General features: G+C 37.7%; 6 protein-coding genes across 10 annotated transcripts; 5 read left to right on the forward strand and 1 right to left on the reverse strand.

Moving 5' to 3' along the window:
• The first annotated feature begins 886 nt into the window (after window positions 1-886).
• On the forward strand, window positions 887-70,518 carry usp32 (ubiquitin specific peptidase 32). 3 transcript variants are annotated; one of them, XM_007245951.4, is made up of 34 exons: window positions 887-1,196; window positions 16,031-16,158; window positions 24,038-24,143; window positions 26,018-26,136; window positions 27,977-28,136; window positions 37,910-38,041; window positions 38,322-38,429; window positions 38,709-38,824; window positions 39,383-39,445; window positions 39,562-39,645; window positions 39,760-39,821; window positions 40,933-41,035; window positions 42,919-43,099; window positions 44,849-45,027; window positions 46,569-46,709; window positions 48,411-48,570; window positions 50,951-51,105; window positions 52,488-52,569; window positions 52,732-52,806; window positions 53,253-53,391; window positions 54,014-54,119; window positions 54,517-54,690; window positions 54,995-55,169; window positions 55,254-55,405; window positions 56,581-56,692; window positions 57,313-57,560; window positions 57,651-57,835; window positions 59,371-59,457; window positions 59,552-59,672; window positions 62,055-62,246; window positions 62,553-62,802; window positions 64,933-65,372; window positions 67,360-67,452; window positions 67,584-70,518. In XM_007245951.4, exons 1-34 carry the CDS (start codon window positions 1,139-1,141, stop codon window positions 67,755-67,757), a joined length of 4,860 nt encoding a protein of 1,619 aa, XP_007246013.3. In that variant the 5' UTR covers window positions 887-1,138; the 3' UTR covers window positions 67,758-70,518. The 3 variants fall into 3 exon arrangements, with proteins under 3 accessions (XP_007246013.3, XP_007246014.3, XP_007246015.3); XM_007245952.4 differs by having other exon boundaries at window positions 48,411-48,528; XM_007245953.4 differs by lacking the exons at window positions 887-1,196; window positions 16,031-16,158; window positions 24,038-24,143; window positions 26,018-26,136; window positions 27,977-28,136 and adding an exon at window positions 32,949-33,148.
• Window positions 70,519-70,590: 72 nt separating this feature from the next.
• On the forward strand, window positions 70,591-87,702 carry si:ch211-167j9.5 (tyrosine kinase receptor Cad96Ca). Of its 2 annotated transcripts, XM_007245950.4 has the most exons (12): window positions 70,591-71,142; window positions 77,889-78,025; window positions 79,909-80,005; window positions 80,195-80,393; window positions 82,679-82,817; window positions 83,018-83,116; window positions 83,860-84,020; window positions 84,722-84,859; window positions 84,957-85,068; window positions 85,184-85,283; window positions 86,344-86,443; window positions 86,548-87,702. In XM_007245950.4, the coding sequence occupies exons 2-12, from the start codon at window positions 77,965-77,967 to the stop codon at window positions 86,593-86,595; spliced, it is 1,254 nt and encodes a 417-aa protein (XP_007246012.2). In that variant the 5' UTR covers window positions 70,591-71,142; window positions 77,889-77,964; the 3' UTR covers window positions 86,596-87,702. The 2 variants fall into 2 exon arrangements, with proteins under 2 accessions (XP_007246012.2, XP_022526749.1); XM_022671028.2 differs by lacking the exon at window positions 86,548-87,702 and having other exon boundaries at window positions 84,946-85,068; window positions 86,344-86,435.
• A 2,040-nt stretch (window positions 87,703-89,742) lies between these two features.
• tmem97 (transmembrane protein 97) lies at window positions 89,743-92,208 on the forward strand. The gene is made up of 3 exons (XM_007245954.4): window positions 89,743-89,969; window positions 91,388-91,532; window positions 91,628-92,208. Exons 1-3 carry the CDS (start codon window positions 89,856-89,858, stop codon window positions 91,903-91,905), a joined length of 537 nt encoding a protein of 178 aa, XP_007246016.3. The 5' UTR covers window positions 89,743-89,855; the 3' UTR covers window positions 91,906-92,208.
• A 1,127-nt stretch (window positions 92,209-93,335) lies between these two features.
• Window positions 93,336-97,334, reverse strand: ift20 (intraflagellar transport 20 homolog (Chlamydomonas)). The gene is made up of 5 exons (XM_007245955.4): window positions 97,205-97,334; window positions 95,027-95,187; window positions 94,362-94,447; window positions 94,182-94,285; window positions 93,336-94,095 (listed from the first exon to the last, which is right to left on the reverse strand). The coding sequence occupies exons 2-5, from the start codon at window positions 95,151-95,153 to the stop codon at window positions 94,014-94,016; spliced, it is 399 nt and encodes a 132-aa protein (XP_007246017.2). The 5' UTR covers window positions 95,154-95,187; window positions 97,205-97,334; the 3' UTR covers window positions 93,336-94,013.
• A 1,014-nt stretch (window positions 97,335-98,348) lies between these two features.
• rad1 (RAD1 homolog (S. pombe)) lies at window positions 98,349-101,987 on the forward strand. The gene is made up of 6 exons (XM_007245956.4): window positions 98,349-98,792; window positions 99,461-99,676; window positions 99,773-99,881; window positions 100,041-100,299; window positions 101,229-101,327; window positions 101,522-101,987. The coding sequence occupies exons 2-6, from the start codon at window positions 99,482-99,484 to the stop codon at window positions 101,697-101,699; spliced, it is 840 nt and encodes a 279-aa protein (XP_007246018.1). The 5' UTR covers window positions 98,349-98,792; window positions 99,461-99,481; the 3' UTR covers window positions 101,700-101,987.
• A 13,498-nt stretch (window positions 101,988-115,485) lies between these two features.
• bbc3 (BCL2 binding component 3) lies at window positions 115,486-126,473 on the forward strand. Of its 2 annotated transcripts, none has more exons than XM_015604965.3 (4): window positions 115,486-115,840; window positions 118,015-118,285; window positions 120,856-121,064; window positions 124,959-126,473. In XM_015604965.3, exons 2-4 carry the CDS (start codon window positions 118,027-118,029, stop codon window positions 125,058-125,060), a joined length of 570 nt encoding a protein of 189 aa, XP_015460451.3. In that variant the 5' UTR covers window positions 115,486-115,840; window positions 118,015-118,026; the 3' UTR covers window positions 125,061-126,473. The 2 variants fall into 2 exon arrangements, with proteins under 2 accessions (XP_015460451.3, XP_049323132.1); XM_049467175.1 differs by lacking the exon at window positions 115,486-115,840 and adding an exon at window positions 117,059-117,150.
• Window positions 126,474-137,681: the final 11,208 nt, after the last annotated feature.

Below are 137,681 nucleotides of genomic sequence, written 5' to 3' on the forward strand. Positions count from 1 at the left end.
ACATAAATTGCATTTCCAAATAAAAATAAAAACATACGTAAATAAATACCTACATTCGTTAATTAATTAAATAGATAAAAATATAATACTCAAATAAATAATTAGAAATAAATGATGCTTAATCATAAATAATCTATATTCATAGTGATTAACAATATTGATAACAACAATTTTGACATACATTTAAAAATAAATATATTCTTAAATAATGTTAATTTCCTGCACCTGTATTAGACGTCCCCATGACGTCCAAAAAAGTGACCTAGTCCGACGTTCAAATGTTTAACTGCATATTGACGTCCAAGTGGGGTCATAGTTAGACGTCCAAATAGCGGACCTAGTTTGCACGTCGTGTAGACGTACAGAATTGGTCTTGGACCGACCGACGCAATATAGACATGATCTGCACGTCCATAAGACGTCTAATGTTTAGTGGGTCACCTTTGCAGAAATCCCAAGTTGCAAAAAATTATTTTAGGGAGGTACCCTCGGACCTGGACTTGGAAAGTTTGCCTTACAGTTTCCATAATACATTAAATTTAATAAATTCATTAATAATAAATAATTAATAATTAATAATAAATTGAATGACCATACAATAACAATAATGACAGTACTACCCTAACCTTAACATCAGAAACCAGTAAATAGTAAATCATTTCAGTCCTTAAAAAAAATCCTTTTTTCTTTTATAAATGCACCTATAAATGTAAAGTTGTGAGGACACACTCACACACACACACACACACACACACACACACACACACACACACACACACACACACACACACACACAAACAAACAACAACAACAACGCCTCTACTATCTGTCCGCCTCTCAACTCGGTTGTCAGGTGACGGGCTGGAGTCGGGGTCACGTGACCGGGGCAGCGGAGCCGCGTCACCGTGTCGCTGAGACCCAAACCGGAGTTTGGAGCAAAGCGCCGCGGATCCGCTGCTCAGAAAGAGAGAGAGAGAGAGGGAGAAGGAGAGGGAGAGAGAGACACACACACACAGATAGAGAGAGAGGGTGTGTGTGATAGAGAGAGACTGAGAGAGACACGGGCACCAGGCAACAGGCGCCGCTCCCGCGCGCAGCGGACTCTATTTACATGACAGTCCAGTGAAATGAGGGCAACATGGGGGCCAAAGAGTCACGGATTGGCTTCCTTTCTTACGACGAGGCCGTCAGAAGAGGTAACCGTTAATCGCTTTGCCGTTAATCGCGGATTGCCGACAGCGCTCTCTACATAGTTAGCTGGCTAGGCTAGCTTTAGCAGGTTGTTTCCGAGTCCAGCGGTTTGATTTCAGGCAGCGCTCGGCACACAGACACAGTACTGGACCGTTAGCTTAGTCAGGTTACCGCTGCTGGCTAGCCGCGCAGCTACTTCACTACGGTAGCTAACTGCCGCTGAACCGCTGCCTGCCGGTGTTCTGTCGAGTTATGCTACCCATTGATATGTGCTACCTATGGGCATTGCGCATGCGTGGACTCATATTTTTAATGTTTTCAAGTGTTTTTCACACGTTTTTCTACACTGAATTTATCATTCTGTTTCCTCAAGTACATTGAGCTTGACTGTGACAACAGTGTAAATGGCAAAAATATAAAAATAATAATAACTAACAGTTAAAACATACAAAACACAGGTTTTAACTAACTACCCCCATTAACTACCTTAACTAACTTTACACTGATACAGTGTTTCAGGCTATCCAAATATCCTAATTACCTACCTAGGTTAGACATCATCTTGTTCTTATATGCTGCTTGTTTTGTTAAAAAGATAGCTACACTAGCTAGGGTGCACAGTTTGACATGGTAGCGCAACTCGTCAGAACACTGGTGGTGATGGTAGTGTTTGAGGCTGGGCTTGAAGAGGTGCGGTCTGACTGTTGTGGGCAACATGCTTACTTTAGTGTTAGCTCGCCAAGTGCTTCATACAGCCATGCGTTCCACTTGTACAGTGTCTGTTTGTGTGTGTATGTGTGTGTTTGTGTGTGTGGTATGTGGGCAGGGAACGTTAGCTAGCTTAGCTCCTACAGATCCAGGGCAGGGCGGCTCGACTGAGTTTTTGTCTCGGCTCTGACTGACCGTCCCTCCCTCCCTCCACCTGCTCCCGTTTCTTCACTGTTTACGTGTCTGTTTGAAACCGGTTTATCCACACCTTCTCGTTAAAGTCTCTGTATTAACTGTATCAAATAAGTTCTCTTAATGTAAAGTACAGAAGTACTTATTTATACTACAGTGCTGCTGTGGTTTCATTGAGTATAATCAGGGTTTGTTTACAACTCGCTGCTACTGCTGCTGTCAGGCTCAACATGACCCACTGTGGTGGAATTCAACCCCAGGGCTGGAGCTCTGTTACACCAGCCTTATAAACCTCCACAAGTTTGGAGATGCCTGCCCATCCCTCATTCCATCTGTAATAAAGGGTGTTTAATTGGGCTGCAACAGTTAGCTGATATAACAAACACACCAGATTATATATTTACTCAATACTTTACACATTTAAACGTTATCTCTTATGGACGTTTATATGGCATTTAAATCCCATGTTCAGCTGTTGCTATTTTTTCCCCCATTTTCTCCCAATTTACATGGCCAATTACCCAACCCACTCATTAGTCATCACTATCACTAGTGATGCCCCAACACCAAGAGGGTGAAGACTAGCAAATGCCTCCTCTAACTCATGTGAAGTCAGCCATCGCCTCCTTTTGAACTGCTGCTGATACAGCATTGCAGAGTAGCATCACAGCACGCTCGGAGGACTCTCGCAGGACTCTGTTCCAATACATCAGCTCACAGATGCCTTGTGCTGCGGATATCACACTTTGAAGTGATGTGAGGAGAGAGTGCCGTCTACCCACCCAGAAAGAGCAAAGCCAATTGTGCTCTCTTAGGGCTCTGGTAGTCGATGGCAAGCTACATGAACAGGATTCGAACCAGCGATCTCCTGATCATAGTGGCAGCACTAGACGACTAATTGAAAAAAATAAAAAATCATCAGATTAGTCAGTTTGCAGAATAATTATTAGTTGTGATCCTAGCTTTAAACCACATTTTTCTGTAACGGTAGCAGTCCATACACAAGATCTTGGAATAAGCTGTGAGGATTAGTTTGCTGGATCATAGTTTAAGGCCTTTTTGGTACCTAAATTTCAAGGCAAATGATTATAATAAAGTTGTAGGTTTAGTTCTTGGATCCACTAAGCTGCCACTGTTGGAGGCAGCCTAGCATGGTTGACCTTGTGTTCTGACACCGGCTTTCCATGCTGGGATAGAGTCACATTATTATTGTTAGTTTTTAAAGAATTCTGACAAATTGCATGTTTTTATTTTTAATTGGATGCAAGCATTTAATCAAGAGACTTGTAAGATAATTTGATGGCACTTTGCAAAATGTATCACAAGGAGTGCTTTTTGTATGTCAGAATATCTTTATATCATGATACATAAAAGTGTCACATTTCATGCGTTTCTATGGAGTTTTTCTATGGAGCTATCCATACAAAACCTAAAATCATACTGCTTTACTATGTCAAAAATGACTTGATTTATTCAGTTATGCCTGCATGCACGGTGTGTGTATGAGTGTGTGTGAGTGCTCTCACTGAGTGTTTTAGCTGTTGTCGTGTTGGTCATCATGCCCTCGATGCCATCAGTGTTCATTTTGCTGTAATAAGGCTCTGAAGTGTTGTATCAGGTAGAAAATGAACACACCACACCAATGTCCTTAGACCTACTGTATATAGGCCAGAAAAGCACTGATCAAAGTGCAAGACTCTTATACAAGATCTTTTCTCTGATTAAACTGATAGTTACTGACTGCAGATGTGCTAGGATGTTTATTGATTTGGTGAATGGTTTAACCCTGAGGCCTTAATCAATCATCAGCTGCTGAAAGAATGAAGAAATCCAGGCCCAGATGGATTCTGTGTGTTTTTTTTTTTTAAGCAAGCGATAACAATTATTCTGTTCTATAAAGGTGTAAAAGCTTCAGCGAAGCTGTCTTTAAAGAGTTCAAGAGCAGATTACTGATACTGAGAGAGAGTGAGATACTAGAAGAGCTGCTGACAGTGATGTTCTGTATCAGGGAATGGCTGTAATGTTCCTGTTCTGTATCCTGTTGTGCTTATCACTTATATTGCACCATGCAATGTTTTATAAGATGCATTTATGGTGTTTATGGTGTCGTTCTAGAATAAAATAATATTTTTCATCCTGCTTCTGATAAAACTGTTTGCTTATATACAATATGGCCAAAGGTTTGTGGACAACTTCCCATCAGAATCAGTTTATTTTGCCAAGTTTGTTACACATAATGAGGAATTTGTCTTGCGAGTGCACACATAGGACATTTGACATGGTAAACTGACTAGACAAACACAGACTTTGAGCTAGAAGAACTAGGGGAAGCTAAATATGAGGAAATAAAATAATATAAATAGCTAACAGAGAGTGAACAATTGAATATATTGTATTCGTACATAGCTGATTTGAGGAACATAATGTGTACAACTAATTACAGTATGTCACACAATGGTATGAACATAATGTGCGTAAATGATACAGACTGGAATTCTCAGCCACGGTAAGACAACGGTTGTTGTAAAGTTCTAGTTAAGGTGGGAGGTGTCCGAGCTCTTTTACCAGAAGGAAGTGGTTGGCAAATGTGATGTCTGGGATTAAAGAGGTAACATTTAAAGGTTTAAAGATGTAAATGTCCTGAAGCATTGGCAGAATACTCTCAGCTGTTCTGATTTTCTGCTGGAGTTTGTCTTGTCCCTGTTTTTATGAGGTGGACAGTCCCAAACAGAAAAATCCACTAGAGTTTGGACTTTTCTTATGAGGGTAAAAATGCATAAAAATCTGCTCACACATCTTGAGCAACATCTTATAGCAGTGTAAAAACACCTGTAGCAGTGTAAGAACACCTACAACAGTACAGCCAAACACCTCCCTATGCAGAACATCATTGTTGAGTTAATCAGTCCAAAGTCTAAAGTCGTTTTCACACCAGTATGTGCTGTCGAAGCTGTTGCCTTCTCGTAAGTTTGAATAAATGCACAGCGGTATGGAAAACTGCAAGGCAGCAATTATCTTTAGCACAGCACAGGAAGAGGCTGAACTGATAACCAACTGGTTGCCATGTAACAAGCAGATTTGCATATTCTGTCCCACAGAGCAAGAAATTCAGATATTGGTCCAACAAAATGATGTGGAAACATATTTGACTATCAAATGTGGTTAAAATCTTGTCAAGATACAAACCACATTCTAGTTACAGGAAATGACCAGGTGTAAACTGGGTGGGTCCAATCATCCCAGAGGTATTGACATAGACTTTAACTCTCCTGAGGATGCAGGGGGTTCCATTCCCCATTATGCTTGGTGGAAGGCATGATGACCTGACAGATCCTGCCATACATGCTTTGTGTGCACGGGATCTCGATGTCTGCAATAGGTGCGCCTGTTTTATTAATAACACAAGGCGTTCACATTTAATTTCGTTTAATACACACAGTATACTGTGTATTGGCTCTATGCTACCTGAGTGGAAAGTAATAAGGTGATGACAGGGAGCTTCAGAACAGACAGACAGATGGCGCGGACAGTGTTCCTGAGGCGCTAGTGTCAGAAGGACATTTGGCTGAGTGTGTGGTGAGAGCAGAGGTGTTTGTCTCGTCCGTCCGTCTGTCTGACGTTTGCAGTCCGAAAGACTGACAGCATTCAGACAGATTTAGCCCCCACCTTGATGAATAAGCAATATGCCGCTGTTCATTTGCATTCATTTGCATCTTGTTTATATCTCTTTCCCTGACCACAGGTCAGTGAATTTCATTATCGTTAAAGTGACGACTGCTACAGCGAAAACCGGTCTCAATTTCCCTACAACATTCGCTGCCCATCATTCTTCACGTGTGGACATTTGTGGCCATCACTGCCCTGGTGGGATGCTGCACTGTTAGGTGTTTTTACTGCATTTAAAAAAAATGTTGGTCAAATATTCTAATGTGGCTGACAGCTAATGGAACCAGTAGCCACCAGTTAGCATGATGACTGTATTTCAGGGTTGCATCAGATGTCTAGTAACTACAATTATTTGAAAATAATCGTTTGAACGATTATGTAAAAAAAAATAATAATAATAATTTAAACCAAGCCAAATGTTTTTCTGAAGGCAGGACAAAAATACATGTCTAGAGATGCCCCGAATATCAGATATCTTGCTAAAACTGAAAACGAAAATGAAACATTTGGTCTTGCTTTTCAGTTTAAAACAGTTTAGTAACCTCTGAACATTTTTACATCCCAGCTAGCATTCCAACAATATGACTCACAAAATAAATTAAAACATGCAAAAAAAAAAATTTGCGGATTGTTTTATTTTGCTCGTTTTTTCCGTCAAGTGTAAAACTTTATGACTTTGTCACCAAGTGCTCTATACATCCAAAAAATTGTGGATATTCAACTGTTTTACGCTGCACCCATTACTGACACAGGTGTTTGCCTGCACACAAATGGCTTGTACGATCTCTATACACTAGCATTCCAAAAGTCATGGGATGGCAGTATCTAAATCGTTCATGAAGCATTACCTCAGAAAATGGCTTGGGAACACTCCCACCTGTATAATTTGTGAGGTGGTGTTAATCTCTTAGTCTTGTGAGTAAGGGCTGGGTCCTCATTCATTTCATCCATTTCCGATCTTGCAGAAAGTCATCCCAGAAATAGTTACTGCAACAGAGGGTGTTTCCTCAGACACAGACTGCGAGTGTGTGGCGAGTGGCGCTTTAGGGTATTATGTGTTGCAGAATGACTAGAATTGCCCAACAGCACGTTCTTAGTTACTGTGGAGTCATGATTTTGTAGCCTGGTGGTTTTGTTGATGTCACAGCATCATAATCCAAATAGTCAACAAACAGAGAGCTGTTTCCATTACCGCTCACTCGCTCTACTTTTCCAAACCTCCCAAAGTCACAGGAATCACTCAGCATGTATATTTTATTTGCTGTGTTCTGCCCAGACTTTAGGAGGAAGAATTCTTAAACTAGGACGTCTGCTCACATTTAATAGCTGAAGCTTTTGAACCACCATGAGCAAGTGTTCATAAATATCCAGGCCAGTTTGGTGTGAGAGCAGCAGAAAATTATAGGATGTCCACACAGTAGCTCATGCTTGCTGTTGGTGAGCAGGATCACAATGCATGCTCTCTCTCTCTCTCTCTCTCTCTCTCTCTCTCCCTCACACTGTTTTGCTCTGTCTTGTTCTTGCACATTCTCTTGCCCCCTCTCGCACTCTTGCCCTTTCTATGTCTCTCTCGTGTGCTCCCTCGCTCTCTTGCCCGTTCTGGCCCTTTTGCCATTTTTTTTTCTCTCTGCACACCCTCCCTCTCTCAATCCATGCTTTCTCACACACCCACTCTCATCCACCCACCCTAGCTCTCTCTCTCACTCACTGGCTTGCTTTCTTTTAGGCTTAATCTTAACCACCTTCTTCTGCTTTCTCACCCATCTGCGCTCTCCCTCTCTCTGTCTGATCAGTTCTCTCTCACATGAATTCGCTCTTCCACTCTCTCACTCACCTTTCTTTTTGTTCTCTCTTTTCTTTTCTCCGTTCTCTCTCTCTCACTCTTTTATTCACCATCTTTCTTTTACTCTCATACATCTATGTTTTCTTTCTATTACTCTCTGATCCTCTCCCTCACGCTCTCTTCCATCCACACTTTCTCACTCACCTTGTTTCTCTCACATGCTTTCTCCCTCGCCCTCTTTTTCTTTTTCTCTCATACTTTCTTGCACACTCCCTTACGCTTTCTCTCATTCATCTATGCTTTCTAACAACAGCTTTCTCTCTGACATCCAATTGTCCAGCTTTCTGACCCAATCTCTCATTGACCTTTTGGCTGTCTCTTTCTCTATCCTATTTTTTTTTTATCCAGCTCTCACTTATCCATGCTGTCTGACTCGCTGGACCCACTTTCTCTATTACACTCTCTCTTGCCTATTTTTTCCACCTGCTTTCTTACTCTCACTCATCTATGCTCTCTCGTACCTGCTTTCTCTGTTCTTTGCACTCACCCTAACTCTCTCTCTCACTCGCACTCTTCCTTTCGTTCATTTATGCTCTCTCACATTTAGTGGTTTTCCCTCTAATCAGCTTTCACTCTTGCATTCTCTTTCACCCACCAACTCTCATGCACATGCTTTCACACCTGTCCTTGTTCTTTCACTGTCTCTCTTTCTTGCCCGCTCTCTCTTCCACACTCTTGCTTTCTAACTCAACCACTTTCACTCATGCCCTCTCTGTCTCTCACACAGGTATTATTTCACATTCTCCTTAGCTCTCTCACCCAGTCTCTTACTCACCTTCTCTATCTCTCACACAGTCCTTTACCCACCCTCTATCACTTTCTCTCTCGCTCCGCCCACTTTTTCTCAGCTCTCGCTTTTTTGTGAGCCCTTGCACCTACACTTGTCCTCTCATCTTCTCTTTCTCGCTCCCCATCATCCCTTCTTCTATATCTCCACATGAGCTCCGTTATTACTGTATCAGACCGACTGATCCCTTGGAGGTTCCACTCTGGAGAATCCGACAGAGATGTTTGGAACTCAGCCCCGGAAATCAAGCGTTCCTTCATGTCTGTTAACTCACATGTCAAATCCTTTGAACCAGGCCTGAGCCTGGAGTCCTCTCCAGCTTTGAGTGAGAGGTTGCCTCTACCTACAGACCTACATATCAGGAGTGCACTGGGAGCCTAAACTAGGTCACACAGTTCTGGGTAGGAGAGAGTGCTGCTGGAATTGCTTTAACTGCGGGATATGATGCATCCTGAAGGCTCGAGTCACAAAATAAGGTTGCGTATTATAGAAGTCGCAGTAAACCCCACCCCTCCACCCTACATCCTTTTCAGAAGTGACAGTCTTTGAAATTGGGTGGAAGCAAAAAAGAAATCAAAGAAGCTAGGATGTCTTCTAGCAGTCAGTTTATGGAGCTCCGTTGCAGTGGCTGTCATTTCAAAATGATGAACTGTCACACGAGTTCCCAGCGGGAAACCTTTTTACATTTTCTCCTCATTTTCTCCACCACATTAACGAACAGCACTCTGCGCCAGGCTTGCATGTGAGCCTAATTAACCATAATCTTGAAAGGATTATGAATGCGGCTAATATTTTCTAATACTCTTTCGGAAAAAGGAGGAACAAGGCGTGCAGATAGTGTGCCGTGTTGTGGTTGTTGTTAGTAGACTTGTTTTTTTGTCCCTTGTATGCTGTGAAGTTTAGTTTCTAGCAGTGTTTTAAAAAAGAAAGCAACATTTCTAGTACTCTATAGTATATTGTTTAGTTCTGCCCATGCCCATATGATTTTAGTGACAAAACAGAGCTTTTTAAATCAAAAATTTCTCCTCTAAACTGTCTTTCCATTTCCAGTGTATATTTCCAACAGTTCTCTGATCTGGTATTGGAAATCAGATTTTAATACTCCAATGTTCTAAACACACTGGATTTGAGTGACAGGCTTGGCTGAAACAGACCATCTGCAATACATGGAATAGCTCAGTTGTAGTGGAGCTGTCAGACAGCTAGCCTTTTTTCATGAAGTGGCCACTATAATCTACACATATTGGCAAAAAGAAAACACATGTTGTTGTGTTGTTACATCTGAGGCAGATATGTGAATTATTTCATGTGTCAATTCTAATACAAGAGATTCTAACAGATTAGCATTATGTGCAGGACTTCCTTCGTTCATGTGTCGCCTCTCATGGCAGGACAATGCTCACCCACACACAGCAGGGGTTTCCCAGGAATGTCTCCACCAAATTGCAGCACTTCCATGGCTTGCCTGATTGCCAGATATATCATGAATTTGAATATTCTAAAGTCCTAAAAGTGGCAGACTAGAACTAGAGGCAGCCCAGCATGGTACTATAGCCTCCTTTAAGACTTAAAGTTAGAGGTGCTGGACCTTGGAGTATTTGTACTTGACCTTGGCTAGAAATCTTGTTTTGATTTAATACATAATTTTTTCCTTTTTCTTATTAGTAGCAAGTGCATGCTGAATCTCTTGCAGCGGTTTAGGGGTTAAACTGAACCCTGTTAAATTTGTCTTAGCAGCAAACAGCACAAGCAGAACTGATCTCCGGTATCAGAGCAGAATGGACATGTTAGCTGTTTCTTAATAAAATCAATAACAGAATCATAACAAAAACTATTCTATGACTGTTGAAACATTGGAAGGTCAATGAAGGTGGTATGAGATGCTTGGTCTGGGAGAACAGCATCATTATAGTTGTTAGGTTCTATAAAACGTAAAGAAATGTAATGACAGCATCCATGTTTATTTAAAGTCATTAGGTTCTAGGGTATATGTCAGACGAGATTCTCCACAGCTCATATCGCTTAGACTTCAAGAGCAATACAGTTACTTCAGTCGCTTCAGCCTGGAGCTCATTTCTCAATTTCACATGTCCTTTTGACTTTGCACTCTGAGGTTTAATTTGTGTGTGATGAGTTTCTGTAGTAAACCCTGGGAGTCTTTTATGCATACCGAAATGGCAGCAGAGTCTCGTGCTATCGCTCAGAATAATCTGCCATGGTAACTGGTCTTATGATTCGCTTAGCACTTCAGCATTTTCTCACACTCCAGCCTGGAAATTGCCAAAGCAAACGGTTTAATTGACCTTTAATGACTCAGGAACTGAGCGAGTTCCCTCACAGAGTGTGAGTTTAAGTGCTTGGGTGGAAATGAAGTCGCTACTAACAAAGGAGATGGAATAATCAGATGCCTTTGTGTTGAATTTAAATATATTACAGCTTCAGCTATCGCAGCCCTGAGTGACCTTGAAGGTTAAAAGGATAATAGCTTCTACGCAGAGTGTGTGTGTGTGTGTGTGTGTGTGTGTGAGAGTGAGAGAGACTCCTGCTCTCTATTTTTCCTCAGCAAAAACTAATACTCTGTACCTCCAGACCTTTGAAACCCGAGATCTTTGTATCCCTCCGTCCATCCTGACAGGTTGAAGTACCTCTGGAACCTTTGCTTTGATCTACACTGTATTATAGCCCCCTCAAGCTCCAAAGTGTTTCCTTTTATTCTCCATTCTGTCGCAAGTTCATAAAACGGAGTTCCTTGTGTCGTCATAGCACAGCATGTCCCTTTCCTTCCTGCTACAGAAGATGGTTAATGTTTGCATTGTTTGCTTAGTAAGAAAAGGATTAATGACCTTTATTGTGAGTGAGTAAAGTCCTTTGTAAGCAGCCAATTATATTTTATAAAAGAAATATTTTAACAAATCAGCAGTGTTGTTGCTATTGTATTTGTCTTTTCTGCATATGAATCAAACTATTGAGTTATGTTTTTGTCCTCTAAGACCAATATAAGACTGTGAATAAGGGATTTTTTATACATATAGTTGCTCTGGCCTTAACTTGTTAACAAGTTTGTAAACTTAGATAGTTTTCTAATTGGGTTTGGTACATTTTAACAATCACATAGAAATGTGTCACAAAAACAGCTTAAGAATGTTCTCTTTTCTCTGTTCCCTTTTGGCCTGGCCAGACCTGCCTGGGTTAGGGCTAAGAAAAAAAATACAGAAAGAAAATCCTGTGTTCCTAATGTATATTTCTGTAGAGATTACATGGAGCAACAGCAGAGATGGTATTTGTTTATAGCTGTATTAATTATCAGGCCAATATACCCGTTTAGATGCTAATCACACCTGGCTACTGGGGCTGTATGATTTAAACATGGTTAAATATATACACTTTTATGATAATAAATGATATCAAAAGCATTGTAATTCTGTTATGAACAACAGCAAACTTAAATTGCATTACCTGCATAAAGCAGTAGAGGAGCTGTTCACACTACAGACTGCGCTCACTTGACACATCGAGGCTGGATGTAAAGCGAGGTAGAGGTCCACAGTGAATGCACACAGAAAACTACTTCTTAGACTTCTTAGAAAATGTGAGCAGCCAAGCCAAGTTTAAACATTAAGTTTATGATCTTTTTTTTTTTTTTTTAAATCAAGATATTTGTAGTTGTTATTGTGTACTTGCTGAGTACACTTGATAGCTGGTTTGGATCAAGGTCAGATCACATTCTAATCACAAACTGAACACCTCAAAGTTTGTTTGGGACTGGACCATGACCACCTCCATTTTAAGGGTCTCATGTTTGTTTTGCTTAGTAATGGAGTGTGGTTACTGTAAAAATATAGATCACAGTGTGAAGAGTGAAAATAAACCAGAGTCTAATTTAACACCTTAATAATATAAATAAAACAGTTGATGGGGTTCCAAGTGTTGCTGCTTGGTATCAGCAGCCGGAGCCAGAGAGAACACATTTGGCCGTGCTCAATCTGGGTGGATAGATGTCGCACTCTCCCCTCATCACTCCCGATGTGATGTTTGTCTGCACAGGCGTCTGTTAGCTGATGTATGTCAGCTGGGTTGCTGCGCTTTCCTCCAATCATGTTGACTGCCCAGTAATGCTGTATCAGCATCAGTTGGAAAAGAGACAGTGGATCGTTTCACATATCCTCACACTGATGTTGGGGGCATTGCAAGTGATGAAGAGAGTTCATATGAATGTGAAATGGGTAATTGACCTTCAAAATTGGAAAGATAATGGTCAAAAATGTGAGGAACCAAATACATGCTTTTTGTAGTTATTGACAAACTTCTGACATTTTTTTAGGATGTTTGACCACTTTATTTTGCAGAATGTTTAGTAGAGCTGCATAATATATTGTTTAAGCATGACCGCGCGATGTGCGCATGCGCAGTAGTCACATCGTAGGATATGTGATGTCACTTAAGGCAATAAAATCAAACACGTCATGTTGCAGTGTTTTAATTCTTGACACAAGAAGTAGATACACAGCGATGTCTCTGTGTCTGTGTGAGTGACAGGCTGCTGCTGCCTGAGAAGCATGAGGTAACTGCATGGCCGCTATCCACATGGTTGGGCACGTGCTTGTAAACGCACATGTTGAAAGCTGTGCACCTTAGTCCAGCACAGTATTGCACAGATATAGTTGAATTTATGCTTTTAGTTCCAGAAAAACGCTCTTGTTTACCTTGTTTAAAAAAAAACATTTCAATGTCTGATTAAAGGGCAGATTACTGTTGTTTTGCTGTTTTCCTTGGGTTTTGAGTGCTCGGCGCTGACTCGGCTCTTGATCGGTCCCAACGGGAGACAGAGTGTGGGTGGGGGCGGGGCTGGTGACATCATGGGCCCTGCATTGATTATTATCACGGTATATATTGTCAAAAAAAAGAATCGTGCACCCTAATGTTCAGTAGGATTAAAGTTTTGATATTGGGAGAGTCATTCGAAAATAATAGTCTGTATTTTTTTTTTATTAGCTATTATTTGGATAACTGACCTGGAACACTGTGAACAGTTTCATTTGCACGTTTCATCCACCTAGCTCTGTTTTTCTTAGTACTGGTCCTGGATGCACCCTGCTCTGCACATTTTAGTTGTTTCGTTGCTATAATATACCCCTTGCTACCCATGGAAAGCAGTAAATGTGCAAGGCAAGGTGGTTCTAGAACCAGTTTAGAGAAATACTAATATAGCTGATGGTTTGAGGTTAGGCTGAAAAATTCCGAAGTAGTCCTGCTCCTTTATTATTCCTCATGACATTCCTTTGCGTAAAAGAAAAGTTTTAATGGCTCAGCAATGCGGATTTAACAGATTCTAATGGATTTGTCCTCTCTGCTGATGAATAGTCACTGCAGCTCAGCTTAGTTTGAACGAGGGAGCTTTTTTCTGTTCCCTGAGACTGCACTAAAAATATGATTGAAGGTGGTACTCTTGTTGAAGTTGACAGGTCAGTATTTTGGAGGATTGTGCCGTGTAGGTCTGGTGAAAACACCTGCCTGCTCAATTAACCTTGGCTGCAGCTCTTTGCTGCTCATTTAGCTGGAAAACATTGCAACGGGTCCAGAAACAGAGAAAGGTAATAACAAAAGGCAGGAAAGTACCAGCAGTCTGGGGGCTGTTCTGTGGCGTTGAGCATCATAATGCAGCTCAGCCAGCCAGGGCTGCTGAGGCCATGAAATGGCATCATCTCCCAGTATCACCATGCTGGAGCTTTCATTTTGTTACTGTTGGGCACCTCTGTAGATTTCATTAGATTTCATGATTGTATCATCATGGTATTTTCTTGCACAGGGCTAGATACAGTCCCGTTGGTCTCTTTTGTTGCCACAGTGGTTCTTGCAGTGGAAATGCCATTCTTTGCACCACACTCAGGAAGGCATGGCCAAGAATGCCCCACCATGCATCGTGTGCTGTAGGAAAGTTATTGTATCATGCAGTGAAAGCAGGGGGTCTCAGTTGGCCCTCAGTCCTGTGTGGATGTGGAAGGGCATCAGCTGATGACTGTAACTGTAGTGTATTGTGTCAGCCAGGAAAGGTGGGGGATAGGGCAAAAAAACAACATTATGCTACTTGTGAAATGATTATTTAGGCATTCTTAGCTTTGTAAATAGGAAAAAAAATGTAAACGCTGCAACAAAACACTAAAAAGACCCCACTGAATCTTTAGTATAAAGATTATTTTTGGGTAAGTCAAAGCCACATAAAAAATGTATGTGTAAATGCACCCAAGACACCTCTAAAACCCATACAAATCCGATAACTCAAATTGTGATTCACTCAAGCCACGTTGTAGCAATTTATATGCACTAGTTTCTCCAAGAGTCTTCAACAACTAAATCCCCCAAAATATCATCTTGTCTTGCACACCAATTGGATTAGTCTGGAGAATACCAAAGGTAAACAAATGTAGGAAAAATCTAGTATCTGGATACAATCCTGATACTAGTCGCATGAAGTTAACAGGTGTATATGAGATCAAAAACTGGGAAATGAGAAATGTCTGAAATAAAAAAAAAAGATGTAGAGCTTTCAGACCTCAAATAATGCAAAGAAAACAAGTTCATATTCATAACATTCTGAAATCAATATTTGGTGGAATAACTGTGGTTTCTAATCATAGTTTTCATGTATCTTGGCATGTTCTTCTCCACCTGTCTTACATACTGCTTTTGGGTAATTTTACGCCACTCCTGGTGCAAAAACTCAAGCAGTTCAGCTTGAATTTTTGTTTGATGTCTTATGATTATCCATCTTCCTCTTGATTATATTCCAGAGGTTTTTAATTTGGTAAAATCAAAGAAACTCATCATTTTAAGTGGTCACTTATTTTTTCCAGAGCTGTATATGTACAGAACATTTTATATTTAGTAAAATTGGTTCTTGCATTGCAAGTTGTACCATAAACAGATGCTTTTAACTAGGTTCTGGCAGAATTCTGGTTGGATATTTGGGCAGATACTGATTCAATTACTTGTTTTCCTGACACAAGTTTTAAAACAAGCCTTACCACCACCATGCTTGACAGTTTATACAGTATTCTTGGGATTAAAGGACTCCAAACCTATTTGCCCCATCTGAACATAAAAAAGTCTACCTGCAAGCTTGTTTGTCTATATGTTTGATGTAGGTTAGACCTAAAGCTCGGATTTCTGTTTATGATCCAGAACTGATCATCTAATATTAGTACCAGGCTTCTGTAATACTGATGTGCAATCCGTCTGGTGGAGACAGTATATACCACTATACTACTATATAGTATAGTATGCTACTATATCAGCCTGTACAGGGCTAGGAGTGCAGAGAATCAGCTGTGGCCTCATATAAATGTCTAGGTTAAATAAGGACTAAAGGGCCTATGAAGAACCGGGTGTGGTAGAGTGTACAGTAAATGTGTGTGCATGTGCAATTAAGACAAACTGCTGACTCCTGCTTGTCTCTGTCATCATAACTCTCAGACCCTTCAGAACACTGTGCTGATGACCTTTCAGCAGTATGCATTTTTAAACTCCTACGTGGTGTAGTGTCAGAGCTGTCTTATCACAGGGTATGAAGACTAAAGACCTCAGCACCTCTCTGCCCTGTCTGGTGCGATGACTTGTCATTAATTTCTGTTTTGTTTTCTTCACAGTTACTGATGTGGAACTCAAGCGGCTCAAAGATGCCTTTAAAAGGACCAGCGGTCTGTCTGCCTACATGACACAGCAGTGCTTCTTCAAAGAGGTACTAGGTGATGGCGTCCCCCCCAAGGTTGCAGAGGTAAGCTTAGTGCCAGCACACAGTCAGCACTTAAACCATACAGCATCATACCTCTCCTGTTCTCTTCAACTCACAAAAACCACACGCAGTTGCTTCTCTCAGTCCCCCAGCCATCCTCCCACTTGTTGGTTTGTGACTCGGCATAGATGTTTTGTCAACAACAAATTTCCTGGCTGAGTCATTGTGCCCTACAGCGAAGAATTTTACCCATGATTCTGCTTGACGTAACACGCTGCAGTTGTGCTGGAGGCCTGTCTGTGGTTTAATCCAGTTTAAAAAGCAAAATACAGCTGTCATTTCTCAATATTTGGCTAGGATTTTTTTTGTTTTCTTTAGGAATTAAAGGCAGATGTGACCACCAGCTTACTCACACATTTAATCCTAAATATACCTACAGACATGTTTTATTTCTTTATTTAATTTATTTCTATTTTGCAGATTAATATTAAAGACGAAATACTATTAAGGGACACATACAGAATCACGCAGTGAACAAAATAAGGGTTTAGGTGCCATAATCCCCTGACCTGAACCCAATAGAGATGGGTGATTTGGGATGAGCTGGAGCTTCACAGCGTGAAGGAAAAGCAGCAACTTTGTTCAGCACCTCCAGGAACTCCTTCAAGATGCTGATTATTCCAAATTTTTCCAGGTGACTCTACCTCATTAAGCCATTGATAAAATACCAAGAGAAGTCTGATTTGTCCTCAAAGCTAAATGTGGAAGAATTTAAAGTATAAAACATATTCTGGTTTGTTTAACACTTTTTCTTTACGATATAATTATGCATGTGTTCCTGTATAGCTTGAAAGTCTTTCCTATTAAAGTTACAATGGAAAAAATAATAAAAATACACACTGAATGAGAAGAGGTGTGTCCAAACTTTTGACGTAATTCGACAAATCGGATTTCGGGCGGGCGTGGCTGATCCACGTACCGATCCATATTCCAGTCCACAGCTTGAGCTGGACAATAACACGAAACGCATCCCTGATCCGGATTCCAGTTTAACAGTTTACCCGGAACCCCCAGCAGCTTTAGTCTGTGGCTGACTGAGTAAACTTTAGCTGTTTCTCCACAAAAAAATTAAATTATCTGGAGAGTTTTAACTTTGTTAGCATCAAAGTTAGCATCGCCAGTTAGCCGTTATCCATCCCTATTAAGATCTGCAGTCTGTTAGCCTAGCTAGCAAATGCATTCCGGCATTCTGAATGTAATAAATAACTATTTTGAGTGAACTACAGCCATAATCCACATCTAATATCAAACCACAGATCCTACCAACCCTAACCAGCACTAAGAAATCAATCTTTTATTAAATAACAGTGATTAATTTAGCTCGGAAATACAGTTAACATCACCGGTTAGCTTTTAGCTATTACAGCCAATCCTCTACGGTATCTGTCAAAATAAAACTCTCCGGTGCAACCGTTGCAAAAAAATGCCCTGAATTTAATATTTAACGTTTTTAATATTGAACTTTTTTTATATTTAATAAAAATTAAAACATTTAATTTGAAAGGAAACTATTGTGTATTTGCATATAAAGTGTGTCAAATAAATGACTTTTGAATGCATTTACATTAAATGCACTTGTGTATACTCTTCAAAGGGCTGTATGGTCTGTTTCAGACTCATTATGTGACCTTAATCACAGTACTATTATTAAACTAAAAGTATCGGTTTTTGTATCAGTATCGGCAATTTTATATCAGTTTTATATCGGTATCGGATCGGAGCTGAAAAAAGTGTATCGTCCCATCACTAGTTTGGATAAGTAAGTGGCTATCTAGGCTTAGATAAGTGAACTTACAAGGCTAAACCCCACAGCACAGACTGTGTTTAAGCCGTGAAGCCTCATAGCTGGGAGCTTTGTTTCAAGGCACATCTTGCATATAGGTAATTGATGTGTAATTTGGGGAGAAAATAGGCAAAAAAAAAAGTCCCTAGCAATCCTACAGTGTCATCTTTTGACCTGCAGGTAGCTCTTGCTATAGTTAGAATACACACTGCACAAGTTTGAATATAGTTATCTAACCTCATTCGTTTAATGTTAATAAAATGAATATTAGATGTCCACATGTTTAAATATGATTAAAAAAGACAAACATTTTCATAGGGTATCCTAATAATCTCACATGACTGAACACCTAAAGCATAACTAGCCTAACAGTGTGTAGCTGCTGTCTCTATGGCACTCTGGGGCCAGAATCCATTTTTGCTCTGTTATTCCTTTCGTTTATGTTAAAGCGTCTGGGAGGTTCAAGGGAAGAAATGGTCAATTTAGGCTGGCGTACGGAGACATGCCTCAGACAGCAAATTGGGATCGAAATCTCAGTCTAGCCAAATCTTTATTCTGCTCTTTAAAGTTTTCTGCTTTTTCCTTTTTTTTTTGCCCTCCTGAAGTTGTCTCGAACAGCCATCTGTGAGTTAATGATGTTTCTCATTATGACTGTAGCGAACACTCCAATTTCTGCAGGGAAGGGCCTTCATAACTCTGATGCTCAGCTTTCAACTTTCAAATTGCATCCCTTAATGCCTAGGAGCTTGTAATTAGATCTGAAATTGCCACATGGTTGCTCATGTTTTGGACCAGCCACAGTCAGAACTGCACAGTGTGCTGATGCCATTGATTTAATTTAAATAGAAACAAAATGTTTGCAGAAGGGATTTTCACATGGCTATTGTTCTGTTTGATGTATTTCCCTTATTGTCTTCCGCCTTCAAGCATGAATGCATAATTTAGCTGACAAGTACTTTTGTGCCAGGGTCAGGAGTAGGGGTGCTCATATCATATCATATACACAATGATATTTTTATAATTTTATATATAAAAATATACTTTAATCTAAAAAAACACTGATAATGGTCATGGTTTTGCAGTAAGATTTGTATTTGGTTTTCTAGTTACTGCTAGTTACTGAACCTTTAAAGATATTTTGTCTATATTTATGTTGGTAGTTACAATGGGGCAATATGGCAATATTTTATGGCATTATGATGAATTTAGTTTTGTATATCCCGGATTTCATCACTGCTACACATTTCCTTACATAAAGTGTAATCATAATACAACCTAAATAGCTGTAGTATTAAACTAGTAGTAAACTGTAGTATTTTTTTTTTTTTTAGAAATCTGCTGCTAAATTTTATAATAAATGCAATATGATGCTAAATATTATGAATTTTGAACATTTCTTTAAATATCACCCTACATTATGTGTATCAGTCTAGGTAAGAAACTGTTGTTTACAAAATATTACTGAAATATTTTTTTTTCAGTGTTTTTTATATCGCCAATAATATTATTCATAAATTGTATCACATCAGTACCCTAAAATAATGTGATTAGGGCTGGGAGGTTAATTAGATCAATTTTTATTGCAATTTTTAAAATTGGACAAAAATTGGCCAGAAGAAAACTCAGTAAATTAGTGCATGTTTTCTCATCTAAAAAAATTAATTTGGACAATGTTCATTATAAAAGCTGATTGTACGGTTGTAAAATAAACAATAGTTTGTGTATTTTTTTTTTTTTAATTATAATCAAGAATTGCTCATATGTTTAAAGAATTTCCAATTTCCAATACTGCCCAACCCTAATTTTTTTATGTTATTTTAGGGCCATATCACCCACCCCTGGTCTGGATCAGCTTTGATAAAGTGATTTTTGTGGGGGGCAACAGTGGGTAGCTGTTAACTGTATATCTTAACATTAGCTTTAGTCCTCTAATCTATCTGTCTGTCTGTCTTTCTATATCTTGTCATCAGAAATCAGTGCATCTGCCTCGCCCTGTGAGTCTTATTGCTCAGCATTCAGAGTGCTGTTAAAAAAACGCTGGGAATATTGCACAAAGAGCCGGGCTTTTGTACTTTCTGGAACCTGGCAGCCTCCTGCTTCTGCTTCGGTCAATGGTTGTCATTGGAACTACAATCTAAAAGCCTGTCATCATTTATTTTCATGTTGTTGCTTTTGATCTGGCCTTTGGAGAACAGTGGAACAGAACAAGAGTTCCTGACACTCTGAGATTAAACCAGGCCTGATCATTTCGATTTCTGGGCCTTGTAGCTCCTCAACAACTGAAGTTCATTAATTCAAGCATAAATATGACCTTTCACGGAGAACCGGCGTGCTGTGAAATTCCTCCTCTGAAAAGAAAGTGCCACTCATTCACTTAAGAAAAAAAAGCTTCCAACTGGAAATAGAGTACCATTTTGTAGCAGCAGGGATATATTTAGCTCCACGTCCACAACCTTGCTGTTGTGAGATCTCCTCGCCCAAAGCAGCATGTGATGCTTTTATCACGAGTATCTTCCGTTCACCAGAGAACTGCTGATGCAGTCCTAACCTGCTACTGTAATTCAGAGAGATGTTTTTGTGTGTTCTCCCAATTCCCAGTCCTCACTAGCACGTTTAACACAAGTGCAGGGTCAAAAGGAGAAGCAGATTGTGCTGAAAGTAGGCAAGACGATATTTGCTTATTATGTAACTTCTTAGACACGCCCTTTTTTTTTTCTTCTCAAAACCATCATGCTTCACACATTTCTGCTTAATATAAATATAATGTTGTGGGTTAAATCCATGTCGGAAATTAACAAAAAAAGCTTAGGGTAAAAATCTCTTGTATAAATTCTACATTTGAAACTTCTTGCATTCTTGCATTTTTGCCTGTTCTGTAAAAAAAAGGGTAATGACCTTCAGGTGTATTGATTCATTACTGCATATTGCTGCTGTCCAGTTAAAAACATGTATCTCCATTTTTTGCTTTTGATGTGTGGTTGTTGGTGTTGCGCAGTGGATAACATCACCACCTGCTTGTAAGCTTTTACATCATGTGGGGAAACTTGGGTTTAATTCCCATAAACTGATAAGATACACCAAAAAGAGTATTTGGGCAAGACTCCTAACACACCATTGGCCCACCTGTCTAATGGGTGGCCTTGCAAGTTGCTCTGGATAAGAGTGTCAGCTAAATGCCATAAATGTAATTGTAAAATGATGCTCCATCATGTGAACCTTGTAGCTCTTTACATTGTGTGAATAAATCTGTTTGAACACACCAAACACAACAAATTACTCTAAAACTGTATGAGTAAGAGGTAAGAAAAATATTAATGATATTTTGCCTTCTCCTCTAAAGTCACCATTCTGGAGATTCATATTTTGATACATATATGATACTTTGAAAATAAGTCTGTGGATTGTTTAGTGATGATGAGGAAAATGCACTTTTTAATTAAAATGGAGATAAAAGGTTTTGAGTAATAGGTATACAACATATAAATCAAATCAAGGTTCTGTACAGTGAATGTATTTAGTATTTCAAGTTGTTCTTTGTTTATATGTATGCTTTACTTACAGTATTTTGCCTCAGTATTAAATGCTATTTTGTTTTTTAACAAGCTTCCTGTGCACTTTCAAAGTTCTCATTGCCTCCTTTTAAATGTCAGGGCCCTCCGAATTGTACCAATGAAGTATGGAGCTACTCTGAGCTTGTTATTGATAGAAAAAAGATATTTCTTTGCATGGGCACTGCTATGCCTTTATCCCTAGCATTGTAAGCCTGTTGAAGGCATTGGTTAAAAGCGCTGTATTTCAGAATGCTGGGGGTGAGAACGGAGGTAGGCTATTCAACAAAAGTTTGTGCTACCTTTACTTATGTTTTTACTACACCCCAAGTCCATTTTACTCCAGATTTCTCCTTTATGGCAGGACAATAACAGATTTTTTTTGGCAGCAAAAATCCACACACACACAGACTACCCTTCTCTGTAGGCTGAGTAGAGGTAATTGTTTGGTCAGGCCAGAAGGCAGTTGATCTTCACCCTTAAGGCTGACTGTAACGCCTGACCCTCTGTCCATCAACAGCTAGTGACAGGAAAAGTCCAAAGCTCATTCCATCACAGTGAAAAGTGAGCCTGAGGGAGCTGATGCAGTCTCATTTAGCCCTACTGACAGCTAGCTGGCCAGCCAACAGCCTGTGCTGATTTCTACCGTCCCGCGTTCATTAACGCCATCACACCCTGTCAGCTTCCTGCCTGCTCTCGCTGGAGACTAAGGAACGTTCACCTTTATCATTTTCTGCTCTGCTAGGACAAAGATCACTCCAGCAGCACGTGAGATTTCTTCTTCGCTCTCCAGCAAATCTCAGCAGTTCCGTTTGTAATTGCTCTGTATGTGGCAGATTGTACCTTCTCAAGGTCATTCGTCAGTGAGGAGCAGGAGGAATTTGCCACTCTGTGACAGGCGTATGAAGCCTTCTTTGTGCAGATTGATGTACTGTCAGGGCACCATCACGCCCTTCCCCTTCTAAAAATCTATATGCCTTCCAGCTCATCCTGATTTGAAAATAAAGCAGGTCAGGCCGCTGTAAATACAAAATAGACAGTTATATCTGTTTGAAAGGTGCAGCAATGTAGCATTTTAATGGAATTTTTAATACAGATATTCTAAAAATCCCCTTAGCCTTGGATAAAAAAAATATATATATTTTGACTCTAAAAGGCTAATCGATACTTGGCCTAGAATCACACAGAAGATCTTGTTTCAACACTTCCATGGGTTGGATATATTGCAAAAAAGTTATTTAATTTATAGTTTGATCCCTTAACCCATAGTTGCTCAACAAATAAATATTTCAGCAGACCAACGTTTCCTTTTTTATGTTTGTACTGAACCTTCAGTGCTATTTTGGCTAAATAAAAAAAGGAAACCATACTGTATGATTAGATTATCACACTGTAGTTTTGAACTATAAGACAAGTGCTTTGCTAAGTAATCTCATATAGACTCACATGTTTGAGGTATTAGTTACTGTATTACATAGTCAAAAAAAAAATTAGCCTTCAAGTTATCCACATATACCTGTTTTATCAGTATTTATTTTTCACATATAGTCCATTTGCTCTGGTTCACATAAGTTAAGTGTTTAAAAAACCCTCATAATGTGTCACACCAATCTCTGTATAGAATGTGTTACCTGCTTATTGGTCAGAGCTGGGGTGGGAACAAGAAAGTAAATACAGAAAGAAGGTCCTGTTTTTCAGAATAAAACTTATTTCATTGCAGTTTAACATGGAGCAACAGCAGATATGACATTTGTTTATTGCTGTAGTAATTTTCTGGATAATAAATCATGTTGTAATTATATCTGGTAATTGGATAGGATTTAGGACATGACCAAGACCAACTCCTCCCAAGGGTCCATATTGGAATGTGATTACATTTGCCCATACAAATCGAATCAGGTTGAAAACAGACGAGTCCAAATTAAACTAAACCAAATTTAGATAATTTGTGCAGGTGTAAAAAAAACAAAAAAAAAAAACTTTGTACTAGCTGAATGTATTAATTAGATTATGGTGTATCTGGACATTTTTGGATGTATAGTATATGTCATGTAATTTTGAACCTATTGGACACAAACGTTTGGTTGAATTTGCTCTGGTATTTGGCAAAAATGATGTACTAACTATTTACTTACTTATTTATTAGTTAAAAGTTGCAAATTCAACTTTTTCATACAGGTGGAGTGCACTAATTGGACATGCTTGGGATTTATACTGTGAACAAAATCTTTAGGCAGGAAATATATAAATATATACATATATATGAAGAAGCTTCTGGAAACTTAAATAATTATTTGCGCTGATGTTTTGATAACAAACCTTTTAAAACTGTTTTTATAGCATCAAAAGTGGGTTCAAGGAACTTTTCAACACTCCATTGAAGCATTTTAGTTTAGTGAGATGTCCTTAGAACTGTTGTTGTTGTTGTGTTAATTATGGGAAATTGTATACCAACTGTAATAGGATACGAACAGTAAATGTGTTTGGCTAACACTTGCATTGTTTTTGTGTGTTTTTTTAATCCCTGTAGGTGATCTACAACTCGTTTGGAGGCACACCAAAAGGGCTACATTTCAACAACCTCATCGTTGGCCTGGTTCTGTTAACAAGAGGACGAGATGAGGAAAAAGCCAAATGTAAATCTTCAGAGCCGCTAGATCCCCTTCATTTTGGCACCAGTAACCTGAATGTATCTTCTTCAGTTAAGCCTCCAGCTCTGGTTTAAATGCAGCATGTTGTTATTCTGATAAGAAGGAAGCTTATCTGTAGTTTGCTTATTTTGCATAGCGCTCTCACTGTATTGCAACTGCACTCCATTCCCAGTGGGTGCTCCGCAATGCTCTTTAAAAATAGCAGCCCGGCAGCCAGCCCCAGCCTGGACTCAGCACATTCATGCACCTCCACTGTAAATGCCCGTACTTTTGAAAAGAACTAAGCCTGGAAGAGCTGTTCTGCTTCAGAGAGAAAGACAGATATTCACAGCTGCTGGCAGAGCGTGTAGTCAGGTAGTTTGGAGGCGACTCTAGGATTCCTTTGAGAGCTGGCGGTCTGACGTTTCCTCTTGGATGTGAGGCCCTGCAGCAGTGCCACACTTTGACAACTGTGATTGATGTGGAGGTGCATAGAGCTGAGGGTGTCAAGGCACACTGCCTGCTGGACTCTGATAAGAAGTGTGTGTTTCTCTGAGAGTTGAGAGAGAGAGCATTTTTTGTGCATTTTCGGGACTAACATGTCCTAGCCATGTTGGAGAAGTAGAGAAGACCAGTAAAATGGTCCTGACAGAGCACCTTACATTGTACATAATTGGTAAAAATAGTTCTTTATTGGTGCTGAAAGTTTGTTAATTCTTTAGAAAATTCTGTATTTCTGCATTTATCATCCTATCGTCAGGTTTTCCTCAATAAGAATCTTTTTTTTTTTAATGAGAGAAATGTTTCGATCATTGGATCATTTTTCTTAATAAATAAATGACTAATATGTAATCTAATATATCTAACATATCTGAGTGATAAACCTTTGTTTTTAGTATATTATGTGATCTCTTTCTGCAAAAATCAAAGCAAATGTTTCTGGTAACTGTTAATTTGTTGGCTTGAAATAATTTTATCCCATTCCTCCATACAAACCAGCTTCAGCTCTGTTATGTAGGTGGGTTTCCTACCATAAACTGTCTGCTTCCAGTTATTCTACAAATTTTCTGTTAGGTTAAAATCAGGCTTTGACTTTTCTGATCCAAAATATATGACCCACATACTTTAGTGATTCAGCTCACACGCATATGTCCTGATATTTTTCTTCAGAATTTGTGGGTATAATTTAGAATTTATTGCAGATGACAAGCTGTCCTGACCCAGATGTGGGAAAACTGTCTAATTTGTTCACAAAACACTGGTCCCACAGCCTTCTTGTTCACCTTTTTTTGTGCATTGACACACCTCCACATAAACAACACAAAGATCATACTTTAAATAATAGATCCATGTTCTTTAAATAAAACAACCCTTGCAAATGACCAGATGTTTTAAATCATTGCACTGACTCTAATTTCACCTTTTAATTATCTGCTAATTTTAAAGTTTTTAATACTTTAACAGATATGACATATAAGACCATTTTTATTAATAAATAAATAAAGTCTAATATTGCTGTCTTATTTGATTGATTTGACTTTCCTAATTCTCTTTTAGGACTGGTGAGGCTGAGGTTAAATTTATTCAGAACTACAGATTCTGAATATTCAAGCACACTTATTTGTTAATGCTGTCATAACAATATATTATTGCACAGAATTAGGCAAAAAATAATACATCATGATATCTAAAGACATTTCCACATTATATGTTATGTATAGTGTAAACACAGTATATTTGATTAAAATGTTCTGTGATAATGTAATCAAACAGCTTGTATTGTACTAACAATATACATAAAATGCTCAGAAAAGTACATTAAGGACAGGCATTTTTTAAGTGGTAAGAAAATAAATAACAGCTGTTTCTTCTTTTCACAGACATCTTCAGTCTGTTCGCCAACGACTCGGGCAGCTATGTTGTGCGAGATGAGGTGGAGAACATGCTCCGCTCTGTGGACGGGGAAGTGCCGCCCTCGCTGAAGAAGTGCTTCTTGGAGGTCAGTGTCGGGCGCCTGTCATGCTGGATTACCATCTCTGCCTGACGCACTAACCAGCCTCTCTGATTTACCTCCGACAGGCAGGGCCTTAACTCTCCCCTGCCAGTCAATACCGCCTCCGCAGGCTGCCTGTCAGACTCAGCGGCCGCACAGGCTCCTAGACAGCAATCATGCTTTCTCAATAAACACCAGGCAGGAAATAAGGCAGAGGTTGTGATGAAAAGCAGAAGGTGTTAAGAATGCAGTGTCCAAAATGTCAACATCTCTGTGTTCAGTGTTGCATTCAATCCAGCATAAGCCATAACATGTCTCGAGACAATGACACAAAATCTCAGCATCTCACACTGCATAGAGTTCAGTCTTTAAGAGAAAGTAACTTTTGCATGGAAAGAGTGGCTTTTGCAGGAGCGTTTAGCCTAGTTTGGTGTTAGCTCGGAGATAACTGGATTAGAAAGTGCTTTCTGCATTTTAAATCCAGCCTCTCGCTGGATGTTTAACTATACATATATAAATAGCAGAACTGTAGAGCTGTTCTTAGCCTCTCTGCGCTGACGAGCCTTTGAGATGTGACACCACTTCTCTAAAGCCCAGCTTAGAAGGTGATAGTGCAAATGTTTACCGGCTTTTTTGTTGGGTGCCAAAGAGGTCACTTAATGCTGCTCTGACAGACAGCCACTCCTTCCTATTTACTCCTTCCTCCAGAGCAGTAATGTTATTGATTATCCTCTCTAGCAGCAGGGTTTTGTCATTTATTCGGTCAGTGCAGAATGCAGAAGACCTTCATTTTGTATGTGATTCATCATATATATGATTAGTTAGCTGGACAGAGCTTAGGCCTTGTTATAGACTATATTTTACACTCGTTTTTAAAATGGTGATCAATCTCACTATCTCTAGGTAGAACACTTTGAGGTTTAACCCAGGGAGTTCAAAAAAATCAGCAGAGGCTACCAATAGACATACCTTAGTATTAGGGCTGCAACAAATTTCACTATGTTTTGAGAGAGAAATAATCTGTCAGTCATCAAATTGAATAATTGTTTTTTCAAATGATTAATCACTCAATTACCAGATAACTCCTATGTAGTTCCCAGCTTTTAAAATTAGCTGGTGACTATTTATGAATTTTCTACCTGATCATGAAGGCAATGAAGATGTTTAAATTCATTTTTTGCTAACATAACATAGAAATAAAACTCTGTATTTTCTGTCAGTGCTTAAAACCAATAGCATATTTTTTATGGCTCTCTTGGCCCAGTATTTCCAAACTGTAAAGACTTAAGTCTTACATTCTGTCAGTCTGTATTTTTTCACTGCAGCTCTATGATGAGATTGAGGCAATTATTACTTTAAATTAAAAAACTGCAATTAAGTAGCTTGAGAAACATGCATGATCACCAACATCACCAACTAATCTGCAATTAAATTTAAATAACAAGAGCAAATTATATCTTCCCAGTTACATTTATTTTAACCTAACCTTGGCTACATGGACTTCCTTATTAATTGTGTGACATTCTTAATTGTTGATTTTTAGTTATTTGTGTTAAAATTCTTTGTATTTGTATATTACAAATTTAGAACAAATATATTTGTAAAGATTTTTTCCCCTCAATATTGTGCGTCCCTTTTATGTGCTATACATAGTGTGCTACAAAAATATTTAAATGGAAGTAAACCATTGCCATATTGAAACAAAGTAGGGTTCAAAGCATAAATAAATTACCACAAATCTATGTTTCTTTTTTTCCAATTAAAAGGAATGTATCTGCTGAGCTACATTGCCCTCATTAAGGGTTGCATTGATTGGCATTGTCTTTTGTTTTGTGTTTTCTGGCAGGGTGAGAAGGTGAATTATGAGAGGTTTAAGGGCTGGCTCCTGCAGAACAAAGAAGCCTTCACATTCTCCCGCTGGCTGCTCTCGGGCGGCGTGTGCGTCACCCTGACCGACGACAGCGACACGCCCACGTTCTACCAGACGCTGGCCGGAGTCACACACTGTAAGTGGCACTGCCCAGTACTGCCCAGGCAGAGAGGAGAAACCTCTACACTACACCCCTGCATTACCCAGTGCCTTACCAGCTAATTGCTCTTATTGACATATAGTGCCTATTAGCAGACAGATTTGGGGGAGTCGTGCAAAGCGTGTGCACACGTGTTTTTAGAGCTGTGTTGACAAAGTGGCTCAAATGTTGATGTTTTTCGAGGACTAGCTGTGGGCTTTCCTGGACTTAGCAGGAGTTTATCAATGAGGCTTTTTGTTCCTGAAGCCGATGATGTGTAAGCTGTCTCGTACACCACCCCACCACCCCTCATCCCCTCATCCCTCCCCTTCTCCCCCCTGTTGGTACAAAGCCTGCGTTGCAGCTGTGTGAGGAGCCCAGCGTTCAGCCCTGTAGCCTTCTCACACACATGGCAGGCATCAGCGAAAGCCCTCTCCTCTGCAGGGAGAGAAGCGTCTGAGTGTGATAATGGCAAGTGACAGGCTCCACTTCCCACTCGCTGAACACATGTCCACGCGAGCACACACACACATTCACGCGGCCCTGTTGTGAGGAGGGGGACATCGCTCCACAACTCTGCAGCTGTCACTACCACCCAGCTATTACCCGCAGCCTGACACACTGCAGGAAATGACTGCATTTGTTCCCCATCTTTTCCTCCTTCAGACAGCCTCCTTCCAGCACAGACAAATTGGCTTGGATTTTACAGCATTAGATGATGATGCATTTAGGGGTCAAATGCGTTTTACCCGTTCAGTCGCTCAGTGCTTTTGCTGTCATGAAATAGTAATGGCTGGGGCCTGTAAGATATTCATTGGATATCAGCTGAGCTATCCTTTGACCTCCATCTGCAGACCTGTATAATTTAGCCTACTGATTTTTTTTTGATGCTCAGAGCCAATCTTTTAGCAAGTGCAAATGAAAAAGCTCAATAAATTGGTTCTCCACTAAAACTACAGCTTGCATTTTTAGCATATTAATAAGATGTCTAAGCTCAGACATGTGGATTTGCTTTTTAAAATAGTATAGATTGCTAACGCTGAGAGGAAATCTTTAATTGGTGATTGACTGATACACAGAGCTGGTTAATCAATAATGCCTGGTTGGATTTTCCTAATGCCAGGACATGCATTCCTACACTATTATAACACATTATTCTTAGACTAGTGTTCGCTATTTAGACTTATATTTCTTTATAAATAAAGCTACTTCAAATAAAAACTTGCAATAGTAAATAAAATAACTGATTTTTTTATGGAATGGCTCAAGTGGTTGTAATTCTGGAGGATTCTACAGTGATTTGTGAGTAGGGATACACGATTATGACGGAATTATATCGGTACTGACTGATAATTGCTTTTTTTTTTAGAAACATAGGCATCGGCTGATTTGACCAACATTTCAAAACGATACTTGCTGTTGTTTGTATTATATGCCAGAAAACTGGCATCGGCATATATAAATGTGTTATATCAGATATCGGCATTGGCTCAGAATTCCCACTTTGGCGTATTCCTATTTTTAAGTGGAAAATAGTGGACAAATTAAATAACTTGGGCACGTAAGTGTGTGAGCGACTTCTGACACCTAATCAAAATTAAATGAACTATTATGAACCATTGACTAGTTCATAATAGCATCAGACTATAGCTCTAATGCAGCTTATCTTGTTATACTAATGAAGTGCAATGAAGTAAGTGTGTGTGCTTCTGTGTGTGTGTGCAGCATTTAAACATAACAAGATTGTTTGATACCTGTAAGACACAATACAAAAAAGCAGACTTTAAAAATTTATCCTGCTGATTGGCAATAGAAAGTATTAATATGCAAACTATGCAGGTTTTTATGTGTCTGTTAAATGTTTCTGAATTCCCTAGTAATTTAAATGTATGAAATATATCATTGTTGTGCTACATATCTATTGTGAGCAGAGCAGATCTTCTGCAGTTTGAACAGCAATGAAAGTCTTCTTGACCTAATGTAGTGTTTCAAATCCGATTTGAAAATCCAGTCTGATTTAGCAGACAGTAAGGTGAGGGGGTATTAATTTTTATTTGTCATACCATCGCAAAATAATACTGCAGTTGGGGATGCAAAATATATCTTTTTAGCATCGCCATCACAATGTGTGCAGGTGCAATAGTCAGTGGTAAATTATATCTGGCTGAGATCTGTTTTTTATTGTTGTTTTATTTATTTACTTCAGTATACAGAGGGTCATTATTAATATCATGAGACATATATATTTATTTATTTATTTAGACAAAATATTGCTATTTCATTTTTGTAAATAATATTACAAAGAGTAGGGAATAGGGCAAGCAATGCAATTTGTGTAGATGGACCTGCGATTAGATGGCATGTGTTCCAGTTATTTAAAAAAAAAAAAAAAAAAAAAATCCAAAGTTTAGTTTGTTTCTGAATTACTGACTTAGAGAACACTGAACATTTTTAAATCAATAATTCAATTAATGTTAATCCATCAGTCTGAATGTTACAGATATTTAACTGCTTCGAACCAGCAGAGAGAAGCTGGTTAGCATTAGCTTAGTTAGCTTAGTTAGCTTAGCTTAGTTAGCAGCATGATAACATTCTGCTCACCACAGAATTCTCTTAGAAGTCTCGCTGACTGAAACCTTATTTGTAAACATTAAGATAAGAATGGCTCAGCTCGCATGGTTGCTGTTAAATAGACAGAAGCAGAAATGTCTTTTTTTTATATCGTGTTTGATTTTGTAGCTCACTAACTTAGCTTACTTTAATCTAGCTAGCCAGCTTAGCTACAGATCTTTTGAGTGTCAGAGGACTCAGGGCAGCTGCTGTAGACTGACACAAGTATGACTGAGAGAATGATGTTAAGTGACTGGTGTCTGAGTGCCAGAAAGGCTAAATGCCAGCTAGGCTTAGATTGGCTTTCTAACAGGCTAAACACCACATCACAAACTGTGTTCCAGCTAACTGAGGCTTAAAGCACACATTTAGAAGATAAAGCAATATCTGTAAGCATTATGCTAGCATGCTGAGAACTGGAGATTGTGAGTTCAGTCCCTGATGAAGAGACTATGGTTCTCTGTGGCTGAGGTCCAAGAGAGAAGTATTGGTCTCTCTCTCTCTCTGGGTGAATAGAATTAGCATTTAGTGTTCTGCTCTAAGCGTGTTATGCTGCCCAACTACATTGTATGAGTAAAACTGGCTGGCTCCATGTGATTTGTGACTAATGCTGAACTTTACCTTCAAGAGCTGGTACCATCTTGTAATGGTGAATGCTCCGTAGTGAGTAAAAATTGGGAAATGTGTGGTCACTCTTTTGGCTTGTTATACACGTTAAGTAATTGCACCAGGGAATCTACAAATCCTTAAACAGGCTTAAATATGGTTATCTTAAAAATTGCCTGAATTTGTTTTAATAAAATCCATTTCCCAAAGGACAAAATACTGTCAGTAAATACAAGTTTGGTTTTATATTCAACAATTGCATTGAGCATTTTCTAAATTTGGTATGCATGTTAACTTACCAGTTTTAATTAAACAAAATGAACATCATTATTTATGGTTCTGAGAGATGATATTTTTGTGTACATTCGTTGCTTGCTTATGGCTATTGTAGATGTAACTGTAGGCATGGAAAATTGTAAGCAAGTTAGATAGTCCTAATTTTGCATTGGTCCCTATTTTTAGTTAAAAAATTTCTATTGTTATTGAGTGGTATTAAAAAGTATAACATATAATTCCACACATACTTGCTCATGCCCCGTGTACACAATATCTGTACCCAGTCCAAAAATTTAGAATGAAGTATCAGATCTATTTGATCTTTGACTCTATCTCTATTTCCCCTATCTCTTATAGTTTATAATTTAAGTCACAAACCCTAATCCAGATTTTAACTATAGCATGGTTCATACAGTCATGAAAAACCAGGAAAAGTCATGGAATTTGAAAATAGCAATTTCCAGGCCTGGATAAGTTTTGGAACAATAAAAATACCCAGACAATTTTGGAAAGGTAATGGAAATTTGGTCTACAATCCTTTGCGTTTCCGTTTGTCGATGGAGAAAATCTATTTTGAGCGAACAGCAAATACATCAGTTCAGAGTTAATTCAGTAATTTAACCCTACACAATGAAGCTCTCAGGACCTGGCACACATTTTATTATTAAAGAGTGTGTGTCAACATTATCAGATTCATTTTAGGCCTACTATAATCAATTTTGATTAGTTTTAGTTTAGGATTTTTGGTTTTACTGTCCTTGAAGGCATGGAAAAGTAATGAATAAGTCATAAAAATATAGTGGAAATTTATAGGTTAAAAAGGGTATAAACCCTGTATAGAGCCCTGTTTTGGCTTTGCTCCACCAAAATTAATGGTGGGCACTGCAGGGGTGGCGCTGTCTCCACACCTCCATGTCTCATCCTCAGGCCTTCTCCATTGTCTCGTCTTTTTTTCCTAAGGTGCTACCTGTAAGATGTAACACAAAAGCAATTGGCTTATGCAAATGAGCGAGTAAATTTAGAATGGGTTTGTTTTGTCAATCAAGGACAGAGCTAGAAAGATTCTGCGCTGTGTGTTCCTGTCCAAAACCAATCAGAGAGGGAACCTCAGAGAGACAGTAATCTGCTGCCTGCTCCAGATTATCCTCTTAACGAAGCAAGGCGGCCCGTGTTGTGTGTGTGTGCGAAGCTGGTGTGAAGTGGTTGTGATCTGTACGTGTGCGTCTCCACGCAGCTTCCAGAACTCGCCTTCTCGCTCTCAGAAGTCCCAGGTCCTGCTGGGCAGGGCAGTGGTTGACTGACTGACTGACTGACTGGCGTGATGTTGAAATTCAGAGAGAAGCTCAGGTTCAGGTGTATCATGCCGATGCCGATTGCGGGTTTGTGTTTTTTCTTGACGTGACACCGGCCCATGCGGAGTTTACTATGGTCCACAGCACCTCCAGCAGAGCCGTGATATGTGCGCTGGAATATGGTATGGTTCTTCTGTTGCCACTCTGACAGAGTTGCACCTCTAGGTGGGTACGGCCTCCGCATTTCTAAGTAGAATGCCTCACAGGACTGCTTGCTTTTGGTGTTCTGTGTTGTTTTTGTCGAACACAACAGTCTTACTCCCACATCTTCTTCGGCATTCAAATGCTTTCTTTTCTTTGGGTGGTAATGACCAGCTAATTATTACAGACTAATGCCTTTTTTTTTGTTATTATTATTTTTCCTCAGAGATAGCTGTGCTGTTGTCACCTTTAATTAATGGCTCTGCTTTTAAACGCTGAGGTGAACTGCTTAAGTTTTCCCTCTTATAACCACAATTTAGACACACATATTGTGTCACCACAGAATAGGCAAATACAAGCAAGTAAACAAATAATAAAACAAAATGTTACTTTGCTCTTTGTTCCATTGCAGAGTGTAGGAACCCAAGATTTTTATGTCAAATCAATTTAACACAATTTTACACATTAACTTACACTATGAACATACAATATTGCACGGTTGAATGTACAAGGTATAATATACAGCTCTAGAAAAAGTAAGCGACCACTTCTTATTAATTAAGAGTTTCTAAATTAGTTTCTCTGATTTTGTTATTTATAGGTATATGTTTGACTAAAATGAACATTGCTGTCAAATTCCAAATACAACTAATGACATTTAGAAAATGAGGAATGTCTGAAATAAAAAGATGCAGAGCTTTCAGACCTCATATAATACAAAGAAAACAAGTTCATATTCATAAAGTTTTAAGAGTTCAGAAATTAATATTTGGTGGAATATCCCTGGTTTTTAATATCAGTTTTCATGTACCTTGGCATGTTCTCCTCCACCAGTCTTACACACTGCTTTTGCATAACTTTATGCAAAAACTCAAGCAGTTCAGCTTGGTTTGATGGCTTGTGATCATCCATCTTCCCACTGATTATATTCCAGAGGTTTTGAATTTGGCAAAATCAAAAGAATCTCATTTTTAAGTGGTCTCTTAATTTTTTCAGAGCTGTATAACTATAGATTAAGATGTTTCAGTGCTATTTACATGCCCGTGTAGGACAGGACTAAATCTAAAAGTATGTAATGTGAAAGTAGGGGGAGAGTCCAGTGGGTCTATTGTGGCTATGAGTAAAGTGCATGGTGCACAGTGTGTTGTACTGGATGAAGTGGAGAGATAGTCGTGTAATTGCGGTGTAACTGTGATTAAAGTGCAGGGTGCAGAGTGAGTTCTTATGGGATGGTATCTTTAATTAGGAGCTTGCAACACGGCAGCAATAATGTGTCTATTCAACGTCCTTTTATTTGTTAATAAAATCCATTACTGCTTTCAGACCTGCAACACAATCCAATAAAAGTTGGAACAGGGGCGATTAAGTGCTAGGTTAAAAAAAAAAAGTAAATAATTATTGGATTTCTAACAGGTGATTATAATTATGTTTTGGTTCAAAAGCAGGATCTGCCATTCGACAACAGCTAATAGTAGTGCCACATGGGCTAGAAATTACATGACACATGTCAAGCACTACAGTACACAGTTACTTTCATAAAGGCTGCTTAAAACTTTTCTGTGCAAAAGAGAAACCTTAAGTTAACTATGTCCGTTAGTGGCGGTGACTTTTCTGGGCATGGACACATCTGGGATGGACCGTCACACAGTTGAAATGCATATTGTTGTCATTTGAATCTGTGATGCAGAACATTTAAGAAAGAAACAGATGCTGTTTTTTTCCAAAACGATGTCAAAAAAGGACCATCCACTCTGTTAAAGTCCAAAAGCCATGTTTTACCAAATTGTATCGTAAATGCTTTTTTTAGTCCCAACATTTTTGGACTATGGTGCAGGCCTGAAAACCAGGAATGCATTTATATTAACAAATAAAACTGTCTGCAATTAAATAAGTCAAAGTAACACTAATTTTAGTTTTTATTTATGTTTTTTTTTTTTTTTTTTTTTTTTGCATTTTCCATGTTGCCCCAACCTTTTCAGATTTGGGGTTGTGCTTGAGCACAGGCAGGGGAAAACAAGGAGAGGTCGGGCAATATAGTAGAACGGGAAGAATCGACAATTTATGAGTAAAAGATGGAACTGTTGTTGATGGAACTCCAATTTTTGGTATGACACAGAAGACTGGTTGGCCATGATTGGAACTAGTTGACATTGTTGTTGCATTAAATGAAATGAACCACTCATGGCCAAATGGGTGGGCTGCAGAATGGAGGATGAAAGATGGTCCTGTGCCTAATCCATACTATGTGTAATTGCTTTTATAGATTAACAGTCACTCTTCAATGCAGTGGCCATGCATTATGCTCAACCAGGTGCTGGTTCTCCCCAGATACGCTTTAGTGCTGAATAATCATTGTGTGTTCCAATCACTCAATAACAATGATTATAGCTAACTACAATTACTAATTTACTAGACATTTACATTTAATCATAAAACAGTGTGTTATAAAGTGTGTTACAGTTACTATTCACCAAATGAGGCTGAAAATGGATTGAATATGCATGCTGATTATATGGAGTTCAATAGGCTTCTTGAAGATACAGTATTTCATGCAAATAGACAATAGCCTGCTGTATCATGCTCATCCTGTGTACTTCTAAATTATTAATCTGCTTCATTTTCTCCAGTGTCTTATCTTAAAAAAATACTTTGTTGGTCTTAGGCCTGTCGCTTAGGTCTGTAGGGGTATAAGAAAATCTCAATATAGTATTGCAATATTTTGACAATTTAAAAAAGATTGGTGTCAGAAGTGGTTCATTTACTGTTGTGTTTAAACACTGACTACTATTTATCAGTGTTGTAATCTGCGATGTATCTCACCGTTCTAACTGCATAAAACCTTTTTAAAAGAAACATTTATTTCTTTTTAACCAGGTCATGTGTTTAAAATTTGATTCAAACAATCGAAATATCCTGAATCATATCCCCTGGATTATGATACTTATCTTAATGCATTAATACATTTGCTTTAAAGAGTTTACCATTGTTAAGAATGTATAGACATTGGAATTGGAATATATAATTAGTAGGATATATATATTAAATATCCTATGCTAATATCCAGTTCTTGCACCCGTTTGCAGAGCTACCCAGTCCTACTTTTTTCTGCTGTGTTGTCTGGCTGGCTATTTGTCTCCAGGCCTCAGGCAGAAGTGCTGTTTTCAGTTTTCAGCTTTATGCTCATAATGAATGATGTATGTTTCTAAAATAGTAATTAGTTTAAGAGGTTTTATGGAAGCATGATGTTTGGCAGGGGCGTGACATTTGTTTGGTTGTGTTTTGACACCTGCGCCGTGTGTATGACTCTCGCTGCTTTGGGAGGGGCCAGAGGCATGGATAGCCCAATCCTATTAGCTTAAGCTAGAGATTATGCTGATGAAAGGGGAGTCATCCTAAAACCTCTTAACCCACCCTAGTGCTCTGTATAGTCCTGTGCCTGTCATTCTCAGTGAGTCAGGCTTTCGCCTGGCAGTGAAAGCTGGGCTCTTATGTAATGTCCCTTTTAGCTCTGTAAGAAACAAGCTCTCATTAGGTTAATATTGTATGTGAGGACTCACATACAATCACTTCTTCTGGAATTACCTGTTTACTATATGTACTGATATCGATTGGCAAAAAAAAGTTGAAATGGTGTGAAAAATACATATTTAAAAAGCACTGTTCCTTAAAAACATGGGATGAAGCAATTTACTAAATATACTAATGAGGTAAAAAAAATATTTTAACAGATGATTGTAATCATGATTTGTTACAAAAGCAGTATTCAAGAAAGATTGATCTTTGCAGGAGGAAAGACCTACAGTTTGTCAAGCAATAGGGAGTCATTTCATTGCATAAAGGGCAAGGGCCTTAGCTAAACACTGATTCCCCAGAAGACAGAACCACATGGGCAATGGATTACTTATAACATGGGGTTGCATTCACAAATGTCTCTTAAAATTTTACTGAAAATAGGGCTTGGAAGCCTCTGGGATATAATAGAATTTGATCACAACACATTGGAAACGTGTATTGTTATTAGACAAATCAGGATTCCAGACCTTTTTTGAAGAAATAAATGTTGTTTGCTCTGAAGTTAAAACTGAAAGGCAAGCTTTCATTTAAATTCCTCTCCTGTCTCTTTAAATTTACTTTCCGCTTATTCTCATTTTTCTTAACGGTTCTGCAATTGGGTTCAACAACCCTCTGGGCTGGAGAGCCATTAGTCCATCCCATTACACTTCATTTTCCAAAACAGATTTTTTTTTAATTGCCGACCCCTGTCCTAGAGCAACATACAGTACTTTCAGGGAACATCCATGCATCTTTCAACAAGAGACCAACTGCTGCGCACATTACAAGTGGCTATTATTATTATTTTTTTCAATGTAATTTACCTTTTTTTTTTTTTACCGTAAAATCCTAAATCCGAAAACTACTGAAACACTTTATTCATGGGTATCCTCAGCACGCAAATTTATTTTAAGTGTGAAGAAATGGCGACAGAGAGCTGAGTAAATACTTTACTCTCAACTTTTTTTTTATGTTTTGTAGGCCAGAAATGCAGAAATAAATGTATATTATCAAATGTAATGAAGTTGTCCAGACTAAACATAAACTGTCTTGGGTTCATACTGTCTACAATAAAATTACAGTCCATGTAAATGCAAGAAATAGATTTTCTCTCTCTCAATACTGTCCAAACTGTTCTGATTTTGTATCATACATTCTACAGAGGTCTGACAAGTTTGATAAAATCCTTGAAATCCACAAAATGTGTGAATCCTCTTGTCTTTTCTGTTGCAGTAGAAGAATCTGACATAATTGACTTGGAAAAGCGCTACTGGCTTCTAAAAGCCCAGTCCAGGACCGGCCGCTTCGACTTGGAAACCTTTGTCCCTCTGGTCTCGCCCCCTATTCATGCATCGCTAAGTGAAGGTAATGCAATATTTATGAGTCTGGGTTTTAAGGGGACCCCACCGGGCTGTTAGCCCGACACACATGCACTCGTGTGCACATTAGTCTTCTAATGCACACCCAGACACACCTGCTACTCCTACTCAATAAAGCTCTTGCAATATTGAGAAATTTCATGGCTCAGTGATGGGGTTATGATGTTAGTATATGGTATTTGCTTTTGAAATATATTAGGTCGTCTGTATGCATAACGCATCCTGAAGAGCTGATCAGAACACTGACATTTTCTCCCATTTCACAGGCTTGTTTCATGCCTTTGATGAGAATCGGGACAATCATATTGACTTTAAGGAGATATCTTGTGGGCTTTCAGCTTGCTGTCGAGGGCCTGTGGCTGAAAGACAGAAGTGTAAGCTCTCTTTTCTTCTCTGGGCACTTCTTTCATGTCTGTTCCATCTGGTTGAGTGTGTTGGAAGGTCTAATTTCTACCTTTTTCCAGCCTTTTACACGAAATAATCCATTTTGTTGCATTGCTGCAGTAACAGTAATTAGTTGAATGGATGAATGCATCCTTTCATTTTAGTTAGCTTTGATGTTTTAATTGAGAGTCAATTCAGCAAAGTTCGAGATGTTTATCATTTTGGTATCCTATTTCCTCGCTAAAGCATGCTTTCCTTGTCCTTCACAGTTTGTTTCAAAGTGTTCGATGTAGATCGGGATGGTGTTCTGTCTCGAGACGAGGTGCACGAGATGGTGGTGGCCTTGCTGGAAGTATGGAAGGATAACCGCACCGACACCCTGCCGGTAAGCTCTGAACACCAAACCGGCTTTAGGCAAACAGAAACAGCAGAAAGCAAATGATTGGGTTAGTGCTATGGTCAGCCTGTTATTGCTAAAACAAATCTGCTTTGGCAAGGCTGGCTGTTGGCCACGGGAGACTTGGCATCTCCTCTGTGCCATTTTCTGTTTTCAAGATGAAGAATGGGTTTGAGAAACACAGAAAGCCATCTGCAGTTCCTTGTGTTTCTTTTTTTCCCTAATTGCCTGCAGTAAATTGAAGATGCTAGTGTTTGACTTTAATCCACAAATAAAATGTATACTGTCACAGACTTTAATAATTAATTTAGCCTAATAACTGTAGAAAAGCGTGGACAGAACAAGGGACTAGCTCTGCCTCTATATGTAAATTTGAAATGGCATATATTTTTTGCTTTATTTATATAGAACATAAAGTAATGGAAAATGGCATCCTACTTTTGGTTTTAGCCTCACTTACCTCATAGTATAACTCAAAGCTACCTTTGATCTTGTTCTAATTATCATTTACTAAATCACTGGTTGCTATTTCCCGTTCTTTTTCAGGAACTGCATTCCAAAGTTTCTGACATCGTAGAAGATATCCTGAAGATGCATGACACTACAAAAGTAACTGGCATACTTTTTCCACTTCATTGATTTTATTTAATGTTTTTCAAGCTCATCACAAAGTTTGGAATGTGAGCACCTTTTCTTTTAATGACACCCTCCTGTGTATGTTACAGCAGGGGCACTTAACGCTGGAGGACTACCAGATATGGAGTGTGAAAAGCGCCCTCGCCAACGAGTTCCTCAACCTGCTTTTTCAGGTACTGTCAATGTTCCTGTAGTAGTTTCAACTTTTTCAGTTTCACTTGTATGTTCCTTTTTTTCTGCATGCTGGTTTCAGACATGTTGTGACTTTGATATATCTCCACCATCAGGTGTGCCACATTGTTCTAGGCTTGCGACCTGCTACTCCTGAGGAGGAGGGCCAGATCATCAGGTGAGTGCAAGCCAGCACTTTTACAGCTACCTTGTTTTTGTCCAGACCTTTAGACTTTTTAATTTGGTCTGAACTTAATGAGGTATTCAAGAGACAATACTTTTTTAGATGCAGGTTCAGACTTTTGAACCAATACAGAAAGTGGAGGCAGTGATGTCACCCATTAAACAACAGAAGATGAAAAGAACTGGTGTTTTGCCAAAATTTTGCTCGCTTTCTCTTGAATGCAAGTCACACATCCGTATGGATACAACAGATTTCGCTGGTGATTCCTGTATCTACTGTAACTGTAGATTAATCCTTATTTTTTATAACTATGAATAAAAATAGTCCAAGTGGAATTTGTTACATTCATTCTTCTGCAAGACACGCAAGCACTCAAAAGGAATCCGATTCTGACGGGGAGGCGAAATTCTGCACAACACTTGAAAAGTCAAACAAATGATCACTAAACTGCAGTATAAAACCAAAGAAACAGACTAAAATTAGTGTATACAGTACACTAACATGCGAACCATGTTACGCATGAATGTTCCAGACATTCAGGTGTGAAAATGGTCTTAATTTAGGCCAGCCAAGCCTTCTGTTAACCTCATCTAATTTCTGACCCCTGTGCTGGCCACGATATTACAAGTTGAAATTGGTTTTTGAATTGCATTGCCCATCCCATCCTCTCTTGATGATAATTATATCAATAAAAGGTAATGATTCTGGTTATTATACATCCATCTCTAAACACTTTCTAAGACACAGTGTTTAGTTTAGATTGGTTCTGATGATGTAGAGGTCACAATATCATAGTGGGGTGCACAATAATGAAAACATTGAAAGTGGTTAATAGAAACAGTCATAGTTAATAGCTTTTTTGTGTTTAATTTTTAATGTTTCCTTTACTGCAATGCAGTGTCTTTTAATTTGTAATGGCAATAATAGCTTTTGTTTGTTTGCTTTTGCACTTCATTATGTCAAATATGTGCACAATTTGTAATGAACAAAAGAAAACTAATGTTATCATAACACAGAGTTTTGATTAGTGCTAAATGTAGTTTGGCTAAATGTGTCTTGAGCCTTGATTGTGTGTGTGTGTGTGTGTGTGTGTGTGGATGTGTAGGGGATGGCTGGAGAGAGAGAGCAGGCATGGGCTGCAGCCTGCTCAGAACTGGTTCCTCATCTCCATGCAGTGGTGGCAGCTGTGGAAAGACTATGTTAAATATGTGAGTAACACCGTTAAACTGAGAAGCACAGTCACACTAGAGAAGTGCAATAAAGCTGTTATAGCAGGCTGTTTTCAATGTTGTTTAGGTTGAAATGAATCAATCAAGATGTGATTAAAGTGTAGATTGTCAGCGTTAATTTAACAGTTTAACAGAAACACCACATGAACACATTTTTGTTGTTTTACTTCATAGTCCCTCCATCTTTACAGACGCAAAGTAATTAAACAACTGACTGATAAGTTTCATTAGTTTCATGTCTAGGTATTGCCTTGTTCCCTTATTATTATTATATGACATATTAAAGAGATAACAAACAAAGTCTCTACCTAACTATTATCTTTTTATCAAATAATTTATCATTTTGTAATAGTAATTTTTGCAGTGTGAAGCACTCCCACTATGATCAGGAGATCGCTGGTTCGAATCCTGTTCATGTAGCTAGCCATCGGCTGCCGGAGCCCTGAGAGAGCACAATTGGCCTTGCTCTCTTCGGGTGGGTAAATGGCACCCTCTCCCCACATCACTCCAAGGGGTCTGTGAACTGATGTATCGGAACCGAGTTGCTGCGCTTTCCTCCGAGTACACTGTGATGCTCCTCGGCAATGCTGCATCAGCACCAGCTTGAAAAGAGGCGGTGACTGACTTCATGTGTAATGGAGGAGGCATGTGTTAGTCTTCACTCTCCTGGTGTTGGGGCATCACTAGTGATAGGGGGAGTCCTAATAAGTGGTTTGGGTAATCAGCTGTGTAAATTGGAGAGAAAATGGGCTAAAAATTAGACATAAAATTATAAAAAATAATAATTGTTATTATTAAATATTGTTTTTTAATTGTCAATTATTTTTTTGATTATTCTAAAGTGTTTTAGTGTGTTGACAATTAAAATAATTTAACCATAATAAATATGAGAATATCTCTTTAATAACACTTTAGAATTACCACTACCGTGCACTACCATTACTGAAGAGGTTGTTTGTTTGAAACTGAAGGGATTACTTTTAACTGGCATAATGAAGGCATTGCATTTATGCTGCAGTATTGCTGACACACTGACAAAACTGGGATGCTCTGGGATGTTTGTGCTTCAGATCCTTGTGTACAGCAGTTGTAGCTGTAGATTGCTCTCTAGAGAAATCCATGCTGCATCTCAAGCCACACACCTCTATACTTACTACTACATTACTGAACAGGGTTTTAATGCTAGAACGCTGTTTTTAACACACTATTTAGTGTGGTAGAGTGCTGTTTGGGACACAGCCCTCCATTTTCAGTTAACGCAGCCATCGACACAGGTTAAGCAAATCAATGTATTTTTGTTGCTGCATAAAAGACTGCTAGAAAACATCTTGGAAAGCCAAACCAATTTAAGAACAAGATTAAAGGAAGAGTAAAGAAATGTTTTCAGAGCTGAGCATTATTTGTTAAATATGGTGGGACATGAACATATACTTCTACCAATTGAACTAGGTGTACTTTACGTTCTGCTCAGATTCTGCAGAGTCCTGCCAAACTTTTAGAATGGCATTGTACACTACGGCTGGATAATGACCCACAACAAACTGCAAAAGCTATCAGAGAGGTTATTCTTAAGCCAGCAAAATTGCAGAGACAGTTATCTGATCTCAGCCTTAGTTGTGCAGCTTTTTATTTACTAAAGACAAAACTGAAGACAGAACAAACAACAGTCTGGACAACATAGCATTACAAGGCAGCATGATCAGAATTTGATAATGTCAGTGGGTTCCAGATTTCTGCAAATCACCAACTAGAGAATTCACATCACTGTATTAAAAATATAAAAAATTGAAAATAAATGTTTCAGTGACATCTTGATTGCTTCATTATATATTTATACCTAATACATTTTCTGTTTTTTACAGGACAATAAATCTATAGTGGTGGAACAGCCAGGAATACAGAGCAATGGCAGGAGAAGTCCTCCGTCCACCACCAATGCTGACTCGGCTGTGATCAAAGCTGGAGCAGTGGCTCGTTCACTCAGTTCCCCTGGAGACAAGAATACAGACAGGACCTGGGAGTCCTCAGACAGCACCACTAACAGTGAGTGGAGCCTAAAATACTCAACAGGGCCTGAAAAATCATGTTGGGTTTATGTTATGTTTAGAGTTGCTGTTTTTATTATCCTTCCTTTCTATTTTTACCTTTAAGTTTGTAATTTAACACACTGGAATGACTTAATGTTATCAGCAAAACAATACCAGGTTGTTAAAATTTATTTTTTTTGAAAGTAAAATGAGTTAATGCATTTGTTGAAGTGAAATTGTAGCATTTAGATAGCTAATAGCTAATAATTAGGAATTGTTTGCTCCTTGATTATATAATAACTGCTGTCAGTTTTGCCTGATTGCTTTGTTAATGGTTAAGCAGTGTAGTAAATGCTTTTCAAAGCTTTTTGGAGCAACCAGTGGTAGGAAAGAACTCACTAAGAGCAATAGGAAGAAACCTTCAGTCACACCTTCAGTGTGTCTTGAGTATCAGGATTATATGTTGCTAATAACTCATGTTGCATGTTAAACTTCATGCAAGTCCAGTCATTTAAATCAGTTGAGACACGTGAGACATACAGCTCTGGAAACAATTAAGAGACCACTTCAGTTACTGAATCAGTTACTCAGATTTTGCTATTTATAGGTAAATGTTTGAGTAAAATGAACATTGTTGTTTTATTCTATAAACCACAGACATTTTAAATTTCAAAAAAATATATTGTCATATAGAGTATTTATTTGCAGAAAATTAGAAATGGCTAAAATAACAAAAATAATGCAGAGCTTTCAAACCTTAAATAATGCAAAGAAAACACATTCATATTTAAGTTTTAAGAGTTTAGAAATCAATACTTGGTCGAAAAACCCTAGTTTTTATTCACAGTTTTCATGCATCTTGACATGTTCTCCTCCACCAGTCTTACACACTGCTTTTGTTCAAGTCAAGTCAAGTAGTTTATTGTCAATACTGCATATGTACAGGACATACAGAGAATTGAAATTACGTTACTCTTCTTCCCAATTTTACAGCAAGTACATATAATAGATATAATAAAAGAGAATGGGAGACACTATGAGTACAATACAGCAGGGACACAAATAGACATTCATGAGACAAAAACAAGGTGCAGTAGTGTGGGGGAGAAATAGATATATAAATATAAGTAAAAAAAGAAATAGATATATAATATAAAAGAGTGGGAGACACTATATGTACAAAACAACAAGACACAATAAACATACGTAAGACAATAGTGCAATATTGATGGTGATCGAGATGGAATGACAGTATAAATAGTATATATCAGTAGTGCAAATATGGGATATGGTATATAGCTTAAGGCTGGTAAAGTGAATGAGATGGATAACTTTATGCCACTCCTGGTGCAAAAGATTAAGCAGTTCAGCTTGATTTAATTGCTCATCCATCTTTCTTTTGATTATATTCCAGAGATTTTCAATTTGATAAAATCAAAGAAAATTGTAATTTTTAATTGGTCTATTATTTTTTTCAAAAGCTGTATCTCACTCAAAAACAAGGGATAGGAGTACAAAAGAGAAAAGGAATTGGGTCTATGTAAACAGGGTCCATGACTCAAAAAGGAGAACTCATATCTCTTTGTTTGAAACCAGATTAGAAATGTGGATGGATATTTTAGTTATTTGATTGCTAGTGACTGTAGTCACTATAGACTGGTTCAGATTTAACATTTGTAATTCTCATTAAAGCTGTAATAGTAAACGTATATGTTTTTGCTCAGGCCCAGTGCCACCAGTAACCTATGTGATGTCATTATTTCAGGTCATATGCCACACGTGAGCTCCTCTGCTACGGACATCTGTTTTGCTCGGCAGCACAATGTTTTGGACAACAACAACCAGTGTTTCTCTTCTGCCAATGGACACTTGCCCAACCATCTGGTTGCACAGAGGCCTGGCGCCATTGACAACCAGCCCTTAGTCACCACTGAACCTGTGAAGGTAAGGGTCAATATGTGGGTATCTGTGTGTGTGTGAATTGGTTTGACAACAGTGTCTGCAGGTGTGCTCAGACAAGGAGTTTTAAGCTGTAAGGACAATAGTGCAAAGACGACATTTTACAAACATTAGTTTTTTAGGACACCATAGCTGTGTTTAGTATATATTTGGCCAAGCACAGTCAGTCTGCTACAGTGACTGTAATCCCTCCTGAGTTACGGTTAAAATAATAGGTGAAAAGCATCAAATTATAATCTTTAATTATAATGGATTTTATTATCTCATGATTATGATTGTGTTACAGATTGTATTATTAATCTTTCTACAACTCCAAATAAGAAAATACTGGAGCAGTAAGAAAAACACAAATAAAACCACAAACATCTTTTGGTACAAAAGCAGTAGCCACAAAGAATGAGGGGCTCTATTTTACACCCTGCAAACACTCAAAATGCCTTGCGCATGTGTCATTTAAATAGCAAAGATTCTTACAAATATATCTACATCGATGGACGTGGTAATCTGTAAGTGATGTTTTTTTCAGGTAAATTGCTATCTTGGCAGCGAAAACACAGGTGCGCATCTGACTGATTTGAACCCTGACAACAGTCAACAGTCCAATGTTTATTGCTATCTTGGTAACACAGGTGCACCGTGCTCGCTCAGTGCTCGTACACTTTTTTACGCTTGTTACACCTATAGACTGCTAAAATAGGGCCTAAGATTTGAGGAACAAATTTGAACAGTGAATCTCCCGTTTCCAGAAATGAGAAAATAACTGATGCTAATTATAAGTGCTAATTAAAATATACTGTGCAAGAGAAGCCTTATTTTAACCACGTCCAGAGCTCAGTGGAAACATCTCTTGTGTCTACTCAAGCCTTATATCTACTCAAAATAGTGTGTCTTAAGTCATCTTAAAATCTTTAGACAAGTCTTAGTTTGGTGGTAGAAGTTTTATTGGCTCTCAAAGCACTTTTTAAAAGAGAGAGCAAGATGTTGTTTGTGATTCACAATTCCTAAATAAATTACCCCACACCCACATTACACTGCAGGGAAGCTGCCACCCTGATATTGTGTTTGTTTTATGCTATCTAATTATACAGTCAGGCACACATGATTGTTTTTAAAGTAGCGAGCTGAGGAGAGTCCTACGAGAATGAATCAGTGCGTGTTGATTTTCAGGAATATGGATTTGTGTGAGGCTCAGTCATAGTGTTATTGTTTGTAACCAGTGTTTCCTTCTGCTCTGTAATAACACCTTGTCATAGTTACTAAATTGCTCATGCTGTCAGGCTAGATTATATACCACCATTGAACAGCCCAGTCACAACAAATAAGTCTTTTTAAAAGATCTCAGCCTTCACTGCCTGACTTTTTCTGCCCGGGAATGATTCAGCAGGCGGTGCCCTGTCTGTGGCTTCAGTGGAAAAAGCTAATGCTTAAGCTTAAGTGGCCGTGCATCAGGAGAAGCTGTGTATACATCATGCAAATCAGACACGAGAAACAGACGGCATTAAGTATTTGCTGTCTTTTCTGCGCAGGCACCCACGTTAACAATGGAAGGTGGGCGACTAAAGAGAGCCTTGCACCTGATGGCTGGCCGGGACTTCGAGACGGTACCAGAGCCGGTATGGAGGGCGCTATACCACTGGTACGGAGCCAACCTCAGCCTGCCAAGACCGGTATGTGTGCGAATCTTTACCACAAAGGCCATAGAGGGCATTCTATCCCTCTCTCTCTTTCTCTGTGTGATTTACATTCAGTACTGCTTTCACTGGAAGCCCCATATTAACTTTTATTAGATGTTAACACTTACAGTAATGAAAAAGCACATATAGGGCTTACATATACTCACTCGCAGGATGAAAGATTCTGAGAGCCATGGAAAAAAAATCCACTATCTTAGTCCTTAATCAAGCTTTGATTTTAAAACAAGAGAAACACTATACCCAATAAGACCTTTTACATGATTATATTATTGACATATCATACAATATACAGACATGGCCGCAGTGTTACCCTTTATGCTTACTTAGCAAGAAAAGCCAATTAACATGAATATGCCAGTTTAAATTAGTTTTTTTTATATTTCTGTTTTATTTATGTAGAATATTTAAAAAGGATTTATATTTCAGTTGTAATATTAGATTTTTCGTAATAATTAATAGTAAATTATATTTAAAAGGATGTCATTTATTATTATTCAATTATATTACCATCATTCAAGTGGCATAAAAGGATCTTAAAATTACAATTATATTGTTTATTACTGTTATTTCTGGAAAAAATATTATTTTTATTGTGAGTTATCCTGTACTGGTCAGTTTGACACGGGAACATTATTGCTGTTCTACAGTTGATCATAACATAAGATTTGTGAACTGACTGTTAACAAAAAAAACCTAAGTTAAAATAACAAAAGCAATTACAAGCATATTAACAAACACTTAAACTAGTTTTATTCAGCTTATAATTTTGAATGAACTAATCATATGTTTCGCTCAAATAAACCAAAATGAATTTCATTTAATTGAATTTTTACAATGTAATTAATGTATTAATTGTATTACTGGTGTATGTGTTCTACTTCACACAGCTATTAAGTTTGGAAGGGGAATCTGTAGTAACTCTCAAAGGCCTTTATAAGAGGTGCTTTGTGTGATTCACTATTCACAATTCAATTACTGCCCAGTTCCAGATGAACACTGCAGGGAAGCTGACACCTTGATATTAATTTTGTTTTATGGTCTCTAATTATACTGTCAGGAACACACAATAGTTTTTTGAGCGTATCAGGCTGAGAAGTGTTCTCTCAGTGATTCAGAGGTCTTACCGGTACTAACTGTGGGCATCATGTAGGCTAATATGTATTCCTTGTAGCTGTGGCTATCAGTATACTTACGGCTTTCAGACAAACGGCATCACCAGAAAGTGGATTTGATCATTTACACAGACATGACAAAACTCATGGGACAGAAACTAGTATAGTCATCCCTTTTTTTTTGTCTTCTCCCTTGCAAGCAAAAGAATGCTGCACTGACCTGTGGGATATGTGTATTGAGCCTAAATTGAATGTGGAAGTGGTTTCTGTCAGAGTCGCTTGTTTTTTGGAATGGAAAATTCTAGCTAGATGCTACCGGATGTTGATCATTACTACGTGCTGTGCTGTCCACTGTGGGTAGTAAATTTCTCCAAAAATTTCCTGAAACAAACTGTTTTTTTTAGTGACTTCCATTGAAAGTTATAAAGGTTTTATCTCTCTCCTGATTGTTGCTGTTTTGGAGATACAAGTTTTTCATTATTCTTGCTTGTTCTGTTCCCCCATTTGGGCTTATCTGGCAAATGTGCCTCATTTTTCTAATTTTCTCTCATTCTGCCTGTAGGTAATCAAGTCTGTTGTAACAGAAGAGGCAGAACTGGAGCTCTTCCCTCGCTACTTGCTCTTTCTGCGACAGCAGCCTGCCACGCGCACCCCCCAGTCCAACATTTGGGTTAACATGGGTATGACCAGCCTGCGAATGTTCCCTCCACACTTTCCCAGAGGTAACGTAAGCCTGCAGCAAGAGAGCGGCTACCTTCACCACCGTCATGGGCAACCTAATCTCCTAAACACACTCAGCGGGGATTTCGGCACAGCGAGCACCGCATGTTCCTGACTTAAAGCACTAAAAAATGTCCAAATCCTGATTGATCCTAGCACCCATCTCTGCTTGCTAATGCTGCGAATGCCTGCCAGTGCACTCTGCTTGTTTGTTTAAGGTCATGTTGGGTACGAGGGCTCATTTGGTTATGGAGCTCATTATCTGGTTTCCTGAAAAGCAGTGAGTAAAGCAAGGATGCACAACACAGCACTAACTTGATTGCACAGTGCTGAGGCAGTATGTTGGTGAGCATTGGAAATCCACTAATCTGATTTCCGCTATCTGATGCTGTACTGCAGTGGGTCTGGTTAGATGTTTTACCTCTTAGTCACTGCTCTGCTTTTGTTTGCAGCTGGCAAGCTCTGCATTACGCGTAGAAATGGGTGCTCCTCTCCAGTTGATTGCCTCTAATGATCTTGCTTAGGGATTCAAAGCCCTTTAATTTGTAAAATCATTAATCAGCATTCTTATCTTGATTTGGACCCTTGTTTTGTTTATTTTGTTTCTCACACCTTTTGTTTGAAGCTCTCTTGATTACCCAGACTAAACTAATGGTTGATTGGGAACCTTTAAAATCACCTTGGCCCTTTCTTGCTGCTACCTTACAACTAATCCTCACTCTCCTGAGGCTTTATTCATTTAATTTGTAAATGTTTGTTACAAATCGTGTGTATGTATGTGTTTGTGTATTGTGTCTTTTGTTTTTTTTTTTATTAAGGTAATTATTTAATGGAATATAATTGATGTCACAACTATCTTGTTTGGTGCAAACCAAAATAGCTGGTGTAAAAGGTTCTGAAAAACAATTTCATCCGACCAAAAGAGGGGTTTTCTTCCAGACCAGCTAAACCATAGACTAGTTTGTTCACAGCATTAAAACACTTTTTAATTGATACTGGTTAAACAATAGATTACCCTCGAATTCCTTTTATTTCTGTTTATAAATAAGGGTAAATCTACAGTTAGAATAGATACAGGAATCACCAGGCTAATCTGTTATATACTGTGTGACCTACATCTTCATGAAGGAGACCTGGATTTGAACACAACTCCTGTTCTACTGTGTGGCACACATGTACTTTAAAGTAGTCGGATTCTGGCAGAATCCTGTATAACACCTGGAAAGGCACTTACCAAATTGACCGAAAATGGTCAGTTTACAGTTATTCAGTCCATTCAGTAAAATGCAGTGTGAAACCAAAAAAACTGTACTTAACATACACATAATTAACACATGAACCCTGGTTTTGACTCCAGAATTTTAGGTGTGAGAAGTTTATTTATATACAGTCCCAGTCAAAAGTTTGGACACACTTATGTTTTTTTTAATTGAACATTTATACTGAAGTCATCTAAACTATGAAGAAAAACATGGAATTATTTAGTAAAAAATAATTATATATATTTTTTCAGATACCTCAGCTTTGTGAGTTAGAGCCACCTGGAATGGCTTTCAGTTAGCAGCTGTGCCTTTTCAAGAGTTAATTACTTGAATTTCTTGTCCTCTTAATGTATTTATATACAGTGAATAGCTCTATTTAAGTAATATTCTAATCCATATTATGGCAAGACCTACCCAAATAATTAAAGAAATAAAAATACAAAAATAAAATCAGTCGATCCTAAAAGTTTCACAAAATTAGAAAAGTATACTCAAGTGCATTAAGAAACACAATGAAACTGGCTCTCATCAGGATCGCCCCATTAAAGAAAGACCAAGAGTTATCTATGTTGTACAGGATAAGCTCATCAGAGAACCCGCAAGTTAACAGCACCTCATATAAAAGCCCACCTAAATGCTTCACAGAGTATTTTGGTTTGTTTAATGCTTTTAGGTTACTACATGATTCCTTATGTGTTTCTTCAGAGTATGCATGAATTCAGTATTCATTTACATTGTAGGAAAAAAACAAAAAGGTGTGTCCAAACATTTGACTGGTAATGTATCTTTATGTATGAACCTTTAAATATTTTAAATGGAGGAAAAAAGGGAAATAATCTTTTGGCACTTCTGGTTCTGATCTGCAGCTGATTTACCACCTTGCCAACTAGTGAATTAAGACCAGTCTCCATTTTCTCACTTCCTTCACACAGTATATTCACACTTTTCTGACATTTTTTTTCCCCCCAAGCCATTTCTGTGAAATGACACATCTTCTCTGAATACTGTATGAACAATATGGGAGCACAGTGAAGGCTTTCTAGGAATAGCTATGTTTTATTGAATATCCTGTTCTGTAGAGAGCACTGAGGGCAGTTTGGTTTTCCGTCTCCCCCCGCAGGCAATGTGCCATCTCCTAACGCCCCTCTGAAGCGGGTGCTGGCCTACACGGGCTGTTTCAGCCGCATGAGCACTATAAAGGACATCCACGAGTATCTGTCGCAGAGGTTACGCATCAAAGAGGAGGACATGCGTCTCTGGCTCTACAACAGCGAGGTTAGACCCTCCACAGAACTGTGTACTTAAGCAGTTTCTTTATTCAGTTTAGGAAATATTTTCCTTTGTGTGGGGCTAGAGAGTAATTCAAATCACGATAGGTAACAATGTGTGAGTAACAATGATGTGATTTTTAAAACACATTTTCAATGTTTCATTATACATTATTTACACCATCAGTCAGTGAGTGACGTTCATTATTGGGCGCTGCATTTAAACTGAGCAGAAAGGGCAGAACAACAAATGCTTCCAAAGCCTGGTAATATCAGAGCATGATAATGTATGCCAGAGGCAGTGGCTATTATGTTGTTCATATTGATGGAAATTGTTTTGCATTAAGTAAAATTAATAAAATAAATATGATACAAATTTTGGCCTTATTGCCCAGACCTACCCGTATGACATTATAAGCATTCTATTGTCAGTGTAATGCAAAGTCTTTGTATTTTTTTATCCTTTTGTTTTTGCTATTTGTCACTTTTTAACATAAGCCCTATCCGGACGGGATTAGTTTCTCAAGGTGTCTTGGGGCAATTTTCTCTTTTATGAGGGGGGCTCTGTGATTTTATTCCAGTCCGGACTGACCAAGTATTTTTTTTTTTAATCAGACGTCCTCTGAGAAAATTACAGGCTGAATTACTTACTGTTTTCACTGAACTCTGTGGTCCTCTGGTAATTTTAGTCCCATCTGGATCCACATCTCTGAATTTCGTCTCCTAACATTTAATAAAAAAGCTATTTGTCCACTGTCACGCACCATAATTACACTTTGGGTGTGCATTTCTGAGAAGATCAACATAAACAAACAGTGAGTGGAAATGGAGGAGCTACTGAATGCAATGTCATGTGACCTGTCTTTTTAATTGCAGTCCAGATGCAAGAGCTTTATCACTGAGTAAAAGTGTGAATTCTTTATTTTTTTTTTTATAGGTGAGAAACTAATCCTGAGAAACTAATCCGGTCCGGATAGGGCTTTAGTTAGAATCTGTTTTTTTTTTGTTCTTTTCACATTCTGGGAAAATGTTTGAAAGTGGTTGTTATTTTCAGAACTAGTTAAGGAAACACATATGGGTATTTGGTTTCTAACTTTTCTTTAGTGCTCCCAGTCATTGCATGGATTTACTTAAATCCTACAGCTGCACAATCAATATACCATAATGAAGCATTGACAAGCCAAACTAGGTATTTGTTGGTAACTACTAATGAAAAAGGTCTTCAATTAGAAGAGGGTTAAAGGTGGTTACGCAAAAACATTTTAATTTTTGTAAACATTATTATTATTATTATTATTATTATTATTATTATTATTATTATTACTACTCTATGTGTACAGTAGGCATGCCTGTTAACATTGTGCTTCCTCATACAACTCCTCTTCTCAGAATTACCTCACTCTACTGGATGATGAAGATCATACGTTAGAAAGTTTGAAAATTCAAGATGAGCAGCATTTGGTAATTGAGGGTATGTCTCTGATTTTGAGTATATCGATTGCTGTATCTCTGTTCTCTTAATTAAAGTTTGATCTTTTTTCACATATGCTGAGCAGTGTGGATGAAACTGCAAAGCAAGCGTAAAAGTAAAAGATAGACATATTTAAATTTCTCTTTCTTTTCCTCTTGACAGTTCGAAATAAAGATATGAGCTGGCCCGAGGAGATGTCCTTCATTGCTAACAGCAGCAAAATCGACAGACACAAAGGTAACATTCAGAGGTTCAGCAAGACTATTGATTTTGTTTAATCTGAGCTTGATGTTATGCTTTCTGCACTGTAACATAGTTCCATAATACAGTATTTTCCATATCAAAGTAGATCATTAACTTAAACCCATATATGCAGCACACTGCTTGGCACAGTGACGCAGAGGGAGACTGATAAGAGGTTTCATATCTGCTGGATAGCTAATGCTGATCTCTTGTCAAGTATGACCTGATTGGCCCATCCCCTTGTATCTTAATGTCTTAGTGTGTTATTTGTAGGATATCCACAAACATACATAATGTCATAAGACTTTCATTAGATGTGAGGTGTTATCTTGTGAGTGAGGCTGTGTACTGGCCTGATAATGGGCTCTAGTTGGATTGGACATTCTGTTTCTGAAGTTGTGCAGTCATCAATGTAATATGTTTTCAATTTCCCCTTAAAGTTCCTACAGAGAAAGGTGCTACAGGCTTAAGTAACCTTGGAAATACGTGCTTTATGAACTCCAGTATTCAGTGCGTGAGCAACACCAAGCCCCTCACTGACTACTTCATCTCAGGAAGACACCTCTATGAGCTCAACAGGTGAGGAAATTAAGCTGTTAAAACTACAATATTAAAAAGATTATATACAGCACTTGAACAAATAAGAGCCACTTAAATAATAATAAAAATAAAATAATAAAAATAACAACTGTGGAATATAATCAAAGGAAGATGGATGATCACAAGCCATCAAACCAAGCTGAACTGCTTGAATGTTTGCACCAGGAGTGGCATAAAGTTATCCAAAAGCAGTGTATAAGACTGGTGGAGGAGAACATGCCGAGATTTATTAGAACTGTGATTAAAATCCAGGGTTGTTCCACCAAACATTGATTTTTAGTCTCTTAAAATGAATATGAACTTGTTTTCTTTGCATTATATGAGGTCTAAAAGCTCTGCATCTTTTTATGTGAGACATTTCTCATTTTCTGCAAATCTAAATGATATATTTATTTGGAATTTGGGAGAAATGTTGTCCATAGTTTGTAGAAAAAACAACAATGTTCATTTTACTCAAACATATACCCTATACATAGCAAAATCAGAGAAACTTAAGTGGTCTCTTAATTTTTTCCAGAGCTGTATTTTTGGAGCTTGGAAGGTTGGAGATGTATAGTACTGTAAGGCATGTTGTATAACAGGCATATTCTTATCTTGACAGAACCAATCCCATAGGAATGAGAGGTCATATGGCCAAATGTTATGGAGATTTGGTTCAGGAGCTCTGGAGTGGAACGCAAAAGAACATTGCACCTCTGAAGCTACGGGTAGGCATCTTCATACTTAAACGATTGCATAAACTAACAGCCCTCGCCAATGTAGTCAAGTAACAAGTTTAATTTGAGAAGCAGTGGTTTACCACTCAGGGCCATTAATATGACCAGCTTGCCCAAACAGGTCAACCTTGATCAGATTGATGGACCACCCAAACCATTACATTTTTGACAAGCCCTACAAGTTGGCAATAATAATCAAGGTTAGACCCTAAGTGCCAAATATGGGCATAACAGCATTTCTCTAACTACAAAATGATGATACTATTTAGTGGTCTATTTCTTATTGGTCCAAAAAATAATTTTTTTTTTTCTTTCTTTTTTTTTTTTTTTTTTTCCTGTTTCCACGTTGCGAATACTAAGATGTTATAATTTTTCACTCCTACTTTAGTGGACGATAGCAAAGTATGCGCCAAGGTTCAACGGCTTCCAGCAACAGGACTCTCAGGAACTGCTGGCGTTCTTGTTGGACGGCCTCCACGAAGACCTGAATCGAGTCCACGAGAAACCTTATGTGGAGTTGAAAGACAGCGATGGAAGGCCAGATGCAGAAGTGGCCACAGAGGTCAGTGTCAGGCTATTAGCATTTTTCATGAGCTGTTATCTCTTGGCTCTCAGACGTGACTCACGCCCACAGAGGTCCTGACTGCATGATTGAAACTGCTCAATGAAAATCAGTTCTTCAGCTAAGCACTCCTTAAGGAGTGGATGAGCCGTAATGTGCAAATATTGATGCTGCGCTAATGAAAACATGGCAAGAGGCCTGTAGACACTGTAAAAAACTCTATACCCTGTGGACATTAAAGTGGAATTAACTAGATTAGCAGTGTCTGATGAATCTTTGTTTCTGTGTTTGTGCACATGTTTAGGCTTGGGAAAATCATTTGAGAAGAAACCGCTCCATCGTGGTGGACCTGTTCCACGGCCAGCTTAAGTCCCAAGTCAAGTGCAAGACCTGCGGTCACATCAGCGCCCGCTTTGACCCCTTTAACTTCCTGTCTTTGCCTCTTCCTATGGACAGCTCAATGCACTTAGAGATCACAGGTAAGATAACAGGTGGACACATCATTTTTGACGTTTACCTTTCTGTGAGACTCTTATGCATCCAGCTTTGTCTTTGTCCTGCAGTTATTAAACTAGATGGTTCCACACCAGTACGATACGGGCTTCGTCTGAACATGGATGAGAAGTACACAGGTCTGAAGAAGCAGCTGAGTGAGCTATGTGGCCTGAAACCTGAGCAGATCCTCCTAGCTGAGGTCCACTCGTCCAACATCAAGGTGAAGTGAATGTGCGCTATGACTGTTTTTTAAACATGGTAAAAGTGCTGCTTTAGGGGATTGTTTGAGAATGCCCACACCTGTGTTAGTTACGTGGCAAGGCATCATGAGGCATCGTGAATTACCGTATTTTTTGCACTATAAGGCGCACCTAAAAACCAAAAACCTTAAATTTTCCCAATAATCATCTGTGCGCCTTTTAATCCGGTGCACCTTATGTATGAATTTTACCAGTCAGGTTGTAAGGAGTAGTAAAGCCACTCCGCTGACGTACAGCGTTATACAGAAATTTCAGTTTAGTTCTCCAGCACTGGGACTGGAGTAGCATAAGCATTAGCCACTAACCACTATTTTCCTGTTCAGAGGTGAGTATTATCAGCCTGTAACCTGCTGCTAACCCCAGTTAGAACTGTTGGAGCAGCATTAGCATTACCATGCTAGCTCTTTCGCTGTTCAGATGTGAGTTTATCGGACTGTAGCCTGCTGCTAACCCTGGATAGCACCTACCGGAACACTCAGGTTCCTTAGTGTAAAGATATGAGCGGCTATCTAGTGGTTAGCCGCTAATGCTCCAGTCTTATTGCTGGAGAAATTCAGGAATCTAAGCTTACTGTAAATAAACGGAAGGACTTTGTTCACACAAATAAACAGTTTTTAGAAGAGAAATCTGTGTAGATTTACATCCAGAGCTTGTTTGTCTTTTTTATTACAGTTTTGTTTACTTGGCTTAGCTTTACTTAACTTAGTTAGCCATCACCCAACCCCCCCCCCCCCACCACCACCACTCAGCGGTGAGACCTGCTGAATTTGAAGTTCCTTTATAATGTCTCTTAAAGTGCACCTTGTAATCAGGTGTGCCTTTTATGTATGAAAATAGACATTCATTGATGGTTTGCCTTATAATACAGGGCACCATATAGTGTGAAAAAATATGGTATCTGAGTTATCCAAGTAGAATTGTCCATATGAACAGGTAAGCATCTTTGGAAGAAATCCTATCTACATTAGTTTTCATGAGACCTGGGCAAAATCATGGTACAGAATGTTATTTCCTGTGTCGGTTTATAATTTACAAACATTTATTCCAATCTCTAGAATGATACTTCTGAACTTTTCAAAAGTACGTTCAGCAGTGATGAACGTGGCTGACATGCAAATATGTGTCTGGTCTCTAGACCTTTCCTCAGGACAACCAGAAAGTGCGTCTGTCTGCGAATGGCTTCCTGTGTGCGTTTGAGATTCCTGTTCCTGGGTCTCCCACCTCAGTCACCTCTCCTACACCAACAGGTGAAGAAGACAATTTGAGTTTGCTTTCTGTTCTTTTTAATCTGTGGCTGTTCTTTTTTTTTTATTTAAAGCTGATGTCCGTAAGTTTTGGGATTAAAAGCCCCTCTGGCAAGAATAGGTCATTTTAAAGAGCATGCGGAAGAATCATTTTAAACTGGGCGGGTGTGATGCGGTCTCCTTTCAGAACGGATGAATCCAATTCCAGGTTATGTTTAGTCAGAGAGAGCGAGAGAGAGAGCGAGTGCACTCATTCAGAATCTTCACTCTTTCGTTTCTTAGTTTTTACTATGGGTGAATGAGCTATTGAGCTCTGAGTTTCCCCTTCTGAAGTCTCAATTGCTCTACCAATTGCTTGCATTTAGTAAAACTAAGCTGAATCCTCTATCAGAGGCTGTAAAGGTGATGTAAGTACGTAAAGATGCGTGACGTGGCCAGGAGAACTCTAGCGAAAAGCCATCGACACCCCAGTTTTTAGAATTAATATATTAGGCTTAGCAAGGATGGTCGTTCCATTAAACACAATATTTTATCCATTTCTCCACTCAGAATTGCTTCTGCTTTTAGTTTAGAAACAAAATAATACTGCCACTTTAATACTGTTCTAAATGTGTTTTGAGCAGACACTACCCCGATGGTCAATGGCATTGCTGGGAACAGCCATGCAGAGAAACCTGGCCTAATTCCAAATGGTACGGCTGGTACGCCTGTACGCAGTGGCTCCGACAAAAACCTAGCCAACGGCATGCCCAGCACAGTGGTACCTTCTGCCTCAGAGAAAAGTCTTACCAACGGCATCCCCAACGGCCACATCACGCCGGTTCAGGACAGTCCCTTTATTGGCTACATCATAGCCATGCACAGGAAAATGGTATGCGATACAGTTGCATTAAATTCACCCTGTATTAAATGCCAAGTGTTTATTTGCTTTATTTATATGTCAGTTGTTTTCATCCCACAGATGCGGACCGAACTGTACTTCCTCTCGTCTCAGAAGAATAGGCCAAGTCTATTTGGCATGCCGCTCATCGTGCCTTGCACTGTGCACACCAGTAAAAAAGACCTGTATGACGCAGTGTGGATCCAAGTGTCCCGTCTAGCCAGCCCTCTGCCACCTCAGGAGGCCAGCAACCACGCCCAGGACTGGTTAGTGCTGCTTAACAGTTAGACAGTACACACACTCATATACATACACACAAATTTGAATTACACGTTACTACAACTGGAGAGAACATACACTACTCCATTTAATATAGTTTTTCCAGCTTATGGTGAAGGAACAGTCTCGAGGCATACTATACCAAATAGGGTTTTCTGATAGATTTGGAGCATTGCTGTAAGGATCTGATTGGATTAGAGCATCAGTGAAGCCAGGATGTTCGATGATTACCAACCCACCTCATCTTCAGCTTGCCAGCTCATCCCATGATGGAGCACCATCATTCCAGAGAAGATGCTGTGGTATAGGGGGGTATGTGAAATGGCTACAGGAGTCCAAACACTGGATAGAGTTTTCTGTCTCACCCACACCTCCCCAGATGTAAAGCTCATGTGGGACACACAATGGCAAGCGATGACGAGTCTTTATCTGTGGCTAATCGGTCAAAATATATATATGTTTCAATGTCCAAAATGCTGATCTCTAGTGGTAATGACAAATTACCCAGCTAGCAACCTTGCTAAAGCTCAGTGATTACCTGTACAGCCATCTTTCTGGCTGCAGCACACTGTTTGCTTGCTGTTGTCTATACTTGGCAACCCTGAGTGTGGAAATGGGACTGGGAGAATGAAGGATGGCAGATTCATAGGCCTTATGCCACACAGATTTCCATGACTTACTACAAAATACTGGCTGCAATTCTGCTACCAAGAGCTGCAGTGCTCAAACTCAGCATGACTCCTTGATATCTGATGATGCATCCTGATTATGTTATGAATTACTGCAGAAAATATAATCCTTAATGGTCCTTTAATAATAGTTTGGAAGCTGTAAGGATGTTTTAACAATTTGTACTGCCTGTAGGTGCACTGTCTAATTTTAAACACTCATATATTAAATATGTTTATTCATATGTAAATAAAGACGCAAGGAAACACGATGAGCAATATTGAGGTCAGCAAAAAATATATTGTACAATACATTGATAATGGAATCATCAAAACACACCGTTTACAGAGCATAATTTTTATTTGGCAATACTACACTAGACAGACAAGCTGTGTGCGTGCAGTTGCACGTGTGTAAAAAATGTGTGCCTGTTTACATTCATTAGAAGGGGTGCCCACAAATATAGAAACATCTGAATATATATTTATGGACACATATATCGAATACCCTACAGTGTTCTTGTACTATTGACTATTAAGACTATATGCTCAGTCAAAATAGTGCAGGGATGTTTGTCTTGGTTCATGCATAAACATGAGGAGCACATGGCTTTAAAAAGCTTGTGAAATACAAAACATCCTGGGAGTTCCAAATAATCAGAAATTCTCCAGTGAGCTGAATTTCATGCATAAAACATGCAAGACTTTGTAGTGTTTATTGAAATTGCTATTTTAAGTAGATCTAATTGTGTTCCATTTAGTTCTCTACACTGGGAATTGTGTTGGGAATACACAGTTTGTTTATTTGTGATTCGTGTTGAGATTTCCTGTATAATGTGATGCTTGTCATGCAGTGATGACAGCATGGGTTACCAGTACCCTTTCACCCTGCGAGTGGTGCAGAAAGACGGAAACTCCTGTTCTTGGTGCCCGTGGTACAGGTAAGTCATTTATCATAGAGCGTTCCTGTGTGTGCGTGTTTGACGTTCCCGCGCGGCCGACAGTGACTGATGAGGGCTGTCGTGTTTTTGCCAGGTTCTGCAGAGGCTGCACAGTGGAGTGTAACGAGGACAGGGCAGCTCTGGGGAATGCCTACATCGCTGTGGACTGGGACCCCACCGCTCTGCATCTCCGCTACCAGACCTCCCAGGAAAGGGTGAGCATCATGAATATGCATGTGATGCTAAGCAAGCAATGCTGAAATCACTGCCCAAAGATTCTTGAATTCTCAAATGAAAACTATATTCAGACTCGCTTGGTAGTCCTGAATTTTAAGGCTCATTAGATGCTCCAGTTGATTTTTTAAACGTACCAAAAAATTAATGTTATAGATCAAAGAATGTTGTTTATACATTTTTTTTTCTTTTCTGAAAAGTGGTAAAAGCTGGTGGTAAATAAATTTTAGTTGTTGTTGTTTTCTTCTTTTTTTATTGTACCATTAAAAACTTGCAGAACTCACATTTTATAGCATGCTCTCAAAAACACCATACCTACCGTATTAGAAAAGCCTGTAACACATCTTACTGGATCGTATGGCTGTTCTTTTGCTTGGCCTCTTAGCTTGATGTGCTGTTAGCAGGCTGTAGAGGTTGTAGTTGATGTAGCTGGGTTAGACATTTTACCTTGCTCTCACTTGCTTCCCTGGTTTTGGCTTTTTCTCAAGTCTTCCTGGTGAAAAATTAAAATTATAAATATGGATATATTAAAGACTTGAAATTGCAACTTATGCACAGAGCACATGACACAGAGATTCAATATGTCCATCTCCCACCATACAACATAGTTAATAAGAATTCACAGCACTTGGTGCCATATGAAATTACATAATTCTAACTGACTGCAGTTGTGATTAGATAAATTATGACCTTCGGCTTGCTAGTTATTAAGCTGCTGTGGAATGCAGATTGAATTGAGTTCTTTAGATCAGATGAGTGAATAGTAAAGAAAGTAGCAAGACCTCTGTGTCTAAATATGCAGTACTCAGCAGAGGTTTAAGACACTTGTTTAAAAGAGTGTAAAAAGAGAGTTTTAATAATAAAACACCATAACAAACAAATGCAGAACAAATGAACAGGAATTTATTTTTTAAGACAGTTTTTATTTTTTAGGACAGTTTAAAAAATTGGATATTTTTGTATTTAGATTAAAGAACAGAGCTTGTTCCCAGAAACCTTCCTGGACAACAAAAGCAATAAACTATTTTAATACCCTTGATTTTGGAAGAAACAATGAAGGAAAAAGTATTTCTTTTAATATTAATGTATTGCTAAGCAAAACCAAATTACTGCTCAGATAATGAGCTTAATTCTGACCTTGCTGTAATTCCAGGTATAGCTGTGAATGCAGATTAAGGTGGGATGTAGTATGCCAGAGAAAAAGTATTTGGGGCACCACTATTGAGTATAACAGCACTGTTTAATTCGGCTTAGCAGGTCAAATCTAAATTTAGGAGATATTGCACTTTCTCTGTCTGTCTTCAGTTTGGCGTGTCACGCATTTAACAGCAATTCGTTTTGTTCTACATTTGGACTCGCAGCTATTTGCTTCTTTTCTAAATCCCTTTAAATCCTCCTGTGTGCATTTTTGGATATTATGCTGTATACGAAGATTGTGTTAGAAAAGATGGTCAGCTGCTTTTACCCTAAATACTTCTGTACAACACCAAAATCTATACATACATACACAAACAAAAATATACAAAAAACGTGGATTAAGACCCTGTCCACATATATTGTAATATATCTTTATTTATTTTTTTTAAATAACTCCAGTATTTCTGAAAACCTCTTTTTCCACAATACAACATAGTCGCAAACCTAAAACACTTGAGCAATCAGCATTAACCCCTCACAAAATTTGACATCAAATTTGTAAAGGCAGTGTAAACAGCCAAAACAGACCTAAAAATCATAAAGGTTTATTTTTAACAAATATTTGTTTAAACTTATTGATTTGTATTGATTTACAAAATAAATGTATTTATTACTTTCCCTAGTAGTGATATGGCAACACGTCTCTATTTTTTTATTATTACATCTGTTTCTTTTATTAGAATTTGTGGTTGTATCTTTTCATTAGTATAGCATTAGTATAATTAACCCTTTATGGCATAAAGTTTGTTTATTTTTTGGAAAGAAAATAACACCCCCACCACTGAGGCAATAGCTAAAAAACACTGTTAGATGTTTTGTTGAGTAAACAAAAAACTAAATGTAATGTTACATTAAAAATGGTTTATGTTATAAAAAATGGTTTGTTGTCTGAGGGCAAATCCAAGGCATATAACATGTAGCTTTTGATTGTCTGTTTGATTTAATAAGTTCTTGTGAAGGGAATTCTTGTGGTTAAAGCAGAAGTGCAGATTGTAAGAACCCTGTAGATTTATTAATAGGACATTTTGCGTGCCGTAGCACCATTAATGCCTATTAATGTTTTATAAATGCGGTCCATTATGTATTAAATCTTAACAAAATACAGCATACCTTGTAGATTGTCAGTGGTTAATAATGGAGTGTGTGTATTTGTGTGCTTTGTGCAGATAGTGGAGGAGCATGCCAGTGTGGAGCAGAGTCGGCGAGCTCAGGCCGAGCCCATCAGTCTGGACAGCTGTCTGAAAGCGTTCACAAGTGAGGAGGAGCTCGGTGAGGATGAGCTCTACTACTGCTCAAAGTGCAAAACCCACCGCCTGGCCACCAAGAAGCTGGATCTCTGGAGGCTGCCGCCTATACTGGTAAAAACACCAATATATCAGTTGTCATGGAGTTTGAAAATAGCAATTTCCAGGCCTGGATAAGTTTTGGAAAAAATAATAGAGTTCTGACACATATTTTATTATTGAGATTATTAAGATTGTGTATGAACATTTTATCTGATTCATTTTAGACCTACATTTTAATTATAGCTTTTAGATGATTTTTGGTTTTATTGGCATGGAAAAGTCATGAAAAATCATGGAAATTTATTGGTTAAAATGTGAACTCTGCTAGTTATTAAAGTAAAGAGCAAGCAGTCAATATTGTCCTTTTTCCTCGATTAGATTGTTCATCTAAAACGCTTCCAGTTTGTGAATGGGCGCTGGATCAAGTCTCAGAAGATAGTGAAGTTTCCACGAGGAGGCTTCGACCCTAGTGCTTTTCTGGCCCCACGTGAGGCCGCCCAGAGCACATGGAGCCTGCAGAGCCATAGCGAATGTCTAGTGGAGGAGCTCCAGAGGCTGGACAGAGGAGACTCCTCTGTGTCTTCCATCTCCACAACCACTGTTGCCAGCCCACCTGTATCTGGAAGAGGTACGTACCTCCTTATTCGCTTTTATCGCCTTGTGATCAGTGTATAAAACTTAATGTAGATGATTATTTACTATTCAATAATTGCAGTAGGTAACACTACAGTAAGGGTCAGTACTTATGAATTAACAGTACTTATGATAGTATTAACAGTACTAATATTAAACATTGTTAAATAGTTGGGTAATGTCTCAACTAATAATTAATTGACACTAGGTAAAACATTATTACATTTTAACACTTTTGAATGTTGTGAATAATAATGGATTATTAAAGCAATAATACACAAGAGGGAGATCCGAACAGCAGATCAGCACAGCAGTGACAATATTACACATTATAGCATGAACCTCGAGCGTGTTATTGTGATAATACCACAATATCCATTATTTTTGTTTATTGAAAGATTTTAAAGAGATAAAGAGGATGAGAAAATACAATCGGTTGTTAGTTATAAACACGCCGCAAGTTAAAATAGTTCCATTACTGCTCTGTTTGTAGCTATGCTGTTTAGCTGGTAAGCGCTGCATCCTTGCTAGCTTACCTGTATGTAGCGGAGTAGTACATACAGTGCATTACCGGCTGATAATGGCACTCATTAAACGCCTCTCAGCCAATCACATTGTGGTAAATATGGTATAAGAGTAATCATCAGTTAAATGAATAGTTTAAATGTTGCCATAATTAATAATGTATTAACTAGTTTCAACTGAAATATTTTTCTGTAATTACTGTTAATTAATGTACCCTTGTTGTAAAATGTTTAACACAGTATTTTACGAAACACACAAAAAATTACTTTTATTAGAAGTATAACACCAGCTCTGCGAGAACAAAACAAGAAGGGGAAAAATGTTGTGTATTATTGGCAACAAACTTGCTGACCACAGTTTTGACTTTGTTTTAGTTTCTTAGTCAGCATATTTTCATGCCAAGCTTCTTCAGTGCATATAGTTTTGTTGTTGTTTTTTTTTTACTTTTTGGCATTTTAGTTTGTCACAGCCCTGTAACTCACTTTTATTTTATAAATAAATGTTGTGAACAAACCTTTAAACACCAGCTTAACAAAAAAACTATTAGTTAAATTAAAACATTAAAATGTTGATTATTTGTGTGCCTATCTAATTATGTAGTACCTTAATAATTAATAGTTTTGGGAGATCCACTTCATGCATAGTTTCTTAGGAAATCAACAGTACTAAAAACATTTTTGTCTAAAGAATTTCTACAAAAGACTACCAACACATCCCAAACGTATTGGATGGATCACCACATTTCCAGAAAACACAGTTCCACTGCATCACAGCTCAAGGCTTGGGGGTCTTTATACCCCTCTAGCCCACACCTGGCACTAATTGCTTAATGAAATAGGTTCATGCTAATTCAATCTAGAGAGTCCTATTCTATTGGAGTGCTTTTCTGCAGGTCACTCAACAACAGTCACAAACCTACAACACTTGTGTGATCAGCAGCCAAGCAGACAAATTTAATAACACGTTTTCTCACTGTGATCTACAAAAATGAGCTAAACTTATATGTTCTAAATTAATTAATTAATTATTTTTCTTAGCATATGGTGACATAACTCTCTTTAAATCTTACCATATTTCACTGCCTCTGTTTCTGAGATTTCATGTCCATTTCATTAATATACAGGATCTTAATAACATTTGGCTTTTAATTGTCTGTTACTAACGTCTTTTGAGGGAAAAACTGTTGCGGTTAAATTAGAAGTGCAGACAGTAAGATCCTTGTAATTTTATTAATAGGACATTTTGCTTGCCGTAGCATCATTAATGCCTATTAATGTTTTATGAATACGGTCCATTATGTATTAAATCATTTTAGCGAGTCCTATTCTATTAAAGTGCTTTTCTGCAGGTACTTGACGAGCTGTTTGTGCACATTTGCACATCTGTGTCAGTGTGACCTACGGTAAAATAGTTAAATGCACTTAATAAAAGGATAAATTGTTCTTTTAGTTCTCATGTTAAAATGTGTTACAGGCGATACAAAATAAGTCATTACATTTCTAATTTATTCACAGAGTTTGCTGTAGGCTGATTGTAATAGGAATGCTTACTTGCTTGCATATTTAAGCGAAATATTAAATGATATAATTTGTCCTTCCAGGCACTCCATGCTCAATTAGGAGGATGAACAGTCCACTGAGCAGAAGCAGCAGCCCCAGCAACAGCCCTAAGAACACAGGCCGCAAGCAGGGCCGGCTGCGTCTGCCCCAGCTGGGCAGCAGACACCGACTCTCCAACAGCAAGGAGAACCTGGACAGCAGCAGCATCAGCAGTTTTAAGGAGAGCGGCCCAGAGCCGGAGCACAGCACAGGGACTGAGGTGGAGCCGCTGGGGCCGGGGGTCCCTGCAGAGTCTAACACGCAGGACACCTGGTCAGTAGATGCCTCCAGCACTGACTGTGATGTCATCATGGTGAACGGGCTGGGCCAGGAGAGCGGCCAAAGCAACGGCCACTCTGAGGCCAGCACAGAGCTGGACTGCACCTCTCACCAAAGAGACGACATCTGCCTGGAGCCCATATACGACTTGTATGCAATCTCAGTAGGTCTTCTCTATTCACTTATTCCAGTTTGTTAAAAATTTTTGGATTAACATTTTCACCTGTAAAAATCTGGCAATTGAAAAATGTTTAGATACAGGTTCTTATTACTGCCAAACAAGAGCAAATGTGATCAATTTAAAGACTGACCAACTGATTAAACAAGTGGAATCAGGTGTGCTGCTGGTTGTTCAGAATCAAAACATAAAGCCAGACTGGACATTTACGGATATGATTGGACACCCTCGTTTTATAATAAATTATTATTACTGATGTTTTACTTGAATTCATCACAAATTAATGCGTAGCACCTCACATTAGAGTGCAAAAAACTATAGACAAACAAAACATGCCTTAGAAATCAGAGTCGAAACAAACAAGACAATTAGAAACACTTGATTGATATACCATGGAGTCATGACAGGATTGATGAATGATCTCATATATACAGTACCAGTCAAAGGTTTGGACACACCGCTTCTCATTTAATGTTTTTTTTTTCTTTATTTTTATGTTTTCTACATTATTATTTTCAATATTGTTCTAATATTAATTGTAGATTAATATTAAAGTCAGCAAAATATGAAAGAATGCATATCCTATTATGACGCAAACAAAAAGTGTTAAACAAGCCAAAATATGTTATTTGCTTTAGATTCTTCAAAGTAGCACCTTTTGCTTTGATGCCAACTTTGCCCATTTTTCACTTCAATCTCTGTCAGTCTCATGAGGTAGAACCTGGAATGGTTCTCCAGCTGTCTTAAAGGAGTTTTAGAGGTGCTGAGCTCTTGTTAAGAAGGCCAAACTACCTAATTGCATGTGTTCTTTCAAAGTTTTTAATCTGAATCTACAATGTAGCAAATAATACAAATAAAGCACCAATATTAGTGTACAAAAACCATTGACGTACTGTTAATGTTGTATAGTGGTCATTAACCATGTACCTCTCAGAAAGCTATATTCTTTACACATTATTGTGTTAATATCTTCACACCTTATTGTTGCAGTTCATTAGCTGCAGTAACAAGCAAAGTTAAAGTGTTTAAGTCATTCCATTTCCACAAAACTTGGTTCAGATGTCGCTATCTCACTCTGTCTTAAAATCAGTCAGATACAGAGACTGTAAAAAAAAGATGGACGTCGTGTCGCCGTTCCCATTCATTCAGTGAAAATGAAGCCAAAATCTTCCGCCATGTTGGCGATCCTGAAACCCGAATCTGCGCAGTAGAGACCAGAGGAGGGAGAAAGACTGTGGAGAGACAGCCTACTCATTTAAATAACCCCGCCCCTGAGGGCTGCCTTCACAGAGCTCACAGAGCAAAACATTTACAATATAAGCAGAGGTTACTCTAGCTGTTGCATTTAAATAATGGAGGTAGAATTGCAGTATATTAGAACAAAACGTGATTGAAAGTTGTCTGTTTTGCCATTGAAACCTATGGGGATGGGTGGGGTAACACAGCTTTCTGCAACCGAACAGCAGGGGGCGCCTGACCTGTGGTGGCTTCACTTTTGAGAGACGATGCTCTGTCCAGCTATACACAGTCTATGGTCAGAAATGTATCAATATCAATTGATTTTCAGCCTGAATATGCAATCAGCGGCCAGCCGATAGGTTTGCAGATCTTAAGAGCTGATCAGATCATATGATCCATATTTTGCTTGGTGCTGCAGCTCTGCTCAATGTTAATCTTGTGAAATGCATCTCTGCCCTTGATCGGTTTCTGTGATCTGCCAATCGACCTGAAAAGCTATCAGTTATCAGTCCATCTCCACATAAAGACACAATATCAATTGCTTACGCCCTGATCTCAGATGTCCAAATCAGTTTGAATATCTCTGTTATTATATTATCGCATTTTGTCTCAAAATATATTTAGAGAGTGCCAAGATTTGGCAGCAGTTAAAACCTGCAGTAGTTTAAAAAATCCATGTTTTTTGCATATGTATCAAGATCATTCCCAAATCATATGTATTTTTTCCTTACAGTGCCATTCAGGAATAATGGGAGGAGGCCACTATGTGACCTATGCTAAAAACCCCAATGATAAATGGTACTGTTATAACGACAGCAGCTGTAAGGTAACAAAGCCCTGTTTTTTTCTTTACACTTGCCCTTCCACATTAAATAGTGTCTCAAACAATGCTACACTAAGTAAACCAGTTAAATATCTAAAAAAAAAATCCTTAACAACTTCTCCCTTCCTCTCCAGGAGGTTCACTCGGAAGAGATTGACACAGACTCAGCATACATTCTCTTCTACGAGCAGCAAGGAGTGGACTACTCTCGATTTCTGCCGAGGACTGATGGCAAAAAAATGGCGGACACTACTAGCATGGACGAAGACTTTGAGTCGGACTACAAGAAGTACTGCGTGCTTCAGTGATCCCATGCTCTTCCACAAAACAAGGCACTTATAGTAGGTTTCATCAGTATCCCCCCCTGTGCAATGAAGACTGAAACAGCAGAGTGGCTCAGCAGAAACTGAGGAGCGACAGCTACTCTGAAGCACAAAGACCTGCTGGCTGACTGAAGAGGCTCCACTGCTGCCCCCTGTATCAGAAGACAGGTACTTGACTGCTGGCTGCTGGTATGGATGTGTTGTGCCAGTGAGTGACTGAGTGAGTGAGTGACTGAGTGAGTGTTTTTGAGAGAAAGTGAGATTTGAGAACTATATATATTGTTATTGTTGCCAAGTGAACAAATAGGTTCTTGACCAGAAATCTCCATTCCCATGAAAATTCTTCTAACTAGCTGAACACTGCAATCCCCAAATCTGCAGAATCACACAAACCTATTATATATTTATGTATTTATCTTACCGTAAGGGTTGACAGCACTCTCATCTTATACATGCTTGAGTTTTATTGAGTATATTTATATGATGATCCATGACCCGTAAACACAGCTCTTACTGGCCAAACTCACATTCATTCAGTCCCAAGTTAGATTGGTTAATCATAAGCTCAAATTTGGAGCACTTTCATTGACTCCTAACATTTTCCTGACTGACACTGATTGAATGTTAAGTTTAGAAAAGTACAGTGTTAACAATCTGAAATATACACATTTAACAGGTTAAACACTTTCCAAAGGCCTGTTTAATTAGTTCTTTATCTGAATCAAAGGTTTCTCAGTAGAACTTGTACACTACCTCACTTTATTTCCAGTTAATTGGTTGGTTGGTTGGTTGTTAATGGGAAGCCTGCGAGACAGTATTACAATGTGAATGGCTCTATCTATCCCTTAGATAATAACACAAATATTGACTGAGCAAAGTCCTGCACGTTTCACTACCAAACGAAATTCCATTTTTGTGAGCCACAAACACAAAACCACTTCCATATGCCATTTCTAAATCATTGGATTTATTAAATTGATTTTTTTTTTTTTAAGTTTGAAGTTTATTTTTAGGTCCTGTGCCAGAGCCTCCCTCAAAGAGCCAGTATATCTCCTTAATGTCTTTCTTTTTTGTCTTTGTCTTAATCAGATTTTTAAATGATAACCTTTTATTTTTCAGCCGTATTTATTTTTAATAGCGCCGATTCACTTTCGCCTGAGCACATCAGTCGCTGATTTAGCATGACTGTATGCTGGCGGCATTCCACCCATCACAGTGCCAGCCCCACTATTATCACCATTCAGCGATGCCATTACAGCTTCTAGAATGTTCGTACGTACTGTCGTCACTTTATTTCCAGTTGTAAGGAAGGTACAGTAAATGGTAGCCAAATGCATGCATATCTGATCAGTGTACTCTCAAGGGAGAGGTTCACATCATCAAGCCAAAGCTCTTAACAGGTGATGTATATGTTGTTGCGTAACGCTCAGCTCTACTGGCAGAAGGCCTGTAGGAGAGATCTGCAGTTTATGTGAACTGTCTTCTCTGAAAGAACGTCTCGTCAGCACGGCTCGCCTTACGAAGGTCTTGTGCTGTGCTAAGAGAAAGCAGGGTCTACTGTAGAGAGGACCTGCTGAAGTTTGCGTGTCTGTAGACATGCAGGAATAATAGTAGCAACCCTGTGGAGACTCTTTATTAGAGAGCCATCTTTACACTGTGAAAATAGATATGAAACATTGAATGTTTTTTTTTTTTGGTTTGTTTTGTTTATTTCTTCCCTAATCACTTTTAATCACCTGAAAGAAATTGGGAAGGAGTTATATGAGTCGACCTATGCTGCTCCACTTCTGAACAGTTCCACGAAACAAATAACATGACTTTTACGGACATTTGCAATTTAATAAAAAAAATTTGTTTATGTAAAAAGGAAGAAAAAAATTGAGAGAAATTACTAAGAGAACTGTATTACTGTATTTTATCATTCACGTGATTTTGTTCCTCACGAAAGTAGTCAGAAAGCATCAGTTGTAAGCAATGACATTTATGGCTTTAAAAACAAGCGCTGTCAAACGCTGAAAGAAAAATACATAATAAAGGGCCCTATGATTTCTGTAATATGGACAACACTGATGGAATTACAGAATAAAAGTTTAAAACAGACCTCAGAAATAAACACTGAATGGTGTAAAAAAGAAATTTAAATGAAGAAAAAATAAAACAGAACTTGTGAAAAGAAGAAACAGATATTATAGGGCCCTGGTAAACGCACAGTAGCTGAAAAGAATATGTCTATGGCTGTGTGACTATGTCTGTTTGACCGGAATCATTAGATCCTCCCAGTATGAAATCAGCATTCACTTGGAAAAACGAGTAGCTTGTTAATTTTATATTTAACTGGAATCTTCCCCGCGGCTTATGAGTCTTTCATGGCCGCAAGTATACATGACTTTTAAAGATTTTTTTTTTTGATACAGGGATAATTTATTCAGAAAATATGTGATCGGTTGGCAAAAAAGTAGTGCAATCAACTACTGACATTTGTCTTTGTTGTTCGTCGTTTTGTTAAATTAATTGGCAGAGATGTATTAATTTAAGGAACTTTATTTTGTAAAGTGTTAAACGGATGAAATGATGTTGCACTGACATAAAATGTACATATGATGTTTTGTAAATATGCCAATAAAAATTATGTATTTGGGAAAAAATGAGCTGTAAAAAATTGTAGTTGTATATGAAGTGATGCCATTGATCTGTAACGAATATCAGAGCAACCAATTAAATGCAGCCGATGCCATTGAACAATGAATTGTCTTTTTTTCTGTTGTTTGCAAACAACTGTGCACTTTGCTGGTTGCTTAATATGTCTCATCTGCAGAGAGCAACGGTGTCTGAAAGCGAGGAGAGGAAACCACAGCCCTGTGCACTTTTTGGGCCACGAGCTGGGGGTTCGTGCTGCTTATAAGGCTAACATCTTCTCCCCGAAATGAAGCCGCAGTTGCATTTGTACTCATTTTTAGACAGTTCTAATGGGAGGGGCTTTTTTCCGTATATTAAACCCTTTTATTAGCACCTCTGTTGTGGATGACTTGGTGTAAATCAGTCTTGGAATTTGTTGGATTATTTTTTAGTTGAAGCAAACTCATCTTTTCTACTCATCAGTTAAGAGCAGCAGTGAGTTAGGAAGTGTGTTTGCCTGTGTACTGGGTGCGCTGCTCACTCATCTATCCTGGTCTTTACCACAAGTTTCACCCCCTGCTACTGCAGAAGAAGAGGGGCTTTCTGAAGAGCACCTGGCTGCCTGTGGTCTTCATGTGCTCTTATGGCAAAAGCTCTCCACACGTGAAGGTCAAGAGGTCTGCATCACAGAATAATGTTCCATTGAGAACATGAGGGACTGTGACACGCACATTTTTTGGGGATCTTAAAGATGGTGAGTGGCCTTTTATTAATTATTATGGGTTTAAGGACAATTATTATGTGTTTAAGGACATGTGACAGTTCTTCACTTATTGCTGTATAAGAGCTTTAGGATTTTGTGTTAAACACCTGTTTTGGTACAGATGTGGAATATGCAAGATACAGTGGACTTAGAATTACACTTGATTTGATGTTCATTATGTTTATATATAAAAAAAAAAAATTCTCAAGTAAAAGGATAAAAAAGATAACGGTGGAGGGAGCGTTCTTTTGATTGCAAATAAAGTCATAATAAGAAAAATAGGGTAGCGGACTCCTTAACCCCAGTGGAGGAGTGGATTAAGCTGGTTAATAAATTATTGCAAAAGAGAAAATTATGTTTGCTATTAGGGTGCAAATGCTAAAGTTGGCAAAGCTGTGGTCAAAATGGTCTGTTTAGATTACATTAAGCCTATAAGGTCAGATTTAATTGAAACACCATTAGAATAAGTTCCTAAATAAATATTAGACACCCCCCACACACACGCACACTTAAAAAAAAAAATATATATAAAAAATATATATATTGTAATTTAAGGCTTTCTCCAAAATTATACTATTAAACGATTTTGTATTTAAAAGGTTTAAATCAGTGTAAATGTAAAATTAATTGTCTTATTCACTCTTGGCCATTCCCTCAATTATACTTGCTGATGTAGGAGGTAATTGGGGTGCAGTGCATACTCAGCATAGTAAGTGTTAGTTATATAATTGATGACTAATATTTGGTTTGATATTTGGTGTGCCAACATATAGCAGTTAAATCTGATCATCCACTGAGGAGATAAATCGGGTGTGTTTAGGCAGGGAAATCACCAAACTTAAAGAATTAAATTAGTTATTTATTTATTTGTGTGGCTGATTTGTGGCCACCGATTTTAGTAATAATTGCTAAATTACTTCTAACCAAGCACTGAATTGTGTTTTGTATGCATGTAAATTTTGGTCCTGATATTACAATAAAAGGTACCACTTTAAAATAAGGCTCCTTTATAAAGGATTTATAAATAGTCTATAAAGGAGTTTATAAATGTTGTTAATTTCTTTATGTTCTAATATATTGCTGAAATAGTTAGATGATACAATTAGAAATTAGATTATAAATTAAAAGATATTACATTTATTTACAACTATGTAGAATTTACGGTTATATCTTATGCACTGAAACAACATTGATCTGCAATGCCAGAATTGATTTATTTGTGTACGTCATTTTTTTGAACATTGATTCAACATTAATTTCATTAAGTACTGTGTACTATATTAAGTACTATGTACTGTGGTTTTGCAGTGTAGCAAGATACATTTAAATAGCAATAATAATTGTTATAATAATTATTATTATTACATGTGGGAAGCACCTTCCACCTAAATGCTTTGTGAGTGTAGATTCAAAGCCCCAGCCTTTCAAATGTCAGTTAAATAAAGGTTGTTTTAAGTAGTTATTTTAAGGGGTGCCATGATTAGTTGATATAATCGACAATGTTGATTTTTTTTTTTTATTTTGTCGACTACAAATTTCATTGTAGACTAATTTTACAATTTACAATTAGAATTTTAAATGTTGACCGCATTACACAAAGTGCTGGGGACAGAAGCACAATGGGAGATGGGTAAAAGTCTCTCCGAAAGTGCCGAAACAACAGATTACTATTTTTATTCACTAAATTTAGGTACTTTCCATGTTTAAACAAAATCGAGACATTTAAATGCCTTTTAAATATCATAGTTCAGCTGTTTTTCTGTTGTTTTTAGAGATGGAGGACGTGGCAGAAATTATTGTTGACTAACAGATTAATCGCAGTCCTAGTTTTAAAGTTGTTTTTCCATCATCAACTTTAAAAGATGAAATGCAACCAATAAATATTTAATGTTCTTTGCTATCAGACTTACGATGCACCTAAACTGGCTCAGAAGGGTTAAACCCCTTAAGCTCCAGTTGTTTTATTTTTATCAATAGAGTGTGATTACTGCAGAGTCTATTTATGTCATCAGTGTGGATCTAGTGTTATATTCTGTAGTGAGAAGTTAAGGTGCAATCTCACAAAAAGCCTTTAGGGTTTGAGGTGCTAAAACCAGATGCTATGGTGGTTTTATGATGATTTCATAAAGCGTCTGAGCATCTGTGTATTTCATCCGTCTCTGTGCCTTGAGGCAACTATCAGTTTTTTTTCCTTTTTCTTTTCTTATTGGTGGCTAATGTTTTCTTACTGCCTCTGTTATTATTGTTATTTAACATTATCTCTCTTTTAAAAATACATACAGGCTTGTTCTTCATGTAGTTTTATTACACAGTACGTATAAAGGTTAGTTAGAGGTTTCAGGTTATGTAAAAAGTGAGGGTTTGAAGTAGTTGGTGATGTAATGTTTGCCTTGAGGTGCTAAAAAAAGCCCCTACAAGCCCACTTAAATCTAACTAAAGGCTCTGAGGTTTTAGTGACACAATGAATGAGTATTCTTTCTTTGAAATAAAAAATATAAAAAAATAAATAAATTCAAATTCCCTAATTCAACTCCAGTTTATCTATTAACAGTCAAATTTTGTTATTTATGTATTTATTTCTTTTTCCAGAGCTGCCGATATTTCATGTAGTTGAGTAGTTAGTCTTCTATTTGATGATGGTTCTGTTGTATTGAAATGAGGACTGAAAGTAAAGTAAAGCAGGTGCAAACACTTAAATAAATGAATCTAAGTGTGTGAGGTGTTGTAGAACATTACTGCCGGACATGGTTCAAGATATTTAGTGACATTATTTACAAAAAAACGGACCACACATCACTGTCATTTCTTGATCTTCCGTGCAAAATCTTTTCACAATGACCAGCCATAACATTAAAACCACTGACAGGGGTGGTAAGAGACTGTGATGTACATGTTTGAGATATGGTGCTGGTTACTGAATGAGATTCACAGTATTTTTATGCAGAGTGGAGTGACTTCAAGGATTCAAGGAGATTTTTTTTTTCAAGGAGATTTGGGTTTATGAGACCTAATGATATAAGAGTTGGCATGGCTCTCTTAAATGTATATTTGATTGAAAAAAAATAAAGTATAACTGTTTTAAAAACTATGAGAGACCAGTGAGATGTTATGCTCATTTACTATACAATTTCTCTGATGTACTTCCTTTAATGATTTGCTCTGTCCAACTTAGCAATCTCAGACCAATTAAAACTATTGCTACATGACAAGTTGTTTTGTAGCAACAGTGCAAGATCTCTTATTGTGTTTGCTATGATGCTATAATCTTATCTGGCCTAGAGTTTAGAGCCTCTGACCAAGATTTCCCATCACCTTGCTCAAGCCCTCAAACTACGGCATAATAATCACAATATAGCAAAGTAACAAACCACACTGTGATTGTAAAAAAGTTGTGCAAGCAGTTATGTTAAAATCACGCAGCACCGGCCAGCACAGTGCACGCGCAAGCTCCTCCACTCGTCTGCATTACACTCAGGAGTTCCAGTCTTAGTAAACAATGGACTTTAATAATAAGACTATGCTTCATCCGTGTTGCACTGTTCATTAACATAATTCTGAACAGATTTCACTCATTCAGCACCTTGGTATTGTATTTTAAAGTTCAGTTTTAATGCTTTACTTATTAAACAAATGTTAAGCTTAAATTGGGTTTAGGCTAATAATGATCTAAATCTAACCCCATTTTACATGATGACTCATTTTAGCTGACTTCTCCGTATTCTAATTTTTTCTTAATTTCTAAATGTATGATTTCCGATTCACATCAACTTGCAAAAGGAAAATAACAGCATTACGAAAACAGCTTCTCCAAAACATTGTTTGTTAAAAAAAATTGTCATCATTTTTATTGTATTATTATTAGCATAATTCCTTTCTGTGAATAAAATATAAATGATACTAAAGAATTATATACTGAAGAAATTAAAATATATCACTGTATTTCGCACTATTGTGGGTGCACTATTTTCTGGCGGTGTCTAAAAATTCTGTACACTGTCAAACATGAGGTCCCCATAATGCATTGCATTGTTTGGTTTACAAATTCACACTCAGCTTCTTAAGAAATACTGATGTTCATATTAGCTGCATCTGAAACTGAAAAAGCACAGAAGCACTTTCATAGGACAGTTCTACAGAGCACCCGTCCTGTCTCTACTGCAGGCTTTGAAACGTAGCTTTAAATTCATGTTTTTATATTTTATAAAAGGTATATGAATTTAAGTAGTTTAAGTAATTTAATAATTAAAAACATAAAATAAACATTTCCATAAATTAGAACTAAACTTTCAGTTTAGAGTTTGAGTTTTGAGTTTTCACCACTGAATGACCTCAATAATGTGAACACAGCTCTTTGTCTTTGCCTGATTAAATAAACTCTTCTCAGCCTTTTGTTTGTCTCTTCTTCTTGATGTGTGGAATACAGTTTTGCAAGTGTTTTTTACACACCAATAAATACATCAAATTTTTGTAAACAGAATAAGTTAATCAGGTTTTGTGTTACTATTTTTAACGTAAGTGTTAAAAAAGGTTAAAAATCAAAAAAGTCAGCACATCCTTTTTAATGATTGGTAAAATTTGACCACACACTGCTCCATATCCTAGTTTAATCTGCCTTGCTTTTAAACCTTTTTGCGCAATAAAAATAAACTTAGGCACATACATAGTGTGATGTTATAAACATGTCCAGCAGAAACCGGCTGCACCCCGGTTCCTCATCTCCCTCAGCGTGAGAGTGCTGATGAAAGTAATGGGTCGCAGTTTTTTATGCTTCTTGCACAGAGATGAATTAGAATTGCTCTGAGCGGTTTCATTTTACACTAATATAAATTTGATTGGATGTCCTATAAAGAATTAAATAGCAATAAAAATATGCAAATCAGCCGCCTGGCCTGAGATCTGTAACAAGTATCTTCTTAAGCTGTGTCTGCACTATTCACTACGTACTGCCATATCATTAAAAACTCTGTACACTTTCAAAATACTCAAATACCATTGCACACTTTTGGTTTAAAAATTCATGCACAGCTTCTTTGAGGAAGATTAATTAATACTGTAATACTAATTTTCTACTACTAATAAAACAAATAATGTGTATAATTACATAAACATAATACATGTAAACTATATAAAATATCATTTTACAATAAGAATCACAGATAAGACTACTTAGAAAGGAAGGCAAGTAATGTGTTAACTAACTGGTGCCCTAAACACAGTGAGCTTTTTTTTTTAATGCAGGAAGCCTGTAACATTTTGAAAACGTGACATATTAATAGTATGCTTCACAACATTATTTGAATGTTTCCCAGATAACGTTGAGACAAATACTAACATTATGCAAAATATAAACATTTATTCAAGTGACATTGCAGCAACGTTACCAGAACGTTTAAAAGAACATCCATAAAACTGGACAGATTAAACGTTCTAAGAATGTTCTACTAACAAAAAATAATTAGCTGAGTAAGGATCAAGATATTTAAAATAATTGAGATATTTAAAATAATTACTCTTCATTCCATTAAAGTACTGAGTTTGTTATTGTTGATTTTTTTTTGTATGTGTACTTTACTAAAGTAAATCAAAGTCAAATATCTTACTTTTTTGACAAATCAAGCTCACCAATCAGGGTACAGTGCATGCCTTATTAATATTTTTTTACTTGGTTTGACCTGTTAGACATTCAGTAGTTACCCAGTGCAAACATATGGTTAAACATCAGTGTAACAGAGTGAAATATAAATAAAGAAATATGAATAAAGAAATATATATATATATATATATATATATATATATATATATATATATATATATATATATATATATTGTGGTAGGCCCCTGGGGTTAGGGGCGTGACCACTGTGACCCGGAAGGAGGAAGCTCACAGAGAACACAGACACGGGGAGTAAATGAAACTCAAAACGTACCTTTTATTTTAAATGCCCTCCACCACACCCAAAAACAAACTTAAATAACCATAACTCGGCCCAATGGGGCTCTAGAGTCCGTCAAATTACTTTAGTGGTTTTTAAAGGTCCGGGCGGCCTCAGCTCACTCCTCCCAAGTCCAAGTCTCTCTCTCCAGTGTGAGCTGAGGCAGAGTTTTTATGCCTGTCCCAGCTGGCGGCTTAATCAGTCCTGAATGCCCACCGGCTGGGACAGACATGGCTGTGAGTTCCGGCGTGGGGCGGACCCACGGTTCCCCCGCCTCCTCACGCCACAATATATATATACACAGTACATGGAATATACAGATAAAGTGGACCTGTGTTTAAAGCAAGTGTATATTTAAATTAAACTTGTAGCTAGTGTTAAAGTGAAGTAGTAAAGTAGAAAATAAATCTTAAATAGAGATTGTTGTGCTTTATGTTTATTATAATTTTAATAGACTCCAGTGTCAGACTTATCAATGACAAAAGGCTGATGAAAAGTGACAATAGAGTTTTTAAACCTTAAATGAGTTGATTAAGCAAGAGCCGCAGAACAAAAATAATAGTAGGATATTACTATTCAGTTTCAATACTTAAGTTCATTTGGGGGCAAATACTTTTGTATATTTGTTTTTGTAATATTTTACCGTATGTTTCTCTACTTTATCCCCCTCTATACTTTAGTAAAGCACAAAATAGCATTCTACACACAATACCACAGACTGTAGTATCATAGTATTATTACAAGTACATTTTAATGACAGTACACTGTGATGAACTCTAGCTGTATCTTCTTGTTTTGTTTCAGCTCTTCTGACTCTTATTCAGACATGTACATGGAACGCATGGAGCTGCTGTACTGATCTAATTAAGGAAATTGCAGTATGCCCGAGCCTGAAAACTTAACAACACAGCCCAGTGGCCAGTCCAGTGACGACGGCTCAAGTAAGTATACACCAGATTCCAGATAAACCTCCACAGGCCTCAAGCTCAGCCAGGCCATTTCTCTGTATGAATTATGAGGTTATGAACTGCGTGCTGTGAAGGTTTCTGACAGTGAATCAAAATGATTTCTGCTGCCTGTTCAAACAATGCAAATTAGACCTAGATTAGACTGAATGTTACTACTTTTTTATTACATTTTGCCTCCCTTATGATATATTTATAATGTTTACACTGTCCCACTTCTTGCATGCTCTCGCTCTCTAGTGCTCTGACTCTCACTTTCTCCCTTTGGGCAGGTATTATTTTATTTGCATGCAAACAAGCACACATTTCATTTAGTGGATAAGAAGACAAGCACAAAAATTGAAGCTCAAGAATAGCTTAGCAGGCCTAGAATCCAACAAAAGAAGTGCCATATTTCAGAACTTATTTAAAGCGTTATGTTCTGATATTCTGATATACAGCTCTGGAAAAAAAAGAGGCCAACTAAAAACGATTTTTTTTCAACAAATGAAAAACCTGGAATATACTCAAGAGGAAGATGGATGATCACAAGCCATCAAACCAAGCTGAACTGCTTGAACTTTTGCACCAGGAGTGGCATAAAGTTATCCAAAAGCAGTGTGTAAGACTGGTGGAGGAGAACATGCCAAGATGTATGAAAACTGTGATTAAAAACCAGGGTTAATCCACCCAATTTTGATTTCTGAACTTTACGATTATGAACTTGTTTTCTTTGCTTTATTTGAGGTCTGAAAGATCTGAATCTTTTTTGTTATTTCAGCCATTTCTCATTTTCTGCAAATAAATGCTCTAAATGACGATATTTGGGAGAAATGTTGTCTGTAATTTACAGAATAAAACATCAATGTTCATTTTACTCAAACATACAAAATCAAAGAAACTGATTTAAAAACTGAAGCCGTTTTCCAGAGATGTATAAGACCGCATATTTCCCTTGTCATATTCGTTGGCCAAAAAAAAATAGTTGCACCTAGAAGGAATCAAATAAAATTAAAGGGTAGCTGTACCATGAAGTCATGGAGTGACACAGAATGGCAGCAGGTCATTATCAGTTATGAGTCTTGCTTTTGTCTTTGTGGAGACATTTAGCTCATCTGTGTGTGTGTGGAAGCACCATGATTAGTGCCAAGACCAATGGTTTGTTTTTTTACACGTCCAGACAGCCAGGTTTGATGGTGTAACAGATCACCTTTGGTTTTTATTACTTACAGGCACTCTGACAGCCCAAATGTACGTTAATGAGGTCCACCAGCCAGTAGCCCTACCTTTTCTGAACGCACTCCTGTGCGCTACTACAACAGGACAATGCTCATCTACATATTGACACTATACCATGGCCAGCCATTTGGCAGATGTATCCCAGATTTAAAATGTGTAGGATGCTTTTGGATGTGCTATCATCACTCTATCCACCATGAAATACCTCAAAATTTGCAGGAATAATTAAACTGCATTAGATGGACTATTGCAGGATGCCATTATGAATGTCTACAACTCAATGTTGAGACATGTGGTATGTAGCATTCCACCTGTATGTGAAGCTTAGTAAATCTGAGTTGCCCATATCAAATTTAAAATCATTTATTGTTCCTGGTACCCTTAATCTTTCTTCCGAACAGCACTGCAATCTTCCACTTCCTTTTGGGTGCAACTATTTTTACATCTATTTCTTTGATGATGGGTGTAGGCTGATCTGTTAACAGTTCCGTTTTTTGTTGAAGCACCCACTCACCTGACCACTGTGTTTCAATGTGTGGCCTAGTTTGCTTTCCTGTTTTGTTGTTGTGGTGCATCCAACAGTCTACTGACTCTTGCATCATGTGTGTGTGTGTGTGTGTGTGTTTGTACATGTGTTACAGAACCTTCAACACTGGACACCATACACTACATTCTCATCAGTGTCTCGGCTTTCACCATCCTCTTCATCATCCTGTTTGGAATCCTATGGTTTAAAAAGTAAACCAACCTTCTTTCTTTAGATCAGACAATAATCTCACAGTAAAGTCAATGTAAATTTTCTGACGTAGGCAAAGTTTAATAACCAAAAATTCTACACTTCATAAAAATAAAGCTGCTAAAATGTGTTTTTTAAAGTGATGCTCTAATACTCTAGATCACACAGTAATGTCGATTTTTCCTTTCCAGAGTCCGATCCCTGAACAGGACCATTCATCAGCTCAGACAGAGCAGGTCCACTGTGGCTCCTCTTAGAGACCCTCGTCCTTTTTCTCCCATCACCCAACAACATGCTATGATGATGCCACAAGACATTTCTACAGAGAGGCAACTACAAAGACAGAAAAGCAGGCAAAGCACAAGATTACCATGGAAGCCATCTCAAGAGGTCTGAATCCATCAAAAATCATGTTCAATTATCTATTATGTGATAATCAGATACACCATGGGCAGTGTTGTGCGTGAACGAGTTCAAAAGAACGCGTTCATTGAACACGCTCATTTTTTCGTGAACGTTGATCTGAACGCAACACATTTTTTAATAAAGAACTTGAACGTGAATTAGTTCACATTATGTGTCATGAACGGCAGACATCCCTGTAAATGAACGTTGGCTAGAGAGCGCGAGGGCGAAAGAGAGAGAGAGAGAGAGAGAGAGAGACACCAACGACGAGAGCGCGGAGCGCAAGGGCGAGAGAGAGAGAGAGAGAGAGAGAGACCAATGACGGGAGTGAGAGAAAGCGCTGCAATTAAAAAAATGGCTAGTGGAATTGATGGCACGGACACAGACACCGATTCTCCTTATGAACATTTTCATTACCTGGCAAGAAACCCACAGTTGCAGTGTCATGAGCAAATATCTACAATGAGCAGTTTCAAAGAACGTATAGTGATTTCTAGCTTGTAGTGTGAAAAAAGTATTTATTTGAATATCTCACGAAAAAAGTAAAAGGAACTGAACTTTGAACTAATTCAGAATTAAAATTGTAAACTTTGAACGTAAACTGTTCACTTTGAGCATGTATGTACTGAACTTGAACTAGTTCAGAAAAGCTGTGAACTGGCACAACACTGACCATTAATTATAATGTAATATTCAGTAATATTAGTATACTGAAGTATTGTGATATTTTGTTGTGCAATACTGTTTTGATTTTTGGAAAATTGTATCATTTGTATACAGTACAAGTCAAATATTTGGAGGCACATTCTCATTCATGTTTTTTTACTTACTACATTGTAGATCAATACTACAGACATAAAAACTATGAAGGAACACATAGGCAATTAGGTAGTAGGCAAAAAAGTGTTTGGCCTTAATATGAGCTTTTATATGGCAAACCCAGGTGGTTTGGAATGAGTTGGAGCGCTGAGTGAGGGAAAAGCATTTAAAAAGAGCTCAGCACCTCTAAAATTCCAGTTGCAGAGTTGGAGAATTATTCCAGGTTCTACCTCATGAAGCCGACTAATAAAAGAATGCCAAGATTTAGCAAAGTTGGCATCAAAGCAAAAGGTGCTACTCTGAAGAATATAAAATATAAAATGGATTTGGGTTTGTTTTCTCTTTATTTCATAAATGCATATGCGTCTTTGCATGGTTTTGAGGTCTTCATTTTTTAATCTAGACTGAAAAAAAGAATTCAAATTTAAAAAAACATTACATGAAAAGGTGTGTTTAAATGTACATATGTACAAACGCACTGTACATATAAAGATTGGTGTCTGGCAGGGGTTCATTTAGTGTTGTTTTAAAGTGTTGTTCTTGTCTTTTGATGCCACTGATTAAATAAACAGTAAAGTTTTTTATCATTTGTATTATTTTATTTAATAAATATGATAGATTTTTATACTATAAGAGTTTTATTTTATTTACACAATTGCAGTATCATCTTATATAACAGTGGTTCTCAAACTGTGGTACAGGTACCACTGGTGGTACTCGAAGCATCCCAAGGTGGTACACTAGATGACCTCAGATAAACATCTGCTGAATCTATGAAGTTTCCAACTGTAATTTTCTATCATATGTGCTTTACCAGTTAGAACCTATATGTAAGTTTCACTTCAGTTCTTCACTCTTAGAACTACAGTTTTATAATTATGAACATCAGTTTTATTGATCCTACAGTAAAATCCTGTGGAACAACACAAGATATGAGAACCTACATCAATCAGCCATTCACCAACAGATCATTACATTTTCTGCACTACAGTAGTTCACTGATTGGCTCTCATGCAGTTTATTTTTCTCTGTCTAAATCCTCAGTAGGAATACTGTCTTAACCAAAACATTAACCAATCAAATAGCTTACCTAATCATACTAACTTGCAGACTACAAAAGTGAGCAAGCTACACACAACAGCTGAAGAACAACTGGCTAAAGATATGACATATGTGTGAATTACACGTTCTAGCTTACTGTGTATAAAAAAAACTATGTATGTGGTATCTACATATGTTTCTGTGAAATGGCTTGTAGGTGGTACTTGGCGGTTTTAGTTGGGTCATTGGTGGTACATGTCCTAAAATATTTGAGAACCACTGTTATATAATATACTATACTGAATTGTAATCCCTGTATAATGATACATATCGTATTGCCAAGTTGTTACCAATACACAACCCTACTTAACACATTAATAAACAGTAACATCCCAGTGATGCGTTTTCAGAACCACAGAGTGACGAAAGAGGACCTAAACCTCATTCAGCTGATCAAGGCCGGGAAAGAAGGGGCCTTCTACAAAGCCAGACTGAGGCGAGGCACAAGCAAAGGCCACTCGCTCGTCATTTGTAAAATTGCAAAAGACGGTGGGTAGAAGTTGCTGAGAAGATTCTCTTTTCTGTACTTTACTGAACTTTACTGTCTTTGTCAGCATTTAATTAACAGTAACTGATGCCAAGATTTTAATGGATTCTATCGAGCTCTGCTACAGATGAGCAAAGCTACTGGAAACCATCGTTGTCCAGCCATTAGTCTAATTATATGACTGTTTGGATGTCACAATCAGGTGTCCGCGCTAAGCAAATGGAAAAGGAAGTGTCTATCATGAGGAAGCTGGTGTATCATAAGAATGTGATGCAGCTGCTGGACTGGAACACTGCAGAGGGTAAGAGATCCAACCGATTTGGTGAACAAGACCAATCAAAAAAGCTTTTCTAATGTAAAATGTACAAAAAAAATCTTAAAATAAAATGCAGTCCTTTAATAAAAAATCTCAATTTTCATGGGCTCCGAGTGGTCCAGCAGGCTAAGCGCTGCCACTATGATCAGAAGATAGTCGGTTCGAATCCTGTTCATGTAGCTTGCCATCGGCTACCAGAGCCCTGAGAGAGCACAATTGGTCTTGCTCTCTCTGGGTGGGTAGATGGCGCTCTCTCCCCCACCACTCCAAAGGGTGATGTCCGCAGCACAAGGCGTCTGTGAGCTGATGTATCGGAACCGAGTCGCTACGTTTCCTCCGAGTGTGCCATGATGCTTCGGTGGTGGCTGATTTAACATGTATCGGAGGAGGCATGTGCTAGTAATTGGCCATGTAAATTGGGGAGAAAATACTAACAAATAAAACTAATTTCATCAATTCATTTTTATTATTTTTTTATCTGATTTTGCTTTATTCTGTAAGGACAAAAAAACTATAAGAAAGTGGATAAAAGCCTTAGAACATCTGTATTACAAATGCATGAATCTCCATTCAAAATGCAGTGTAGTCCAAGACTAGGCTTAATCCCTGTTTGGGAAACCCTGTTTATTCCTATAATCTGTTTAATTCAAATAAAGTAATTAAAATACTAATGAGCACTACATAAAGTTGTAGTGCCCCATTTTCTTTTTTTGTATCTCTGTTGGTAGAACCCTTCGTGCTGATCATGGAGTTTGTGAGTAACGGGACGCTGCGCAGCTTTGTGCAAAGGAATCATGAGAAGCTGATCACTGACCCTGAACTCCAGAGCCTTTTCACCATCGCCTCCTATCACATCGCCCTGGCCATGGAGCATCTACGCTCTAAAATGGTAAAGTATCACCTAATGTAAAACAGAGCTGCATATATTCATATGACCTGATAAAGCTGTACATATCAGCAGTAATGGTTGAGATTTACTGTACATTGTGACCTAGTGACTGATTTTTAGTTTAGTTTAATTGGATTTGCATTGCATTTAAAGTCATTCCACAAGTACCGCTATACATTTAAGTCCAGACTGGCCATTGGTCAGAGGCAGAATATATTTTTTTAACTCTATAGTTATATGCAGCACACAAACAATTATAGGCTAAATCTGATATACTTTCATCTTTTTGTCTATTTCTTATGGGAAAAAAATGAAAATGAAAATAATAAATTAATAATTAAATAAATAACATTTAAACAAGCCTGGTGGATTCATGATCAAAGGTACATTATGTCTGGAAAAAATATATACGTATAAACTCCTCTTCAGCTGTTAGGCACAATATTGGATCAATCATGCTTTTGGCTTGTGTCCCAAACTTTTGCATGCCACTGTATAAAGCCTATAACTGTACTATAATTGCAATATTCTACTCAAGGTTATGCTATACCCTGAGATACTTCCACCGGTGTGCTGCAGTCCTTGGCACAAGGCCGGATCTAATATTCAGTATATCTCACGGTATAGCACTCCCTCTAATGTATTTTTGCGTAAATGACAGGATCTGTATTATGACTGGGAATCTCCTGTGTGCTCTGCAGGTGGTACACTGTGACCTTGCCTTAAGAAATATTCTGGTGAGCCGCTTCCCATGGGAAATCAAGGTGGCGGAGTTTGGCCTGGCTAGAGATTTGACACGTATGAGAAGCAGACGCAGCACCAGGAAACAGCAAAATAAGGTTAGACACAATAAAACACACGAATTTGCAGGTACAACATTTCTCAATTGCTCCAAGCTCCAAACAGTCGTTTAAAACTGTAATAGTGTTCCCTTAGGAGCGATTGCCCTTGCGCTGGTACCCTCCTGAATATTTCCGGAACAGCTACTACAGCTTCAAGGGGGATGTGTGGGCTTTTGGCATTGTGTTATGGGAAATGCAGACTTTTGGTGAGCTCAGCACAATGTCTTATGAATATTTTACATATATTCAATAAAATCTCAGTTAGAAATTGAAACAGAAATTAAAACAACAAAAAACATCTGGGCTCCTTTCCTTTTGCAGGCAGTTTACCCTACCCCACTTTGGAGACATCAGAACAAGTCATGTATCATATTTATGCTGGATATAGGAACGTAGGACCCGACGGCTGCCGGCCTGAGATGTGAGCATTGGAACGCCTCTTGCGTTGTGTTACAGTGCAGTTCAATGTATTAAAACATCATATTTGGCACTATGAACTAGATTTACAAATTGAGATAAGATTATTTATCCTTTTTGCTACTCAGCTTTGCACTTTCTACAACATATCTGATTCAGCTCTTGAATGGATTATTATTCCTTCTGTTAAGTGAAGTTTTAGTCAAAACAGCCATAAAGTACAAGTATTTATTTTTTTTATTTTTTACAGGAAAATAATTGTAATCTTTTACTATTTAGTGAGTTCATCCTTCACTTTTATTACAGCTTCCATTTTATTTCAGGAAACTCACATTCAGTTTTAACAAAAATCTGCAGACACATTCAGCCATGCGGAGGTCTACATCCTGAGATGTTCAGTTTGATGTTCTGAGAACACCAGCAGATTCAGAATTTTTATTTGTAGATTTTCATATTTGTGTCCTTTTCTGTTTTTCTCAGTAAGAACTTCTTGATCATCTGTGAATCCTTAACGCCTTAATCCCACTTCTCAGGAAACTTGCGAGATTTTCATGCATATTGGCATTGGTTCCATGACACACGCAACATGTATACAATCTTGCAAAAATCAGCATGTTGCATCTCAGGCTGGCTTGTGCACTTTTTTTTTTGGTAGCAATCAAGCAATACAGTGGATGCGTGGCACAGTGCTAACTCACTAAAATGAGATATTGCAGGATAGGATGTCTGACAATTTTTCAAATCTACTGCAAGAGCGGGGCTTTATTTAATATGTTCTCTTAATAATGTTTATCTGATGCAGCACCATTTATTCATTTTTGAATCTGAGGTTATATTTTGCTTTGACTTTCCCCTGAAAGTCTGAAAAAAATAATATTGTACTAAATGGCTGTTTTGACTTGGACATGGCAAATTGTGTCTCTGGGCAGTATTAAATATACAACAGACTTCACTTGACTGCAGGCTAAGAACTTCCTGAGATTGTAATAAAACACCACCAGCAAAGTTACTGAAATTCTTGTGAATATATATATATATATGTCTCTACTAATTTTCTCATCCAGACTGCAGATCATGAATGACTGCTGGTTGGAGCCTTATACAGCCAGACCCTCTTTTTCAGAACTTGTCAGAATCTTGGAGAACATCATTGAGAACGACACAGTGGGTCTTCTTTTTCCCCTCTCACTCTCTTTTTGTTTTGGCACTAGCATATTATATTACCTTTGTAATATAAAAATATAAGGAGCTATTCTTTTATTTTGCAGGACTATGTGGATGTTGAAGGTGGATCAATGAACACAGCAGAAAACTGAGTAGTCAACATCATGGTCAAACCGAAGTCCAAACAATCTACAGGAATGAGTCTATACTTTCCTTCTGGCTGAAAAGACATGAGTGCACAAAGATATTTTTATCCATTGGAATGCTTACGTGATTCAACTTACACCTGCACTTACACACAGTGGAGCCTGATGTGATTACAGGTTGAATAAAAAAAACATGTTGGCTGAATGTTCGTGGATCAAGAAAAAGGTCAACAGCATCTCAAGCACCCTCCCAGCTAACCGAGAACATTATAAGAATGTTTAGCAACATTTTACAAAAGTTCCAGAAAGGTTAGCCTGTAACGTCACAGAAATAATGTTCCAGAAACTTTTTAAAACATGTGACATAATAATGGTTGCATTACAATGCATCACAAACATTTCATTGACACAAGTGACATTAAAGCAATGTTCCCAAAACTATAATTGTAACATTCAAATGTTCAACTAACTAAAAATTGTTAGCTGGGCTGCTTTGGGTGGAAAGCACGCTTATCTTAGGCCAATTTGACAGCTCTGATATCTGAAGATTTCTATTTTGTTCTTTTGTGCTTTTTAGTCATATTTAGTTCATCATATGCAGTTCAGTCTTATCAATGACTCCATGAATCAGGGGTTAACAGGTTACATTTTATCTCTACATTAGGGGTGAGATTTAACAAAAAAATACTTTTAAATCTAGGCTTTTAGATATCAAATGACACACAAACTTGAGATTCAGCTTTAGGTTTGCTCATTTCTGCACACACATGAAGTATGATTATTCACGTAAATCATATACAAAAAATTAAACATACAAAAAAGTGACCTACACTTATAAATTATTGTCAGCAGCACCAAGAGGGACCAGTCAGCTATGGTAATTTAGCTAGTGTGAGCTCCATATTGTTTGGCTCTGGTGAAATAAGTTATGAACTGTATCTAAACTAACATTTTACTTTGTCACTTTAATATGCTGCCAATATTTTTAAATCAATAAAAAATATATACTGCATATTTAAATAAAATACATGGCTAACAACTCACTCTTCATATAAAAGAAAACTGTATAAAATGTACAAAAGTCATTAAAATAAAGACTTACATTGCACTATATTTGGAATAATGTGTTTAATCAGAGTAAATCTTAAAATAAGTAGTGTTTGGGTGAAATTTTGACAACTTTAAAGGCCTTGGAGTGTTTCTGGGTGTAAGTGATATAAAACCCATTTGTTGCTGCAGTAAAATAAGTTATTTACATTCTGAAAACTTTGAGGGTTTTAGAGACTCCTGCAGGACACATGGAGAAAATGCCAGTTCACCCTCTATTTCACTTTATAGTTTCAGATCAGTAAGAGGAAGCAACTTCAGATTCTGCATGTTTAAAAACACGCAAAAACTACCGTAATGAAATGAAAGGTTTGGAGGACATAAAATGTTTGCTTTGTTTTCAGGAAGATTCCATTTTAAAATGAAATTTAGGAAAACACCAGTTTATTGATTTTTATTAGGGCTGCAACTAATTTTAAATAAATAAAGTTGATAATTTGATTAATTGATTATTAATCAGATAAAAAAATGTCCATTTATATATTTTTTGTTTAATATATATTTATTTAATATTTATTTGGCCAGATGTTGTTCAGATATTAAAAATTCTATAGAACTAATGTAATTCTATAAGGAACACACAACCTACCATACTTAAAAATATTAACATAAAAACATTAACCTGGTGTTTTTACATGAATAATTAACCCAAGATTTGCATTCATTTTTATTATTATGATTATTTAATACCACAACAGTAGTGTATGTGATGTAAATATACACTACACAGTCAGAAAAGACCTTTAAAAAGCTTTAAATTAATTATTTAAAAAAAGTTTTTTTTTCGCTCTGAATGTAGTCAAATGCTAACTGCCGCCACATTTAAGGTGGAACGGAAAATTAGCTAAACGCGCGTGAGATATAAATTTACTAAAAATGAGATGTCTTGTTTAAACTCTCTAGCAGGCTCTAGTAACACTAACTGCGAGAACAAAATCGTGGTAAACTGTCGTTAACATTAGCTTAACTAAATCTATGGCATGATTTGGAACTAACTTACTGGTCGAGCGGCAACATTTAAGGTGAAAGATAAAGTTCTGAAGCTAACTGTTCGCTAAAGTTTGTAAGATATAAATGTGAGTTACTAAGAACGAGACGTGTCTTGTTTAACTACTCTAGCAGTATCTAGGAACGCTGAGTGAGAAAAATAAATTAACTAAGACTAACTTACTACGAGCCTGTAGCGAACATGGTTCCAGCAGGCTTCCCCTTCAGGTGGCCCACTGCAGTGATTTTGTGCTGCCTGGCCCCGCGAGACCAGCTGTGTGGGATTGTATAAAGTACCAAAAAAAAAATATTAATAATTAATTTAAATTGATTAAATTGATTAGTTTTGCTGTTGCACAACTATTTAAAGGAGGATACAAGTAAAATAAATTGAAGGAGCAAAGCTTAGGCTGTGCCACAGGGCTCAGAGGTGTCAAGTAATGAAGTACAAATTATACTTTGTTTCTTTCTTAGTTAGGTAGAATTTTTTGGCTATCTATACTTTACTAGAGTAAAGTATTATATTGCTCAAGTTCTCTCACGAATTCTTCTGCTACGAATGGTGTGTTGTCAGATTCACTCTATTCAGATGGAAAGATTTATCTAAATTTATTTATTTATGAACGATGAGAAGCTGGAATGAAATAGGAGGAACGAAGCTATTTTTAACATTTAAGGAGTAGAAAGTTCAGATAATTGGGGCAGAAGTAACAAGAAAAACGTCGTCTGAAAAAGAATGACTCCTCTAAGATATAGGCAACCATATTTTACAAATTTCTACTTAAGTAAGGTAACGAAGTATTTGTACATTCTTATCAAAAAATCAACCTTTATATGCAATGCTTGAATAGAAATCCTCAGATTAAGGCGTGTAATATGTGGCAGAAGGCTTAACCTACTGAACTTCACCCCACAGAGCAAAGGACAGATTCTGCTCTCTGCTCCCTTAAATCAGCCAATGGCCAAAGGCCACGCCCCCTATTCCTGATCAACCGAGGTGAGCAACCAATAGGAAATGAGTTGGCCCCACGCGATTGGTCGTTGCCTAGATGCCGTTCCCATTGTTTTTCCTTGCCGTTAGCGTAGCGTCTGCATACGGGCACCGGAGGAGCTCATTCAGTACTTGTTCAGTCAGTTTCACCGGTAGTTTAAGAGACATTTACCTTTTTAAAATGTTCCTTCGAGTTCTAGAGATTATATTCTTCCTATACTTTGCGTCGCACATTCCCATCACCCTCTTCATTGATCTGCAGGCGCTGCTGCCCGAACATGTTTATCCTCAAGCAGTAAGTTTCACTCCGACCCGAAAACTGACACTCACAACCCGATTCAGCCTAAAATCACTCCTGCAGTATTTAAGTTAGCTCTCAGTCCTCACTCAGATTTACTGCTTACGTTTGTGTTATGCAGTTTTCACTAGTAGAACCTCTTATTGCCGTTTATTTCATGTTTTATTGCTCAACAAGCAAACAAACTACATTAACCAGAGATAGTTGGGCAACAATAAGAGCAGGGATGGGCAGTTACTTTTCCCAAGGGGCCACATCATACCCTGGAACTGTTTTAACCTGACCAACAGATTGCTATCAGTTTGCCTCAATAATCATTTTATCTCTTTAAAAAAATGTTGTAATTATGTTTAATGTGATAAGCTATTACTAGTAAGAATAAATGTGAAAATCTGGCAATAAAATTTAAGTGAAGCAGACAGTAAAATAAAACTCCTATATCATTATCTAATCAACATTTATATAAACAGTTGTTAACAAAATGTTCACGTCTTTAAATTAATTTAATCCAAAAAGCTATACTATTGCATCTCAAAAAATGTAATATAATTGAAAAGTTACTTTATTTCAGTAATTCAGTTCAAAATGAGAAACTCATATATTGGGCTTGATATAACACAGTGGACCAACACCAGCAGATGACATGACTCCTCAAACCATCACTGATTGTGGAAACTTCACACTATATCTTAAAATGACCTTTTTGCTAATAGAAATTGTAATTAATAAAAATAAGATATCTAAACTGTAATGAGTAGTACATTAGATATTAATAATATAACTAGCCAAACCATGAATTAAAGATATTTAAAACTGTTATACATATCTATAAAGGCACATATCAAAAATGCATATTAGGACTTGTATTTGTACAGATATATTGACCTGTTTTTTACTAGTAGGAATTACAGTGTAGATATGTGGATTTACATCTATTACACAGTAAATTCATCAGTGTTAAATCAACACTGTTGATGTTAAATTTTACACTCTTACTGTTAATGTTACTCTAACAGTGTTGATTTACCACTGGTGAATTTACTGTGTAGTAAAAATGTCATTATAAATATCTGTAATAGGGTTTTATTAGCAAAAGTTTTATAAATATATAAATAAGAGAATTCCATTAATTAAAAATAAAATGATATGTGATCCTGGTTATATGACCAGTTAGAATAAATTTATTGATACAATATTTTACTAGTAAACATTTTACACCAAATTGGTAAAGTGAGAAATTGTTCTGGTAAAACTACATTAAAAAGATCTAAAAATTGAATTTTACTATAATTTTTGTGATTTTTGGCTAAAATGGGTTGTAGTCTTCACTCTGACATGTAGTTAAACTGAGTGATTGCACTGATTACAGTTCTTTGCCAGTATCCTAACACTGCTTTATATTAAATGCACTGCAGCTGAAAGACGTCCTGCACTGGTATGCTGCGGAGTTCAAAGATCCAATGGTGGTGGATCCACCCTTCTGGTTTAAATCCTTCATATTCTGCGAGGCACTTGTTCAGTTACCCTTCTTCCCCATCGCAACATATGCATTCCTAAAAGGTTAGTAAAATGAACAAAATGCAGAGTTAAATCCTATGTATCTCATGCAAAACTGATATAATGCCTCTGTCTTATCTGTCAACTGTTTCTTGTAGGTAAATGCAGATGGATCAGGACTCCAACGATAATCTACGCTACACATGTGGCCACCACTTTGATCCCTATTCTTGCACACATCCTTTACCATAACTTTCCAACGGCTCCTTACCCGGGTCCTCAAACCATGAAGGAACGCTTGACCCTTGTGTCTGTTTATGCTCCATATCTCCTCATTCCCCTCATGCTGCTATTTACTATGCTCTTTAGCTCAGCATATAACAGCTCCCAACCTCAGAGTGGGAGAGCTTTACAGAAAACCAAGAAAATGAAGTAATTTAGATCTGGCATAAGCCAGTTTGTCGAGTGTTTGGAGACCTGTTTGTGACTATTATCGAGGATAAAACTGTGCCAATTATGGGCAACCCTCTTTTAAAACTCAACAGCCCTTTTTAAATGGGATCAAATAGTATTTGATAGGGATGGAATAAATATTTGGCAGCTAAAATTATTTGGCTAAATAATTTTAATAATTTGTTATTTAGCCAAAAATTATTTGGCTAAATAACAAATATACAATTTTGTATTTCTGCTGACATGGTAAAAATGTTAATTGTTTAATAAATCTTTGTAAATGTTAGTTCTGTAATTGCGCTTTCTTTTATGATATTTAATTTATGCAATGGTCAAATTATCTGAATGAAAACCTGCAACAAATGTGTTCAGACAAATATGAAGTTTGAATTTGTTCACTTTGTTTCAGTGCATACCTAGTATTTGAATAATGTTCATGGTGATGGAGCTGCGAGTCTCTGGCTGCGTCCAGAAACCCCAAAAGTGTCTCCTTTTTCCTACCGATCCTCCTCCTCTCCTCCGTGACCCGGAAACTGATTTCGTGAGGCCATCTTGCCGCCTGTCCGAATACCGTAGGAGATGAAAGAAGCCGCTTAAAATCCACCTGTAGTAGGCTTCCAACGGAGGTTACATCAGTGTATCCTACTCCGGAAGACTTTTAAGGATTTTCCAATGACATCACTGCATCCACGCCCACAGAGCACGCGAAAATGGGGAAGGCAACGCCCAAATATACGTCATAAACATATTAATTAACTAGGTTCCTTTTCTAATTAAACAGCCAGTAAAGCAGTAATATAATTTATAGTTTAGATAAACTGTATGCTCAGTAAAACTATATTTATGACCCTATGTGTATCATGTTATACATATAAAAACATATATTATTTATAATATATATATAATTTTAATTAATTCATTTATTTACTTATTTATTTTAACTTAGGGACTGATGAGGAAACTGAATCCCTCATAAGGCTGAGGTCAGACAGGGCTGCCAGAGTCACTGGCCAGAGATGCGGCCAAAAATGCGGCTGGGAGTAAACAGGATTTTATTGGAATATCTGAATTTTTAGCTGTGTGTGATAGTAATGTTCTGAAACGTGCTGAAAGTGAGCGTTCAACGGTAGTCAACATCCTATCTAAAACGGATCTGCTGTCCCATTTCCCCAATTACAGCTCCTTCCCTCCATTCCTCCTCCTCCTCTCCTCTACTCGATTCCTCCACCTTCTTCCGGGGTAGGAGAGGAGGAGTAGGAAAGGAGGAGAAGGAGAGGAGGAGTAGAAAAAGTTTCTGGATGCAGCCACTATGTGATGGGTTCTCTGCTCGTTCAACCACTTCTAACATGCCACAGTTATGTTTTTCAATCCAGATTTCTCTTAAAACAGAAATAAAACAGCCACAGACATACATAAGCAAAATAGTTTTATTCAAATGTACATAACCTTTACATGGTGCTTCTCAGAGTGATAAGGTCCACTGATATCATGTGTAAGGTCTGATTAATGCACTGTAAACAAATAGTAAATGAATGCACTGTTTGGTTTTATAACTTCCTGAACTTCTAATGCACCACCTGTTTTGTGTGGTCCCAAGAACAAATAAAAAAAGGACGACAGAAATGGAAATGTAAAGTACAATAAAATGCACACAACACAATGGGTAAAATAAATCATACAGAAAACAAGACTCAAGTCTTCCGATCATGTGATTATTTACAGTAACATGCAGATACTGTATATTCTTTTTTTTCTGGTAGCAAAAAACATATTAAATCAGATTTACAGAATAGCTTTTATATAAATAGTATAAATATCTTCTGTATAAATAGTGTTCATTTGAATTGATGATATGTGGTGGTACAGATATGTTACTCATTTTAACTGCTGGAGCTGGTCATCATAAAGCACTCAACTAGTTTAAATGAGGAGAGTAAATATACTGAGGCTGCAAGTATGAAGGACACCTGTTAATTCTGTGTAGTGAATTAAATGACCTATTTCAGTCCCAATTCTTATTAGGAAGTCACTGAGAGTCAGATGCACAGCATCATATTTTCGGTCCATTTGACAGAATGCAGAAGACGACACTCATTTGTGCAGTATAAACTGGTCAATGAATTCATTCTGCTCTGCCTCAACTTTGGAGAGAGCATCATATTCAATTCGATACCTGCCAAAAAAACAACACCTTTATGGACAGGAACACAAATGCAGTTACGCCTATATACAAATACAGAGGGATAGTAATATTATTACCGTTCTAGCTGCATCTTCTTCTCTGCTATTAGAGCCTGGAGCTGCTGCTGCTGGGCCTCTCGCTGTTTTACAACTGATTTTAGCAGATTTCTAGCTCCTATTGCCTGTGAAACAGTTGTTGAAATTATTTAGCTGTCTGCAAGTTATCATTAAACTGTCATCTTAATGGCACATACGTACCTTCATTTTTTCTTTTTCTGCTTCCTTGGCCAGTTCATCCACCATCTCAATGAGTCCACCCACTATTTTCTGAAACTGGCCAATTTCTGTTTTCCAAGAAATGAAATGAAATCAGTTTAATTAAAGCTGTTATCTGACAAGTGGTGGAGAGTAAGAAAGTGCACATGCAGTTACCCAGTGCAAACACCAAACCTTTCAACATCAGGGCAACAATGTTAAATGTTTGTCTACTTAATTGATTTAATATATGAAAAATATAGATGCATTTTTAAAGACTGTAAGTTTTTATTAAATTTGTAAAAAGTTTGCAAAAAGTCTTTAAAGCCACTTGGTTCTGTCTCATGGTAATTCATTTCCATCAGTGTTCTGTGTTCAGACTTTAAAGTATTTAACAGGTTATTTTACATGGGATGGACAGTAATTCAAATTGAGTATATATCAGAATGTTTCAATAATGGTGATATGATGTTTAAACACTTGTTGATTTCAACAATCATAATTGTTTTTGGGTACCGTTGTGGACATTCTTGGCAGTTTTTCTACTGAACTGATCTAAATTAATTAATACATTGTGATAAATTTGATTGTGTACATTTTGGCCCTTATTAACATGATAATAAAAGTGTTAAAAGTCTGGAAATAAATTATAATACAGCCATACTTACTGTCAACAAATTCTTTGCACTCCTCTTTAAGCTCTGTGGTCTTCTGACCAACATCAGGTTCAAGTATTCGTAGCTTATTAAGTTCATCGAAGTGAAGCCCAGCTTCTGCCAGTGGATCTTTAGCCATGACCTGAGGCCAGCCAATCACTGATTAGGTCCAACTGTTGAGAAGCAACAGAAGATTACAGTCTTTTTAAACTGTGAGTCAGTTGTGAGAATAAATGTAAACTTTTCTTTTCTTTAAGGTTTAAACTGATGATTAAAACAGGACTTAATGAGACATATGGTACAGATCAACTACAGTAGAGAAAAGTAAAAAAGTTAAAAAATAAATAACACTTAGAGACATTTGATCTGATTAGTAACTAATGTTATGGGCAGGTTTAAATCTCTATAACATAAAGTATTATACGAAAAGCCTTTATTAATCCCACAGCAGGTTAATTCACAATGTTACAGCAATGCAAGGGACAGACAGAATTGTCAGGAAAGAGAACAAAAGAGAACATAACAATAATAAAAATTATAGACCTAAAAACAGATTAGATAAAGCATGGTTACCCATCTCTTATGATAGGCAGTGACCAATATTTTTGTAGATAAGCTGACAGTAAATAAATATACAATTCAAGTTCTGACTACCAATAATATAATGAATATAATAAAATATATTTTTATTAGTAATCATTTTTCTGTTACTAATAACTGTGACAATTATAGGCATGTATACACTGAAATACTAGTACTTCAGTGTACTAGTAACATTTTAATTATAGATAAGAGATAGTAAAGGTCATTGTAAATGAATATTGTAAATCAATAGTAACACATGACAGGTCAGAAAAGCTTTATAGATCTATTGATCTGTAGATCTGATATTATTACTAGTAAACATTTCATAGGTGACATCTGAAATAAGTAGATTCTGTATGAGTTAGTAAAATCTGGTGTCATCTTATACTAGGGGTGGGCAATATGAGCCTAAAATTATATCAGGATATTTCAGGATAACATTATTTTTGGGGATATGACAAAACAATAAATAAAATAATAAATTTAAGAATACACTACTGCAAGAAAATTAATATTAAAATGTATTTGCCAATATAATTGTATACCATATGATATGGTGCACCCCTAATTGGCATTTTTACCAGACTGTAATAGAAGTCAATGATGCAACATGTCATAATACTAATAATGCACTCCAAATATCTTCATATATCTAGTAAAATAAATAATATTGGACAGATATAATCTGTCTCTAATAGACTTTATTGGGAAATAAGACCTATGGGAATTTTCCTTTTACTGAAAAAATCACAAAATTGTACCATAATGCCCATATGGCCCTAAAATTAAATAATACAGCTCTGGAAAAAAATAATTGACCACTTAAAAATTATTTTCTTTGATTGATTTTAAAAAAATTAAAACTTCTGGAATATAATCAAGAGGAAGATGGATGAACACAAACCATCAAACCAAACTGAACTGCTTGAATGTTTGCACCAGGAGTGACAAAGTTATCCAAAAGCAGTGTGTAAGAATGGTGGAGGTTTTCTTTAAATTATTTGAGGTCTAAAAGCTCTGCATCTTTTTTGTTAATTCAGTCATTTCTCATTTTCTGCAAATAAATTTTCTAAATGCCAATATTGTTATCTGGAATTTTGGAGAAATGTTGTCTGTAGTTTATAGAATAAAACAACAATGTTCATTTTACTCAAACATTTACCGATAAATAGCAACATCAAAGAAACTAATTCAGAAATTAAAGTAGTCTCTTATTTTTTTCCAGAGCTGTATATCAGGGTATTATCTACCACCTATCTTAGACTATTTGTAGGTTATCTGAGCAGCTGGGTGACATATGGCTGCTGATCAACTGGTGTTGGTATAGTGAGGATTCCTGATCACATTAAAACAGAGTATCTAAACGGAACTGACTAAACTGACAGCCTGTAAAGCTGCAGTTTCTTAGCTCTGCTCTCTGATCCGCCGAGTTTAACATCAGTTTACAGAGCTTCTCTCACAACACAACAACTCAGCTAATCACAACAATCAGCTAGCGGGGTTAGCAACGCAGCTATCGAGTAAACCCACCACAAAAAACACACTGTATTTAACATTATAAACCGCTTTATTTACTATAGAAAGTGAAGGAATCTCCACACATACCCGCTAAGCTGAATTAATGGAGATATGCTGATCTCGCCGGTCTCTTCGCCGTTTTCTCCGCTCGCCGCTTCTCTCGGTTATGTGGCAGAAAGACTCTCCAGATCAGAGATTCTCTACTGAGGAGAATTCCCACTACAGAACGTGTTCCGGGTTCATCACAGCACCAGAGGGCGCTCAAAATCATAGTTTATGTTTAATATGTCTAATAAAAATCATACTAAAAATATGTTAATTTCCTCAATACAGAACCATATTTAAATAATGTTTAACGCCCTTTATTGCCAGTTACAAACCTTTTAAATGTGTTATGGACGTCTTTGTTACCGCATAAGCTTGCTAAACAGTCATCTCACTGTAACTAGAACAGTGCAATGTTTACCCGTAATTTTCAGACCATTTAAGGCTAAATACAATTTCCCCCCACATGCTATAGTAAAGGCCATTTTCGTTTTACATTTCGGCCTTCCATAATCTAAAATTTCACAACAAAAAAAAGAAATGGACCTTTACAAAATTTTAAATCCAAAAAAAGGTAAAAAAAAAAAAAAAAAAAAAAAAGGTAAAATCCAACCTTATAATACTAGATGAAAAATTAAAGAATTGAGTAAAGGTTTATTTTTTCATTTTCCCTAAATTTAAGATTTCTTTTTATTAAACCCATTTCTTTTTATTAAACCAGATGGAAAAAAATGAAATAATGAAAAGTAACGCCCAATTCTTTATTTTTTTTTATTATTTAGCCTTAAACAATCATAAAGTGATCAGCATTACATTGATGCATGCAATTTGTTGTCCAAAAATATTTGTTGTAATAACGTAGAAAATACGGGTACGTTTATTTGCTTGATTAACAAATTTATTCAATTAGTCAATTTACTTTTTACGTTAATGTAATATCCGGGACACGTAGTTAATTAATCATTTTAATTTGAGTTTTTAGCTGTTTAGCTCCATTCACCCCCATTCATTTTGGACTCCCTCGCGGGCTCCCTCTAACGATTTGCACTTATTTTCTGATATAATTAGAAGTGGGCAGGCTCTCCGTAAACCGGCTCTGCTCCAGATGATGAGATTCCGTCCCCGCCCCGAAGAGTCTCTGCCGCTGCCACGGCGACCGGCGGATCAGTGCACTGCCCCGTTAAACCGGGGGCCAAAACAAAACAATAGATTTACGCGTTTAAAAAATGTGTTCCTATAATGTATATAACACTTTATTTTGTACTATAACTCTATTAAATGTCTGTAACACCAATATCCCATAATATATGTTCCCTATTTTACATTGCCCACAGCATTCACACAGTGCTGTGTTCCTGGACATTCAAAAACGTCCCAAAAAAGTATTTATAGACTTAATAGTATTTATACAGATTTATTCAAGGCCTTTATACGTATTCTTTGGGAATCATATCAAATCCATTAAAAGTTTTAGTAGGACTTTTATTATGAAAAGCCTCCCGGTATCTCCAACACTGCAGGGGGCAGTGGAGCTGCTGAGAAAAAACGGAGAAGAAGAACACGAGCAAAACATTCAGCGCCACAAATCAGCCCTCTTACTGAAACTACATGTAGTTTAATACACACTGAGGTAAGATCTAAAACTGGTTATTATTTCGGCACACACACACAGTTGATGCAGATATTTGGTGGAATAACGCTGTTTTTTAATCACAGTTTTCATGCATCCTGAGTTAATCACAATTTCCTTTGGGTTTTTGGCCATTTTTGACAGGCTGCTCAAACTGTTTTAAAAGTTTCCTGAGATCACTTTAGTGTTGCTGTTTAATGTTTAACAAATGTCTAGCTAACATTAGAAGTTAAATAACAATTAACAAAAATGTTTAGCTTGCTACTGCTTTGCTTTTAGTTTTTTTTTTTTATATGAGTAGAAGTAGGTAGCTAACAAGCTAATATTAATGCTTTATGTGTTCGACAGCCCAGTGGGGTGGAGCAGTATGTCTGTGTTAAAAACTGCAATATTATTTTTTTGTATTAATTATCTATTAATAAATAATCTATTTATATCAATAGGGCATTTGTTAATATTGTACAGCTCTAACCTCAACCCCTACATTTAGTGCCAGGAAAACAATTCAGTCTTTAAGCATATTTATATAAATTTCAACAGCCATGTTTTATGGTCCTATTTGATTTACCAAAAATATGCTATTATATGGTAAAATATACTATGGACATAAATATGGACCCTGGACTACAGAGTCTCAGTTTTAACTATCTTCTATAATGTCATTGCAGGTGTTTTCTGTGATCAGAAGAATGCCTTTGTCAACTCAGTCTCAACCAGAGAATGATGAGTACATCCTGATAGCTAGTTTGGATAATGTGAGAAACCTTTCTAACATCTTAAAAGCAATATCCTTCAAAGACCATGCAATATTCAATGCGACGCAGAATGGGTTAAAAGTAACCGTAGAAGACTCCAAATGTCTTCAAGCAAATGCGTTCATTCAGGTCAGTGTTCAGAATGAGACATTAAGAATTCTCAAAAACACTCAGTTTTAAATGCATTTTGACTGTAATTGATTGTGTGGTTTTCTCATCCTGCAGGCAGACATTTTTCAAGAGTTCACACTTAAAGAGGATGTGGTTGGGTTTCAGGTTAACCTAACTGTGCTTCTGGATTGTCTCACCATCTTTGGAGGAAGCACAGTGCCAGGCACGTTTCTATGATAAATAATGATTAGATATAATAATGCACTGTTAGTGTAGTTGCATCACTGATTGAGCTAAAACAACATTAAAAACATATTGTAATTAAACTGTTTATGATTTTATCTTGATGGATCATACATTCTCTCTCTTTAAAAAAATGAAGGAGTGATGACTGCCCTGAAAATGTGCTACAATGGTTATGGCTATCCATTGACCCTGTTCCTGGAGGAAGGAGGAGTGGTTACTGTTTGCAAGATTAACACCCAAGAACCAGAGGAACCCTTAGACTTTGACTTCTGTAGCACCAATGTGACCAACAAGGTCATACTTCAGTCAGACAGCCTGAAAGAGGCTTTCTCAGAACTGGACATGACCAGTGAGATCCTGCAGCTAACAATGTCACCCAGTCACCCCTATTTCAGGTACAGAAACACTATGCCTTGTCTTATTGGCAATGATATTGACCAAGAGTGGGGGACATTTTTGTGTCTTACATACATTCAGCTCGATTCGGACGTGGGCGATTCTGTATCGATTCATAAATGCTAAAAATCGATTTAGACTTGCCAACATGTACGAATTTTGCATGCATGTTCTAAAATACGCATAACATTTGATCTCGCATTTCCCTGATGTTCTCCTTCCCTGTGTGAGTCTGTTTTCTGCCGCTCACGCTGTCAAGCTGGGTTTTTTTTACTACGATCATTAATCCAGCAAGCTACCTATCAAGCCATCCGCTACTTTCCTCCAAACTGTCGATACACCGTCACTATGCTGAAGGCACTTTTTTGTACTAATCATCTGGTTAATTAAAAAAAACTATGCTTTTTTAAGGATATATTATGGATCATTACAGATGCTCTACTTCATTAATATTCATACAATGAGAACAAATAAATCCTGTATAAAAGAAATAGATGCATCAAGACGAATCGAGAAACGTTTTATAATCTAATCGCAGACCTCTGAATTGTATTCAAATCGTAAGGTGCCTAGAGATTCCCACCCCTATTATTGACCTATTATTGATTTTGTTGACAATCTCATTAGGTTAGATTTGTGCATCTGGATAAAAACTAGCCTGTTATCTAATAAACATGTTTACATCATGGAATATTTTGGGCCCTTTAAAAGTAAGTATGGGCACATAAAAAAAAGATAAAATAATAAAAATTATGTTTTTTTCATGTTGCATTATGTTTTTTTATGTTGTATGTATAATAATTAGCCCTGTTTAACTAGTTGTTTTCCAAAGCTTTATCACATTTAAAACACTGCCTAAAACTCAATACCATATTATATTACTAATATCAAACAATATAAATAATTAATTTGATTGTTTTCCCCCCAGATTGTCCACATTTGGAAATTCTGGAAATGCCCATTACGACTATCCCAAAGACTCTGAAATGATGGAGCTGTTCCAGTGTACAAAGACACAAACCAACAGGTAAGAAGACCAAACTTTGTAATGACTAGAAGGTTAATTTCCAAATTAAAATGATCAAATCAGATTTGTTCACAGACATTACAGACAATGTGAATATAGACAAAATTCATGTGACACAATTTTAGTTCCTGTCCTATGACTTTTGGCATTGACGCCGGATAATATCAGTTTGTGTTTTGCTGTTGCTCACTCAGGTACAAGATGTCTCTATTAAAACCCTCCACCAAGGCGTTGGCGCTGTCCTGTAAGGTGTCTGTAAGGACAGACAGTCGAGGCTTCCTCTCATTACAGTACCTTGTGCGGAATGATGATGGACAGATTTGTTTTGTTGAGTATTACTGCTGCCCAGACGAAGAGGCTGATGAAGAATAGACCAACATGAGTTATTTTGCTCATCTTAAAACGTGCTGTTAATTGTTTCCCTTTTCATGTTAAACTGTGTCGTTTAATCAGATTAGTGATCTGATTTGTTCATTGTATTTTATTAAATTCAGTTTCTAAAAAAGAGATAAAGTAACAGAGCTTGTATTTGTTATATAATAAGATTTTGAACTTTATAAATCTTTTTATCAGTTTCTTTAAAGTTGTTAACATGAAGATGATCTGATATGACACATACATTACTGTGTGATATACCATTAAAGGAGTTTGAAATCTCCAGTTGTTGCTCTAGAGTTGTTTATTTTTGGTAGTTTTTTGGTAGGTTTGGTAGATTAACCTGCCAGCTAATACAACAGAGACTTGACCCTTAGGGGACCTTAAATATAAAACTAAGACTTGTTAAAACCAAACAGAACAGAAAAGTGGAAGTTGTTTTGAAAGGTTAAAAGGACAACAACAGAACAACAACAACAACAGCAGCAGCAGCTGAGTTGACACATTTTGTTTTTGACAAATGTGACATTTACATTTAAACCCTTAGGAGACCCTTTTGGTATAGAATTAAAATTATGTGTCCAGTTTACTAATCCTGATCCTGTAGTATCGCCTGCTGCTTATGCAGTTCTCTCTGGTCTATAATTTATCTGGTCTATATTTTAATCTGACACAGTGCTTTTTAACTGACTGGTGTATTTTATTGCACCCGCTGAGACTCAGAAAAGCTGATGTAAATGATCACATTTTAAATGCATAATGTGCAGTATTTTAAAGCCTCATTTAATCATTGAATTCAGTACTAAAGGACCCTTCTGACTGATGTTAAAAACATTAGTGACCAGAAGGGGGCGGCAATGTAGCGCTGTTCACGTCACAAGTCCTCTGGTGGACAGATATAAAAAGTTCATTTTTACATCCTGCTATTTTTATTATAATATATTATTTTATTAGTTATTTTTTAAACCCCTTAACAGGCCAGGATTTTTGTAAATTTTCTGTCTGACATTACACCTCTAAATCTTGAGGATTTCTTTTCAAGCATTAAATAAAAGCTTTTTATGTTTGATAAGGAACGTTACTAAAAAAATCATAATTTTAAAATTTCAATATAAGGTATAGGAAAATAGTCAAGTAAATCTGCAACTATCAAAATATAATGAATAAAATCATAAAATTGGCTCTTTTCTGAACTTCATTTTGAAATCAATAAAAATCCTGAATACAAATCAAACAGTTCATCTCCTCCAAACCTTTAGTTTTGTCATGTTTGTCTAGTTGTTACATCTGTTTTCGAACATGCAGTATTTGTTTTACTGATCTGAAATTATTAAGTGGACTAGAGAAAAAACATGCAGCTTCTCCAAATGTCCAATGGGAGATTTAAAAGCCCTCAATTTTTCAGAATGTAAATAACATATTTTAGTGCAGAGAATAAGGGTTTTGTATCACCTACGCTTGCAGCCCGTACACGTGTGAAGGCATGTTAATGTTTCTATTTCTAGTCATCATTTAAACTGTTTCATATTTTACTTATTCAGTAACTTGTAATTTCAGAACAATCCAGGTGTTCCATTTCTACAAACGCTTCAATGCCCTGTTTTTATTTTCAGGATTACAAACATATCCAAAAATAATTTGCAATACATTATTATATATATCAAGTATAAATGGGAAAAAATATTTAAGCCTTAGACATATCTTATATGGTTAATGCTGTTGATACCAATTTATTTAGAATAATGATTTATTCCATCTACACATATTGGAGCTGTTTCATATGTAGTCACTGTAAAAAAATGTTTCTCTATTTTCGCCGATTTTTAGATCACTGCATAATGTGAACTCACAAGCTGTCCATTAAACTATGTCAAACGTTCTTGATGAATAGACTTTCAATTCCATTAAAAGCTAAAAAGGTTTTATCTCTCTCTTGACAAAAATGCTATTTTAGAGATGCGTTGTCTTGTACAGATTAGGGGGTGGGAAAATGTGGCAGGGATATATTTCAGGTGATAGGGGTAATTTGGGTAACTTAATTTGGAAGGTCCTCGGGTAGCGGTGGGTAACTCTGCTCCGGAAGTAAAAATCCATCCCAGCTCAGCTGCAGCAGAGCCGCCCAGGCACTTGGTACAAAACCCTGGGATGGATTTTTACTTTCTGGGCCCACCTCTATCCTTGGGTGCTTGTTAATGCTGAAGTTATAGTGTGAGACACTTGCAGCCAATCAGAGCAAAAGGGGGAGGCGCTTAAACACGTGAAAATCCATAAGACGTCGAGGACCAATCACATGGCGCAGACGCTCAAGTTTGTTTCCGGGCAGAGGGAGGAAAACAACACTGCACTGTGTTTAGTGAAGATCAGAGTAGAGAGTATAGTGATAGAGACAGTTCAGCGTTTATAGCTCACTTTAGTTACATGTAGGATTAGTTAAATCAGAATGGCCACTGTTTAGTGTTGTTCTTTATGTGTTATGGATCTGCAACAGGTCTTATTCTTGGCATTAGAGGTACTATTAGATTGCAGAAGTCCCCAGTCCTGCAGTAACATTAAATCTGGTCATTGAAAATGGCTCTATAAAAGTTCTGACCCAGTATTTCAGAGCTCATTTTGCAGGTGCATCATATTAGTTAAATATCTACATAACTAGCAGCATGGTGCACTCTAACTGTCCTGAGATCTGTTGTATGTAGCATTTGATAAGGCCAAGCAACCTGATCCAGGTGCCACATCACCTCTTAAAGCATGGTGATGTCAAGGGGATGGCATAGCTTCTTTGTGTACCCCAAACACAAACACGGTAGTGAAGGAGATAAGACACTGCGCCGGCCCCCACTGCCCAATATTTTGACCCATCGGTGAGTCAGGGGGTATCAGGTTCAAGCCGTGGCGCAGACGTCCTGCTGGGTTTTGTAAACACGCACTCGGCGGTGACCTAATTGTTGTGACAGTCCAACAATTAGCAACAAGAGAGCCCAGGAGAGCTAAAGCATTGCTTTTCTTCCCAGAGTCACAAGAGACAGTGAGTCATGTGGATTATGAAAAGGTGGAGGAGATTATAGAAAAGGAGAGATAAATCTGTATCCTGTACTGTATGATTTTGGGTTTTTTTGGAGACTATCTTAGTTTTCAATTTGACTTTATTAAACAGTAGTAATTCAATAATGACCTCCAATTATCTGGTAATTTTATACACTGTAAAAATATATGTGTTAAGCATATTAAGTATGGAGTAAGTAAAGTATTGATTCAAAATAACTGAATCAGTTATAACTGATCAATGACTTGATCAGAATCATGGTGGGTTCACATCACAACAATTTCATCGCTTTTCATCAGTTTTAACAACTTGTATTTCACTATTTTGTTCTGGACATGCGATCAGAACATATCCATTTATATATATATATATATATATATATATATATATATATATATATATATATATATATATATATATATATATATTATATATATATATATATATATATATATATATATATATATATATATATATATATATATATATATATATATATATATTATCCAACTTTTTTTGTTTTAATTGTTAAATTAAATAGAATAGGCCATTAGAAGAAACTAACTTAAAACTTAATCACTCTTAAAATGAACTTCCTTGTCTCAAGCACGTCAGCATTTTGTAAATGAGGTCAAATGTACACACATCCACAAACTGTCCTGTGACACATCCAGGATGTTCATTATGTGTCACTTGGAGACTTCATGATGTAAGGTGAAGGTCAAATTGCTGCATTAAACGTTTTACATCTTTTACACTCATATTTTTTTTAAAAACATGGTTCTTTTTGGAACAAAAAGTGATTCTTCTATTGGATCAATCAAAGAATATAATTTCAAAATATTGTTTTCCCTGTGCAAATATTGGCACATTTTTATTTCCCCAAAAAATCAGTTTTGGATCAGTTTCCCATGACTGACAATATTGACCAACTGGAACAATCTGTCTGCACAACTATTCTGTTTATTATATGGAATAGATAAGTTGTAGTGGAGCTGTCAGGCAAGTAGCCAATTATTTATATTAATAACATGAGTTGTTGTGCTGATGGTTGGTCTCTCTACACAGTTCTTCACAGTATTTTTCAGTAAGTCTGATGTTGTGTGATTAAATTAGTCAGCTAATGTTAGAATAGTGACGTGCTAGACTTGGTAGTATTTGTATTTTTTTTTCTTTCTGTCTAGACTGAATGTAAACACCATTTTTCTATAGCCATTGGCACTTACCATTATTTTATGTCATTAATTATAATTTGCTGTTATTTTATATACAGAACTTATATATGCAGGTAGAGATCAGCATGGTAATTCCCCTTTGGTCATTCCTTGTGACGGGTCTTTCCTTGACAGGCCATTTTGCTCTGGGTCCTCTTTCAGTTTAGTAAACAAAACTCTCATGTCACTTGCGTGCTTAGAGGCTTGCATAAACTCAGCCGACCTCACTTCGGTCTGCTATCAGTTTTCAGGTGCAGCACGAGCTACGGAGTCTGCTACTTAATTAACTTCGTAAGGTAAACCTGAGATTAAATGTGCAGAGCAGGTGAGCTCAGAGTGATCAGAGCACACAGTGCTAGTTGCTTAGCTCAGCATTTATGAGAGCCAACTTTTATTAGACAAACAGCTGCAAATGAAGGCAGTGTGGAACTGTAATACATATCTGTGTACACAGACGATCCTTTCCAGCCCGTCACATTCATTATGACCCACTATGCTGTCCACTGTGGGTGGTAATGGCTTCTACGACAGATATTCTTCATGTATTAAATGCCAGAACAATTTGCTAGATTGCAACCCCCCACCTCATCCCTTAACTTACTATTGCATGGAGCACCATCATAGAGCTCAGTAGTGCGGGGCTTTTTACCCCTCATGTCCATGTCTGGCATTACGCATGGTGCCAATAAGTGTCATTTTCTCAGACAAGAGAGTTCATTCTGAATCACCTTAAAAAATCTTTAGAGATAAGCATTACCAAGAGAATGGAACAGTAATATGTTACAGTACTTATGGGATGTGTTTGAGGGAAATGTATGATAAATCCATATATCCAAATATATATCCAGAACAAAATTAAATCCTCACAGCTATGTTCCAACGTGTGTTGTAAAGTCTTTACATTACTGCCCTTGATTTTAGAAGAAATGTTGAGTCAGCAGGTGTGTACATTGTTATTGTCACTATCCAATGAGAAACAAGTATCTCAAATTTATCTCAAGTTTATGTTTAGTTTACTACATAATTATTACAGAATATTTTCAAAAATGAACTGAAATAAACTCTTTTTACATTGACTTCCATCGAAAGTTCAAAAGGTTTTATCTCTCTACTCTAAAGATGCTGTTTTGGAGGTATGTTTTCATTAGACAGCAACACTATTCGCCAGGTCTGCACAATACTGGAAAAATAACTGAGGCTGCGATAGTTTGACTATTTTTTGAGCAATATGTGTTATGATTTTTAAAATGCAGAAAATTTTAATCCAAAATTACCAGATGGTGATAAAATATTGCACATAATTGAAGTTAAATATAATGATACTGGCCTCTTTTTGAATTATATGTGAGCTGTCCTTTTGAACCAAGCAGCAAAAAAACAGCAAGGTTTAATTTAATTTGCCTTACATGACATTGCACCCCCTGTGATGTGATTATTACACATGCCCACATTGCAATGACAACGCTGAAACTAATTATTGTGCATCCCTAGTATGTACTTTTGGCAAAAAGGAGCTTGAAGCATGTTTTTTTTTACTAAGCCATGTTATTTTCATATTTAGCCATTCAAAGTAAACTTGCTCAGTCAGCTGGAAGGCCCTCTGGGATGGGAAACCCCACATACATAAGCATGACATTCCTCCACATTGTGCTAAAGATGCTGCCATGAAAACAATCCATTGTTAGCTGATCTGTGGGGGTCACAGCAGGTCACAAAGGCAACAGCTGGAGATGACAAGGGTCTATCAGAGCCTTTGACGCCCCCCTTCAGTACTGCCCCTTCTCTTCCACAGCCCTGTTCAGCCCACCAGCAAGTCTGAGCTGATCCCTAATGCTGACAATGACGTAATGCCTGTGCATCTCTAGCCTAAAGCTCCTGTAACATATGCATGAGTAACCTATACTGAGGCAAGCTGCTTATCTGATGCTTATATGGATGTAAGCATTAAGTGTCCAGAGAAGCGTTAAAGAACTTGATGATGTCATTAAGGAGATGGCTGAAGGTCTGAAATCTGTAGGCTTTAAGTAAAGGAGTATATTGGCATTCTTAAACATGTAGCATCATCTCTTTATTTAGTGTTTTATGTGTGCTACCATTACAGAGATCACATTGTTTTGGAATAAACAGTTTTTGAGCTGTGATTATGCAATAATTATAAGTTATAGATATTCTATACCTTCTGAAATTGTGAAACAAGGAATATGTAAAAGGACCCACATTTATTTTCATGCCAAAAGTCATGGGATAGCAGTGTGTAAATCGATTATAAAGTGTGTTACCAAGTGCCAGGTATAGGGATATTAAGCACCCAGCTAGCAGCAGGGACGTGGCATTCTTATGGCAATGAGACATGATTTAGCAGGATTTTAACAAGGCTGAGAAACATTATTTATGTACTTGTAAATTATTGAACATACTAGCAAATTCTACAGGAGAATATCAAATCATCTGTGTATGAGCTAAAGCTTAACTGTGAGTGAATCCTATAGCAAGACAGAAAAAACAACAAACAAAAGTGTTCAAGATATTAAGCAGGTCACTTTTCAGACACCAAAATGCTAAACAGTTGCTGCAAAAAACATACAGCATCACAAAACATAAATTATCTTGAATTCACACTGTCTGCAAAGAAAAAAAACACACTTTCCTGATTGAAACCTTTTCTGATTTGAGGTTATACATCACCTATCTTTTATTTGTCATCCACAGAAAAATACGGGGGATGCAGGGAGGTGAGCATCTCCTAAAAACAGCCAGACAGACTTAATGAGGTTACCACAGAAAAAAAAGTCATGTTGTATACCATGATGTCATGTGTAATGTTTTGGGCTTGTGGTCAATGTAAACATGTGCTGACTGAAACTGAGATTGACATTGAATGTGACCGAAACCAGCCAGACTCTCTTCCTATCAATTCTGTTTGTGGAAAGACGTGTTTTCTAAGAAGGAAAATGCAGCTGAACAAAGAGAGAATATTTGTACAATGTTCATATTATTTAACTTGCAAACAACTGGTGGATAGTGAAATCCACCTATATTTATTGGTTCCTCCCTTAGCCCAAAGCAGCAGTTTATTCTCTTTCTCTCTCTCGCAAACACATGTAGCATAATCTGCGTAAAGAAACACATGAGGATAGTTTCTGCAGTGTAAGTGTAAAGGACCAGCCAAGACATACACTGGCATGTTAAATGTCATGGGACAGAACTAGTATTGTGTCCCATGACTTTGTCCATGTCTCAATAAGGCTAAATTACATTGTACTGAACTGTTGGAGATGCATGTGGGGCCTCTTGCATTGAATGTGGAAGTGATTTCAGACAGAGTTGCCGGATTGTTCACATAGACAAGTCTAGCCAGATGCCTCTCCCAGCCACTGCCCTGTCCACTGTGGAGGGTAATGCCATCTATTACATATTCCCAAGTGATACTGCAGATCAAGGACTGTTAAATGAATGCAAATTAAACTTCTAAAAATTCTTCTAAAGAAAATTCTTCTTCTAAAATGTATCATTTATCTGGCATTGTGTTGAACCTCACTCCCCAGATAATAAATCACACCTTATACATTATCACATTATCACTTACACATACAAGTGTGATTTATTTCAAGCTTTTCTCTAAGGTTACATGTGAGGATCAATTTACAAACTGCTATCCCATGACTTTTGGCGCATCATTTTTTTGTGAAGAATTGTTACTTTAAATGCATCATGGGCTCTAACTGCTGCATATTTATTTATTTTGCATAAGTTTCTTTTCTTGTTTCAATGTTTTGATTCTGAAGCATGTTTTAACTGCATTTTGTTGGAGGACAAACTTTTATTATTTATTATTATATACCTCTGGATTTCTGAGCTTATAAAACTTTATGAATATGAACTTGTTTTTCTTTGCATTATTTTAGTTCTGAAAGCTCTGCATCTTTTTTGTTCTTTCAGCCATTTCTCATTTTCTGCAAATAAATGCTCTAAATAGCAATATCTTAATTTGGAATTTGGGAGAAACAATGTTCATTTTATTTAAACATAAACCTATAAATATCAAAATCAGAGAAACTGGTTCAGAAATTGAAGTGGTCTCTTACATTTTTTCAGAGCTGTATATTATTATCATTATTTTTATTATTAATACAGTTGTAAAAGTGAGCTCATGTCCAGTGTTAAGTGGTGTGCTGTGTGTGTGTGTTTTCCCACAAATCATTTTCTCTGCTCTGTCTTTCACCACCACCCCATTACATTATGAGAACAGGCAGCTGCTGCCCTGCGCCACTTCAGCCACCTCTGACAGGCACTGTTTAGCAGGCAATTACAGTGGCAGCAATGAAAACTAATTTGTGAAAGTGGAGTGAAGGAGGGGTATAGTGCTGGAGATGTACTTCTACTTCACCAGATACATGGGGGGGGGTATAAGATAGCGGATGATGTCATTGTTTTAAACTAAACTTGAGCCCCACTCTCCTCGTACACAGGAGAAACTTTTGTTTTGGTTACGAACCCAGCCGTCCCCAAAACACACATTCGCACACACACACACCATTAAGTAGACACCTAAATGATGGGTTACCCTTTCTTTGTTCTTTTCAAAAGAAGTAAAATCTTTAACCAATCCACAACTGAAAGTAAATTCAGTAATCTGATCAGATATTTGATCTGGATTTTGGTGTAAGGTGTTGTTCAACAAGTGCACAGCCTAAATGACTCATACTGACACAGTATTAAATACAGCACGGCTCAGGTGTTTGAATACCGACAGGCTTAGATCATCATGTGTGTGCACGTGTGTGCAGTCAGGCAAAAACCTCTTATCTCCAAAGTGTCATCTTTACAGAACAAGGAAAAAACTTTCTTAGCTTGTAATGAAAGTCGATTTAAATAGGTCTCCTTTCTATTGTTCCACCTCAGAAGACATATTATTATATAAGTAACGATAATCATACTAAAATAATACCAAAAGGTGAAAAATGGCAAAAAATGTATGTTTTTTGGGACTTTATAAAGCCTACTTCTATTTAGAACTGGCTTTCTTATCTTTAAAGCACAAAGGTCATATAATGTCTGTACAGGGGAATCCCTGCTGCACAGCAGGACTGGGCTATCCAGTAAAAATACGACATCACAATGCTTTTCCACATTCAAAACAAACTATCAAAATCTATGAACAAACGCCTTTATTGGTACATGAATACCATGTACATGATTGTTTTTGTACTGCTGAATGTACCACAACATATATTTCTGAATGTAAGTTCAGATCATCTAGAGAGAACACACATCTACATATTTTATTACATAATAAATGTTTTTTTACTGATACAGATACACAATTTAATTTGTGTATTATTATTATTATTATTATTATTATTATTATTAGTGAGGGAGAATGACATCTCTGTTATTATCACTCCATGTCTGGAATGCACTACACTGCACGATGTAACTTTGGTGAAGCCGTACAGGACTTCTTGTAATAAATGTATAACCAGAGCTGTATTTGTGTAAAATCCTGCAATTTTACTCTAGCTTGTCAACCCACAAGCTTCACTCCCTTCTTGTGATTCCCTGCAAATTCTGTATCCTCCAGCTTGTCAACATATGCATGTGTGCATCTGTCCATTAGTGGGATGTCAAAGTGTATTTACGACAGTTGTGTAAATTGATTCTGTATCCTTTAGCTTGTCAACAAATGCATGTGTACAGCTGCCTATTAGTGCAAGGGTGTCACACCTGTCCACATTAAACCTTTGTGGCTGCAGGTTTTCCTTCTAAACAACAAGCAGCACAGCTGATTCTTCTAGTGTAATCAATTAGTTAGTCTTCAAACAACTGATCACATGTGCTTCTACTTAGTTGGAATGAAAACCTGAAGCCACACCAGCCATTTTCAGACAAGTTTGACATCCCTGCATTAGGGGGAGTTCCAAGTGTGATTTTTATTTACGACAGTGGTGTAAAAATGTATTGCATTCTGCAATTGTGGGAGGAGGTCAGGAGCCAAAAATAACAATTCTCTAACAGTACTGCTGTAAAGTCAATAAAATTAAATAGAAATTTTACTTAAAAGTGTCTAGAAAAAGTATCTTATTTATGTTTTTTCACTTATTTTTAAACCTCAACACATGCATTGTAAATAGAGGTATCTAAAATTGTGCATACAACTCAGTGCACCTGAAACAAGCCTGAACAGCTGTTCTTTTGCACTTTAAAAATGTTTTTGAGTTTGTTTTACACATTTGTTTTTCCACAGCTGTGCATTTTCGACACTCTGCATTTAAAAGCTTTTGCCATGTACATTTTTATTTTGATGCACAAAACAGAGCATTAAACATTAAATGGAACAGTGTAACCACTTCTTAAAGTTTTTTTTTTTATTCATATGTGATGTTTAGTGCATAAATAGTAGCAGATGGTGTCAGAGCATTCACAGCCATGCAGCCTTGCTCAGCATGTGCGAGGTTGCTGGTCCGGACATGTACCTGCTTGGGGATTCCCCTGCAGCAGAGCTTCCTTCATCCCACACAGGGTCTGCAGAGCAGCTGGTGTTTCCGACCGATACGATTTAAATGCAACACACAGCCCCCCTTAAACTCCCTTCACCGAGACACACACAGACACACACAGACAGACAGACTGAAAGGTCAAAGGAGCAGAAATGGGGGATTTCCACTCTCTCAATTAGCATATTAGCATACTTTAATTAATGCAAAAGGAAATAATTTAAATAATCTATACATTTTTTATGAAAATTACTAAATGCAATGAAATACATTTTCAAATAAACTAAATATTTGAAATGTATCTCACATATTAAGAAACATAATGCTCATATGTTTATCTTCCATTTAAGTTTTAGTTAACTTTAAAAGCAGGAAACACGAAAAAGATATAACTACAACAGACTGTTAATGGTTAATACTATTACTAATGGTTATAGTGTGTGTCTGTCAGGCCCACCCCTGTGTTGTCACACCACCTGCTATCACCAACCCATTGTGTGTTGAGTCTGTGTCAATTGTAAACAGCCCCTCTATTCCCTATATAGTGCACTTAGTCAAACAGTTTTTTCAAACTCAGATAGTGTACTTTATTTATAACAGACAGACAATTTGGATCAAACCATATCCTGCACAGTCTGTTTAATGTTTAATTTAAATGTTGCCATTGTCAAGTGTCGAGTCAAGTCAAAAGAACGCTATTGTCATTCAGAGTACACAGTGAGAAGTGCACAGCTGAATGAGGTGATGTGTTTCTCCATCAATGTGCAAAATAGAACATAACGAGTACACATAAAGATAGCAATGACTGACATAATATACACTATATTACCAAAAGTATTCGCTCACCTGTGCAAATCATTGAACTCATACTTGGTAATATAGTGTTTTTATATATATATATATATATATATATATATATATATATATATATATATATATATATATATATATATATATATATATATATATATATATAAAGATGTTTATAAACAATGTATAGAATATTGTGATTTTGGATATGAATCATTCCAAACCCACATTATCACTAAAGCCAGAGTGGTAGATGCTCAACACTCTCACTTTTTCAGTTTGATGAAGCTGCTCATCATTGAGCGAATCAAGGGATCAAGCATACATTATAAAAGACCTCGCTGCTCCCGTTTTGCCTTTTTTCCTCCGCTGCCTTCTTGCAACATGGAGACTCAAGAAAACTCAAGAGAACATTTTTCTGATATATTTGCATTGTACTAAAATGCATTAATTTTTTACGCATATATATGTGTCTGAAACAGGCAGTCTACTGCATCTCAAATTTTTCAACAATGTTTTAATATAACATTATAGTCATTATGGCTTTTAGAAAAAAATATTTATACTTCTGCCTGAGAAATGGATGTGACTACTTTGAGTTTGACACCTTTGAGTCTGAGTGTCTACTGCTTTACTTCAAACATGTCTGCATGGCTGTTAGTTAGCTAAGTAGCCAGCTTATGAGGTCTCTTATTAAGCTCAATACTAGTTAACTATCTTTAATTAGCTAGTTAACTGTGGAGTGAAGTGAAGGCCCGCTGTAGACAGCCCACTGAAAATCAAAATAAGAGCCAGAAAAAAAAAACATAAAAGAATGTGAGTGTAAGTGACTGGCCACACTTCACAGTGGTGTAATGTTTCAGGAACGGTTGTAAACAAACCTAAACAGTGTGTGAGGAGGAGGAGGATGGACTGGGAGCAGCAGCAGAGTCAGTGTCAGTGTGAGAGAGCCGGGTGTTCTGTCGAGTTATGCTACCCATTGGTACGTGCTTCCCAAAGGCACTGCGCATGCGCTGCTGCCCTACACTATTTTCTCGTTTTTTTTTTCTCATTATTTCTCGTGTTTTTTTTTAAATAATAAATCAGGGAGGCTTTCTTGTGCATTAAACAACCTGGACTCACTGTCACTGCACAAAAGTGTTAATGGAAATTAATAATAATAAATAAATAAATTATAATAAAAAATAAAATACAAAAGCAGTTTGTAATAACCTGACATAACTTTACCATGATACAGTGATTTATATTTAGGACAAAACTCTACAATAACATAGTAAATGCAAGTACTCAAGTATTTTCTATCCATATGCACTACAGAGACGATTTTGTTTGACTTAAGTAAAAATACTTAAATTTATTATGCAAAAATATCATCTCACTATATATGAATTACAATATGGTTGTGTTTTGGCAAGAACATGGTAATATGATTTGTATCACAATACAGAGGTTACAATTCGAAATATTGTTAATATGATACTCTTGAAAATGAGAGAATTCATTTTGCTATGTATAGGTTTGAGTACAATGAACATTGTTGTTTTATTCTACAAACTACGGACATTTCTCTCAAATTCCATACAAATATTGTCATTTAGAGCATTTGTTTGCAGAAAATGAGAAATGGCTGAAATAACAACAAAAGAGGGAGAGCTTTCAGACCTCAAATAATGCAACGAAATCAAGTTCATATTCATAAAGTTTTAGAAGCTCAGAAATCAATATTTCATGGAATAACCTTTTTTTATTACAGTTTTCATGCATCTTGGCTTGTTCTTCTTCACCAGTCCTCCACACACTGCTTTTGGATAACTTTATGCCACTGCTGATGCCAAAGTTTAATATAAGCAGTTCAGCTTGGTTTGATGGCTTGTGATCATCCATCTTCCTCTTGATTATATTCCAAAGGTTTTCAGTTTGGTAAAATCAAGGAAAAACATTAAGTGGTCTCTTATTTTTTCCCAGAGCTGTAAGTGTGAGGCTTTTAAACAGGCTAGACAAAATAATAACAGGAAGTTTTTCGATGGCAGGTGGAAACAGAGTCTGCCTGTGTGTTATTATATGTGTCTCATATGTGTCTGTAGGTCACTCTGATCCTTGATCCTGGGTGTTTGAGAATCTAAACAGTAAAGTGTCATTATTCATACTACTTCTAATGGGACCGCACGGTTTGACAGGGTAGCACATCTTGACATAGCACTGGTGGCGGGAGCGCGGTGATGAGACTGAGAGCATGTCAGGACTTGTTGTGGGACCGATGGAGGGAAATGGGCGTGGTATGAGGAGGCCGTTTCGCGGGAGTGAAAGCTTCGGCTGTCATTAGCGCTCTGCTCTGACAAAAACAACAGCACAACTATTTACTATCGCGCTCTGAGTCAGAGACTGGATGTTAACCACGCTGTCATGCGCGGACTATAACCCGGCGGAGAGAGAAAGCGGAGTAACGCTGGATCAAAACATGCGCGCTGAGTAAGCGGCACTACTTCTGCGGAGAGAGAGAGAGAGAGAGAGAAGCGTGTTTAGGAGAAGCAGCGGAGAAGCACTTGCTGATTGATAAAGGACTGTTTTCAGTTGTCAAAGGTGAGAGTGGCGGTGCTCCTGCAGTGGAGGAATGCGCGGGGTTTATTTAGGTCTGTCTAAAGGGTGAATCGCCTCCAAGTGGGTCAGCAAACCTACTTGAGGCTCGCTAAGTGTGTTTATGTTCTTCGGTCAGTGTGTCACATTCACCCCCTCCTCCCTCCAGACTCTTAATAACATAACCTAGCAGTGGTCTGGAGGAGAGTGGAGTGGAGCTGTCAGATCGCTGGAGGTTTTGATCTGTTGTGGGATGATAATATAGCTAGATAGCAACTTTACCTAAAGCATTAACGTATCTTATAAGATGTAGCTAACCTTGGTTAACTACTACTCTGGTTATAACTGAGTGAGTGTGATGACTATATGACTCTATAGCCTGGAAACATTATCAGTCATTCAGCAGCTAACCTTAACTAACCTAGCAAACTAAAATACTTAGTTGCTTATTTGCACTAAGAGTGACCAGTGTGCTGTTAAACTGTTAACCTAATCATCTCTCGCCTTGCCAAACACAGGGCTTGGTGATATGATACATAGATACATATCAGGATACCAGGGTTACGAATCAGAATATTGTGATATATTCCGATACTGTGAGAAATGCAACAAATAACATTTTATTATTTTATTTTATTGTCATATTATAAAAATACTATCTGTCGTATTCCTATAATTATTTTTATGCAGAACTGTCAGAACAGTGGTATCAAATAAGGACAGTAGAGAGCCAAACACTTCCATCTAGTGGTCAGGGTTTAAACACAACACACAATGAAACACTGTATGACACCAATCTATATATATATATATATATATATATATATATATACTATATATATATAACTATTAAACAATATCACTATATTTTGTGAGACCCCTATCTATTATTAAATAATGCTAGCTAACTTAAATAAATAGAGTATATTTCTATGTCTTTCTATACTGTAAATTACTGTATTGCCGTAAATATAAGGTAATTATAAGGTGATACTTTTTTTCAAATAATTTTTAAAACATTTTATTTAGTTTTTTTAATCGCAGTTTACATTTTTGTAACACTCAAGCAAACGATAAAAGTAGTAAATTTATATTAAATGGTGCACTCGAACAAGAAAAAAACAATTATTTTAAAAGACACATTAAAATTTGAGAGTCCACGCATGCGCACAGCCGCTAAGTAGGACATGTCGATGGGCAGGACAGCTGGAGGCAGTGTCCCGTGTCTCGTGCACTTTTCTCGGTTGTACTTTTCCAGCGCTTCATAGTTTCCGTTTAAGGCACCGTTGATAACATCTCCAGCAGTGCAGCAATGTGTAAATGTCATCCTCCAGCTCTCGCTTATTACCAAAGTGGGGTGGAAATCAGTCGCCCTCTTCCAGACTGAAGTTTCCCGGCCTTTTTTGTTTTCCGTTCCACCTTAAACTGTGCTCTCTTTTTCCATTTTTCTGTGGCACCTCAGATTGTGCTGCCTTATATTTTAGCTTTCTGCTCTACCTTAAACGGTGCCCTCTTTTTCAGCTTCTCTGTTCCACCTTAATTGTGCTGCCTTTTTCGGTTTCTGTTCCACCTTTAAATTGTGCTATTTTTCTAGTTTTCTGTTCCATCCTAAATGGAGCTCTCTTTTTCCAGTTTCTGTTCCATCTTAAATTGTGCTGTCTTTTTTTAGCTTTCTGTTTCTAGTTTTCTATTCCACCTTAAATGGTCCTCTCGCTAGTCTGTGTTTTCTGCGGGGTGGACCGAACCGCCGCCTGCACGGATTTGTTTACAAACAAGCCGCACGCGCCGCAGCTCTGCCGCCTAGTGGCGAACAGGAGAAATATCAGACCTTAGGCTTTAACAATTTCAAAATACACACACCACTTAATGCATTGTGAATGCATTCCTTCTCTGTTATTTTTTGGGAAATATCTTTATATATTTTTGTAATACATAGACAGCACTCTTGGACATCTAAAAATGAAATACGATGTCCAGTAAGAATCTGTTGTAAATGACAGACTGCTCACATATGAAAATAATGATAATTTTAAATTTTTTGTGTTCCGTTTTTTAAGTTTTTCAAAGGCGTTTGGATTACTTCTAGTGTTTTTTTTTGTTCAATATATGCTGTAAGTTCACAAACTTTGTTTTCTTTGAGTTCGCTGACAGCATCTTGCTTTGTTTATTTCCTGCTGCAGGTGGTGCTTGTTATGGCCCGCCCGCAAATGGACAGCAGGGCGGATGGTCAGAGTCCCACATCGCAACAGAGCTGCAGAATGGAGGCGTTACGCCGGGATGTCTGGCCCAGTGGAAGCACACAGCCTGCGCCTCAGCCACGCCACCGGCACCGGACTACAGCCAATCAAACGAGCCCTGCCCCTCAGCCCCTTGCCCCGATGCAAGATGCCTTGAGTGAGCCCAGGGTCCCCCAGCAGAATAGTCTTCTCAGAGACAACACAAGCACTGCAGGTAAGTCAGGGCAGGTGCTGGTCTGCAGATAACAATATTCTGATATTATTGTGCATATTCTTTATTTGAGTCAAAAACTACAATACTTAGCAAACAACAATGAAGAAGACTATATTTTACATATCAGTCACATTTTATTCAGTGACCTAAACACCTTTCTCTATGTGTAAACAGTGCATACATCAGTAAAGGAAGCATAGTAATAGTAAACATTACAAACCCTAGCATGCAAAAAGCTCTAATCCCATGGGGTGGTTCATTTTACCAGCCCATGTCTCATTGCTTAACTACCTTGTGGGTGAATTTGAATGAGTTAATTTGGTAACCACCACATTCTGTTCATGAACAGCATCTCTACGGCTGACAACACATTAGGTGTGATTGTTGTGCAGAATGATCAGTGGGTTTGGTGAAAGGCCCTGACTCCAGGAAGTGCTCCCCCTCTCACTCTGTGGTGGAGTCTTAGCAGAGTGAAGCAGGGGCATGTTCAGACTTGTCCTCTGCAAGTGGCAAAAGAAGTTACCACTGAAAACGTCGCCCTGTCCTAGTGCCTCAAGCAGGGTCCTTTTCTATGTTTTGATCTTGCAGTGACTGTCCTCTATCTTTCCCCCATTTCCCACATTGGTTCCTGTTTCTGTAGCCTCACTTGAACCCTCCAAACGCTCCTCTGTCAACACCTCCTCTTTAAAAGCTGGTGGCAGATTGCCTACTACTGGTCCCTCCCCATCCCACTGCTGTCCACCCTATCCCCGCACACCCCTCGTTCCTGTCCACCAATGACTGGATTACATCTCAAGCTGCACAGGCTTACAGTTACCCTGGCAACAAGCCAGAGCTCTGCAGCTCTCGCCACCGTCTCTCTCTCTTTCTCTCTCTCTGTAACTCCATTAAGTCACCTGCTCTGAGGAGATCAGCACATTCTCCAGGGTAGAAGAGCTCGTCCCTGCAGTCTGTGCATTTCTTGTGCTTGTGGAGTTATTTGTGCAGTACGCTGAAGTGTAATGACTTAAACCAACAGAGGCATTGTTTGTTTACGTTGGTTAAGCTTTGCAGTCCTGATAAGATGCTTCTTGTTTGAGTACACTCCAGTTTGCTGGATGTAAACTGAGCCTTTGTCTTTCAGAGTAGTTACTGCTTCATAATATGATCATTACAGTATAAGGGTGAGTTGATCTGATACTTAGCATCTGTATCCGTCCAAAACTGACTAAAATTTGATAATAAATACAACTGTCAGAATAGTTACTGGGAGTGCTGACCTGATACTCAGTATCTGCATTGGTCCAAAACTGACTAAAGTTAAATATCTAATTGAACACCATTGAATATAAAATGAAAAAAGGAAAACTCAAAATTTAGCCTGTCACAATAACTCATTTATTTGGTTTGTGCAGTCATTTAATGCATAGTATAATTGTTATTTTAAGATCATTGTATGCCACTGATATAATGTTACAAACTTTTAAACAGCATTAATAATGCGCATTTTAATACATACGGATAAGGATAATGTTCTGCATCAAAATCAAGCTTCCTGCTATTGCATCCATGTGGAACCTCCATGAGAGAACAGCAACCAAACAACACCAGGTGTTTATTTACAGTAGAGCAGACAGGAGAGGCATCCACACAACAACACACTTATACTATAAACACACTTATTCTAGACTTATTAAGGAGATTAAGAGATTACACGCTAACTTCAAAGGAGAAAATACAAGGTTGTCGACCGTGAACCATGAAGTTCTCTATGTAATTCTCGGAGGCGGGGGCAGTGATTGGTGCAGGTTCGGGGGTTTACTTTCTGGCAGGGGCATGTGACTTGCGGGTGGGGGATGGGTTGATTTAGGAGTTGGCATGCAGCTGTTATTAGACAGTCAGCTCCTTCATCCCTGTGAATCGCTCATTCATGTGGGTCAGTGGGTTGCCAGGCAGGGCCTCCACTTTTCTAAAGGTGATGGAGTGAGGAGCTGAAAGTGAGGAGAATGTGATGTGGAGGATGTGAAGTCGCAGCAGATAAGAATCTCAGATCTCACTGAATCCTAAATGTTCCTTACCATTCACACAGTTCTACAGTATTCTTTACTTTTTGCAGTTCTTAAATATCAATCGCTATTCACGTCACTATAATTTAATTATTGACTTATAATGCAATATATGGATATAACCTAAATAATTTTTGCTGATTTTGAAACTCCATTGTGCTTTTTTACCCAATTTTAGCCAGTCACACAATGAGCAGTGCACGTTTTCCCACATTCTCCCAGTTTTTAATGTTCTTCTTCACTCCCAGTTCTTGAATGTTCTCCATTATTCCCCTTGCTTGTGGATGTTATTCACCACTTATACAGTTCTTAAATGTTCTCCATCATTTACTCAGCTAAACATTCTTTGCCACTGATACAGTTCCACAGTTAACCATTGCATACGTGCAACCATTACATATACAGTAACTAGAACAGTGACCAGTGAACAGCGATTGAGTTAAGAAGAGAGCACAGTGTATGTCAGTGTTTGTTGGCGAATTCTGGACTGAGACAATGATGTTATTTCTTTTGTGTGTGCCTCAGGAACAGAGCAAGAGCGACCCCGGCCCACTGAGAGTAACCAGCCCCTGCCTGATCTCCTGCTCCAAAGCCACAGCTCTTCATCCAACTCAAGCCACAGAGACTCCCCTGCAGACGAAGAGCCCACGCCAGAGGAACAAGCCATCCACCGAGTGGCCATTCAGCTGAGGACCATAGGAGATGACATGAATACAGTTTACCTTCAGAGAAGGGTAAGGAGCCTGTGTGTGTGTTTGTGTGTGCGCACTCTTATAGTGGATGACCTGTGTGGTTTCTGGACTTGTTTTTGTGGAACAGGGTGGTGATGGGTGTGACCAGGCGTGTGTATCATTGGCAGTGTGTGTGTGTGTATGTATGTGTGTGTGTGTGTGTAGCCTCCAGTGGCTTTTCTAGTAAATGGATCAATGCAATATTCACCATGGCTGGTGTTGTGACTGGAGTCAAGTTTCCAGTTGTGGTTGAACCCAATGCCCTTCTTCCCCCCCTCTCTCTCTATCTCTCTCTATCTCTTTCTGTCCTCTTTTCTATTGTTTATCTTTTCCTCTTTTGCCCAATCTTCTCACTCTCTCTGTCCTTCTTTCTTTCTCTTCATCCCTCTTTTTTTCTCTTTCTCTCTGTCACTTTCATGTTATCTCCAGCCTTTGTCTATTTTCTTTTTATTTTACTCTTGTCTCTTTTCTTGCTTTCTATTATCTCTTTCTCTCTATCCTCTCTTAATCTATCTTTCACTGTCTTCTACTTTCCTTTTTTACCGTCTCTTTCTGTCTTTTTCTGTTTCTGTCTCTCTCTCAATCTATCTATTTTCTTCTCCTTCCCTCTTCTCTCTATTCTCGTTTTCTATTCTGTCTATTCTATCTATTTCTGTCTGTCTCTCTCTTTCACATTTATTCCCTGCACCTCTGGCTCATTCTTTCTGTAAGTCCTTTTCTCAATCTCTTGCTCTCTCTCTCTCCTTCTTATCTCTCTCTTTCCCTCTCTTTCTCTGCCGCTCTCGATCTCCCTGCCGTATCGCGTGAGGAGTCTGTCAGTGGAGTAAACAGAAGCTAATCTCTCCTCCCCCCTCACACACCAATCTCCCCCTCCTCTTCTCTTCTCTCCTCTCCTCAGACAAACACACATGATGTCATCACACCACTCCACTTCTCACTCGGCGCACCATCATTCAATAGAAACACACACACACTTAAACACACATACATACTTAAACACACACACACAGACACACACACACACACTCTCAATAAACAATTACAGTTCTGTATTGTTTGTCCAGGTTTTCTCAGGATGACACCCATTGGAAAATACTCTTTAAAAAATGATGCGTTGAGTTTGCTTTTAAGTATTTTCCACATGAATAAAAGATGATTCATCAATACAAATATCACCAATTAAACATGACACACCAAACTGTGTTGATCTAATATAACTTATTCATGTGGGAATTATGTACATAGTTCCATCAAGCAAAACAAATGCACTAACACTAATAAATACACACCAATACATACAGACACTGGTACCACCCATTCGAAAACACAGTCTCACTCAGACACAAAAAAATCATAAAAAAAAGTACTGACACTGTTTCGAGGCTGAGACAGCTGTTTGTTGAGTCACATGCAACAGGCGATGAGGGGGAGCTGTTCTGTGCCCCTAGCGAACTGTGATACCAGTGTACTTTTGGTGCAAAAGGGCGTTGTTTACTTTGGAACCAGCAGAGAAATTACGGGGACTTCCTCAAGCAGTGTACATCAACAAAAGCTGTGCGTGCGCGTGTGTATGCGCGTGCATATGTGTGTGTGTATTTAGGGGAGTGCTCTTGCACCACAGGCACGTGAAACCAGAGCACAGCCCACTAACCCCCCCCCAGCCCCCCCCCCACCACCACCACCCCATACACACACTCTCACTACTGAGTAACTTCTCTCTCGCTTGTTCAGAACACTCTGTGCTGTCTCCTGCACAGAGTCAAGGGTTCAAGGATTTTTACCTTATGTAATAACAAGTAAAAAACTGTGAAATTTGCACTCCAGCAGAGTTGACACGGTCAATATTCAGAGCAATCCAATTATATAATGCAATGTACATACAAATGTTTGTACAGTTTACACTGCAGGTGATGCACTATATGTCCAAATAACTGAGGACACCCTTTTTGCCACTTTTTTCACTATTCCATATAAAACACTGTTAAACATGGTTAACATCACCGCAGGTTGTGATATGATTGTGGCATTCAGATTGTCATTGTTCTGTATTAATTATTAAATCTTTTCGCTTATGTGGCCAAACAATTATTATTTGCTGAATAATTTTGGTTGCCAAGTATTCTGTGCATGCTTATTATCTAGGCAGGTAATCATCCTACATCACTCTTGTCGCTCAGTGTATTCGAGTGCTCCAAAGTCTAGTAAAAGAGCAGCATAAACTTTCATTTTAATATCCTTTATTTGAAGAAACTTTGATTAGTGCTAAATCACATTGCTCCACCTTTAGCATCAAAGCCCACAATACTGTGCTCCCACTTAAAGCAGCTTAATGTGAGAGTGGGCTCCTGGGCTGTGCTGTCCTGCCACTGTGCTAAAGTTACGTAATAATATAATACATTAATACATGATAAAGACCCTATTACAGTCAGTAATGCATCTGATTGATATTAAAGCTACTATTCTAAAGTAAGAATGCTTCATAATTCTCCTTTAATCACAAAGTTCTGTAGAAAATCCTGTTTTTTAAAGAATGACATGGAGCAAGGCCTGTTTTTAAATGGTTTCTGACTGTTTAATGGTTTTGGCTGACTGTATTCTGTTTGTGCAAATGACACTGGTGCCATTGACTAATGGTGGGATAACTTTATTATAGTGTATCTGTTTGCCAACAGACACACTGACTGCACACTTTCTGTACTCTCCACATTACCTGCAGATTTATTGTTTTTTTATTGTTTTGTGGCCCTTTATTGTTATTGTGGAACTGCTAGCCAGTGCAGGTGTCTGTTAAATAATGTAAAATAACTCGCTTTGAGTCTTCTCATCCAAGCGTGTCCAGCTGTCCAATGACGTTGCATTAGATGCAGTGGCTGACTTCATGTGACTCAGAGGAAGCACATGGTAGCTTTGAGCCTTTCAGAGCTGATGTTACCAGGTGTTTAAATGAATAAATTGGGGTAAAAATATTAAAACATATTTAAGACATCATGTGCCAGCTCGCTTTAGCTTCTTTCCACTGTGCCACTGTCTGACTCCTGGTCCTACTCTTGACAACCACAATTGTTGAGTGTAGTTATTTTTAGATGATGACTCACAGCAGCTGTTGAATAGCACCCACCAGACTAATGTCCAGACATTGTCTGTCTGTGTGACACTACACACACACACACACTTAATCAAACACACTTTGTTGCTTTATTGCTGTCTGTTTCACCCTCTGTCTCACGTGTGCACAAGTCATCTTCTGTTGTTCTGTGTGGAAACCTTTATGTTCTTTAGGGGCTTGTTTTGTATCTAGTTGGTGGGGGGGCTTACATAACAAAACACCAGTGGTAAAGTGTATTTGTTTTTGCTAGAATATATCATTTAGTCAGCTTAGCATTGCAGTATACCATTTTAACTTGGTTGTTCAGAATCAAAAATGTCTGCACCGCACATCAACAATATTAAAAGCAGCAGTATTAAACAGTTAATTATTAGTTCAGTTTTCACACATTACTGTCCAACTTTCATGTGTGGACATATTTGTATGATGTTTGAATGCACAAAATGTGGTACAATGTTAAAAATGATAACCTGCATCATAAAATGGGTGTCATATTTTGGATAGATTTGTTATAAACACTGGATAAAGGATTGCCAAACTGGTCTTTAGCTATAATTGAGTTTTGGAAATGCTTTAGTATCCCATCATCTAAAGGAAAATGGGACACAGCTTTAGTATTAGTCATAGTATTTACACAGATTATAGGAAGTGTGGACTTGTAATGATAAACCGAATGTTTAATTTACCCCATTCAGATTTGTAAATTAAGCCCAGTTTTGTGCTGATGATACATTTCAATCAAGTAAATTCAAAGTAATTTGTAATTGTGAATCTTTATTTGTGTGTTTCAGAATGAAGCTCCACAATGGCAGAACTGGAGGGGCCTGTACCGAGGTCTGGTGGCCTTCCTGGCTGACACAATCAGCACCCTCTACCAGCATGGGCTGAGATGAACGGGTATATCGGACTCTTGTGGGGGGAGGTGGTGAAGTGCTGGCACTTCTCAACATAACCACTAATGAACTGCACTGGCTCTGGAAAAATTCTGCAGGATCAGAATGATTTGTTTTGTTTTATTTCTTTTATTCGTTTGTGCTGTTGTAAATGTTGTATATTTGTTTTTTGTTCTTTTATCTTTTTGGGAGGAGTTATATGTAGCATGTGACTGAAGTGTGTGTGTCGGTGGGGGCGGGTGGAAGTCTGTGTGCCTCTCTGGATCTCTAAACTGTGAAGCACAATCGGTTGGACTTTTTGCTGACATCAGTCAAAAGGCCTGGATACTTAGAGGAGCGGAGTCCGGGCAGCTTGTTTTTAGGTGATGGAAAATAGATTTATAAGGAAAATAGATTTATAAGGAAAATAGATTTAACAGGTTAAACATTATAGGATGTCAATGGCAGCTGCTGCTTTACAAGGTGATATTACAGCAAAAAAATCATATACAGAATCATTTCCCATGTATTTCATTGTAAATCTAAATTGTTTTCACTTTATTTGACTGTCATTGTTAATGCTATAGACCCCTTATCACTTTGACCAGCATTAACCTCCAGCATTAAGCTATATTCGATATCATTTAAGACACTAGTTTTGTCTCAAAGCCCATTGCCAAAAAATTGCTTCAGAGTATCCAGGTCCTTTAGACAGCACTAATTTGGATGGTTGGGTTGGCTTGTACCTCCTCAGGCTCTGAAATATGCTGTATGTGCTACGGGACATGCTCTTAGCTGCCTTACAGAGCAATACTGCCGCACAATCAGTCACCAACGTTGCAGTAAGGCATGCCCACACACCGCTAAAAAGGGAGGAAAAGACAGGGTCGTACAAACTGTGACTGTCAAAAAAGGACACGCACACGTCTTTTACACCGAACCCAGCATGGCGAATGTGCCTTACATCGCCCTTTTTAAAAAAAAGCCTACACACGCTTGTTCCATCAGGGTTGATCAGTGAACAGTGTGTGGGGGGCGTCAGTGGTCAGTGGGGGGGCGTCAAGGGTCAGTGCCTTGGTGCTCCCACCTGTATTTACACTTCTGGACGCAAAATTCACACCTCATTTCAAAGATTGGTCACCTCCAATGGAGGCACTCAGATTGTGGCCGGGAAGCCTTGTGGCCAGGCCAGACTAGATCAGGCCACAGGTTCTCTATAGTGGCCAGGCCAGACTAGATCAGGCCACAGGTTCTCTATATGGCTGGGTAGCAGTGTTAATATTTGTAATGAAGCATGTATGTAAATAATTTGGGAGAAAAAAGGAAAGAGATGGAAGGAACTGGCCATTCTCTTTCTGATGCATTATGTATATTTTGAAGATAAAAACCTTAAAAGTACTTAACAGTTCCTTGTTTTTTTTGTTTTTGTTTTTTGTTTTTGTTTGAAAGCAGTACAACACGTTTAACTGTTTTCCTGAGCCTTTTGGACCAATGCTGGGAAATAAAGTACATACTTTAATCCAGTGCATATTTAACAGTTCAGAAAAAAGTAAGAACTAAGGTTTAGTTAGCTAACATTCCCCTTACAAGTATATGATATATGTCTGTGCCTGAGAAACAGAGATGAGAGGTGTAAACTATTTATTTTGTATGTCCATTTCTATACTTGGTCCTTAGTGATGAGTAGGGGGTTGTTAAAGCAGAGTTAAGTTTAATGTTTAAAGTTATTTTCATGAATTGTTTCTTTTTTTCTCAAAAAAGTTGGCTTAAAAGCAAGGCAAGAGGTTTGCAAATGGTCAAGAAGATGGAATGAGCATGGAGATACAGTTCTGTTATCTGGGAACCCTTACTGTACATTTCTGTATTCGGTATCAATGTTTCTTAGTAAAATACAATCTGTAAACATTGCCCTCAACAAAACTACAGCAGAACTGATCTGAATTTATTTGTTCTGCAGCAATGCAATCAATCAGTGGAGATGAATTTGCTTTCAGGTGGATAGATGGATTATGCTATTTAAAAACAAATCTGAGCCAGACCTTTTTTACTTGAAAAACAAACTTTCAGCACTCAATCTGTGGATGTTCACCATGATTTTGGGACAATAACTCTCTGGGGCCTTCAACTGCATGACTTGTTGCCATAGCTCTTACATGGACTTCACTGGTGCATATCTAACATGGGTTTCCTTCAAAGAGCTTCCCTTACAAACCACTGTTTTACTGTCTTGTGGGTAAACCATGTGAGAAACCTTGTTAGCACTCACCGTTTTCTTTTTTTTTCTTTTGCCGTCTTTTTATCTCTGTACTGTATCTCCAAACATACTGAGTACTAAAGGTCTCCCGTGACTGCCTGTCTCATGACTTCCTGTGCAAAAGCAGTGGTGGAGGCCGCCTTCTGTGACCGTCCTGTGACTTCTTGTGGATAGGTGTGTTTTCTGATGCACTGTCGCTTGGAGGGAAAGGCCTTAAGTGTACTGTGAACATCACACTACACTCATGCTCAAGTCAATCTCAATTTCTAGCCTTGTACATTTGCCGTTTGGACTTTTTTCTATGTACAATTTCTATATTGTTATTTTTTTCTTTGCCTTTTTTAAATAAATATAAGAATTCAGACATTTTTGAGTGGATTGTTTTATTTAAAGTGTACTTGAAAGAAACTAGGTAGTATTACATCTAGCGTTGGAGTAGCATATTGGATAGCAACACTAGCTTCTTTATGGCAGACCAGGGTTTTATTGTGGTAGCTGGACAAGCTACAATTAATGTTGTTTGACACTAACTTTACAGAAATTTAGCAATAAAACAAAATCAAAAACACATACCCTGTGCATAACTTTATGCGTAGCCTGGTGGTCGTGACTACATGTCGCAGCAACTTAGAGGCAGCAACTAGATTTGATCCGCTGACTATATGTGTTCCCACCAACATATTCCTGCCCTTGCTATTAAACTGCAGAGCATCGCAGGTCTATAAATGCCTAAGTATAAGCAATCACAATATTGTAATTGTACACCATAGACAACGCATTGACTTGATGCAGAGGTATAATGCAGTCTTACACCAAATGCAAAAGTGGGAAGTAAAAACTCCCTCACTCACTTAATTCTTAGCTGAAAAGAGAGAGCCAGAAGGTAACACAGACACAAGGGCATCCTCAAACACTGAAATCTACTCACTCTATTATCCACAAACCTGTGTGATAGCATGCAAGCAAAACAGTTATGTGCACAGGGGTGTCTTTTCAAATCACATCCAATCTATTAAAATTACTACAGGTGGACTCTAAACCAGGCGCTCCTAAAAAATGGGACTTTGGATTTGGAGTCCTGTTTCTTTAAAAGCGTTAAGATAAGGGCAGGTAAGGTAAGACTTTCTCTGGAAGGAAAATGAAAGAGAGATCTCCTGTACAGACTTTCGTCTCCCCTGTTGTTTGTGTTCGTAAACCCTCTCAGCAATTTTAATACAAACATCATTTAAATAACAATGTTCCCAAAAAAAGCTTCCACTTTATAAATGAGTTGGTGGATTCTAAATAGTTCTCCTTCTGTATGCCATTGTGTAATAAATAGCAGGTGGCAAAAATTACATGAATGTTACCTGTTTATTCCTAAAATGATAAGGGTAGGTGGAGACTTACTGGAACGTGTGACGTACTAAAAAAATATGACATAACCTGTTTTCTTAGATTTAGCACTCGCTGAATACAGAGTCCATGGTAAAAAAGGCTGCAAAAATGAACAGAATATATGGTTTGGTCTCTTTGCTGTTTTTTTATTCATTGCCTATTGGTGTTCAGGCAGGTAAGGAGCTCAAAAGACTAAATATTTGTGGAAAGATTTACATTTTATTCTCTTTTAATTTAGCTGGGTTATGATGCATTATCCATACTTCACTACACTACAGAGTATGCTCTTTAATTAGGTTAGATTGTGATGCAGTACCCATATTGTCGCCATAGTACAGGTTCTGTACTTTTCTACTGTGATTGTGATGCATTTAATTGATTTAGTTTCAGTAATGGCTTGGCTCTCTGTCCACTGTGTGTATGTGTGTGTGTGTATGTGTGTGTGTTCACTGCATGCATGGGTTAAATGTGGAGACCACAATCCCTCTGTGTCCAGCACAGGTCTCATACACAAGCTTTCACTACTGTACAGTTTTAGTGATTTAAACGAGTTAGAATGCGAAGGTATCCAAACTTACAAATGAGTTAGATTGCAATACAGTTCACACACTTTTAATATAGTACAGTTATACTGAATTGTGAAATTATGGAAATTTAACATGTTTCTTTTTGTGCTGTGTTTAACATTACACAGTAGAAACGTTGCCTTTAGTTTGTATAATTTTAAACTGGGTGGGTGTGATGCGGTCTCCTTTCAGAGCGGATGAGTCTGATTCCAGGTTATGTTCAGTTATAGAGAGACTCAGTCAGAAACTTCACTTCAACTACACACTTAGTTTTTACTGTAAGTAAATGACCTACTGAGGTCTGAGATTCCCCTTCTGAAGTCTCCATTGCTCCAGGCTTAGCAGGGATGGTCGTTCCAGCACACTGGTACCATTAAATACAATAATTTATCCCTGCTCCACTCAGAAATGCCTCTTCTTTCAGTTTAGAAACAAAATAATACTGACTGCCAATTTTAACCCACTAATCTCTTTATCATCTCTTACAGGTTCTCACTCTTTGGCTATGCTTGCAACTTACATTAAGGGAAATACTCCATTTCCTGAGTACAGTTTTACCATGGTGTTGGATGATATCACAGTTGGATACTACAGTTCTGAGACAAAGACCTTTGTTTCCATGACGCACAGGAAGAAGATGGTGTTATCGACCCCAATCAAGTGAAGACCCTAAGCTCCTATCTTCATGCTGATCATGAGGACAGATATTTATTTGTAAAAAATGAGTTAAATTTCACTGAATGTAAGTGCAATCATGTTTTGACAGCAAAGCAATTGATCTATTTAAACTAAGATAACTGTACACACAAATTTCATCATAATTCAATTTTACTATTCTTTATCAGTCAATTAGCAAATCTTTAATCAGTTTTTCATCCTGGAAGTAGAACATTAAATTCTAACAATTAAATTTTTAATTGTTTGCTTCTGTTTCATTCATGTTCAGCAGAGACTGGTGGTCTGTGAACTGATGGATAATGACAAGCATGGACCAATGATCACCAAGAACGCTATTGGCGGTTCCACAATAGATGAGCTGTATTATCATGAAGGGAAATATACATATCAAAATGGTTTTAATTTAACAGCAGAGAAGCTGAAACCACATTTGGATTTATCCCTCTGGCGTTATGGAAATATGTACCACCCAGCATTTGTTAAAGCACTAAGGGGGTATCTAAACAAAAGAAGCTATCAGGTAAAAAAGAAAGGTGAGATGTTCAAGCATGGAAGTTTTTATTTTTGTGATTGAAATTAAAATATGAATATGAGACAACATATTTTTTTTTTATTTGCAGGTAGTTATATCTAGATCTGATACACACTTTTTGTCTAAACCCATTCATTTTTCTTGTGAGCAAAAGTTTTGGAACGTGAGTTTTGAACATGAGTGTGTGTGTTTTGTTTCTCCAGGTGTGTCCTGATACAAAGGTTATTCAAACAATAAATAATATTTAGTTTTAGATTTGGATTTTTGCCTTTTAAGACTGGGCATTTATAGTTAGAGGAGAAACAACATTAAAAACAGAGCTGTATTTAAACAAGCAATTAAAAAAACAAGCAAATATTGATCATGTTAGTATAACCATTTGGAATGTCCTGAAGAAGAAAGTCATCCCTGGTGTACTACAAGACGTTTTGTTGGTTGGAATTTGACAAGAAGTAAAGAGACAAGCCTTAAAAATTCTGTGACTACCAAAGTGATGGAAATTAGGAAGTTTAGGGAAAGAAACGATCTGCTCATGATCCCAAACATACAAGCTCATCTGCGAAACACTTTGGAGGTAATGTCATGGTTGGATTTGCATAGCTTCTTCTGGGATGGGCTCATTAGTCTTTACTGATGATATCATGCATGATGGGAGCAGAACAATAAACAGAGTCTGCAGAGACATTTTATCTTGCAACCAAACAAAACAGGGCATCCTGTATCATTGAGCAAGATAATAAAAGATGAATGCAGAAGTTTAGTGATGTTGGTTGATCACAGGCAGTTTTTGAAATCAAAGCATTTGCAACTATATATTAATTATTAATATTATTAATTAATTAATATTATAAATTAATTATTTTATTTAATTTTTATTTTAATTTTATTTTAAGTTTGTCTGTCCCACAAATGGGTGGGTTTAGACAACAGGTGCTATTTGCTACTTTAACAATAAAGAGCAAACCAAACTAATGTCTGAGGTTTAAATAAAAAAGGCTCCTCCAAAATCCTCCCTAACCATGGTCTAATCACCTGCATACATAGACATTCATAGACAAGTGCAGTTATGTATCCATAACTAAGTTTTGGGAGTTGATCCACGCCCTCACTCCTCCCCCTTCCTTCCCTATTTAAATCGTCACTTCCTCTCTACATGCTCGTTGAACAACCTCGCCTGCTGCGTTAGCTCCCGCTCCTTACTTGCTCCACGATGGTACTTCACCTTTATGTCTCCTGCGGTTGGCGTCCAACCTCGCACGACCAGCTGTTCTCGTCCACACCTACTCCTCCACCGCCACTGCTGCCGGCTGGTGTCTGCTCTCCTGGCTCCTCGGCCCGCCGTGGCTCCTCAGCCCGGTCTGGCCTCTACCTAAATGTTCCCTCCGGACTTCTTTCTCTCTCTCACCTCTGCCGCTACCGGCGCCCACGCCGTTACTGTTGCCGCTTCCGGCGCCCACGCCGTTACTGTTGCCGCTTCCGGCGCCCACGCCGTTACTGCTGCCGCTCCCGGCGCCCACGCCGCTACTGCTGCCGCTCCCGGCGCCCACGCCGTTACCGCTAACAGCGCCCACGCCGCTCCCGCGGCCCGTTTTTTTTCCCTGTTTTCCCTTCTTACCTGCGTTCTTCCGCCGGGCCCGCTGGCGGGCCGTGGCTCCGCCTCCCTGCAGTCTCGTAGGGCGGTGCTCGAGCGTGGCCACTCCTCCTCCTCTCTCTCTCTCTCTTCTATTCCTCTGTCTGTCCTCCCTACTCCTCTTGTCTCCCATCGCCCCCCATCTTCCCACTCCACCTCCCTCCTACTACGCGACGTGCGTCAGCGGCTGCTTTTTGGGGCTTTTAAACATGTACACCGTGTGCATCATTCCACAAAGTCGTTCAACACCATCTTTCCACTTCAACTGCTTTCTGACTCCTAGGACCTCACCCTCTATGCCGTTATTCCAATACACTCCCATACTTGAATAGGCTGGCAGCACCTTCAAACACCTTAATGAATTAATTCCCTACCTTTCTTTCCTTTGACCTCCACACTGCCTTCCTCGTGCATCAGCTTATCTGGCTTTCTCAAAGACTACAAGGTCGCACTTCCAACACTCAGACGCTGGAGTTCCCAAGCCTGTCACAGTCAGACCTCTTCTTAAATCCTTGCAGTGGTCGAAAGTTCTGATTAACTTTTGGGGCTTCGCTTTACAGCGAAGCTGCCCCGAACTCCACCCCAATACTCAGTTCGCTCCCCCTCTTTTCTTCTTCTCTGCCCAGTCAAGGGCGTGGGTCAATACTAGCAAAACAGCAATTAATGTGGGGGTCTTTTAACTCTTTCCTCACAAGACATTTTTATTTTTGTTTATTATATTTTACACTTTACATTTTACAGTCAGGATATTTATAGATTCATTCTTCTTTCCTGCAGTGAAACCCAGAGTGAGGCTCATCCAGAGAAGATGTTCAGTTTCCGGGTGGGATGGGGTCACCTGCCTGGCCACTGGTTTCTACCCCAGTCACATCAACCTGACCGTCCACAGGAACGGACTGCCAGTACCTGACCACCTGATCACAAGGGGGGGATCTGCTGCTCAATGGAGACGGGACATTGCTTTGAGTTCAGTGAAGAAAAACTTAAGCACAACTACACTTGTACTGTCACTCACCTGTCTGGACAACAAGCTGGATGTCTACTTGGGTACAGATTTTCAGAATTTACAAAAATAACCCACCTAACATCAGGCTTTTTAATGAGTTTTTAATGATGTTTCAGATCTTGATCCAGGGGAACCCATTGTGCCCATATTTGGATCAGTTTTGGCTGCGCTGTTCTCAGTTTGTTTGATGGCTGCTGTCCTCTGGATGACATACAGGATAAAACTGAGGGGTAGGAAATCAAATGCATCAAATTACTCATTATACATTTATTTCTAGTTTACATTTGAGGTTATAGATTTCTCTAACGCTTTCTCTAATTTATTTTCAACTATAGCTTCCTCTCTGAAGATATATTCATCTGCTTCCAGTAAGTGTTTTTTTTTTTCTTCCAGTGTCTGCTAATGTTAACAAACTGTCAGTTGTCACATACAGGGGTTGGACAATGAAACTGAAAACCTGGTTTTAGACCACAATCATTTATAGTCCTGACGAACAGTTCTAGTGAAAACAGGAGAGTTGAGGTGCACATTGAATTCTGCCGTGATTTGGGCAGCCGTGGTTTAATGTTTTTTGAATACAATCCAGGTTAGCACCCGAACATCCCTTTCAGACAGCTTCTTGGTGGTATGCTGACATTACCCTGGATACCGTGGCTCTTGATACACCACAAAGACTTGCTGTCTTGGTCACAGATGCCCCAGCAAGACATGCACCAACAATTTGTCCTCTTTTGAACTCTGGTATGTCCCCCATAATGTTGTGTGCATTACAATATTTTGAGCAAAACTGTGCTCTTACCCTGCTAATTGAACTTTCATACTCTGCTCTTATTGGTGCAATGTGCAATTAATGAAGATTGGCCACCAGGCTGCTACAATTTAGCCATGAAACCTCCCACACTAAAATGACAGGTGTTTCAGTTTCATTGTCCAACCCCTGTATTTCTCTCCCATTTACAGTCAACTTTTGAGAAAAACAGAAGTCGCTAAAAAATACACAGGCCATTCTGTGTGGAATGTATATACAGGATAATGGTGAATAACCATGCTTACAAATGTGTATGCTCAAATATATGTCAATATTAATGTATATGAATGTGTACTGTTGTAAATAACTGAACGCAGCAAAAATAGAATGTTGTAACAACATTTAGCAACATTCTGAAAATGGTCCAGAAAGGTTAGCTGGTAATGTTAAAGTAATAATCTTAAAGAAACCTTCTGAAAATGTGTGATGTAATAATGGTTTGCAACACAGTGTTATTATGTGTTTCTCATATAAGAAATAAGATGAATATTACAATTATGGAAAAAAAAAGTTTCCAGAACTTTAATAAAAAAACATTTTCAGAACATCCAAAATTACATGACAGATTCTAAGAACATTAATTGTAATATTCAGAAAACATTCTACTTACCGAAAATTGTTGGGAATACACATTTTTACATATTTTTGCCTGGCATGTAAGTGCACTTGTACATATACATAGGTTCACATACTTTTGCCACTGACAAAGGTGTAATGTTGGTTAATTCTTAATAAATAAATGACTAAGGATAATATTTTGTATCATTTGTTTCTTTCTCTCTCTTTTTCTTTTATGAATTGTGTGCTAATCCGATGTTATTTCATATTTTTACAGAAATATAAACAAGTCTACAGGGAGCACAAACTTTCAAGCACCACTGTATTTAAAATAATTTTTGAAAATCCAAATGTATCTTGAAAATTTTCGCTAAAGAAGTCTACCCAGTCATTGTGTTGCACGGCTGTGCAGTGTGCCATGGCAGTGTCTCTTCTGGAATGTAATGTAATGTAATGGAGAGCCGCTCATGTGAGCATTACCTCATGTAGGCCTTTGTACCTCAAACAGGACAGACCAGTCCATCAGTGCTATCTGTGGCTGGTTATACAAAGCAGTCATGGAGGGTTCATCTAACCATTTCCTCATTCATCAGCTGATTTCCAGTATATCACAGTATCTGTTTTTTGTTTATATACTGTGGTCATGTGTAAGCAAATAAGTTTCAGCATAACAGTCCTGACAACATCTGGGCAGATATAATGCTCAACGGTTCATGACACCAATACCTGGTCCTGACTGGAAACAAACCAATCAGACGATCTCTTTTTTCAGTCATGTCTGGAGACAGTGTGATGATTGGTCACAGCAGAAGTTCCGTTACTTAAAGCCAGTGGGAGAAAACATTTGGCCAGGGGAGGGGTGTGGCTGTCTCATGGTGGGGGGTCCTTCAGGATTGTGAGAAGAAGGTTGCTCCTTAATTAAAGAGGGGGTTTATCGTTCTGTAAATAATCCTGCCTTTTCTTAATCTGGGGAAAAGAGCAGTGGTCTTAATCAGACATGGTCTTATTGTCTTTTTTTAATTTTCACCCATCCGTTTACTGTTGGCTGCCAAAAAACATAATGGCATACTCCCTCTTGTTTTTCATCAACATTATTTGATTGACATACAGCCCACTTAATTTCTAAATAAGTTTCTCTGATTTTGCTATTTATAGGTTTAGGTTTAAGTAAAATGAACATTGTTGTTTTATTCTATAAACTATGGACAGCATTTCTCCCAAATTCCAAAAACGAATATTGTCATATAGAGCATTTGTTTGCAGAAAATGAGAAATAGCTGAAATAACAAAAAAAAAACAATATTTGGTGCAAAAATGGTTTTTAATCACAGTTTTCATGTATCTTGGCATGTTCTCCTCCACCAGTCTTACACACTGCTTTTGGATAACTTTATGCCACTCCTGGAGCAAAATTTAAGTAGTTCAGCTTGGTGGTTTGATGGCTTGGGATTATCTATCTTCCTCTTGATTATATTCCAGAGGTTTTCAATTTGGTAAAATCAAAGAAACTCTTGTTTTTCAAGAGCTGTATAATGAGGCCAAAGCCCACCCTCAGCAGAAATAGAGAGTAACTTGCATTAAAGTACTTAACTACATGTACTAAAAGTTTGTATTGGTGGAATTTTTTGTACTGTACATAACTATGCAGCTCTTTTTTGTTGAGTAGTTTGCTGAAAGTTACATGGATAGACCATAAGCCTACTGAAAGTAAAACAAAAAAAACAGTACTCGAACATAGGAGCTTCATCACAACTGTTAAACAAGGGGGTGGCAGTATAATGGTTTGCTTTGATCCAGTATAATGATCTACAGTACCTGAAAAGCCAACCGAGGTTCACTCACAGACCTAAAATCAATGAAATCAACAACAATTGTGTTTTAAGACCTTCAAAGAGCAGTTTTTGTAAGGAGAAACAAGCCAAATGTCCCTACAACGAGTGATCACCAGTTAACAGACACTGACAAGTCATTGCTGCTCTGGCAATGGTTATTTTTCTTATATAAATTCAGTAATTTGTAATAAAAAACACAACATTGTTGCATCATTTGTTAAAATGAGCAATCTTTATATATTTTTCTAATCACATTTCAGGGGAAATGTATAACAAAAACGGTTTACAAACTTTCTAATGACGCTATACATTTACACACAAAAATATATAGATTTAAGCTCAAAACCTTCCACTAAAACTCTTTCTGGAAACATCATTTCACTTTTACTGCAGAGATGACATCACTACATACTCACACGTTTGGTCATATGACAAGGCTCTAGACTAAATAGCTCAAACCCCATGGAGCAAAAACACTGTGTACCTGGTTACCGTATTAACAGTTTGTTTTCAGCTGTCTGTGGTGCTGCTCTTTCCCTTAAGGATCCAGCTCACCTGGGAGAAAAATGTTGTGTCTGGAGCCACACCCCCTGGCACCTGTCTAGCCAGTTCAACAGGTTCCAGTGTTGGGTAGAGACACTGTCTGGGATGACAGTCTGGTTTTCTGTCTGGTACTTGAATTGTGTTTACACTGGGTCGGTCAGTTACAGTACGCACTTTGCATCTGTTCTTGCGCAGATTCCAGTTACTGAGATATTAAAATTTCTCTGTTCATTATGTAAACAAGCGTTAAAAATTATTGGTCATGTCTACGCAACATTACTGACAGCAGTGTTTGGAATTCCAGAAAGCCTAACAGGATAGACTGGATGGGCCAGCTGTGTAAAAACCTTCCAATTAGGACTACCATTAATGGTTTCTTGAATCCCTCTGAGTCACTATGCGTGCTGCGTTAATCTACGTCATTGCGTGTACTTTAGCCTTAGCCAATGTCATAAACGTGATACCGAAACCGCAAAAGGTGTTCATAATACAGATAACAACCTGATGAACTCCCTTAGGCTTTTACGATTTATTTTCCCCACTGGCTTTCGTGACATGTTGCTTTGCTATTCACTAATCATCCTTTGAGAAATCAGCTATTTACACACTAGTTTAAATAGCAAAAAGGACTCAATAAGCAAATCAAGCAATCATAATTTTAGATCACAGTCAATTTTAAAATAATTAACCGCATAATTAGTATGCATTACAAACTGGATAAAGTTTTTTTTTTATAATATGTGTGTAGTTTGGATAATTTGTAAATGAGTATTTCTTAGATCTGCTGAGTAATGGTAGAGTTAAAGCATTGAACACAATGAAGCTCTGAGACTTCTACTGTTTAACAACTTTTATCAA

This window comes from Astyanax mexicanus, chromosome 18 (assembly GCF_023375975.1).
Source record: "Astyanax mexicanus isolate ESR-SI-001 chromosome 18, AstMex3_surface, whole genome shotgun sequence".
NCBI lineage: Eukaryota > Metazoa > Chordata > Actinopteri > Characiformes > Acestrorhamphidae > Astyanax > Astyanax mexicanus.

Bases quoted from the DNA above. Each gene is read 5' to 3' on its own strand.
- bbc3 (XM_015604965.3), top strand. From the start codon at position 118,027: ATGGCCCGCCCGCAAATGGACAGCAGGGCGGATGGTCAGAGTCCCACA. The intron at 118,286-120,855 runs GTAAGTCAGGGC...TGTGTGCCTCAG, and splicing joins AGACAACACAAGCACTGCAG to GAACAGAGCAAGAGCGACCC. The intron at 121,065-124,958 runs GTAAGGAGCCTG...TGTGTGTTTCAG, and splicing joins CAGTTTACCTTCAGAGAAGG to AATGAAGCTCCACAATGGCA.
- ift20 (XM_007245955.4), bottom strand. From the start codon at position 95,153: ATGGCTAAAGATCCACTGGCAGAAGCTGGGCTTCACTTCGATGAACTT. The intron at 94,448-95,026 runs GTAAGTATGGCT...CTTGGAAAACAG, and splicing joins GTGCAAAGAATTTGTTGACA to AAATTGGCCAGTTTCAGAAA. The intron at 94,286-94,361 runs GTACGTATGTGC...ACTGTTTCACAG, and splicing joins CAGAAAAAGAAAAAATGAAG to GCAATAGGAGCTAGAAATCT.
- rad1 (XM_007245956.4), top strand. From the start codon at position 99,482: ATGCCTTTGTCAACTCAGTCTCAACCAGAGAATGATGAGTACATCCTG. The intron at 99,882-100,040 runs GCACGTTTCTAT...AAAAAAATGAAG, and splicing joins TGGAGGAAGCACAGTGCCAG to GAGTGATGACTGCCCTGAAA. The intron at 100,300-101,228 runs GTACAGAAACAC...TTTTCCCCCCAG, and splicing joins CCCAGTCACCCCTATTTCAG to ATTGTCCACATTTGGAAATT.
- usp32 (XM_007245951.4), top strand. From the start codon at position 1,139: ATGGGGGCCAAAGAGTCACGGATTGGCTTCCTTTCTTACGACGAGGCC. The intron at 16,159-24,037 runs GTAAGCTTAGTG...TAATCCCTGTAG, and splicing joins TCCCCCCCAAGGTTGCAGAG to GTGATCTACAACTCGTTTGG. The intron at 46,710-48,410 runs GTATGTGTGCGA...TTCTGCCTGTAG, and splicing joins ACCTCAGCCTGCCAAGACCG to GTAATCAAGTCTGTTGTAAC.
- si:ch211-167j9.5 (XM_007245950.4), top strand. From the start codon at position 77,965: ATGCCCGAGCCTGAAAACTTAACAACACAGCCCAGTGGCCAGTCCAGT. The intron at 82,818-83,017 runs GTGGGTAGAAGT...TGTCACAATCAG, and splicing joins TTGTAAAATTGCAAAAGACG to GTGTCCGCGCTAAGCAAATG. The intron at 86,444-86,547 runs GTGGGTCTTCTT...TTTATTTTGCAG, and splicing joins ACATCATTGAGAACGACACA to GACTATGTGGATGTTGAAGG.
- tmem97 (XM_007245954.4), top strand. From the start codon at position 89,856: ATGTTCCTTCGAGTTCTAGAGATTATATTCTTCCTATACTTTGCGTCG. The intron at 89,970-91,387 runs GTAAGTTTCACT...AATGCACTGCAG, and splicing joins AACATGTTTATCCTCAAGCA to CTGAAAGACGTCCTGCACTG. The intron at 91,533-91,627 runs GTTAGTAAAATG...TGTTTCTTGTAG, and splicing joins AACATATGCATTCCTAAAAG to GTAAATGCAGATGGATCAGG.